Source organism: Bos taurus, chromosome 12, assembly GCF_002263795.3.
Source record: "Bos taurus isolate L1 Dominette 01449 registration number 42190680 breed Hereford chromosome 12, ARS-UCD2.0, whole genome shotgun sequence".
Taxonomy (NCBI): Eukaryota; Metazoa; Chordata; class Mammalia; order Artiodactyla; family Bovidae; genus Bos; species Bos taurus.
This window is the reverse complement of record NC_037339.1, coordinates 69,057,705-69,201,883: the sequence shown is the minus strand read 5'-3', so window position 1 is coordinate 69,201,883 and position 144,179 is coordinate 69,057,705. Positions and strand designations below refer to the sequence as shown.

Sequence of the window (144,179 nt, the reverse complement as noted above, 5' to 3'; positions counted from 1 at the left end):
TGAGTGGTAATTATATATTTATTATTTAGCAAAACAAAACAAAAACCAGAATTGTTTTGACAGATGTCTCTTCTTTCAGCTAGCATTTCTCCACCAACTCAAACCGCTTAAATGTGTTTTGGAGTTCCCTCCCTAATTAGCTTATTTTTTAGATCACCTGCAATTCATTTGCAAATGATGATAAAACACATTTTAGAGAAAAGAACCTCATTTGTAGCTTTTTTCTTTTTAAGTGTATATATTTTGACTACTGTTTGTGAATGAAGTTGGCTAACATGTATTTAGTTTCATTTTGGCTTTATGTAATATAAAGTTTTTAAAAGTTTAAGTATTGGTTTTAACCTTTATGTGTAAATGGTTTTTCTTGTGTGATCTTCTAATTTAATATTAGACATCTAAACTATATCTGTAAATTAGAACCCGACTATCACTCTGTTCATTTTTTTTGAACAAAGAGTTTAAATAAAGCCTGAACCAGGGAAAAGAGAAAATCCTCTATTTCTTGTTGAGTTCCTAACAAGATTTTTATCTGAATTGCCCTTACGTGCCTGGTCCAGGTGAAGTGTAAGGTATCCTCCAAAGGCAGTCTTTGTTTCACTTTTGAATAGATTTACTAGGAAATCTAAATCAAGCCATTGTTATTCAGAGCCAAAAACCTGATTTATCACATTTTTAATCGTGAATAGGAAAGAAGATAAAAAAAACCAAGTAGTTGTATTATCTTGGGGGGAAAAAAAGGCATTCATGAACCAGTAGAACAGAGCCCATTGAAAACATCCAGACCGTTTAAAGCATTTCACTAGTTTCCAGTAACATTTTAAGAGGAGAAAGTTGCCTGACCACTTTATCTTGTTAGCAGGAGAGCCCCACTGCTTAAATCAGTGTAATTTGTTCTTGTATCTTTGGTATATTCCTTATTTACACCTTAAGATTTTATTTGTAAGGATGATCGCTGAATTAAGACTTTGTACAACTTTTGACCTCTTTAAGGCTTTATTCTGTCATGCTAATGGCATTAAAATAGAAACAACAAATTCTAATGGAAAGGGTTGAATTTCCAAGGCTGCACAAGTTTACACTGGAGAAAGGTTTGAAATCATACCAGGTTTTAATTTCAGAAAAGAAATTAGAAGATGCCAGGAAGACTATCAGGAGGAAAAAAAAAAAAAAAATACCTAGAGGGAGATCTTTATTTTCGCCCCACCAAGATAGAAATTCTAAAGATACAAGACTCAACTAGTCCTAAACTAGTTTCCCCAACAGAGACAGTCTCTGGAGCTCCACGTTTTTATAAGCTACCCAACTCTTTAAAGTCATTGTTTTCCCCCTACGGAATAATATTTTAAGAACCATGAAAAGTTTGGAAATGTGAGAAATAGGCTCTGCTGGTTTGACCCTGATTCACTAATTAAAACGATCCTTCTCCTGTTATTCCCCGAGCTCTTTGCAATATTATAAGTTAATTCATATGGTTCTGAGCGATTATGCAAAACTAATTTGGACTGTCCAGGGGTAATTATCCCTGACACGGTTAATTAAATCCTTTCAAGGCTCCGTCTTTCCCTTTTGTAGCAGCCCATCACTTCTCAACACGGAACTTCCTGCGGCTCGCTGGAAATCACCCCAGCCCTAAATCTTAGTTACCTCCCTGAGCCTTCCAGCTCGGCCCCACCGGCCCGAAGAGTTCCCCGCCCGCTCCCGCCTCCTCCCCTTTCTCTAATGATCTGCGTTTTCTGGGAGCAGCGCTCCAGAGTGTTGATGAATGAGAATAGGACTAGAGAGATGCGTTGTGGGGTGGAGGGGAAGGATGCTGGGGGTGAGCCCACAGGGTCACACCGCCAACAGATTGTGCGGCTGTTTGAGTAGTCCATAGGTCCACGGGGGTGACTGGTTTATCACCCCTCTGACTCCAGTGTTCTTGCTAACTAGTTGCGCCTAGAGAAAGTCTCTCTCTGAATTAGACTGTGCAGAAGAAAGGGGGTGCGACTAAAGGGCAAGAGGGCGTGCAGAAAAGGCCGGGTGTGCGTGTGTGAGTTAGAAAGTGACCCATACATAGAGCCCTGGGACTAGGCAAAGAGCTGCTGCCTGCTCCAGATCTCTCGCGCTCTCTCTAACCATCTGTGTCTCTTTCCTCTCTTCTCTCCTCTCCTGCTTTCCTTCCTTCTTTTTGCTCTTTTAACACTTTCGTTTAAGGTTTAAAAAAGCGACGCCATTCCTTAGGTAGTCACGGCTGCCTAAGGGCTTTAAACAAGCCTCACACCCAAGGGGCCAGGGGTGTTGCCCTCAGGCTTTGAGCAAACAGGTGGAATTGTTCTGTGGAACCGTAAGGACTTAGCTGGGGGGTGAAGTGTGGGGGGATGCTGCAGTGCGGAGGGGAGGGACGCCTTCCAGGGAGCCATGGGGCTGGCCGCTGTTGTCACTTCATTTGACAATTTCCTCCTCCCTTTCTCCCCTACCCGTCCCCCCCTCCCCCGCCCCCGCAAGAAAGTAGAACAAAACAGCGTGGATCTTCTCTCACCGCCGGGCTCTGCGTAGCCTTAGGCGAGGGGCTCAGAAGATGGAGAGAAGATTTGACCGTCTTCCCCCAGCAGATAGGGACCCGCGCGCGCCAGCCAATCAGAGCGCCGCTCGGCCGCACCCTCCCGGCGAGTGAAGTTCCCGCATCTCGCCCGCCGCAAGAGTCCTTGTCTTTCTTGCGCCCGCAGCCCCGCGGAGGCAGAGAGAGCGCGCCAACCAAACTTTATTAATCTCTCCCCGTTCTTTCTCCCTCAGCCCAGTGCATCTCAAAGGTCAGCGCTCTTCTTTTAAAAGACTGATATTATTAATTCACTGACAATCCCTCCACCCCCCCCCAATTCTTTTTTTCTCTCTTGCAAGAAAAAAAAGGGGGGGGGGGATAGTGAAAAGAGGGCTTTTTTTTTTTTATCCTTTTTTTTGTCCTTCAGTGGGAGCGTTTAGACAGTCGAGGAGGTTTTGTCCGGGAACAAAACGCAGGGTTGGGAGGTTTTGTGAGAGTGTTGTTTGTTGAAGTGGAGCTAAGAAAAAGCGGCGGCTTTCTCCTCATTGTGAAGAAACCAATCAGTGGTATTTGGAAAACTGTTAGCATTGTGCACTTCTTCTGTGTCCATTGTGAGGCGTTTCTTTTCACAAGGTTTTTTTTTCAGCCGATCCAGCTGGCCGGAATGAATAGCGGCGCAATGTGTACACGCTTTGTCCCTCCGGCCTTCAAGTAGCCCCCATTGAATAGACTAAGTTGACACTGCGTGACAGTGAAACAACATAATAAAAAATACATGAGCCCCTGAATAGGAGCAGGCGCATAAATAAATAAAATGGGTGACCAAAACTGGATAAACTGAATGACAAAACGGTGAAAGGGGAACAAAAAGATATTTAACACGCTAGATTAGCATTAGAATGCGATCTACAAGGCAGAACAATTGATGAATAGGTTTACCGGCCAAGAAAGAAATGGACTAAATGCCCTTTGAATAGATATGCTTTTTGCAAGGGTTTTGAATAGATATGCTTTTTTTGCAAGGGCTGAATGGGAAAAGGTAAAGATGAAGCTATGCAAATGAGCGGGGGAACTTTTTATATATATTCTTTAAACACACACACACACACTGCGGGGAGGAGAGTGCTGCCTCGGGGTGTTTATAGAAGCAATAATTGCCATTATTAGCATTGTCTGCAACAGATAGAAATTGAACAGGTTGGGATAATGTCGGGTAGCAGTAATTATTCTTCTAATTAATGGTCCTTTGCTACATAAAAAAAAAAAAAAAAAAAGAATAAAGGAAAGGAGAAGTCAAAGTTATGCAGAAGTTATGTTTCCTCGTGTCCATTTGCCCAGCGTTGGAATCCGTGGAGCAGCGAGTGTGGCCATTCCAAGATGCATGCTGATTTTAGAACATTCCAGGGAGCCGATCCTTAGACTCTGGGTTTGGGGCCTGCATTCCTTTTATACTGCATTTTGAGAGTCTAATACAGCGTCTGGTACGTGGTAGGTGTCGAATGAATAGTTATGGAATGAATGAAGGCACGTAAATTAAATGGAGGAACCCTAGCCTTCTCGCGGATGTGGGGGAAGGGAATACCAAGGAGCGCTTTCAAGTTTCACCGCCCCCACCTTCACTTTTTTAGGGGAGCCGTCCAAGAGGAAAGGTCGCCACAAGCTTTTTGAGGCTTTTGTCTTCAGCCTATCTGGGCCGCTGGAAAAAATGGGGAGACCAAACAAGCGACGGGCAACTACTGCCTCCCCCATTCCTTCTCTGTCCCCAAATCCATCCCTAAGAGCGAAGAACATTTTACGTAGCCCCTTAAAGAATTGGGCTTCCCTGTGGCTCAGACGGTAAAGAATCTGCCTGCAATGCCGGAGACCTGGGTTCGATCCCTGGGTCTAGAAGATCCCCTTAGTGAAGGGAATGGCTACCCACTCCAGTATTTCTTGCCTGGAGAATTCCACGAACAGAGGAGCCTGGCAGGCTATACAGTCCAGGGGATGGCAGAGCCAGACACGACTAAGCGACTAACACTTCCTGAAAGGATTAGAATACACTTAAAGCTTAGCTCTTTCTCGCGGATCTCTCCCTTTGGCCTCCGTTCCCCTTTCCCCTCTAAGCCTTTAACTGAACCCCACGGGACAGAGGACCTCCTGCCTAAATTGCTGGCGGAGGCAGGGCGCGAACCCGCGGAGATCTCGGCTGTCCTCGGGCTCCCGGCGTTGCCCCCCGCCCCTCCCCCCACGGCCTCCCCAGGCGGCCGGCCCGGCTTCTGGGCCACCCAGCCGTCGAACCTTCCAGCGGCTTTCAACCCTGCCCTAACTTAAATGAACAAGACAAAGTGTAGACGGCCGGGCTGACAAGTCCCTGCCAACAAGCGGAGGCTCTGAGGGCACTCAGCACCAGCGCTCCGACCTCCCCGACGGCGGCCGGGAAGCTGGGTTTTGAGAAGAGATGACAACTGCCTCTGAATTGTTGGGATAAAAGCGGAGGTGTCCCGAGCTTTAAAAGCAGTGTTCTCCCCCACCCCCTTCTTTTTAAAAAGCTAGTTAGCCTTTCCAAGTGACGGGGGCCGCTGGGAAGTCTCGCATATTTTAAAGTGTAACCCAAGCTTTCGCGGTTTCAGCTTCATTTAAAACATGCAAGTTCCTAGAAACTGACAAACCTGGGGAAAAAAAAGAAAGAAAGAAAGAAAGAAAAAAGAAAAACTTTCGAAGCGTTCTATTCGGATAAACCGGTTGGGAGTCACTTTGAGGCGATAAAACTCACAGTGATGGGGTGATGGGTATTGGTGGAGGCAGTGACCTGTTGGATTGGGTTTCCAGGTTCAAGGTGGCCACCGGGCCTTTGCCAACCACCCAGGCGCAGAGCAGAGAAGTGGTACCCACAAGGCAATAGCTTTAATGCCTTCCTTTTTGTGACCCCTTCCTCCTCCGCCCAGCCCCTCACTGCACGCTTTGTCAGGTAGGAGCCATCACCCTTGCTGAGGCAGCCCCATCATTCACACTCGACTGAAGGAAATAAAATCGGCTTTGGCTTTTTAATTCCTTTTGAAGATTTCTCCACCTGATTTCTACCTCCTTTGGGCTCCTCGCTTGATTGGGGGAGGGGTTATTTAGGGACTTTTTGACAAACAGAAGAAGTTGAGGTGCTAATTGTAAACACCCGGTTGCTCTCCTTGAATGTATTTATTATCATACATGAGGACTTGGAGACTCATGGCCTATTACTCATTTCAAGCCTCTAGGCAAAGAATTCTCCTACTAAGATCGACCAGTAAAACCAGATTTCTTAGGGGAAATTACGAGGACGTTTTCAGACTCTCTTCGTGGAACGATATTACTGGGTTGTCAATTTCACTCGAGCACCCTCCTCCCTACACATCTCATCCCACCGTTTTACTTCGGGATCACCCCAAGGTAATTAGCCACTCGCAGAAAGCTTGAAATCCCGAAAGGAGAGGAGCAGCCTAGGATAACAGAGACCAAGTGAGGCTTTTCAGATCGGATGCTCCACGGGGGCCATCTTTTCATAAGGTCAGGAGTGGAGAGAAGTATGTTTGCAGAAGAGGAAATACGTTTAAAAGGGCTCCCAGGCGGTGGGAGGGCTTCCTACAATGTCATCACCGCGACTCCGCAGGGAGCCCAGCCTGTCCTCCGTGGAGTCCCGCACAGGTACTGCCACTGGATTCAGGAGTTCATTACGGGCACATGGGAACAAGAACACCAGCACACACGGTTGGGAGCGGACCTCGGTTTATGTGTCATCAAATGCTAACCCCCGAGGTTGAGAGTAGTGTCCGACAGACTTGAGATCTACGCGGACATCAGAAGTCGGGGAAAATTTGGTGGGGTTATAATCGCGCACAAACACAGGCGAATTCTGCCCAGCAAACGTTTGCGCACCCGGTCTCCCACGCTCTCTCCCACTTGGCTGAAGTTTGGGTTATGGTATGTTTTGAACTGGACCATCTAAATGGCCTCGACGGCCTCCCTCTGCCTGCATGGACCCGCTGGTTGACGAGGACTGACAGCGTACACAGAGCCCGGGAGAGGACACAGAAGACCACTCAGGGAAGCACAGGAAAAGTGCGTTTCGGGAGAGAAGGCAGGAAGGAAGAGAGGATGAAGGGCGGCGGAAAAAAAATCAGGACGAGAAAAAGAACCGCCTTCCTACTGACACTCCTTCTTGCCCTCAGGTTCAACACCTGGGGAGGGTACTGCCAGGGCTGATGTGCCACGAGACGAGCTGCACCGCGGAGGAGGTGAAGGACCGCAGACCTCAGCGTGCTCCAACCCTAACTCCTCCGCACATTCGCCCCCACCCCCCACCGCTGGTTCACCCCAACTAAGACCAGAGACTGCCCTGTCGGGAAGGGAACGCTACGGGAGGCGATGATCGCGCGGGCTCTGGAAGGATCCGCACCACCGAGGGTTCCGGAAACGGGGGGGAGGATCCTGAAAGTCCTCTGGACTCGGGGACTCCTCTTGCAGCTGGAGCCACGTGAGAAAGAGTCTTTAAAAGTGCGGCTGGCCTCTCCCCCCATCATATTAACTCCTGCAAGTGAAAGTCGCCCAGTCGTGTCCGACTCTTTGTGACCCTATGAACTGTAGTCAGGCTCCTCTGCCCATGGGATTCTCCAGGCAAGAATACCGGAGTGGGTAGCCCGTTCCTGTCTCCAGGGGATCTTCCAAACCCAGGGATCGAACCCGGGTCTCCCTCATCGCAGGCGGATTCTTTACCGTCTGAACCACGAGGGAAGCCCAAACCCAACGCGGAAAACAAGTTTTGTGCAGCCTGAAACTTACTTAAGAAAATTGCATCACAATTAGGGTAGGACTTTAGAAGAGGGGTCGGTGCCAGCGAGGGACTGTGAAACTGAAGCTCCTTTTTCTTCCCGGGAAATCTGCCCCGATAGACTCTCAGAACTGCCAGGGGAGCTAGCTCGTTCCCAGTTCCAGCAGTGAAACGAGAGCCAGGGGCAGAAATGAGGCCCTTAGCTAATCGCCCCATCCCCGCCTCAGCTCGCGCCCCACTCCCGCGTGTCGGCGGGACACAGGCGCCGACTGCCCTGCCCCAGACCAAGGCTTCCTTGCTCTTCTGGATCCCAACTTGCTATATTCCTTCTTTCCAGGGACTCTTTTTTTCTCCTGCAAACCTAGACTAGAGTAAGTAGTTAGAGCGGCCGATTAGTAAGTATTCAAACGGAATGTTTATGACCGAGTGAATAAACATGAGCCCGCGGCTGCGGCGGCAGCGCCCACCGGCTCACGCTCGCTTCTCCTGGGCGCGCGGAGCCGGAACAGGCGAAACTGGCGTTTCTGATCCAGAAATGTGACCGAGGTCGGCGGAGCCAACCATCATTCTGAGCCCCCACGCCCGGTTCGGAACCCTCCACCCCCGCCCGGGCGCCCGGTGCACTGCGGATGGCAAGGCTCTGCGCGCACCCACTCCTTGGGGGGTAGGGGTGTCTTTGGATAAGGTTCCCTTTCTTTCTAGAAAGCTGCTTCGACTTCTGTTAAAGAGGCGCACGCTTTGGGAACCTGGAGGTGGGAGGTGTGAAGAAGGCTCACCTCAGTCCTCACGCTTAGGGCGTTACCCAACGCGAGTCTCTGAGAAAAACTGGGGGACCCGGGACTCGCCCTCGAGGGCTCCGGAGGGAGGCCGTGACCCGCCTGCAGGAAGGAAAACGTCGAGCTGCGGATTCGAGGGAGGGGACCAGTCGCCGAAGACACTGGATTTCTGGCCTTAGGGGATAATGGCCTACTCAGTGCACTTCCAAAGACCCGCCACCTCCCTCTCGGAAAAGTCGCCCTTGGCCTCTTTGTTTCCCTGTATCCAGTGTGTCTTGCCTTGGGCAACTATAAGTGATGGAGCAGAGTCTAGGCCTCGAAGCCCCTGGCCCCAAATTCATGCCCTGCACGCACCGGGCCACAGGCCTGGGCCGGGTCCGAATCAGCGCCAGCAGCCCGCGCGTTTAGGGGGCGGTGGAGGTTGGGCGTGCCCCTGACCCAGCGCCCCGGAATTTAGCTGAATCCAGGCCTCGATGGGCCTGAGACCGTCCTCCAGTCTCAGGCTAGCGCAGCGGCGGACACTCCAGCGCCCCACGTCTCACCCAGGCTGCCAGCTTCGTCCCGACTCCGTGTGTAAGCAACGCAAAATTGACTTCCGCAGCCCCCATGGCCACGAGCTCTGACTGTGTCGCTGCAGGGCGCAGAGAAGTGCTGGAGGGCGAGAAGCGCACTTTGCAGGACAAGGATGCGCAGGTGGTTTCCGTGGGTGGGGTGAGTTCTCGCCAGGACGAGGGCGCTCCTAGTAGTCTTTTTCCCCTAGAGCTTGTCCGAGTTCAAGAGTATGAGGCCCGGATCATCCTGATAAAACTTTGGCGACATTAAGCCCCAGTTCCGACTCGATGGCAAGGCCGGAAACTTTTTTGAAAAGTGTTCCCTGAAAATATTGAGTTGTCCACTGCTAAGGCTTTTTTCAGTGGTCATGTATGGATGTGAGAGTTGGACTGTGAAGAAAGCTGAGTGCCGAAGAATTGATGCTTTTGAACTGTGGTGTTGGAGAAGACTCTTGAGAGTCCCTTGGACTGTGAGGAGATCCAACCAGTCCATTCTAAAGGAGATCAGTCCTGGGTGTTCTTTGGAAGGAATGATGCTAAAGCTGAAACTCCAGTACTTTGGCCACCTCATGTGAAGAGCTGACTCACTGGAAAAGACTGATGCTGGGAGGGATTTGGGGCAGGAGGAGAAGGGGACGACAGAGGATGAGATGGCTGGATGGCATCACTGACTCGATGGACATGAGTTTGAGTGAACTCCGGGAGTTGGTGATGGACAGGAAGGCCTGGCGTGCTGCGATTCATGGGGTCGCAAAGAATCGGACACAACTGAGTGACTGAACTGAACTGAAGGCCTTGGGACATCTAGTCACTGCTCACCTCAGACTAGGTCCTGGCCATGTTCATCAGTAAAGTGGATGTAAAAGGCTGCTCTAGTCCGCGACCGGAAGCTCCTTTTCTAAAGGAGGAACAGGGGCTGGTAGTTCTAGGAGGTACAGCAAGACTTGGAGGAGGTCTAGGGTATTCTGGATGGTTCTATTGGCTAAGGAATGCTCCCCACTTGGAAAATCTCAGGAGAGGGTGTGGAGTGGGCGATAAGGCCCTTGAGATCCTGGCCTAAAAGATGGGCAGAACACATCTGGGTAAGTTTCGACTATATTATAGCAAGGCAGAGAACCCTAAATCGTTCAGGGATGGCAATGGGCCCCTCAGTTCGGTTCAATTCAGTCACTCAGTCGTGTTCGACTCTTTGCGACCCCATGGACTGCAGCACACCAGGCCTCCCTGTCCATCACCAACTCCTAGAGTTTACTCAAATTTAGTAACCTAGTAACCAGGAGACGCAAAAGACATGGTTTTGATCCCTGGTCAGCAAGATTCCCTGGAGAAGGAAATGGCAACCCACTCCAATATTTTTGCCTAGGGATCCCATGGACAGAGAAGCCTGGTGGGCTACAGTCTATAGTCGCAAAGAGTCGGACACGACTGAGCAGACACAGTAACCACTAGTAACCACTGCTCTTCCTAATCTCCTGGTTTGTGTCCCTGAGCCTCTCAGCTGCCCTAGGCCAGGAAGCACCGTCTTCTGTGTGAATGGCGCCCCCTGGAAGCCATTTGCCCCGTTTCTCTCTGACTTTCCAGATAAAAACTTCCTATTTACAGAAGGGGGAGTAGGGCTTTCCCAAGGTTAAGTGGGGTTCTAGACTGTATTTGCTGGCCCCAAAGCCCAAACTCATTCATTCACCTTGCTGCCACCCACTAAGGAAGCAAACTTCCACAGTCTTAGCAGCAATCAGTTTTCCTTCCCTGACGGCCTGGAAAATCACAACTGAAGTCCCTTGATAATTTGCTCTTTCTGGTGTATTCCACTCTCCAAGAAGAAATCCACTCTATCATGACTGCAGGCAGCTGGGTCTGGGGATGCTGTTACTGAAAAGAATATGTTTGTCTCACTTTTCTGCTTTAACAAAACAAATCATCAAAAAGCCTTTTCCCTCGAACCACGAATGTTCAATGACAAAGACTTCTGGTTTAATATGACTTTTGAAAAGTGAGAGAAACCCATGCATGAAAACCCAACTGAGGAGCAGATTCCTCAGGCGATGCCTCACCTTTTCTTTTCTCCCCACTTTCTTGTTTCCTTCTCCTGCTCATAGTTCCTTGTGGGTTTTCTAAGTCCAGGTAAGTAAAATTGTTCGCAAGTCCTGGTGTGATGCTTTAAATGCTTCCTTGTTAACGGTGTCAGAGGGGTGAGAGCTGTGTTGTGCCGAATTTAGACTCCTTCTGGCTTTGCGGGAGGATCCAACAGAGGAACAAAGGAAATGAGCCCTGGTTTCTCAGGTTATCTCCTGCCGTTCTCCAAGGTCTCGGGGCTAATGGGCAAATACTCCACCCTCACACAGCGGCCTACTTACTAGCCTCTGTGTGCCCTCGGACGCTGCCTGTCCTCCTGTGACTGGGGGTGAACAGTCCCCATTCCCGACTAGGGCCGGCTTCTCTACTCACACACATTCCCTCCCCTCTCTGGTAGGCAGACTCTCAAATGCCCCCGGCAGTCCCCACTTCCTGGAATTCATGCCTCTGTGTAAACCTCTCTCTCTTGAAGCGGCCAGAGCTAGTGACTTGCTCCTAACAAATAAAATATGGCAAAGTGATAGGATGGCACTTCCTGGTTAAGTTACAGAACAATGACTTCCCCTTCTTTCTTCCTCTCAGCTCTTGTTCTGTGGGAAGCCAGCTGCCATTTTGTGAGCCGCTGCAAGGAGAGGCTGGTGGGTAGGGGCGGAACTGATGTCTCTGGCCAGAATCCAAAGGAGTCCTGAAATCTGCCACCTGTAGAGTTGAGTGACATGGAAATGGACCCTCACTCAATTGAGCCTTGAGATGACAGCAGCCCCATTGACAGGGTGACTATGGCCTTGGGAGAGACACTGGAGCCAGAAACTTTCAACAAGGCGCTCCTGGAACCTTAACCCACAGAAATCATGAGATAATCAGCGCGTATAATTTTAAGCCATTAGGTTTGGGGATGATTTGTTATGCAGCATAATGTGACTAATACACCACGTGAAAATACTAGATATGGCTCCAGAAAATCTCTCCCCTTTTCTCTTGTCAAAAATTTCTTTCTTTACTAAATCATTCTTGTCAGTACAAAAAAATCCTATTCTCCCATTAAAAAAAAAAAAAAAACAACTTCATTTTTCCTCCAGCTACCACTTCGCTGCTCCTCTTTACAGTGAATTCATTAAAAAACAAAAGATATCTCTCTTCCTTATCTCTAATTCCCTGTTTCCTCCTTTCTCTTAAACCCCCTCTAGTTGGGAGTTTGTCCCCCTCTGCCAACACCACTCCACCAAAATCTGCTCTTATCCAGGTCCCCAGTGCTTCCTGAATTGATCGATCAGTTCTCATCTACCTTGATATACAGCATTTGACAGAACTGGTCACTCTCTCCTCCTAAAAGCTACTTGGCCACAAAGGTACCACACTCATCTGGGTTTCCTACTTCCTCACTGGATGCTCTGCCATTTCCCCTCCTTAGTTCTACATCTCTCTAACCTCTTAATCAAGTTTTGTTAGGAAAGATAGGAACACAGTCATATTTTCTACTGTAGACTGAATGTTGTGTCCCTCCCAGTTTAATATCTGGGTTTCCCTGGTGGGTTAGCTGGTAGAAAAAATCTCCCTGCAATGCGAGAGACCTGGGTTCGATCCCTAGATTGGGAAGATGCCCTGGAGAAGGGAAAGGCTACCCACTCCAGTATTCTGGCCTGGAGAGTTCCATGGACTGTATAGTCTATGGGGTTTCAAAGAGTCAGATATGACTGAGCGCCTTTCACTTTCACTTTTCTTTCAGATTCATAGGTTAAATCCTGATGCCCACTGAGAAGTGATTAGGTCATGAGGGTGGAGTCCCATGAATATGATTAAGTGCCAAGAGATTTCAGAGAGCTCCCTTACTGCCATGTAAGGACACAGCCAGAAGTTGGCTCTCAGTGAATCAGGAAGTGGAGTCTCAGCAGATACAGAATCTGCTGGCACCTTGATCTTAGACTTTGCAGACTCCAGAACTTCTCTTGTTTTTGCTTGTTTGCTTTTGTTTTTGCCATGTGACATGTGGGATCTTAGTTCTCCAACCAGGGATCGAACCCTTGCCCCTGCATTGGAATTGCAGAGTCTTGACAATTGGAATGCCAGGGACGTCCCCAGCCACCAGATCTGTGAGAAATAAATTTGTTATTTATAAGCCACCCAGGGTATGATATTTTGTTATAGCAGCTGCACCTGATTAAGACATTCTTCAATCTTCCAACAAACTGCAATTGTCTTCTGATATTCTGTAATAGTTTCAGTAGGAGACCATTAGGATGTCAATTATATATCTTCTTAACTGACAATATAGATTTATCAGTCATTGTGAGCAAGAGTATATTTATCCCTGGTGGCTCAGACGATAAAGAATCTGCCTGCAATGCAGGAGACCCAGGTTTGATCCCTGGGTTGGGAAGATCCCCTAGAAAAGGAAATGGCTATTCACTCCAGGATTCTTGCCTGGAGAATTCCACAGACAGAGGAGCCTGGTGGGCTATAGTCCATGGGATCACAAAGAGTCAGATAAAACTGAGCGACTAGCGCACACACACACACACACACACACACACGTGAGCAACAGTAGGCTGAAACAACATATAAATCCTTCATCTCAATGTCTTAACACGACAGAAGTTTATTGTGAGCTGTTATATCCAACAACCCCCAAATCTCAATGGCTTAACACAAAAAAAGTTTATTTTTCATATGTGTCACAGTCCAAGGCAAGACGTGGGGCCCCACTCTAAGTAATGTCTCAGAACCATCACCTAAGAGTCTTCTAGATTCTCTGCATTTAGCTGATTGACAACCACAGACCATAGCTCTTGCAGGGGATATACAACCATTCCTGGGACCAATGGCCATTCTTAGCCCCTATTTCCATAGCCAGTGTGTCAACCTGATTATAAAGAATGCTTGGATATATAAATTATTGCTGTGCTAAAACAAAGAAAAGAAGGTTGGTAAACATCTAACTTGTTTCTTCCAAAGGATGGAGGAAGTCATTTCTTCACTTTACAATATCCAGACACTGCTCCAGCACTTTTCTGAACAGACAGATACAAATCCATACACAGAAGGTTTGGTGAGTTCCCCCACAACAATTAATCCTGGAGCTGCCCAGGTGGCTCAGTGGGAAAGAATCCACCTGCCAGAGCGGAAGATGCCAGAGATGCAGGTTTGATCCCTGGGTTGGGAAAATCCCCTGGAGGAAGAAATGACAACCCGCACCAGTACTCTTGCCTGGAAAACCATATGGACAGTGGAGCCTGGCAGGCTACAGTCAGAAGGTCACAAAGGGTCAGATACAACTGAGCACCTACATACCTACATCTTTCTATTTCCTACAAAACTCATAATTCACTCACTCTCTAGGGAAAAAATAAATAAATAACTAGGCAGAGATCCATCTGATAGTCTTCTCTCCTTGAGACTAACGCTGGGTTGGTTAGTTGTGTCTGACTCTTTTGTGACCTCATGGACTACAGCCCGAAAATCTCAAGTCTCCTCTGTCCATGGGATTTCCCAGGCAAGAATACTGGAGTGGGTTGCCATTTCCTTCTTCAGGGGAAAGGCAAGGATCGAAACTGCATCTCTTGTGTCTTGGCATTGGCAGATGGATTCTTTACCACTGCACCACCAAGAAATATTGTAGAAGAATGTCTCTCTGTCCTAGCAGAGCACCAGAATTGATGTGAGCTTTTGAACCATTAGGGGCACTCAAGGCTATCTGAAGATCTTGTTGTTCAGTCACTCAGTCATGTCCGACTCTTTGTGACCCCATGGACTGCAGCACACCAGGCTTCCCTGTCCTTCACCAACTCCTAGAGCTTCCTCAAACTCATGTCCATTGAGTTGGTGATGCCATCCAACCATCTCATCCTCTGTCATCCCCTTCTGCCTCCAATCATTCCCAGCATCAGGCTCTTTTCCAGTGAGTCAGCTCTTCACATCAGGTGGCCAAAGTATTGGAGCTTCAGCTTCAGCATCAGTCCTTTCAATAAATATTCAGGGTTGATTTCCTTTAGGATTGACTGGTTTGATCTCCTTGCAGTCCAAGGGACTCTCAAGAGTCTTCTCCAGCACCACAATTCAAAAGCATCAATTCTTTGGTGCTCAGCTTACTTTATGGTCCAATGTTCACATCCATACATGAAGATCTGCTGAGTTAGAACTTCCCAGAACTAGAGCTGAGGCATATATATCTCTAAAATTTTCCCTTGGTGATCTAGTGTACACCCAGGATTGAAAATGACTGTTCAGACTTGAGAAAGGAGTGTCAGTTAAGACCCAGAGTCAGATCATTGTAACGTTCTATACTGGAGTAAACGTCTATTAATTTGTCTTGGCAAATAAATAAACAGAACCCCAAATATCTTGCCTCTCAATTCAATTCAGTTCAGTTCAGTTGCTCAGTCATGTCCGACTCTTTGCGATCCCATGAATCGCAGCACGCCAGGCCTCCCTGTCCATCACCAACTCCCGGAGTTCACTCAGACTCATGTCATTGAGTTGGTGATGCCATCCAGCCATTTCATCCTCTGTTGTCCCCTTCTCCTGCCCCCAATCCCTCCCAGCATCAGAATCTTTTCTAATGAGTCAACTCTTTGCATGAGATGGCCAAAGTACTGGAGTTTCAGCTTTAGCATCATTCCTTCCAAAGAAATCCCAGGGCTGATCTCCTTCAGAATGGACTGGTTGGATCTCCTTGCAGTCCAAGGGACTCTCAAGAGTCTTCTCTAACACCACAGTTCAAAAGCATCAATTCTTTGGTGCTCAGCTTTCTTCACAGTCCAACTCTGACATGACCACTGGAAAAACCATAGCCTTGACTAGACAGACCTTTGTTGGCAAAGTAATGTCTCTGCTTTTCAATATGCAATTCAATTCAAAAGTTTTTTTTTTTTTTTTTTAGAAAAACAGTATTGATGGGGACTTATGTTGTGGTTCAGTAGCTAAAACTCTGAGTTCCAATGCAGGGGGCCTGGGTTCAATTCCTTCCTTTTTCTAGTGCCCTTCATTTCACCTATTGGGAAATCTTCTGGATTTAGCAAAGGTCTAAACCAAGGACTTCCCTGGTGGTCTAGTGGTTAAGAATCCACCTTCCCATGCAGGAGACACAGGTTCAATCCCTGGTCGGGGAACTGTGATCCCACATGCTGCAATGGCCTGCAACTAAGGTGTGACACAGTCAAATAAATATTTAAACCCTGCTCCCTGATAAAAGGTCCAAGCCATCAGCATCTCTGAGGTGAATTATGGCAACAACCCCTGCTTTAATGCTTCCCTATCATATCACCACAAATGTAGCAACTTAAGACAACATGCACTTATTATCTCACAGTTCTAGGTCAGAGTTCTAGTCAGTTCTAGGTCTAGTAGGTCAGAGTTTTCAGGGTTTGGCTGGGTTCTCTGTTCAGGGTCCCAAGAGGCTGGAATCAAGGTGTCACCTGGCTTGGGCTCTCATCTTCCAGCTTCCTTAAAACTCTTGTAGGATTCAGTTGCTTCTCATGGTGGTGGTTTAGTCGCTCAGTCATGTCCGACTCTTGCGACTCCATGGACCGTAGCCAGCCAGGCTCCTCTGTCCATGGGATTCTCTAGGCAAGAATACTGGAGTGGCATTTCCTTCTCCAGGGAATCTTCCTGACCCAGGAATCGAACCTGGGTCTCCTGCATTGCAGGCAGATTTTTTTACTGACTGAGCTACAAGGGAAGCCCAGGTTTCCCATCAGCAACAGATCAAGTCCCTCTCATGCGCTGTATCTCCCTGACCTCTCTGTTGCATTTCTCTGACTCCCACTTAAGAAAACTCTGCTTTTAAAGGTTCATGTGTTTAGACTGGACCCATCTGGACAATCCAGGACCCATCTCCCATTTATTTGGCTGTGTCGGGTCTTAGTTGCGGTGCTTGGAATCTTCATTTCATCGTGCAGTATCCTTCATTGAGGTGCATGGACTCTCTTGAGGCACAAGATCTCAGGAGGTGCAGTGCATAGGCTTAGTTGCTCCGAGGCCTGTAGGATCTGTTTCCGGACTAGGGACTGAATCTGAGTCCTCTGCATTGCAAGGTGGATTCTTAATCATAGGACCAACAGGGAAGTCTCATAATCTTCCTATTTTAGAGTCTGTAACCTTAATTGCATCTGCCGAGTTCCTTCAGCCATGTAATATAACAGATTCTCACGTTCCAGGGATTAGGGCGTGAATGTGGCGGGCTCCTCCTACCTGCCTTGGCTCCTCAGCTTCCTGCTTCACACCTTTGTGCCCATCCAGCCTGTCTACAGCCCAGTGGACAGAGCTGCCAGGACGTCCCGTCTCACTGAGAGCAAATCCGCATTTTCACCTGCCCCACCTGCCCTATACAGTTTGCATCCCCATTACCTTCCTGCCCTGTCTCTCTCACACCCAGCAGGCTCCCCGTTACAGACAATTGCCCTGGGCCTTCCTCCGCCCCAAGTTCTCTTTCCCGCAATAGCTGCGTAGCTCACCCTTCCTCTCTTGAATGTCAGTGCCGAGACTCAAACTTAGTGAGGTCCCTCCTGACCCCCTATTTAAAACTGCAGCCTCCAAATTCCCCAGGACTCCCTTAATCCCCTTCCAAGCTTTATTTTTCTTCACAGCACTTTTCACCTTTGAATGTAGTACATATTTTATTTATATTTGTTTATGGAACGCACCAAAGCAAGCCCCATAAAATAGAGTTGTTTTTTTGTTGTTGTTCAGTCCATTTTGCTCACTGCTTTATCTCCAATGGCTACAACAGTGCCTGACACACAGACATCACCCAGTAAAATTTTCCAGTTGACTGAATACTGGAGTATAAAATGAGGAGAGCAGCCTGCCCTGCATAGAGGGTTGGGGGCTAGGCAAAAAGGCTTGGATCTTACATCCCAGGGTGTGCCCTCTGTCAGACAAAACAGTCATCTCCATGAAGATCAGACCGATGTCACAGCAGAGGACCTGGCATAAAGCAAATTCACAGAAAATTCTGGGTGCATCATGTCGATGTGAGCTTCTCAGCTGGCTCAGTGGTAAAGAACCTGCCTGCCAGTGCAGGAGACACAAGACGCAAGGGTTTGATCTCCGGGTCAGGAAGATTCCCTGGAGAAGGAAATTGGCAACCGACTCTGGTATTCTTGCCTGGAGAATCCCATGGACAGAGGAGCCTGGTGGGCTACAGTCCATGGGGTCGCAAGAGTTGGACACGACTTAGCAACTAAACAACAACAATGCTGATGTCGCCGTGCTAGACTGCAAGTACATTATTTCAAATGACCTGCACACCTGTGGATTATCATTCATTTCATCTTACCACTTTAACCTTCCTCACGCGTGCTGCGGGCTAAGTCACTTCAGTCGTATCCGACTCTGTGACAGTATGGACTGTAGCCTGCCAGGTTCCTCTTTTCATGGAATTCTCCAGGCAAGAATACTGGAGTGGGTTGCCATTTCCGTCTCTAGGGTATCTTCCCAACCCAGGGATCAAACCCACATCTTTTATGTCTCCTGCATTGGCAGGCAGGTTCTTTACCACTAGCGCCACCTGGGAAGCCCAACCCTCTTCATAGAGTGAGCCAAATGAAATAGTATGAGAGTATGTCGTGAGGGGTCATTCGGTTCACCCCTGCATCCTAGGAGGCCTCCCCTCCACAAATGTGCATGTTTTTAAAAGCATTAACTGTTGGGAAGACAGCCTGGCAAGTGGCAAGAGTGTGGAGACAGCCAGGGAAAGGTCTGACCATAGCCTCAGCCATTGACCAGCTGTGTGACCTTGCGGTGCTTTACACAACCTTGCTAAGCCTCCATTTCCACTTCTTTAAGTGGTGCTAATCACTGCACCTTGTAGTAGGGATTAAATGAGATAACACGGGTGAAATACCCAGCGGAATGCCTGCTGCTCAGGAGGTGAACCTAAGGGAGCTTTCTCCCTTCCTCTCTGAGAGCCCAAATCCACCTCCCTGTAATATTTACCTCTGAGCCGAGTGCTGCTTCAGGGAGCAGTGGAGAATGAAACGGCTCTCTCCTCCAAACGGCTTTTGAAGCAGTTATCATGTTCTCCCTGAATCTTCTCTTTCTAAAGGTGAAAACGCTCAGTTCATTCAACCATTCCTTATGAAAACTGCTTTTGACTTCCAAACGTGCACAGGGTTTGACGACATAGCTTCTAAGATGTGCTGTCGAGGAAAGACTTACATTAGAAGCTAAGTTCCATGGAGGCAGGACTCTTTTTGCCTGTTAAATTCATGATGCAGCCCCAGCACCGGGGAAAGTGTCTGGTACATAGTAGGCCCTCAATAAATATTCATTTATTTAAATGAGGGATCTCCAGAGGTGGCCTCTATGACCCTGTTCTGGGCATCATTCTGCTTTTACCTGGTGGCTCAGATTGTAAAGAATCTGTCTGCAATGCGGGAGAACCAGGTTTGATCCTTGGGGCAGGAAGATACCCTGGAGAAGTGAATGGCAACCCACTTCAGTATTCTTGCCTGGAGAATTCCATGGCCATTGGAACCTGGGGGGCTACAGTCCATGGGGTCGCAGAAAATGGGACACAACTGAGTGACTAACACTTTTTTTGTCCTTTTCAAGTCTCAATGGGTTCTAAGTAAGTAGAAATCCACTTTCTTAGACAATACCCTCAAGATTTCTCAAATAAAAAACATGACATTTGTGCATGATTCTTAAGGACACTACTAATTCTAGGTTTTAGTTGTTGCGTCTTTTTAAAAAATTGAAATATAACCTCCACGACATAGAATTCATCAATTAAAGCATATAATTCAGCGGTATTTTGTATATTCATAGAGTTGTGCACCCATCACCACTATCTAATTCAAGAACATTCCCATCATCTCATGAAAACTCATACTTATTAGCAGTTGATCTCAATTCCCTTATCCTTCCATGCCCTGGGTACCATTAATCCACTTTCTATTTCTCTGGATTTGTTTCTTATGTCCATTTTATATAAATGAAATCATGCAATATGTAGCCTTTTGTGTCTGGCTTACTCCATCCAGCATAATGCTTTCGAGGTTTATCCCTGTCACATGTTTTCCTTTTTATGGCTCAATAATAACCGACCATATGTATATATTTTATCTACCCACTCATCTGTTGATGGACATCTGGCCTGTTTCCACTTTCAAGCTATTATGAATAATGCTTGTATGAGCATGTATGTACAAGTTTTTGCATGAACTTATGTTTTAATTATCTTGGGTATCCAGAATGGAATCGATGAGTGCTAGGGTAACTATGTGTTTAACCATTTGAGGAACTTCCAAACTGCTTTCTGCAGTGACTGCATCATTTTGCATTCTTGCCATCAGTGTATGAAGGTTCCAATTTCTCCACAGCCTTGTCAACACTTTGTTATTTTCAGTTTCTTTGATTCTTGCTATGTTGAAAAAAGTGAAAGTGTTAGTTGCTCAGTCGTGTCTGACTCTTTGCAGCCCCATGGACTGTAGCCCGCCAGGCTTCCCTGTCAATAGGATTCCCCAGGTAAGAATACTGGAGTGGGTTGCCATTTCCCTCTCTAAGGGATCTTTCTGACCCAGCGATAGAACCTGGGTCTCCTGCATTGCAGACAGATTCTTTACTGTCTGAGCCACCAGGGAAGCTCTCTTGCAATTCTAGTGAGTGTGAAATGGTACGTATGACATTTGATTTGGTTGTCTCTTCTAAGTCAGGAAGTTTTAAGATACTCCCTTCAAATGTCCATGCTAAGTCACTTCAGTCGTTTCCGATTCTGTGCGATCCCATAGACAGCAGCCCACCAGGCTCCCCCATCCCTGGGATTCTCCAGGCAAGAACACTGGAGTGGGCTGCCATTTCCTTCTCCAATGCATGAAAGTGAAAAGTGAAAGTGAAGTCGCTCAGTCGTGTCCGACTCTTCTCAACCCCATGGATTTCAGCCTACCAGGCTCCTCCATCCATGGGATTTTCCAGGCAAGAGTACTGGAGTGGGGTGCCATTGCCTTCCATATCAACCTCTTTATCTTAACACTAGTCATACATTTGTTAAACAGTTCTTAGAAGTAATTTGTTTTCAACTTGCACACACTTCTTAGAGTAACAAGTTTGTTAAATGCACTCTCTGCCTAAAATAATGTTTGCTTTTGTTATTTAAAAAAAAAGAATTAGTTCAGCTTTCACCAGTTATACCTTAGTCCTAATCATCCACTAGCTGAGGGTTTTTACACTCAACGCCTTACTCGTCAAGGTTCTGTGGCTATAATATATGTCACTCTAGGGTTTGTCTACCAAGAAATCTGAGTTTTTCTGTGTGCTATGTGCTCTGGCTTTGCATCTTCTGAGATGCCAAGAGGGCAGAGAGGTGCCATGGCATCGTCATCCCTACACAACTTCTCCTAGAGATAAAGGCCAAGCCTCAGCCAGATAATCCTGGGCCACACGTTCACAACAGGGAAAGATCAGCCCAGGACCACACACAATCAGTGTGACACAGTGGCTTTCTTTTGGCAATGTCTGGAGACATTTTTGGTCATCTACTGGCATCTAGTGGGTAGAAAACAGGACTCACTGAACATCCTGCAATGCACAAGACAGCTTCCGACAGCGAAGCGCTATCTGGCCCCCACTGTCAGGACTGTAAGGCTGAGAAACCCTGGTGTAATAGGGTATCAAAGAGGACTCTCCCGAGCTGTGATTTGCAGCGTATTTTGAAGGCTTTGGTTGACCTCTTTGACTCAACTTCTGTAGTTGAGGCCCCAGGTGATAGTGGAGAACAGATTTTTATACTCCTATTAACAAATAGTACTCAAAATCCCACCGGTAAAATTAAAAGAAAAATAATCCACCAGTGACTTTAGTGAACTCTAGCCACTATGAAATATGTATTGATAGAGGGTAAGTGAAGAGGTTGACTTGTATGTGTGTGTATGTGTATATTCTATATAAAAATCATTATCATATAAACAAGTGTATCTAGACCAAAAAAGAAGGCAAAATATAGAGGTGCATCTGGTGTTTATAAAAATGTTATTTGTCTGTATTTTGTTGTATATGGGATTTGTCAGACTTTTCAAGTTTATAACTTATGATTTCTCATTCTAAATAGATAGTTACAGTCACACCTCCTTTGTATTAACTCTGTGTGATTTTTCTTTTTTGAAAAGACTTATTGATTTCTGTTTATGGCGCTCTGGGTTTCACTGCTGCGTGGGCCTTCTCTCGTCTTGGTGGCAGGGCGCGGGCTTCTCATTGCAGTGGTTTCTGTTGTTGCAGAACACGGGCTCTCGGTGCATGGGCTTCAGTAGTTGCAGTTCTGGGGCTCAAGAGCACAGGCTCATAGTCGTGGCACGCATGGGCTTTGCTGCCCTTTGGCATGTGGGATCTTCCCGGATCAGGGATCAAACCCGTGTCTCCTGCATTGGCAGGCAGATTCTTTACCACTGAGCCACCAGAGAAGCCCTGTATGATTTTTCATGAAAAGAACCCCCTGTTGTAGAGCCTCAGTTCCCACAGTGATCTTTACCAACACCACGTTCTGCCTTTCCCCACTGGCTGCAGACTTGCTTATAATTAGACCCGATCCTCTGCTGCCCCAGCCCACTGCACTCTAGCAGGTGCCCTCCCCCCTCCACTGATGCTTCGCCAGGAATCACCCACAACCTCAATGTGGCACACCCAAGCAAAGGTCAGCTCCCAGTCCCCGTGCTGCTCAGCCCTCGGTGTCATTTTACACCGCCGCCCGCTCTCTCCTCTGGGCTTTCAGACTCCAGACCCTTCTTTTTTCTTCCCACCCTGCCTTTCCATCCGTCTCCAGGCTGCTTCTCCTCCTCCCTCCCACCTCTACCTTCTTATCTTCTCCCTCTGCAGTCCCTGTTCAGATGACCTCATCCGGTCCCAAGCTGCAGGAATCCACACAGACTCTTGCGGTCCTCAAGGCAGCAGCCCAGATAAGTCCCCAGAACTCAGACTTGTTTTATCCAGCGTTCTGCCCGGTATTTCTCTCTCTTTGCACATCTAATAGGCATCTCAAGCATCATGTTCCAACCAAATTTTTGATCCTCTCCCACCTTGACCTGCTTTTCCCTCCAGTCCTTCTCATCGCAATGAAAGACACTACCACCTACAGTCCCTGGTTGCTCAAGCCCCGAGTCCTAGAAGGCACCCTGTCTTTCAGTCTCTAGCTCCAAACCCCTAACTTCTCCAGCCTCTTTTCCCCAAACATACCCAGCATCTCCCCACTTCTCTCCAGCTCCTCTCCCCTCTTACCTAAGTCACTGCTGCAGTGTCCGGACTAGGCTCTCTGCTTCCACTCTTGTCCTGCAGACAGCACAGTCAGTGAAGATCAGATCATGGTTTCTACCATATTCAGATAGAAATATCATGTCATATTCATTCACATGCCCTGCTCTGCCAGCCACTAGCATCCTCTTCTCTGGCCTGACTTCCTTGTCTCTCCTGCTTGCCCACATGCTCCAGGAGCACTGGCCCTTCTCTAACTTGGACACACCAAGCTCATCCTGCATCAGAATTAGTGGTTGCTGTTTCCACTGCCTGGAGAGCTCTTCCCCATGATCTTCTCGTGGTTGACTTCTCACTCTGGTCGTCTCTTCAGAGAGGATTTTGCTAAGCAGCCATGTGACACTCTACCTCATAAACCTATTTTAATTCTCTTTGATGCACTTATTACTATCTGATACATCTTCATTTATTTGTTTATTGCCTTTCTCCCTACGATAATGCAAACTCCATGAGAGCAAAGACTTCATATGTTTTATTTACCCCTGTGCCTAGAATATTGAAGTTAGTGTTAATTGCTCAGTTGTGTCTGACACTTTGCAACTCCATGGACTGTAAGCTGCCAGGCTCATCTGTCCATGGGATTTCCTAGACAAGAAAACCGGAATGGGTAGCCATTCCCCTTTAAGGGATCTTCCTGATCCAGGGATCAAACCTGGTCTCCTGCATTGCAGGAAGACTCTTTATCATCTGAACCACCGGGGAAGAATATTGAACAAACACTTAGAAAAATGAATGAATGAATGAATGAATGTATCTCTTTTACAGATGGGAAAACCAAAGCACAGGGTTAAGTCCCGAGGCCAAGGTGCCATGACTCTTAAGTCATAGAGCCAGGGTTAGAGCCCAGACAGGCAGTCTTCAGGGTCCATGACCTTAACCACCGTAACATCCTGCTTTTCTCCACCCACTAGGTGCTGACCGGAGAAGGCAATGGCAACCTGCTCCAGTACTATTGCCTGGAAAATCCCATGGACGGAGGAGCCTGGCAGGCTGCAGTCCATGAGGTCACTAAGAGTCAGACACAACTAAGCGACTTCACTTTCACTTTTCACTTTCATGCATCGAAGAAAGGAAATGGCAACCCACTCCAGTGTTCTTGCCTGGAGAATCCCAGGGACGGGGGAGCCTGGTAGGCTGCCGTCTATGGGGTCGCACAGAGTTGGACGCGACTGAAGTGACTTAGCAGCAGCAGCAGCAGCAGCAGCAGGCGATGACCTGGTTATCATTAGAGACTGGGAGGGCAGGAGGATGCAGGGTGGCTCTTCTGTCTTGGGTCCAGGGGAGACCCTTCCTGGAATACAAGGCGATAAAACAACCTAGAGGAGTCTCTTAAATACTGGAGCGGGTAGCCATTCCCTTCTCCAGGAGATCTTCCTGACCCAGGGATTGAACACAGGTCTCATTGCAGGCATATTATCTACCTTTTTATGGTCTGAGCCAGAAGGGAATCCCCCTTAAATACTAGAAAGTGGAACAGTGGGGGAACTTCCAGAGCCATTTGCAATCCACTCCTATCCTGCTGGAACCTTAAAGCCTGCAGCTGACTCTGACGAACCTGCTCATCAAGGTTTCCCAGGGATTCCGAGCAGACACGAAAATCACCCTCATCTTCATCAGACTCAAAGCAAGCCAGGTCCACTTCCCAGCAGGAGTATCTGAGTCGCCTTCGGGAGCCAGCGGGGCACGCCCAGTGGCTGCCAGTTTGGGATTTATGAGGTCCCCTCCCAAGGTGAGTGTAAGGGAGCCGGGAAGCCAGCCACCGCTCCTTGAGAAAGCAGTTTCCTTCCCCTTCAAGCACACACACTCCCAGAGAGTGGTCTCAGGGTTCCTGAGTCTGAGGTAATTTGTTTTTGCTGCATTTGATGAAATATTGTGGCCTATTCTTCCCAGTCCTAAGTCACTTCCTGAAGTTAAATTTGCCTGTGGAGCAGCTTTCTGATAGAGTTAATGGATAGGGGCACCACTGGGGAATTCATTTTTGTTAATTTAAGGACTTAACAGTAGCTCCATCCCACCCCCACCCTCCACTCTTCTCCCCTCACCCCCCAGTAACTAGTTGGTTGGTTTTTTCCCCCCCTTTTCTTTTTCTTGATCCCTAGTAAAACAGAATGTGTTTCCTGCATTGTAGACATCCCCCCTGTGTTTTCTGTTCAGCGTGTGACAGTACTAAAGAAGAATGAAAGGGTTATATAGATCCTTGGAACTGAGTATTTATAAGCTCACCGCTTGGAGAAATTACTAATCGTTTTAGCAAAGGTTATTCATTTGGAATCTTTCGATTTAAAGACACATGCCTCCCTTTCAGATGTAATTTCTGTGAAATGATAATAATTCAGCAGTTGGTAGAAAGAGCAGTAAACCCATATATCAAGATCACATTCCAGCCCTCTCCCATTTCTATTTCTGACACACAAAAAAGGGCAACATATTAATAAAAGAGAAATTCAGAATTTATTTTCATTTGTAGTTGACACAACTAAGAACTACTGTAAAAAAGATTATTTTTTTGACCTTTGTCTTTTTTTTTTTTTTTTTTGCTGAAGGGGAACTAAGACCAAACTATCAACCTTAGCAAACTTGAATTAACCACGATTAGATTTCTTTACATAATGTCTTCTTAGGAATGATTAGGAATGCTTAGGAATGATTGTTAGCAAGCAAAGACATATACAGGTGTATGTACTTTAATACTGGAATATAAAAGTCATTGTTTAAATATGGAGAACAATAAATCTTAGGGATATCAGAAAATTTGGGATCAACTGAGCTAAAATTTAAATTAAATGTGTGTGTTCATGTATGTGCCTCCCCTATTTGGTTGAAAGTTGTAGTAACCAGCAGACATTTACTGATAAGGGCTTCCCCAAATCAAGGACTGAGGTCATTACTGGGAAGGTCAAAGGCGATGTTGAGTTGAGTAGAGATCCATGGAATCATGCACAATGTGCAACTACATTCATCTTAATCAAAAGACAACAGAAGATCTCAGCGTTGGAAAGGCCCTTAAAGTCATCTAATCTCACCACCTTGTATTTAAAACATGGCTCTACTGATAATGCATTATCTTATGAGGGTGGAGAAGGAAGGAGTGCCTCTTGAACTGACCCAGTCTGTCTGGGGTATGTGGTAAACTTCTTGATTACTTAATATTATCTATTATCTGCCAGTGAAAAGGTTTGACCACAAATAAAGCAGAATGCCTAGATGGAATCCCTTGTTAATTGCTGAACAATACCTAAGATTGAGAAATCTGTTGTCCAGTCACTCAGTCGTGTCTGACTCTTTGTGACCACATGGACTGTAGCATGCCAGGCTTCCGTGTCCTTCACTATCTGCCAGAGTTTGCTCAGACTCAGGTCCATTGAGTTGGTGATGCCATCCCACCATCCGATCCTCTGTCACTCCCTTCTCCTCCTGCCTTCAATCTTTCCTAGCATCAGGGTCTTTTCCAATGAGTTGGCTCTTCACATCAGGTGGCCAAAGTATTGGAGCTTTGGCTTCAGCATCAGTCCTTGCAATGAATATTCAGGACTGATTTAAGATTGACTGTTTTGATGTTCTTGCTATCCAAGGGACTCTCAAGAGTCTTTTCCAGGACCAGAGTTCGAAAGCATCAAGTCTTCAGCACTCAGCCTTCTTTATAGTCTGACTCTCTCAACTGCTGGAGAAGGAAATGGCACCCCACTCCAGTATTCTTGCCTGGAAAATCCCATGGATGGAGGAGCCTGGTAGGCTACAGTCCATGGGGTCCCAAAGAGTCAGACACGACTGAGGGACTTCACTCACTCACTCACTCACTCTCTCATCTGCACATGACTACAGGAAAAAACCATAGCTTTGAATATACAGACCTGTGTCAACAAAGTGATGTCTCTGCTTTTTAATATGCTGTCTAGGTTTGTCATAGCTTATCTTCCAAGGAGAAAGCATCTTTTAATTTCATGGCTGCAGTCACCATCTGCGGTGATTTTGGAGCCCAAGAAAATAAAATCTGTCAGTTTCCATTTTCTTCCCATCTATTTGCCATGAAGTGATGAGACGGGATGCCAGAGAAATCTGAGTGTCTGCTAAAGTCAGATGCTTCTTGAGTAAGGAGGAGTAGGGGTGAGGACATGGTGATACCCAAGAAATTTCAATATCCTCTGCCAGGTTTCCGGCAGGTCCTGGGCAGCTGCTTGGGCTTCAGTTAAAAATTCATGTCATCACTGCCGTGGTCTAACTAGAAATGATTCAAAATGCTGGCAAAGTCTCCCAGCACGTCAGTGGAGCATACCTCTGCACGAGGGCAGGAACGAGCTCCAATGGTGGAATCAAGGCAGTGGACAGGAGTTTAAGCTCTTTGTGGACAGATGACAACCAGACATGGTGATTATAACTCCATGGAGTTACAACTCAGGGATCCCACTCATGAGCGCCCCCATCTTAAAAACACCAGGGGCTCACAGATGGCAGCAGAGCCTTCAAATTACCCCTTGTAAGTCTCATGAAGTCTCGTGCAAGTGCTATTCAGATGCATTTGTGAACTAAGAGGAGCCATTCTTCTGGATTTGAAAGCCAATTGTTTACCACTTACCAGGTTTTAAAAACTTTTTCCCTTGATTTACAGAGAGTGACTGATTTGATTGACTTGTTCAGTGCCTTGAATTTCATAGCAAAACTCAAACAATGACCACTAAGGTCTGAGTTGTATGGGGAGGATTTTGGCAGCTGAGTCCACATACCCAAGGATGAAGTCCAAAGCTGTTTTATTTCCGCCCTGGTCACATTTTTTTTTTTAATTTAAAATTTTTATTTTTGACTGCCCTGGGTCTTTGTTATGGCCAGCGGGCTTTCTCTAGTAGCGGGGCACAGTCATAGTTGTCTGCAGGCATGTGGAATCTTCCCAGACTAGGGATCAAACCTGTGGCCCCTGCTCAGACAGGTGGTTCTTAACCCCTGGACCATGCCCTGGTCACATTTTTATCCAGAACGTCCTACTTGTTGAAGGAAAGGGCTGGCTGGCATTTGGTCTGCTGGAGCTCTGGGCGGCCAGCTGCGCAGGTTGCACAGCACGCCTTAAAGGACAGGTGTGCCTCTTCCCTCTGATTCCTTTTGCTAGAAGGACGCACTTTCCTGATAAATGAAACCTGGGAACCTCTCTTCTCTATAATTTGCATTAGAGAATTAGGCAGAGGGCCTACAAGGCTTACGGGCCCCTTGTGCCGTTCATCTGGCATCACAGAGCTGCTACACAGCTCCACGCAGATAGCGCAATCGCCACCACGTTCAACATGGAAATTACTCTGTAATTGAACTCTATTAGACGTTAAGGTTGAGCCTCCCTGAAGGAAGAACTGTGAACATTTGGGAATATTATCTGGGAAATTTAGCTTTAAAAAAAACATTCATTTGAAATATTTGGGTGATTTATTTAAAAAGTGCTTTCCCAGAAGTTTAAAATATTCAAAGAATGACCTAATTCTTCCTTCCTATTGATATGTAGGCACACATCCTATAAGACACACTGTCTATCCTAATTGCTTAGGCATTGAATTTCAGTGCTCTCTGGAGAAAGAAGTCAGACTGAATCAATAAAAGAGAAAACGCAGGTCCCCAGCCTGGCCGCTCTCCTGAGCCACACTGTGTTGCATCTCCACCCACCTGCTGGACACCTGAACTTGGATGTTTGTAGATACCCCCAGGCTCGGCTAACTCAGTGCTCCAACCTCCCCTCTTCTACTAAATGACTCCCCCTCCTGATTCCCTGATTTGGTGCTCACAGCCACCTTCCTTCCTTTTGTCCTGAAGACTCATGAGTCCTCAAGGCACGTTGGACATTCCCTTGCACTATCTCTCACACTCCACCCTTTCTTTCAATTCCCATTGCCTCCAGACCCCTGCTGCTTCAAGCTTGGGTGATTATAATAGCCTCCTAACTAATCGCCTACTTGTTTCTCCCCCTTCAATTCACCGCTGCCACAGTAATCTTCCTAAAACACCATTTAATCATGCCAAACCCTTAATTAAAAATCTTCATTATCTCTTCATTACCACCAGGATAAAGTCCAAGCGCCTTAGTTTCCTTCCACTATCTGGCCTCAATCCACGTTTCCAGTTTCTTGCCCACTATTTCCCCACAGTCTTTGTAGACGCCACTAAAACCAGTCTAGTCACACCATTCATCCACCTGGAATGATTTTTCCAGCCTGTCACTGAGATCTGTGTTCATTTTTTGAGGCTCAGGCCAAGTTCTCCTGCCTTTTGTGAGGTTTCTTACCTGGGTAACTAAGTCTTCCTCAAAATTTCTAGAATACACAGTGTCTCGAGTCACAGCCTACCACAAGGCATTATTTAGTTCTACTTTGACTGTGTGCATGCTCAGCTGTGTCCAACTCTTTGAGACTCCATGGACTGTAGCTTGCCAGGCTCTTTTGTCCATGGGGTTTTCCAGGCAAGAAAACTGGAGTGGGTTTCCATTTCCTTCTCCAGGGGATCTTCCCGACCCAGGGATCGAACCTGCGTCCCCTGCATCTTCTATATTGGCAGGCAGACTCTTTAGAACTGAGCCATCTGGGAAGCCCCCTACTTTGACAATATGTGTCTTAAGAGCAGGGATAGTTCCAGATGCATGTTTACATCTCCCTCTCATTAGAATTGGGTTTCACTTGTGGCTCAGCTGGTAAAGAATCTGCCTGCAATGTGAGAGACTTGGGTTCGATTCCTGGGTCGGGAAGATCTCCTGGAGAAGGGAACAGCTACCCACTTCAGTATTCTGGCCTGGAGAATTCCATGGTCTGTATAGTCCATGAGTTCACAAAGAGTCGGACACGACTGAGTGACTTTCACTTCATTCATTAGAATCACACCGCCACTTACTGCCTGTCATCCCCAGTAAACACCAATTATGATGGGATTTGGTTTTAAGATATTTGCAGTTTGATGGCCAAAGGAAATAACTGTTATAGTGTATCCATTGTGATCAATCCCTATGCATGCCTGGCATATCAGATTATAAAAGGAATTCACTTGGTGTGGACGAGTGCTTGGTTAAATTCAACCAAGCCCAGAGAGATATAATAAGGGAAAAGAAATGCTGGGGAAATCATTTGCAAGGAAAGACTGCACTCTTCTCCACCTATGAGGACTAAAGAATACAATGGAGGAGACCCTCGTGCATAGTTGAAGAATGGAAGAGGTTGAAGCAGAAGCAGGCACAATCGTGTTCAGAACTGTATATCTCTGCCCCTTCTTTGCTACACTCGCCCGAGGAAGGCACAGTCCACCAGGCATGGAGAAGCATCAGGTAGTTCTTTGGATTTTCTCTTACATTTTAGCTTGGATCACAATACTGATAGCTTGTCCTGAAGAGGCTTTGTTGTTGTTCAGTCGCTAAGTCATGTCCGAGTCTTTGCAACACCATGGATTGCGGCATGCCAGGCTTCCCTGCCCTTCACCATCTCCCAGGGTTTGCTCAAACTTATGTCCATTGAGTCAGTGATGCCATCCAACCATCTCATCCTCTGTCTCTCCCTTCTTTTTTTGCCTCCAATCTTTCCCAGCATCAGGATCTTTTCCAATGAGTCAGCTCTTCACATCAGGTGACCAAAGTATTGGAGCTTCAGCTTCAGCATCAGCATCAGTCCTTCCAATGAATGTTCTTGCCTTGAGAACCCCATGAACAGTATGAAGAGGCTTTGGTGCTTTTAAAGAAAACAACCCTATAGTATCTTCCCTGTTCTCTGCAGCCAGGAGTGCATTTCATCTCAAGGGCTTTTCCCTCCAACGCTTCACCTTGACTCATGGTATCCCCTAGGGATGAAGAGCTCTCCTTGACTCCGCGGAGTCCCGAGAACGGGCACTCAGAACTCACTTGCCAGCATCACGGGAGGGAAAATTTTCCTTAGAGTCATTTGAGAAGAGAATGCCTCTTACCTGTCTTCTCTCACTTTCCTCCCACTTTGGGGGAAGAACCATCAAACAAACAAACAAAAAAACCCCAACAACTTCATAAGGAAAGCAGTAGCAGATAGTTGAGGATGTTGGGTCTTCTTTTTCTTTTCCTTTTTCTATCTCCCCAACCCTCTTACTTCTCTTTAAACACATTTCACTGGGAAACAGGAATCTGGGCCACTTGAGCATTATCATTACTTCTAAAAGCCAGAGGCGCAAATGATCACCTCTACAGTTGGCATGACCTGGGCACTAGCCTGAAGCCTTCCTATGTCATCCGCGTCCCACTGGACGGCTGTCACTGGAAGGAGCCCCCAAGGATGAGATGATGCCCTCTGACTCACTAGTCTCATTCCCCAAAGGGTCTTACCATGCGGGCTTTTGTTTGTTTCTCCTAATAAATCATCAAAAATGGTATTTCAGTCAATGAGACCTGAGGTCATACTATGTGTGCAAGAGACCCAGAAGACATCGTTTTCAAGAGCTTGAAATCATTCTGAGCAGGTGAACTGACACTCACGTGACCTATCTCCAGGTTTAGGTGACATGTAAACACTTTTACAAATGACAAATGCAATAGAGTATGTGGCTTAAGGAAGTATTCTGTGTTAGAAGGTGTCTTGTGCTGTGCTTAGTTGCTCAGTCATGTCCAACTCTTTGCGACCCCAAGGACTCTAGCCGCCTCGCCTACCCCTCCAGGCTTCTCTGTCCATGGAGATTCTCCAGGCAAGAATACTGGAGTGGGTTGCCATGCCCTCCTCCAAGAGATCTTCCCAATGCAGGGATGGAATCCATGTCTCCTGCATTGCAGGTGGATTCCTAGACGGTGTCTTAAAAGAGGTAAATTTGAGTGAGATTTTGATGCAGATGAGAGAAAGTGGAAGAGAGAGGTGTATAAAATGATACATGGCTGAGTCAGAGTAATCCCTGTAAGGAAGACAGGAGTTTGATTAAGAAAGGATTCTGGATGAAAGTTCACTTTCTCATCAGGCTTGAAACACAGTTTTAATCTAATCTAGCTTTATGTGCATGGCAACCAGCACAGTGCCAGGCACAATAAATGGGCAACAAATGGCTGATAAATTAATGCACAAGAAACTACTTAATTGCAGGATCAAATACATCTAATAAAAAGTTAACTAGTGTAGGACGTCCCTGGTGGTCGAGTGGCTAAGACTCTCTGCTACCACTGTTGGGGGCCCAGGTTCGATCCCTGGTCAGGGAACTAGATCCCACATGCCACAACTAAGAGCTTGCACGTCCCAACTAAAGATCTCACACACGGGAACTAAGATCCAGGTTAGCCAAATAAATAAATATTTTTTAAAAGTTAGTGAGTGTATTTCTAGCTTTCTTCTATCTCAGCATAAGTTTCTTTTTTCCTTCTCCTATTGCCTGCTGCTCATCTTTTTGACTTTGTGACAGGGTTGAGTGGCAAATGGAAATGCCTAGATTACTATTATACACACATCTATAATGCTCTACTTGACTCATGGAGGGTGTGAAATCAGAATGCCTCATGCACTTTGATCCCTCCATAGCAGAGAGGCTATACCAATGCTTAAGAGAGATAATATCAGTAAAGCGTGTTTAAAAGCTTTTGGTTATTGGATGGACATTAAGATCCTGAGAGACCTACCAGTCACGTTCCAGATCATTTTTGTTCTATAGGGAATTTCTCTATAAAAAAATTCAACTCACCCAGGGTTTTTTCCCAGATCAAAGTAACAGTTGTCATGATCCTGTCTAATCTGTGTACAAACTTCATATAATATAACCTCCCAGTGTGAACAGAAGACCACAACAATTTCACTCCACTTGGAAGGTCATCCATAGCGCATAGAGCAGAAATATGAGCAGGACACTCATTCTTTAGAGGGAAAAAAATAAGGAGGGCTTTCCCTCTGTGTGACCTTGGAAGTCTCCATAGTAACTGTGCTAATTAGCAGACTGTGTCTGAAGATGGGGGGGGGGGGGGGGGGGAGGGTGACTGCTCCCTGACCTCCAGGCACATGAGTGCCACCTAGTGGAAATCCCACTTCAATACTTTCCAAATAAAACAAGCCCAACTGGATTCATTTCACTTCCCTTTGAAAAAGATTACTTTAAGTTCACACAGGTACATAATTTTAAATATTTTAACAAAGAATTATAACTTAGAAGTCAAAATACCAAGTCAGGAAATTTAAAAATCCAACCAATACTTTTTATCACAATTTAAGATTTCACGTATTTTCAAAGCCTGCAATGCAGGAGACCAGGGTTCGATCCCCTGGGCGGGGAAGATCCCCTGGAGGAGTGGATGGCAACCCACTTCAGTATTCTTGTCTGGAAAATCCCGTGGACAGAGGAGCCTGATGGGCTACAGTCTATGGGGTCGCAAACAGTCAGATACGACTGAGAGACTAACATATTTTCAAAAGTCCTGATATATTTTTCAAATATAAGGAACACTTTCAAAACTCAGGAAGAAAAACACAACAGGCATGGATGAGTGGGTGAGAATAGGGTGCACGGGGACAGAAAGGAGGCCTTTCATTATATACTATGTTATTTGTTTTCAAACCATATGAATGTATTGTTAATCACTAAAAAAGATTTTTAAAAGTCAGCATCTATTCATTTTGCAAGCAGCTGTGTCATTTCAGCAAAAACAGTAACACTTTTCACATTAAATCTATTTGCTAATTTGCAAAGAAAAATGTGTCCTCGTCATGAGGTTAAAGAGTTTTCTCTGTGTGAAAGTACTTGTCTGCTGAACATAGATGGCATACATAGAAACTTCATCTCAATCACAAAGACACACACACTCCCCTCCTCTGAGTTGCTTACATCTTATGTGGAGACACATCTCAACTATTGATTTTTCAGAAAACACTTATGTCAATGGTCCTCAACTTCCTTGAACAAGCACTACCAAGTACTTCACCTAATTTGGTCCTTGGACTTACTAACTAAAAAGTAAATGGATGTTAAAAGTTACAAAGCAAAGCTCAAAGAACATGTCCTTCAGGTTGCCACAATGCTGAAAGAAGACTTCCATTTATCTCCTGCAACTTGGAGAGAAAAGACGCGTGGAATCCTGAGCCCAAAGCCGCTTACTGTGGTGACAAAGACGGGAACCCAGAAATGCCAGGCTGACCTTATCAATGTTCCTGTGATACCAGGCCACCGTCAGTGTGTTCAGGGTGGCAGAGAGGGTAACGCCTTCCATCACAGCCCTAAAAGTATGATGATTTGCTTTGAGGTCATTTTCTAAACAGTTGAACTGTCTGGTTTTAAAAATGTGAAAAATATCGTGTAGTCCTGAAGGCTTTCTGCCTCTATGTGTGATTTAATTTTTTCTGTCTACAGACCACTTTGCTGTTGCTTGCTCATTGTGATGTCTGATTCTTTTGCGACCCCATGGACTGTAGCCCACCAGGCTCCTCTGTCCATGGGATTCTCCAGGCAAGAATACTGGAGTGGGTAGCCATTCCCTTCTCTAGGGGATCTTCCCCACCCAGGGATCAAACCTGTGTCTCATGCTTGGCAGGCGGATTCTTTATCACTGAGCCACCTTGTGATTTAGTAAAAGGCCCTGGAGATTCCACAATTGTTTCCACAATATTGAAACAAAGCATTACACATAAGCAAACTCGACAGCTTCGGCTAAGCTGCTGCTGCTGCTGCTGCTGCTGCTAAGTCGCTTCAGTCGTGTCCAACTCTGTGTGACCCCATAGACGGCAGCCCATCAGACTCCCCCATCCCTGGGATTCTCCAGGCAAGAACACTGGAGTGGGTTGCCGTTTCCTTCTCCAATGCATGAAAGTGAAAAGTGAAAGTAAAGTCGCTCAGTTGTGTCTGACTCTTCGTGACCCCATGGACTGCAGCCTACCAGGCTCCTCCGTCCATGGGATTTTCCAGGCAAGAGTACTGGAGTGGGGTGCCATCGCCTTCTCCCACAAGTGGGTGCAATTTTTTCAAGTTCATTTTGGAATTTTGGACCAGCTTGTTCAAGTCAATTAAGACACACAGAACCACCATATCAATGTCAATGCATTTTGGATGAATATTTGGAAAAAATGCAATTCTGCCCTATTTAAAGCATAATAATAGAAAACCCTAAAGAAAATCAGTCCTGAATATTCATTGGAAGGACTGATGCTGAAGCTGAAACTCCAATACTTTGGCCACCTGATGTGGAGAGCTGACTCATTGGAAAAGACCCTGATGCTGGGAAAGATTGAAGGCAGGAGGAGAAGGGGACGACAGAGGATGAGATGGTTGGATGGCATCACCAACTCCATGGCGATGAGTTTGAGTAAACTCCGGGAGTTGGCGATGGACAAGGGAGGCCTGGCATGCTGCAGTCCATGGGGTTGCAAAGAGTTGGACATGGCTGAGCAACTGAAATGAACTGAATAGAAAATAAAAATACATGTTTGGGATTCTGCGTATTTTAACTAGACGGATCACAGATTGTGGCTTAAACATAATCTAACTTTTTCCTTTTTTAAAATTAATTTTTATTGGTATATAGTTGATTTACAATGTTATGTTAGTTTATGCTGTACAGCAAAGTGAATCAGTTCATAATCCAATCTTATTAGTACTTTTTGGTATACCTTATGTGCCATATACCATATATGTTGTATGCCAAGTATAAGTGCTATCTTTTGTATATATGTGTGTTGTATGTATATATATATGTATATATATAACACTATATAAAAATATTCAGCAATTATTTGTGACATATGTTCATAATTTTTCCTTACTCCTATTTCCTTCAAGAATTACACTGAATAGAGGTTGACAGCTTTAAAAAAGGTAAAGCAAATATGTTTGGAAATTTTAGATACATGCATTTCTATCTTTTACTGTATAAGTTTGTGATATTATCAAAAAACTATAAAATAGGTAGAGTCAGTGATGAAGTCATTATCCTGTAAAAATGGATTAAAATAAGAGATTTTTATTTAACTGACAGCTGGTTGTGGTATTATTTAAAAAGGGGGGAATATGTAAATGGCAACTGTTGAATGATATCCAATTTACAGTCCTAGTCACATGACTACAAAGCTAAGAAGAAGTGAAATTGAACCATCCTCCAGTAAATTAAACTCATGCCAATATTCCATCAAAACTGTTGGTCCAACCATTCTCTTCATTTCCTCTGAGTTGATCCAACCCTAACCTGTCAGTTCTGAAACTGTTCTTCAAGCAACAACCGCAATCCAATATTTAGTAACGAGTCATTAAGAAGGAAAAAACCCCACAAAACAGTCAGAACTTGATCTTGGACTCTTAATTAGAAAATCTGCATCTTGCTAGAGCTATCGGCAGTAGGAGAAAAATCTTTGCTGTTTTTCTGTGTACGTGATTTTGAAGCTATTTCCTCTAAAAGCATGAGCCATTTTGGTTACTTAGTTCTTGTAGCTGAGGAGAAGCTGACATTTTCCATGAAACATTATGACTATTTTCTTTTTCAAAAAGTCTTGTATAAGACACATTTTGCCACTTACTAGATGGGTTTACAAGTCCAACTGAACGAGCTATTTGCAGCTCACTCTCCAATGAATGGATAGAAATGGTGATGGTTTCAATTTGACCATTTTAACAACTGAATTGGAGCTAATACCCTTTCTATTCAGAATTCTATCTTAGAACAAACAGCAGATCTATTAGCAAAATTATATGAATGAGATGAAGCCCTGGTTCATATATAATACTTTGAACATCTACTTTCTAACATGTAATTACACACGACATGATCTGCTTCAACACTACTTTCAACATACCCTGTGAAAATTACATTTACTTCTTGAAGAATCTCATTTTTTTCTGCAAACCTGTTTAAACCATTAGCTATGCTATTAAACAGATTAGAAGGAAGGCAAGACAAGGGCATTGTCTCAGTTTAACTTTCCCTTCCCCATTCATTTATCCACTCATCCATTCAATGATTCAATATTTATTGTCTAATAAGGGCCAGGCACTGGACATTATTTCAGCAGACAAGAGGCATAAATCCCTGCCTTCATGGCGAAGACAGACTTGAATCAAATAAACACAAAAATAAGAATCTAGTTACGAAGGAATGTAGATGAGGTGAGGGCTAATTCTGTTGTCTGGAGGAGAATAATAGAATAACCTACTTTATCTGGTGCCTGGAGTGGGTATCTTTGAGAGAGTGACATTTAAATCACCTGAAGGATGAACCTGAGGCAGCCAGGTGATGAGTGAAGTGGGTTAGGCTTTCAATAAACAAGTAATTTTTGTAGTAGAAGTTCGCAATACGTGGAACACATTTCCACAAAGAAAGTATTTGTTGTTTCTCTGAAATCTGAATTTGACTGGGTCTCTTATCTGGCAATCCCAGGTGGGGCCTGAGCCCAAAGCGTGTGGGAAGGCCTTGAGACGGGCCAGGCTGTCACCTCTCAGGAGGACGGGGTCAGGTGGCTGACAGGAGGCAATGGAAGGGCAGTGGATGAGTTGAGATAGGAGAGCCAAGAGCCCCAGGCCCCTGCATGACCTGTAGGTATCATATTTCATGCCTTCTATCTTGCCTAAAGCAAAGTTTTTGCAGTACACTAACCAGAGGCTAAATTTCAATGTAATATCATTTTTCAATTACTATTAAAAAAAAAAAAACCCAAGAAAGATTCTCAGGAAATATATGAGCTGTTAATTCCAGAAAGATTTGCTTATTTTTTCTGAAAGACAAGCTTAAATAAGGCTTTGGCGGATAAAGCCTGTGTATGTTCAATCTCTGCTTTCCTCTTGGTTATTTCAGCCTGAATCGGCCGGGCCTGTCATGGCACATGCAGGGGGTCCTGAAAGATCCTCTCCGGGGGAAACCTACTGCACTGGCCAGCGAGGTATCCTGTGGAGGCACGTGATTCAACTCTTGCCTGTTAAATGCTGTCAATTTCAGTCCCTTTAGGTAGTCTTCCATAAACCTCTCTGAGTAGCAGATGTAATTTGGTCTTCTTAGATCTCTGAGTCAAGTAAACACGCTAGCTTCTGTTTTACAATTTTCTACCTGGTGTTAGAAATTACATCACTATACAACCTCCACTGCTATCTTTCCCTCACTCCCCTAAAAGCATGTATGAATGTCAAAAAGTTGATCATATGTTCCCAATTTATTAATATTTAGCGGGTAGCTTTTCTCCATATATAATTAAATAATATCACAAAGTCTTTGCCTCAACCCTGAAATATTCTAGAAAATAACAGAAAACTCTGCAAAGAACAAAACCGTCTCTACTCGTCAAAGAATTAAAACACAGTGATGTCAGATCTAGCCGCCACAAAGTCTCCTGGCCTGTCCTACGTGTGCATGTATGCCTCTTCCATAATTCACTGACTTAGTATTAGATAAGCTTCCTGTGTGCTACACAAAGTGTTTTCTAGCACTTTAACACGGAAGGTCAAATAGAGCCTTATTAAGTGTATTAAGTAAATCAGGCATTGAGGGTCTATCAAGTTAAAAACCCAGCACAGTGACAAATCCTAGGAGTACTTAATGAATCCTATTTAGAAATAAAAAGGAAATAATACTGGAAAGTCAAAGAATCCCTGAAGAATAGAGTTTAAATAGTTACAAACTAAGGGTTACAAATCTCATTTCCTTTTAAGATCACCAAGGATTGTTGTTCAGCATCTAAGTGTCTGACTCTTTTCCATCCCATGGACTGCAGCATGCTAGGCTCCCCTGTCCTTCACTATCTCCCGGAGTTTGCTCACATTCATGCCCATTGAGTCAGTGAAGCTATCTGACCATCTCATCTTCTGCCACCCCCTTCTTCTTTTGTCTTCAATTTTCCCCAGCATCAGGGTGCTTTCCAATGAGTCAGGTCTTCGAATCAGGTGGCCAAAGTATTGGAGCTACAGCATCAGCAGCAGTCCTTCCAATGAATATTCATGGTTGATTTCCTTTAGCATTGATTGGTTTAATTTCCTTGCTATCTCTAGGACTCTCATGAGTCTTCTCTAAGAGTGCCACAACTCAAAAGCATCAATTTTTTGGCGCTCAGCCTTCTTCATGGTCCAACTCTCACATCCGTACTTTCACATCACACCAAGGGTGTCTAGGGTGCCTTTCTGCAAATACATTTAAGGCCAGTAACCTCAAGACTGCCTTCAGCAAAAGAAAAGACCAAACACATAGGAAGTAACCCACAAAAAGAAATCTGCATTTCATATTTCTTTTGGGAGATATATTAACTTCCTAAAGCTGCAGCAACAGAGTTACAGACTGGGTGACTCGAACAATAGAAATATATTGTCTCACAGTCTGGAGGCTGGAAGCCTGAGATCAAGTTGTCGGCAGGTTTGTTCCTCTGAGGCTGTGAGGGAGAATCTGCCCCAGGCTTGACCCCCTGACTTCTGGTGGTTTGCCAGACATCGCTGGCTTTCCTTGGCTTGTAGATGCATCATGCCCATCCTCTGTCTTAACTTGGCAGCCTCCTTCTGTCCTCACACCCTCTTCCTGCCCAAAGTTCCCCCTTTTATAAGGACACTCCAGTGTTCTTGCCTGGAAAATCCCATGGACAGAGAAGCCTGGCTGGCTACAGTCCATGCAGTCACAAAAGAGTTGGACACGACTTGGGGGCTAAACAACAATAGGGAATAGTTGCATATGAAGCAAAGAAAAAAAGGAATAGAGCCCACCCTAATGACCTCATCTTGATTATCTGCAAAGAACCTATTTCCAAATAAGGCTACATTCACAGATTTTGGGGACTAGACTTTAGCATCTTTTTGGGGAACACAATTCAACTCGGATTAAGAGGTACTGGACAACCATCCAAATACTTTTGGGTTTCAAAACAGGAAGCCATGATAAGCTGGTATGATTTCCTCAGCTTCAATTTTGATTCATGAACAGTGGATGTTTGAATGCAAAAGCCTCTTAATTTAGACAGTGACAGGAAGGCAAGTGCCACACCACAAGATGCTGTTAGATCAGAGAGCTGGGCAGGAGATGATTGCAACTCATTTTCCTGACCCAATGACCAAAAATAAATTATCAAAAGCTTCAAAAAGATTGATTTAGAAAGCTACTAGTAAGGTCTGATTTTGATAAGTCATGATTCCTTATAAATACAGATTGCCTAGTCAGCTGGTGAAAAGAGACCCAGGCAAAGTCAGAGTTCTGCTTTTTGGGCACAGTCTCCTCAGACAGCCGGTAGCTTTGCTATTTTTAATATTTATTCATTTGTATTTGGCAGCGCCGGGTCTCAGTTGCCGCAGCCAGGATCTTTGTCCTCATTGCAGCATGTGGGATCTTAGGTTGTGGCCTATGAACTCACAGTTGCAGCACACGGCATCTAGTTCTCTGCCCAGGGATGGACCTTGGGCCCCCTGCATTGGGAGTGTGGAGTCTTGTCCACTGGACCACCAAGGAAATCCCCGACTGGTAGCTTTAGGAAGATAACTACAGCAGCTCTTATATCTGTGAGTTCAACCGACCATGGATAGAAAATACTCAGGGGAAAAAATTTCAGAAAAGTTGCAAAAAGAAAAACTTGAATTTGCCACTTGCCAGTAACTATCTACACAGTATTTATATTGTATTCAGTTTTATAAATAATCTAGAGAGGATTTAAAGTGTATTGGAAGATGTGCATAGGTTATGAGCAAACTCTGTACATTTTCTATAAGGGACTTGGGCATCCACGGATATTGGTATCTGTGGGGGTGGAGGGGGCAGGGTGAGCTGGAACCAATCCCCCTTGGATAAGGAACGATGATTGTAGCATTTATTAGTCCCAGCATCCTCAAGAGGGTTGGGCAAATGATCCTTAAATTCCTTCCCAGACTAATGTATCCGTCACCACTGCACACTGAATGACCTGGTGAGATACACCCATCATTCCTGAGACAGGACAGGAAGTAGTTCTTTCCAGTGCTCCAAGGTGAGACCCTCAGTCCCTAATTCATGCTGTCTGCACTCTGTATGCTCCACTGATTCAACTCTTACCTGCCAATAAACGCTACATTCACTCCCACTCACAGTGAAAGGATGGGGTCCTGGAAATATCAAGGCACTGATAACAGGAAATGAGAAATTTAGAGGAACTCTTACTTGTCAGCATGGCAAGGTGCTCCTCTCGTCTCTTAGTAGCTTCCTCTCCACTTAACAGCACTGGAAGTTACTCTGTGGACAGTCCTACAGGGGAAATGGGAGCTGAGGGCTTTGCCTGTGACAGGTGGGTTGACCTATGTAGAAGGTCAACAGGCTTAACAGGCTTAGATATCCGAGAACTAAAAGGATCATGGGCACATTAAGAATTGTCCACGTAAGTGCAGAGGAAGGGCCGATCTATAGAGTGGTCATGTCTGGGGACACCAGTCACCTTCACCAGGATGATTCAGAAACGCCTGATGGCGAGGTTGAGAGACTTACTTTTGTCTTTTCGGAACCAGGATTCTATAGAGTAGTTGTTAACACATGCATGTTTTTGTGACCATGAACACACTGTTGGCAACCTTAGCTGAGACACCACTTCAACTGGTTTCCACAAGGATTCCAATCCATATTGACTAGAAAGTGTCTTGAGAGCCTCAGAAAAGTACTGCAAATCTGGCTCCCACTTGAATCTTTGAACACTTCTTCAAAACACACAGAAGAGAATGGAAACCAGGAATATCTATGGATGAAGGCTTGGCAAGAATGTCTTTCCAACATCGTGGCTAGGGTTTTTGTAAAATTGTCCAGGAAACTGTGTCTTTTCACCTTTATATCCCTTAACATCGTTTGCCGAGGAAGGACAAATCAGGCTTCTTGGTGGCAATTACTACAGAGAAGTAGGAGTGAAGTTAGGTTTGGTGTGGTGAATTTCTTGGAATTTTCAGAGAGGTAATGTGACAGCCCTGCTTTCCATTTGGCAATGTCTACTGGAAGACAGGTTCTTTGGAGCGCTCTCATATCGGAAGCAGTAGCTGCTGTTTTCCTATCTAGTACCACACTTTTAAGCCAACAGTGACAAAGCTTCCAGCATTCCATGAAGGGATATGAATCTTCTTTGGCTGGAAGTTTAGACTGGCTTCTTGGTTTACAAGCATGGAGCAGAGATTTTTTTTTTCTTTCTGAGAACGAGTTACTGGTTCCTGCTGAGTGAGAACACCGGAATGGAATGTCACTACTCAAACCAGTAAGACTAAGATTGTCAAGTGATTTGTCCCCTGTCACCGAGATAGAGCATCAATACCACTGTCAGGACTTCTCTGGCATATGACACAAATCAGAGTTGCAGAAATCAGAGTGGTGAGCATACGTGTATCTTCACAAAAGCACACACCATAATGTGGATGGATAGGTACATGGTGTATCTTCCTGGTCTTTTGGCTAAGATCAAGTGTAGTATCTGCTCTTATCTGTTTAATATCTGATATGTCTTCTAACTGAGGAAAATGTACTCTATGGATTTTTGGAGCAGGGAGTTGGAATAGGAGCTTGCTCTGTCCACTCCATGCATCGACCTAGTATTGCAGTACCTCCAGAAACTGAAAAAAAAAAAAAAAAAAAAGGAAAGAAAGGCACATGGTGTAAGGGGACTCAGTGCAGTTTCTTTTCCTTGAAAATCTTGATTAGACGTTGAGCAATCCTCTGTCAGGCAGGCTTTTGGATTTCCGATGCGGCTCTAGGCTTCACTGGAAAAAGAACAGCCACACTGAGATACACAGGAGTCCTTTATGAATCTCTGCAAACACCAACCCCAGTCCTTCCTTCAGACCAAGTTGGTGATGTGCCTCCTCCTTCGGTTGTCCTAAATTACTTTCAGTTACACATGTGTGCAAGTTACCATTTACACTTCCTTCCTGCCTCAGCTTTCCACAGCAGTGACAGTGATTATAAATGCAACTGAAGGGGGGGGTGTTCGTACACAGATAGCAGCATCCTAAATGTTGCTTTAGGGAGGAAGAATTCATGACCACTAATGGCAAGGCTAATAACAGTGGGTATAAAGAAAAGTTGGGGTGTGGGAGGAAATAGTCCTTTAGCATCCGCTGGTTTGCCCCATCAGGGGCCCCCAACCCCCGGGATCTAACACACACCTGATGATCTGAAGGAGGAACTGATGTAATGATAATAGAAATAAAGTGCACAATAAATGTGATGTGCTTGAATCATCCTGGAACCATACCCCTGCCCATCCCCGGTCCCTGAAAAAACTGTCTTCCACAAAACCAGTCCCTGGTGCCAGAAAGGTTGGGGGTCACTGATAAAGGAAGTCCTTTGGGCTGGACGGTTACATCAGTCATCGTCTGGGCGGCAGCTCACCCCTTTCCTGGTCCCATTTATCTTTCACCCAATATTGTCTATGACTCAAAGACTCCCATCCACGATAAAGACTTCAAATAGGTGGGGAGGAGAATTAGGAGCTTGTAGACATCTGGTGATAGGCGACTCAGATTTAGGCTTAGATGTTACAGGATCTTCATTTTAAAACATCAAAATGTTCATTTTGTGCAGTTTGAAATGTGAATTTCAAAGATGACCCTAATCTCAGGGGAGTAGATAGTCTGTCCCACAGATGTGAATTTCGCTAGACAGCCCATTTTTGCTCCCCCGTGAGGAATTAAAGTAGATATGCTAAAAGGTTGTACCTCTTTCAAAGCTGATTCTCCCTGTAAGAAAGTGTTAAACCACAGAAGGCGATGGAAATGGCTGATAAGGCGTCTGGTCGCTGTCACCACCTCCGTGGGTGGCTGCTCTTTTGACGCATCTGAATTTGAAGCAGGGTTGGGGGGCTGTTGGTAACAAAGTCTTATGTTCAAAATGTCCATGGTCAGAAAGGTTTGCAATATAACGAACACCCTTATCATCACTCGAATCTTTACAACAGCTTGGATGACTTTTTAATTGTGGCTTAATATAGTTAATTATGGCAAACCTTCCCTATTTTCCAGGATGATGAATTAATATTACAGATCATTAATGTTACTAAATTGGCATAATGACATAGTAGATTTAACGTCCCAGTTATGTTAAGACCTGCTTGATAATTTGGCTCTTTTGTTATTTGCCTTAAATAGGGAAAGCATGCAAGCGAGCCTTTTAACAGCGGGCTGCATGTAACTACCTGTGTCATTTTTCCTTAATAAATTATTGATATGGGAAATCCCAAACGGAGGACTTCTTCAGACTGTATGTGAAGCCAACATTTTCTTTCTAATATCCACTTCATCAGTATAAAAGTTAGAAAGCTGCAGCTCTTCAGCCAGGTTTTATAATTAGACAAGACTGCATTTTACATCTGCAAAAGACTCATGCTTAGTGGGGGAAAAATGAGAAACGTGATATGTTCCATTCTGTTGCAATGGTTATACCATTTTAATCTCTTAAGTTCAATATATATCCTCTAGCAGGCTATACTTCTAGGATTTCATTTTTAGATCCTTAAGGCTGCATATATCTGTCAAACCGACATAATGAATTTAAAGTGCTAATGCCTGGAAGACCAGAAAAACATTGAAATATATCCTTGGTTGATTAAATTACCACCTCCAGCTACTTTACATCCTTCTGTCCAAATAGATTTTCTTTTTTACTTACCAAGTGCTGGATCTGGAAGATGCTGAAGATGTAATTTTATGGTAAAAACATACACATGTCTTTAGACAAGAGCATTTTATTTAAGCATCTTTTTAAAGTCTGTAGAGTATTTCTGTGATAGAGCTTACAATTTGATTACGGAGTCTTTCAATTACGCTCAACCTGCAGGTTAATCGGTGACTTTCAAGTGTATTCTTGGAATGGAATCTATGTTAAACATTGGGGGTACTAATATTCAAATGCTGTGATAACAGTATCTAAAATAATGTGAACTTGTTTTGCAAAAATATAAAGCAACCCTGAATACTAATCTTCATGTTAAAAGTTGTTTCTTCAGGAATTGCTTAGATTGACAGACTGACAACTCAAAGGGGCAACAGTGACTCAGACACATTCCTTCTCTTAAATAGGGTGGCTTGGTCCTTTAGTTAGTCTGTTACAAAAATGAAACCAGGTGCCAAATTTTACTCCTCCTTGTAAAAGGGGCAGTCAAAATAACCCTAGAAATAAAAGTGCTGTGGACCTGAGTGGGGAGAAAATATTGTTTTCTGCACTCAACTTTTACTGCTGGAATTTACGGTAGAATCAGATGTGAAATATTAGTCATGTCTTTCTATATGTCTGTATTCAAAGACTTACAGTGTACTGCCTTAAACAATCTGTACATGCTTATCACAGTCAGGTTTCAAACACACATATGAACACACACGTACACACCTGATTACATAATCACAGAAATCAGATCTACACATATTTCAGTAATTGCCCTCACACAAAGGAAAAGTAGCAGCAAACGTAGCTGCAGGACCCGGTGGGACTCATTTTCTATTGGAAGATGGCTCATTACAAGCATAGACCGCAGGATGCCTTGTCATGGCCACCAGCCTCTGGGAGGACCCATTCTGACCACACGTTCACCGTCTGCACCTTTCTGAACCTGAGCGAGGGTGTGAGAGAAGGGCTCCGCCATTTCAAGGGGAAGGTTCTAGAACCTTGCGATACTAACATACAGTGCAAAGACAGTGAGCATCAGTGGTTAGACATTGGGGTGCTGTGACGTCTGGGGGTGAAACTAAAGACTGAAATGAATGTGAAATAAAATGACAAGTATCAGAGGAAACAGGGGCAGAGACTGAAGGCAAGAGAGCAGATTTGTAGTGCTTTGAAATGAAACGTTATAATCCCTCTGACAATCCTGTTGACTATGAGCTATAGCGCTAGGAGTACAACACAGGAAAAAAGATACATTGTAGGATAAACAGCTTCTTAGAAGGTAAAACTGAATGGTCAAAATAGATGAATAAGGACACACAATGGAGAGGAAAAAAAGAAATGAGTCCATGGCAATATGAGAAAAAGGCAGAAGTGAACAGAGGACAGAAAGGCAGAAAAGAAAAAAAATGTAAATGAGTGAGACAAAAAAGCCAAAAGACGAAAAAGAAAAAAGAGAACAAGAGGGGGAAAGAAGTAATATTTTCCTTGATAAAAATGCACAAAAGGGAAGATGAACTTTGTTCTTTTTCTCTTTCTACTCTCCTCTCTTTTTCTGCTTTTCGCCTCGCAGCACGCCAGCCTAAGCTGAGAGCTGTAATGTCATTAAATTGCAAATGCTTTTTCATTTCCGACACACACTGTTTACTTATCTGGCAAAAACATATGTTGGAAGGAATCCGTTAAATTCTGCCCATTGCCTTGGGTAAAAGTGCAATGGAAACGGACCCACCGAGCGTCCTCTTTCTTCTTCTTTAGCACTCCCCTTATCTACAAGACGGCTTCGCAGAAAACTGGCTAGTTCAATGAAAAATGAAGATACAGCGGGAGATTAGGGAAGAACACTGAGCACAAAATTCCTGGAGAGAGGTCACTCCATTGCAAATGATTTCACTCCTCTAGATCTGCATAAATTACTATTTTTAAGGCATCTCCAAAGTCTGTATATTTTTCTCACTCTGTCAAACATTTAATTTCACGCCCCGTGTTCTGAATATGCTAAAATGCATATCTCTGATGCACCTTTAAGCCAGAAAAACGAATGCAAAATTGAAGATAAAATGATGTGATTTACACTACAAGCCTATTACTTGAGGTATTTACATATAGTTTACCTCTGCAGTTCTGAGGATGATTTATTAAAAAAAATCTGGATTAAGCTCATATAAATATGTATAAATCTTTGTTTAGAAAATAGATTTTGCAGCTGTTGTGTCAAAAAAGTTCTTTAAGATTCTGTGAAGAATTTTCCTTTTAGCATGCTTTGAGAGGGGAAAAAAAGGGGGACAGAATTTGACATTCTGCTTGGTGGGGTGGCGGGGAGAAAAGCGTATTCCACCATCCGGCGCTTATAAAGACTCCTTTATTGCCCTTCTTGGCCCAAAGCAGGTTGGCCCCTCCTCAATCTTTTCTTATACTTATTTAATTTCCTTTTCTCCTACCCCCCCCCCCCTGTTTTTTTTGCTTGAGTCCAAATAATAGTGCCCTGGATTACTAAACTGAAATTAAATATCAGTGTTTAATGACTGAAACAATCGTGAGTCTTTTGCATGTACCCCTTCGTGTCCCTTGGCGCCTTCTGGCACCTTTACCTAATTCGCTCTCTTCCAAAATATCTTCCCAGAGACTCTGCACTGACACCAAACCCGGGACTTGCCACCCGCCGAGAGCCACTTCCAGCTACCGATTTGAAAATGATTATTAACACACTGCAAGCAAGATATCCTATCCTATGGGAAAGTAATTCTAAAAACATGATACTTCCTATAAACAATCCCCACATGTGTGTTTTTGCCTTTCTCTCTCTTTCTCTCTCCATTTCTCTCTCTCTCATCTAGAATTTTGCCTCTTTGTCTGAAAAATGCTTTCTTCAGTCCAGCCTCTTCCATACCTCTCTGATCCCCATCCCTCTGTAATCATTGTGGCGGAATTATTCTCTGCTATTTTCTTGTTAGGCTTTGGGTTTAGGAGAATTTAGATAACAAAGTTGACTAATTCAGAGCTGAACGCACATTGGACTCTGCAAATATACCTTCTGCCACATGATAAGGGCAGGGCCAGCTTCTGGGCTGCACCTGCCGAGATGCTGTGGGAACAGCTGCTTCTGGAAGCAGGTACTGGGGACAGCTATTTCTTCAAAGCCTGCATTAATCCTTTTGCAATTAAACAAGAAAGGGATGTTCACAGGCATTCGATCGCTTTCGGGGGTGGTGGTTGTGGGATGGGGGGAGATATGAGTTTGCTTCCTGAGATTGAATTCCAGTTTTGGTGTGCGGCGCCTGCTTAAAGTTGACTAAAGACAATTTAAAAGAAAGAAACTGCAGTCATTTTCAAAAGTTACGAGTCATTCTTTTTTGCACAAAATGGCCTAACAATCCCCCCTAGTGGTCCGTTTCCTGTTCCTGTGATTTATGAACACTCTCCTTTTCAAAACTGCCCACTTGGTGTGTTTATAGGCTCATAGCAAAGAAACTGGAAGAAAAAAACAAACAAACAAAGTCAGACTATTTAGAGTTGAGATGAGCTTTCCCTGAAGTCCTCCTTTCCTATGCTCAGACAGAGCCTCATTTCTCAAAAACTGATGGGACTAAATCCTACCATAAAGCCAGCTTTCTTTTTCAAGGATTTTCTCAAAACTGACAAATAACCTGAGAGCTGTGGTGTTTACAATTCCCCTCGCTGAAATCAAGGAATAGACCAGGGGTGTGATGCACTCAAAATACTGGATTTGGGTTTCTGAAGGGAAGAGGAGTAAATCATGGAAATGGCCTGCACCTTTCTTTCAAGAAGGTTTGGCCCAAACTGGATTATTTCAATCCTTTAGGACAGAATTACTTTTATATGATGAAAGAACCCTGTCTCTCAAGTGTAACCACTCAGAAAGTGTCTGGTCACCGTTGCCATCCAGTGTTCAATCCTTTTCTTGACTCTGCACAAAGAGTCCTCCTTCCTTCAGTGTTTGAAGGTGAGATGACACCCTCCGCGGCTTCCTTCTAGGTTCTGCCTACACAGGAAGCCTGCTTTCCCCGAGTTGAGGCCAGCCGAACATTTCAAGCCTTAAACACTGAGAAAAGGAGACACCCTACTCCCCTGAGTGCCGGTTCCCTTCCCTCAGCTGTGTTCCCAGTCCTGCTGCTTTTACAGACCAGATAGAAATGGAATCCAGCACATCCACTGATTGTGGAAGAGGCTCTATAGCATCGCCCTGGACGGCTTAGATGGGGAGAGTATCAAGATTTCTTACATGACTGGGTGTTCCAGTCTGTTCAGGCTGCTACAACAAAATACTTCAGGCTGGTGCCTTAGAAACAGCAGAAATTTACTCATCACCCCCCATGGTTGTGTTCTGGCAAAGGCCCTCTTCAGACTGCTGACTCAGACTCGCTGTGTCCTTACAGGGTGGAAGGGGAGGGAGGTCTCGAGTCTCTTTGAGGAAACTAGTCCCATTCATGAGGACAGAGCCGACCATCCCCCAAAGGCCCCACTTCCTAATACCATCACATGGTGGGGGGTGGGGGGGGCATTGGGATTTCAACATATGAATTTGTCAGGGTTGGCAGGAGGGGCACACAAATATTTAGAGCACAGCGGTGGAACGTGGAAGAAGAAGAATTTTAGATCTTTGCTAAAAACGCATCTACCAAAAGCAGCGCAAAATAATTCTAAAACCCTAAGGCTTGACTCACAGGAAGCTTATGACATTAGGAAATAGTGACATCACAAAATGAATCCTTTGGGACTTACCTGGTGGTCCTATGGCTAAGACTCCGTGCTCCTGACGCAGGGGGCACAGGTTCAGCCCCTGGTGGGAGAGGTAAGACCCTGCATGCCACATGGCGTGGCCAAAAACAAGATAACCCACTGCCAACCTCCTTGCACTTTAGCCTTGAAAGCTTGGACTTATTTTAAGTCTGGGTTTCTCCCAAATGTCTAGACTTATTTTTTCAATAACACTTGGACTTGGCTTCATTTCCTTCCTTTCAGTTTCTGCAGTCTTCATCCTGGTTTACAAAATCATAATTTCTTGCCAGAAACATCTCTGGGAGCCCCAGAGCCCCTTTTTATTTATTAATTAATTCATCCTAATTCCAGTGGCAAGAAAGATCTACCTAAACATGCAACTTCCCTTCTCAGAAGTGAGCTCTAGGCCCCAATGATATTACCCTGAAATTTCATGTCCTGAACTTTGAGGCCCCCCAAAGGTATGTGGCCTTTTCAGTCATTCAGTAATGCAACTGTGACATTCTTCTATCTGCTAGACCATACTTGGATAAACCAGTTTGCTCTTCCTCGAAGCAGGACTTCGATTTTCACATGTACACACACCCCTCCTGCACAGACAAATTCACCATCAATCTGATGAAGCCTAGACCTCAGGACCTATCTCATGGGTCATTTCTAAGAACTTACACCTAATTTTGCCTGTGTTTCTTAAAGAGGACTCCCTCTCTACCAAATTAGGTAAGTTTCAGGCTCCACAAAATTGGTACCTGCTCCCAGTCTCTTACCACTGAACCTGGATGTGAGCATTCACTTAGTCCAGAACCTTCTTAGGACCTAGGCCAGCCTCTCCTGTCTCTGAACTACATGTCTTGCTTGTACACACTGTTGGTTTTAGGAGCTCGAGGGCTTTCCCTGTGATAATGTTCTCTTTTCTATCAGATGACCCAGTGAACGACTCCACGGTAGAGATGGTCTCTTCTTTACATTCTGTACCAGAATATCAATGTGTTGGTTCGCTATTCGTAGTGTGTGTGCGTGCACGCTAAGTTGCTTCAGTCGTGTCTGACTCTTTGCAACCCTATGGACTATAGCCCACCAGGCTCCTCTGTCCATGGGGATTCTCCAGGCAAGAATATTGGAGTGGGTTGCCATGCCCTCCTCCAGGGGATCTTCCCAACCCAGAGATTGAACCCTGGTCTCCTGCATTTCAGGCGGATTCTTTACCATCTGAGCCACCAGGGAAGCCCATTTGTAACGTATTGAATGAATATTTGACTGTTTTTGGGGAAGCTGGCAACTGTTCATTTATAGGTATCTACATTAAAGATCATTAGAGGCTAAAATTGTAACTGTCCAATCCCAAGGTCATTCAAATAAAAATCAAAATAAGCAAACATTTATGGAGCATGTTCATTGCTGCATCTTTAAACCTAGCATGGGTGGGTAATCAACACTTCTTGATTAAGTCATCTGTAAGTCAGGACTGGGGGTGAAGGGTGAAGCCTGTTACTCACTGGTTTATCACTGAAGAAGCAGGGGAATTTAACTGGTTTCTGGCATGGGCAGGAGCTGGACATCAACCTCTTCCTCCATTGCTTCTACTATCTTCTGTCTTGGATTCACTCTCAGGCAAGTCTAATCCATGTAGTAGCCTTCAGAGCCTCTAAGCATATACACTATTAGCTCAGAAGCCCTAAAGTAAAAACAAAACAAGACAGAAAAACGAACAACAATGGTAAAACTCCTTTCCCCCCAAACTGCCAGCAAAACTTGTGAAATCAAGTGTCATCGGGCCAACCTGAAGCACAAGCTGAGTCACCTCTTCAGGTAATGAGTTTTTTATGTTAACTACATACTTTAACAGCTTGTCTTTGAAATATATGCCTAAGTTAGATCATAAATCCAAGAACCAAGTTTACCCTCCAGTCTTGAACCTTGTTTAATTCTCAGCTTGTGCTCAAGAAAGAATAAATTATGATCATAATGTTACAGGAAACAAAGTTAACAATTCAAAATCAAAGGTCATGTTCATGTCTAGAAAAAAAGTAAACTGGCCATTTATGGAAAAGCAGCAGTCATTGTGATCTTAACTTTCCTAACCAAAATAGACTATAAGAAAAAAGAACAATGCTCCAAGTAGATTACACTACAGGAAGTGTACTGATTTCTGAAACCCTTACCCATGCAGATGTTTAATGGTGCAAAATCTGGCCCCTGAGGTAGGGTGGGGCAATTTCATTTTAGCCTTTCAACCATAACTTTAAATTTCTCAGAATTCAAAAATCTACATTTTTTTAAATTAAAAAAAAAATCTACTTCTAGGCAAACCTACTGTGCTGTGTGTGCTGTGCTAAGTCAATTCAGAGTGTCTGCCTCTTTGAAACCCGGGAGACTATAGCCCATAGCCCATCAGGCTCCTCTGTCCATGTGATTCTCCAGACAAGAATACTGGAGTGGATTCTCATGCCCTCCTCCAGAGGATCTTCCCAACTGAGGGATGGAACCTGCGTCTCTTTATCTTCCGCATTGGCAGGTGAGGTTTTACCACTGGCGCCAACTGTGAAGCCCTGGCAAACCTATTAGTTTTTGCAATAAATTAGACCTCACACCTAGTAAATGTGAATACTCATTTGTTACAACCAGGGAAAAGCAAATGGTATTATATTTTGTGTCTCTTGGTGGATGTAAGGAAAGTGAACTAAACTGTATGCTTCTAACATGGCATTCCACAAATGTGGAATCCAGTGAGTGAATACAGAATAAAATGAAATGAGACATATCCAAAAAGTAGCAGCTGTACTTATGTGCTAATCACACCTCAAAGAGTAACACTGTTTGTTTGTTTCTTTTAAATAACAGAAGCAATAAAATCCTATTATGGATTAATCTTGTGCCAAATTTTGTTTTTTAATCAAATCTATTTTGAGCTAAAGAAAATACAAAAATGCAAATGAAGGGCCTCATCCTCCAGATCTCGTGAACATGTAAGGGCTGATACACTTCAAAGATTTTTTTTTTTTAACTCAAAAATTAAAGTCATCATGCAAGACAGCAAAACATGCTTATTGGTAAACATTTTAATTTTATATTCCATGTGAAGTTTCACCCTAATAAAAATCTTTAGGAGGGAGGGTTTTAAAACCCTGAAATTAGATATTTACTAAACAAATATTGCTCTCATTTAATGTCTCACATATGTACCACACTTGGAGACTGCAAGTGAGAACTCAGTTGTTTCACATAGCGAATCAAACCAAATGGCAGGAAAACCACGTTGGAAAAGAGTCAGCGCTCCTCTCCAGATACCCACACCACTTGAACACGAAGTGTGGGTGAGTTCATGGTAGGGTTGTTTGCATCGCATTCCCCGGTGTGTTCCCTCCACTGGGGATGAAATGTTCACTAGTAGACCAAAACAAACTCTTCAGAACATTTTTATCTCAAAGTGAGAAAGCGCTTTTCAAACAGGCTGCTAATGAAGCCATCCGCCATCTTGTTTGATGTTGTGCTTGTAGTTAAAAGGAGCTCTGAAAGGCCTCGGGCAGTGCCTACTCTCAGTTGGCAGCTGTTTCAACCTTTGTGGGGCCACTGTGCAGCTGTAATGCAGACTCTCCCATAAAATGCCAACCCACACGCTGTAAGTGCAAAATACAACAATATTCATGGACATCAACTGTGTAATATCAGGTATCACATAAACTACATTTTATTGCATGAGATCACACTCTGCAGAAGGACATAATAACATATCATTATAAGGATGCTTCTTCTTAGAATTCAAAGCTCAAGAGAGAATGTGTTTTAGTTTCTATCCTAAAGCCAGAGAACCTAGGAAATATTAGAAAATAAATGTATACTGTTGATGGAATACATGAAACAGGTGGTTTGTGTAGCCATCTTTCATAGGAATATATCTCACACTGCTTGGAAGCACATATATCATGGGAAAGAACTTATGTTATTTCAAGATATGTGTGTGCAAACACATGTGCACAAAACCATAAAGTATATAAAATTGAAAATTTACATCAAGGTGGTAATGACACAGTCAAAAGAAATTTTAAGGTGTTCTTATCATTCGTGCAAGTACTACTTCTGTCCCATTACTGTATACTGTGCTTAGTTGCTCAATCGTATCCAACTCTGTGACTCCAGGGACTGTAGCCCACCAGGCTCCTCTGTCCATGGGGATTCTCCAGGCAAGAATACTGGAGTGGGTTGCCATGCCCTCCTCCAGGGGATCTTCCCAACCTAGGGGTCGAACCTGCAGAGTCCTACATCTCCTGCATTGCAGGCGGATTCTTTACCATCTGAGCCACCAGGGAAGCCCTCTGTCCCATTGAATGGATACAGTTATTCAGAAGATGATTTGGTAGTATTTGTGCTGGAGTGGAATGGTTACCAAAGCACATAGGCACTGTGGGGAATGTCACCAAACACAATATTCTATACCCAGGTAACACAGGCATTTCAAACTCAACCCCTCCAATATTAAACTCAATATTTAACACCAATAAAAACTGCCCATCTTCATGTATTTTCTATTTCAACTCATGACACATTATCAGTGGTAGACAGAACCCTACTGCCGCTGCTAAGTCACTTCAGTCGTGTCTGACTCTGTGTGACCCCATAGACGGCAGCCCACCAGGCTGCCCCGTCCCTGGGATTCTCCAGGCAAGAACACTGGAGTGGGTTGCCATTTCCTTCTCCAGTGCAACAAAGTGACAAGTGAAAGTGAAGTTGCTCAGTCGTGTCCGACTCTTGGCGGCCCCATGGACTGCAGCCTACCAGGCTCCTCCGTCCATGTGATTTTCCAGGCAAGAATACTGGAGTGGGGTGCCATTGCCTTAAGGACACCCCAATAACCCCCCACACTGTGGGCGAGACCTATGAGAATGGTAGGACAGCCCTCCCGGGGCTATGTCACACTGAATGACAAAGGTGAAGGGATTTTGCAGATGTAATTAAAGCCCCTAATTCGTTTACCTTGGCTTCATCAAAAGAGAGATGGAAGAAAAAAAAAAAAAGAGAGAGATGAAACTGAATGGACTTGATTGAATCAGGTGAGCCCTTTAAAAGAGGTCTAGAAGTCAGAGAGGTTCTCCTGCTAGCTCTGAAGAAGGAAGTTCCTATTTTGGGAGAGGACCTGTGGGAGGACCACGTGCAGATGGCCTGTAGGAGACGAGAGTGACCCCTGGCCAGCAAGGGAGTGGGGATGCAAGTTAGTCTTACAGATGCAAGGGACTGCCTGCAGCCACCTGAGTTTGTAAGACTTTGGGCTGCAGGAAGGAAGACAAGCCAGCTGATTTCTAACTGTAGCTTTATAAGACTCTGGGCAAAGGACGTAGCTAGGTCACACCTGGTCTGCCAACCCACGGAAACTGACATGATAAATGTATGTTGTTTTTAGGCCAGTAAGTTCATGCTAATGGGAGAACTAGAAAATTCGATACAGTATACTATGGTGAGAACCCATAAGCATGAGCATAAAGGGGGAACATCTAATACAGCCTGGGAGAAGGGTGAACCAGAGAGGCTTCCCATAGGGAAGTTGACATCATAGGAGCTGATGTTTTGGCTGAATCCCAAAGATCAAAAGTTGGGGGATTCTTCTTAATGAAAAATGTTAACAAACATCTTCCTTTATTCCATAGTTCATGAGAACTGAAATGAATGAGGATGTGTACTGGCTTAGGGGTTTCCTTTGACTGAGCCCAGATGTCCTGAGTTCTCCAGTTTAGGAGCAAGAGGGGCTCTCCACTTGCTGGTAGTTCTCCATGAACTTGCAGGCAGCACCAACACTGAACTTTCAAGGCTCCAGTGTCTGACCTTTGGCTGGTGTGAGCTTGTTCAATCACGAATTTCTTTCTAAAAGTCTAAACTAAATTGCTCTTATGATAGTTTTGAATTATTACATATAATGTCAGCTGTGAAATAAAAAGAGGTATTTCTTCCACATGCTCCTTTATTCACATTTTTGTTTGCTTTTTAAAGAGCCCTTTCTGCCATTTTTTGAATCCTGTAACTCTCACTCATTTCACATTTTCTCAAAGAATCTATTTCACCTTGCTTTGTCTTCTATCCTCTTCAATACATACATGCTGCTGCTCAGTCACTTAGTTTGTGTCTGACTCTTAACCCCAAGGAACTGTCCCACCAGGCTCCTCTGGTCATGGAATTCTCCAGGCAAGAATACTGGAGTGGGTTGCCATTTCCTATTTCAGGGGATCTTCCCAATCCAGGGATTAAACCTGCATTTCCTATGTCTCCTACACTGGCAGGCACATTCTTAACCACTGAGCCACTTGGGAAGCCCCAATATATCCATAGTCCTCTCAAAATACTACAATTCAATCAAACCTGTTTCAGTAACAAATAACACATTTCCAGCTCTTCCGTGTGATGTTTCTATTTAGTACATATAGGTTTTGCAGAGTAAAATATACTCCATTGCTTAGTAATATTCAGTAGCAGTCCAATAAGAATTTTTCTTCTATACCCTGTGTATACTTAACTATGCCCCTATTTTATGAGAAACAATTTTGTTAGCTACCTTCATAGCTATGAATACAATGGCATCTTTTAAAAATACTTCTTGGTAAAATTTATACAGACTAGAATGCATGGATCTTAAGTGTACAATTTGGTGAATTTTGATAAACCTGCATATCCATGTAACAAACATCCAATCAAGATAAGGATATGTCTGGTGCTCAGTTGCTAAGCTGTGTCCAGCTCTTTGTGACCCCAAGGACTGTAGCCTGCCAGGCTCCTCTGTCCATGGGATTGTCCAGGCAAGAATACTGGAGTGGGTTTCCATTTTCTTCTCCAGGGGATCTTTCCCACCCAGGGATTGAAGCTGCGTCTTCTGCATTGGCAGGTGGATTCTTTACTATTGTACCACTTGGGAAGTCCAAGGCTATGTCTAGTACCCCACAGAGTTCTCTGTCTCCTTCTAATCAGTTCTCACTGTTTATGTTTCCATCACTGTACATTAGCTTTGCCTGCTCTAAAACTTCGTATGAATTTGGGCATACTCCTTCATGTATGGCTTCTTTTGTTTAACATAATGCTTTAGTGATTCATTCATGTTGTTGCATATGTCATAGTTCATTCTCTTTTATTGCTGCGTGATATTTGATTACACGAAGCTAGCACTGTTTATTAATTCATTCCCCTATTTACAGATATTTGGGTTGTTCCCAGGATTTGGCCATTCTGAACATTCTTACTTAAACCAAATGTCTTGTGGACATATATTTTTTCTTCAAGATAAAGACCTAGGAGTGGAATTGCTGGGTTCTAGGATCAATGTATGTTTGTTTAACCATATAAGAAACTGGCAATAAATGTTCCAAAGGGAGTGTATTAGTTTATACTCCTAATAGTAATTTAATGTATATGAATTTGAACTGCTCCACAGCCTCATTGTTTGGAAACAGCCTTATTAATTTCAGACATTCTAGTGGGTGTGAAGTGGTATTCAGCTTTGATTTGCATTACTATTTCTCTGATGATAATGATGTTGGACATATTTCCATGGGCTTATTAATCATTCATTTATCTTTTTTGTGTTCAAGATTTTTGCCCATTTTTACAAATTAGGTTGTGCTTTTCTTATTTGATTATAAGGCTTCTTTAGTCTGGATAAAGTCCTTTTTTGGCTGCATGCATTGTGAATATTTTCTACTGATCTATGTCTTGCCACTCATTTTTTCATGATATCTTTTGAAAAGCAAAAGTTTTGATTTTGATGAAGTCACTCTCTCTGATGCTTAGTGCTTTTTGTGTCTTAAGAAATTTTTTTCCTGCCCCAAAGTCACAATGTTTTCTTCTAGAAGTTTTGTAATTTTAGTTTTTATATCTTAGACCTATTATTCCTCTCAAATTAATTTTTGAGGTTTGGTATGAGGTAGGGGGTTCAAGTTTCATTAGTTCATTATTATTTACATATATCTATCCAGTCATTTTGGTATCATTTGTTGCAAAGACTTTCCTTTCCTCATTTAATTGCCTGACATGATTGTTGTAAAACATTGTAATAATCAATGTAATAATCAAATGTATTAATCAAATAATCAAATCAAAATAATCAATGTAAAACATTGATTATGTAAGTGTGGGTCAATTTTGGGTTCTATATTCTGTACCATTGATCTGTATCTTCACACCAAAACCATCTCATCTTGATTACTGTAACTATATAGGTCTTAAAATCAAGTCATGTGAGTCTAATTTTATTCTTATTTTTCAAGAATATTTTGACTACATCCTTTTTGTCTGTGATTTAAAAAAATTTTTTTATTTTATTTATTTATTTATTTGGCTGCTCTGGGTCTTAGTTGCAGCACACAGGATCTTTCTAGTCTCAGTATGTATGTATTCAGACGCTCAGTTGTGTCTGACTCTTTATGACCCCATGGAATATAGCCCACCAGGTTCCTCTGTTCATGGGATTTCCCAGGCAAGAATACTGGAGCGGGTTGCCATTTCCTTCTCCAGGGGATCTTCCTGGCTTAGGGATCGAAGCTGTGTATCTGGAGTCTCCTGCATTCTTTAGGCGAGTTCTTTACAACCAGCGCCACCTGGGAAGCCTTTCCTTTCAGTACAAGGGATCTTGAGTTGAGCAGTTGAGGCAGGTGAACTTTTTAGTTGTGGCATCTAGTTTCCTGACCAGGGATCTAACCCAGGTCCCCTGCACTGGGACTGTGGAGTCTTAGCCCCCTGAAGCACAAGGGAAGTCCCCTCTGCCTTTTTTTTTTTTTTTTTAAGATTTTTGATGTGTACCATTTTTAAAATCTTCATTGAAATTTGTTACAATATTGCTTCTGTTTTATGTTTTGGTTTTTTGGCCATGAGGCATGGGGGATGCTAACTCCCAGTACCTTTAAAATTATATATTGTTTAATATTAATAAATGTAACTTTTGGAAAAAGTCAATTTTTCTAAAACAAAACATTTCAAGACACAGCTTTTGGCCAACAAAACAATAGCCAACACAATCCCTCTTTGTCATGAGGGTCTTGAGAAGTCTGTTTAGATTGTGAGCTAAGTCACTTCAGTCATGTCTGACTCTTTGCAACTCCATGGATTATAGCCCACCAAGCTCCTCTGTCCATGGGATTCTCTAGGCAAGAACACCGGAGTGGATTTCCATGCCCTCCTCCAGGGGATCTGCCTGACCCAGGAATCGAATCTGCATCTCTTACATCTCCTGCATTGGCAGGTGGATTCTTTACCACTACCATCACCTGGGAAGCCCCTTAAATAGATTAGTAGTCTTATACCCTATGTTGACAAGTGTACATAAAATCATTCAAGGAGAGATTTCTATGCCTCCATGTTCACAGCAGCTTAATTTATAACAGCCAAGACATGGAGACAGCCTAAGTGTTCATCAATAGATGAATGGCGATTATATATATATATCTATATATATCTCTACATCTATCTATCTACCTATATATATATTATTCAGCTATAAAAAAGAAGGAAATCTTGCTATTTGCAGAAAACAAGGATTGACCTTGAGGGCATTATGCTAAGTGAAATAAATCAGAGAAAGACCAACACTGTATGATTTTATTTATATGTGAAATCTAAAACAATAACATGACAATAAAACCAAAGTCACAGAAAAAGAGATCCGATTTGTGGTTATCAGAGGTGGAGGATGGAGAGACAGGGAATTGGATGTCAAAAGATACAAACCTGCAGTTTTAAGATAGGTAAGTACTGAAGACATAACATACAACATGATGACCACTGTTAACACTGCTCTATGCTATATTTGAAAACTGTTAAGAGAGTACCTCCTAAGAGCTCTCTTCAACATTTTGCTGTTTTCATTAGCAAAAAATGATTTTTTTCATTTGCCATCTTGCTTTTTTCTTTTGTATCTATGGAGGTTAATTAAACTTATTATGGTAATGGTAATCATTTCACAGTATATGTAAGTCAAATTATTATGCTGTACGCCTTAAGCTTATACAGTACTACATGTCAATTATATCTCAATAAACCAAGAAAAAAAAATCATTCAGGAATGTGCGTGAAGAGAACAAACTTGGACTCAAATTTTAGAATTTCATTAAAAAAAATTTTTAAAGAAAAAGTTGTGATGAGAGAGCAATGTGTTAATGCTACTACTATTCCTGAAGAAAGCATTTTACAGCTCTTACCAAGGACACACCTATTTTTGAGGTCATGCTTAATACTTTTTTATGGCATATATTTGCAAAGGGATAAAAAATGCTTAAAAATTACACTTAATAATGGGATAAGCAAATTTACAACTTGTAATAAAAATATAAAGATTTTTATTTTCTTTAATACACTTCAGCAAATCCATATTATTTAATAAAAATGAGTGATAATCTGGTTGATGAGAAAGATGCTATGCTACCAACAAAAAATCAGCTTATCAGTTTGATTGATCTGGGAGATCTGAAGGCCTTTTCTTTCCCATCCCCGCAAATATAACACAACGCATCAGTGAAAGTTTTCTCCCAACAGAAGCTGCCTTTCCTACTCCTCTCCCAGCTGGGGCTATGAATGTTCTGGCAAGTCTGTCAAAGTATCCTCTGCAAATATGAGAGGCTCAGGGTGTCCACCTTCTGTGCAGTATAAAATACTTCACTTGAAGTTTGACTTTATCAAAAGAAGGGAGTTGAGTGTAGCAGTTAATACTCTTTAGAGCCTGATACACTCTCAGTTCTGTCACTTAACAGTGTAACTTTGGGTAAATTACTTTATCTGTTTGAACTCATTCCCTCTCAAGGTTGTTGAGAGGATTATATTAGAAAAAGTACTTGGCCCTGCCTTGAACTCTGTGAGTGATAAATAAGTCATCACTGCCAGTTTCCTTTTTGGATTTTCCCAAAGCAGATGAAGCAAACACTTACAAAACAAATATGCCAAAATCAGCACATAGTTTATAAATTCAGTGTGCTTAAAATTACTTAAAACACACCATCTTCATATCCTTGAATGTGGGGAATGTGTAACAGTGGAAAGGGCGTATAAGACTGGGAGCCTGGGGCCTGGATTCCAGGCTTGGGTCTGCCTCTATGTGACCATGTGATCTTGAGCAAATTATTTACACCCCCTCGCCTCTGTCCAGAGCCTCTAGATTCCTTTCTTCAAAATGAGGGGACTGTTTTAGGAGAATCTTTAAGATTTCTTTTCAAAACTATAACTGTAAAATTTGACTGAGTCATGTAATTGCTACTCTGCTCAGATCTAACTAGTTAAATACTTATGCATCCCCTCATTCCCCTCTAGCACTTAGGGAAGATGCCAAAGCTATAGCAAAGTAGGGCCTGAGTCATTTAGCTAATTAGAAAACTTGTGTAGAAGAACTCTCACTAGCCATAAGATATCACACTTCATATGGCAGAAATCCAGTGTCCCTTGGATTGGTAGGAAGACGTGGCTTCTGATCCTTCTTAGGTTGACCTCCCACAATAATACTGTTATCACTTGGACTAAATACATCTCCTCAAAAAATGATCATACACATCCTTTGTTCACTAATCTGTTATAACATCTACAGATTAATTGTATGTATGGTATAGAACATAGAAATGTTAAAGTTTAAATCCTGGATTTATTGGAAAAGAAAGTCTCCTCATCTTCCTGTATTCTCATTTAAAGAGAAAAATGCTTGTGTTTTGATTCTAAGATGCATATGTGTTTCAGATTTTAAGATCCTGAAATTGAATGTATTTAATAGTCAATGTGATTGGAAAACATTTTGTTATAATTTGCTTCTTGGTAAAATTAATGGTAAATCTTAAAAGCAATGAAACCCTAGATTCAATTACACGCCATCAAATCCCACCAACCAAATACAAGAACTTTTGTAAGGCTCCAGTGAAATAAATGGCCTTCAAACAGTCTTCTCAATTGTCAACATAAACAACAAGGACCTCTGTATAGCACAGGGAACTCTATTCCATACCTTGACATAACCTATAATGGAAAAGATTCTGAAAAGCTGAATCACTTTGCTGTATACTTGCAGCTAACATAATATTGCAAATCAACTACACTTCAATTTTAAAGATATTGTTTTTGTCATCAGGAGAATGGATGAATATTCTAAATGTTGAATATTCTAAATGATGAATATTCTAAATGATGAATATTCTAAATATTCTGAATATGGTCTAAAGTTCTTAGTTTCTAATATCTACAGAAGTCCTACATGAATGCAAGATCTTAGTTAAATTGAATCTCTTCTGTAGAATGAGGAAATGTGCTAACACAAGCTAAGATAAAACCATACTGGCCACTGTGATTTCCTTACTGGCCAAAGAAATCAGATGCTGAACTCTACAGATTATTTTTATCAGTCTTTCCAAAATTGTGTTTTATTCTCAGAGATAAATTAATGCTAAAAAGCAAACATTTCATAAACTTAAAATCGCTTATAATTTAAATCAGTATATGTCTATAAAATAAACATGTTTTTGTTTATAAAATAAAAGCAGCAAACAGTAAAACCTAGGTATGCAAGTGCAATGTCCTTATCTCACAAGCCACAGATCTAATCTAATGTAAACTGTCACAGCCGAAACATCTCCCATACTCTTCGATGTACTGTTTAAAAAGAACGACTAGAAATTAATCTTTTAAAAAAGTAAAGTCCTTCTGCAACTGATTTTTCTTATGATAATTCTCCTTGTAGAGAATTTGGAAAATGCAGAAAAGAATAATAAGAACATTTGAATTCCACCACTCTGAGACAATCATCAGAGATTTAAATCTCTGATTTAGATGTATTTAAAGATTTAAATGTATTTTCTCAGTTTTTTGTATAATGTTATATACATTAGTGTAAAGTTGGAATAAGGGGGTATTGGTATATTCGACACACATGTATAAAGTTTATGTCAATTTTTTTCACTTACGCACATTTTATCATCACTATTTTCATATTCGCAAATAGTCTTCAAAAACATCTTTGTAATGTGTATTGAAACAATATGGAAAACAAAACGTTGCATCCATACCTGATTCTTTAAACAGTGTTTCTTGACCCTGGTTATAAATTACAAATCACTTGCAGAAATTCTAAGAAAAATACAATGGCCAGACCCCACCCTCAGAAAGTCTAAATGAATTAGTCTGGACGGCATCTAGCTAGACACACAAATGTTTTTCTCACGTAATTCTAATGCACAGCCCCGGATGAGAAGTATTGTTTTACATCAAGATAAATTCCAAGTAGATAAGAAATTGATTGCAACGAAACAAAACAAACCATGGAATTAGTGAATAAAAAAATAACTGTATATATAATCTTTAGGGTACTAAAGAACACTAAAGGTAGAAACATCAAAGGGAAATATTCACATATTTAACTATGTGAAAACTGCATTTTCAAATGCCAAAAAAATCACAAACTAAATGGAAAAGCAAATCACAAACAAGGAAAAATTTTCAATATGCATTATAGGCAAAGCTCTTAGAAAGTATAAAGGGAATGATGAAAAACTAAATAGAAAAGGTCAGGTATAGGTAAATCACTCAGAAAAAAAAAAAGTCACTACACATATGGAGATAAAAAGCATTTCCTTTTTAAATGAAAAATAAACTGATCTTTACTTCAGACTATATTCTTCCTTTCCTGACTCCTCTCCTGCCACTCATAACACAGAGGCGTTCACATTTATACCCTGAAGCTTCAACTCATTAAAAAAAATCAAACTCTAAGCAAATATATTAAAACTAAAATACGAATACATAAAGAGGAGAGTAGCACCGACACTTAAAGGTCTCATAAAATCAGATATAAAGGAACGTAACACCGCGTTATTACTGCCTGAGCCGGGCTCTGCACAGGTTCTACTTGCAATAAAAGGAAGTCTTTTCAATCTGCTGCGGTGACTTTACCTTCATTAGAATGCATACTCATTATTTTCTGATTACTCCTTTACATAAAGCATACCATTTTTGTACCTTGGTTTCCACACCCCTTGTACAGTATTCATATTTTATCTCTAAAGACTGTAATCAATCACTTCAAACACAATAACCCATTTAAGAATGGATTTTATAGGCAAAGAGGCACACCTTTGGTGATGTGATTGCAATCATCAGATGCTCCGACTTTCCTCAAGCATGCATTATACGGTGTGGACATAAATGATGCAGCAAGGCTAGGAGAGGCGATTACAGGAGGAATGAGTCAACTCAGCCCAATGGGTACTTCCCGGTTTCAGGGTGTATCCATAGGAACCCTTTGAAATGTTTTGTTTTATTAATTTGGCTCCTTTCTATTTTTCACTGGTGCCAACACTTTCAAGATAATGCAGTTTAGACATGTCACAGCTGTTGAAACTCATAGCGTGCGCTTGGGCTGACAGTGGTGTATCATCAAGAACTAGAAACACCAAAACAACATTATGATAAAGAGTAGAAGCACAAGAAATGAGAAGACAAAGGGCAGGAAATATTGCCTTACCGACTTAAAGCCGAGCCCTGGGGGAAAACATCTGGTTCAGAGCAAAGGGATTCTTTCAGCACAAGGAAGGGGTCCTACTGGATAAAGTGAGAGAGACAGGATCTTGGAAGCTGAAGGGCAGGCAGTGAAATGTTGCTCTCTGGAAAGGAATTCATATTTTAAAAGGTGAGATACCTATGACCTTGAAATCTACATAGCAGCCGTAATTCGTGACTTTTGATACTGTTCGTAAAACCTAACTCTACTACATCTAGAAGGCCTTCCATCCTGAATTCTTAAATGAAGCGTATGAACCACTCTCTATGCATTTGGGAACAAAGATAGAATTTACAGGGGTTTAACAAGATTGTTAGTTTGGAAATAGTAAACTTTAACAAACTATGGAATGTCATTTACTTCTACAGAACCTGATGTCTTCACAAAGGAACAAAAGAATAATATAATTTACTAAATTGATAAGGAACTTTGGTCACAGAAATTGGTATATCTGAGAATAAACCACTTTGCACTTCAACACCTCTCTGCCTACCCCCCTCCACCACCAAATCTTTCACAAATGCTTTAACTTCTGGGTAAGTCTTAAAAGCTAATCTTCTGAAAGATCTTTAAGGCTCACAGGCTAGGCAAGAGATTTAAAAGTTTATTTTGTGTGGGTGTATGTTGGAATGTAGTCGTGTGTGAATTAGATAGAATCTTGAATATATTCCAATCACACCTACTTTCTGTTCTAACCACATATGTACCATTATTTAAAACACACACTTTCATCTCATGGACATTTAAATATTATCTTTGTGAGTGAATAGATTAGGAAGAACCTCTGGTTCACTGAAAGTTTTGCACACAACCTTCAAGCCTATAAATAAAGAACAATGCACCGTGCGGGCACAATACGTAATCTTTACACCAGTCCCATGAGTCAGTAACATCAGAACCCATCTCTCACATCTGAACACTCCTCACTTTGTTCAGTATGACCCCTTTGCCACACTAAAGGAATCACTGTTCATTCCAAAACAAGATTACATACAAGAAAATGATTGAAAACTGGCAGAGCCAAGATTTGAAATCAGACTGTCTTGTCAAAAAGTCTCTGCTCTTTCTAGTAGATAATAATACTTTCTAAATATGACAGATTTTGGCATCTTTTACAACTAACCAGCTGTATAAAGCATCTAGTGGCAAAACCCCTGAAATATAAGTGATGCATAAAGCAAAAAATCAAAATAAATCAACTGATTTTAAATGCACTTTTCAGAACAAACACATATGAGTCTTGTCTTTCTAAGACATCCTCAAAGAATAAGAGAATCTGAATATTTTCATTCTTCAAACTGCTCAAGTTTATACCCTGTTAATTATCCCAGTTTTAAAAATCTCATTGGTTTGGGATAGTAAAACTTTAAAAAATGTACTGAATGACGGTTCTTCTTCAGGAAATCTGTTAATACTACTCACTATTTAATAGAACAAAAGAGAAAATCATATCATATTCTTAAATGCTGAAAGGCATTAGACAACATCCAACATCCACTTTGTAAAATTTATTTTTGTCTCTAAATTATGACCCAGTAAAATTGACCTTTTCAGTGTGCAGCTCTTTGAATCTTAACACGTGTACAGACTGATGTAGCCACAACCACAACTGGGATACAGAAAGGTTCCATCACGTCCAAATTAACTCCGTCGTGTTACCCCTTCACAGTCATACCCTTCTCCCACCTGTAACTCCTGGCAACCACTGATCTTTTCTCCGTGACTACAAGCAGATTCTTGGCCAACTGAGCCACTAGGGAATCCCTATTTGAAAATGCCATCTAAATGGGATCATATAGTATATAACCTTTTAAGACTGGAATGCTTTTGTGACTCATCCAAGTTGTGTGAATCAACAGCTTGTTTCTTTTTATTACCAACAGTATTCCTTTGCATGGATATATCCTACTTTGTAAATCCAGGGCATGTGGGTTGTTTCCAGTTTTTTGTGACTGTGAATAGAGCTACTACCAACATTTGTGTACAGACTTTTTGTTTGTTTGTGGCTGTGCTATATAGCATGTGGGATCTTAGCTCCCTCACCAGGGATAGAACCTGTGCTCCCTGCAGTGGAAGGGTGGAGTTGTAACCACTGGACTCCCAGGGAAGTCTGTGTACAGATTTTTATGCAAGTATGTTTTCCCTTCTCTAGGGTTAATACTCACAGGTAGGATTGCTGTGTGATACAGTAATGTATTCAACATTATAAGCAACTGCAATAGAACGGCTGTGCCATTTTGCAATTCCATCAGCAATATAGGAGAGTAACAGACACTCCACATCCCTGGTAGGACTTGTTATTTTCATTATTTTTATTTTAGCATTCTAATAGGTATCTAGTGGTATTTCTCACCACAATTTCAATTTGCATATCTGGTGTGCATGCTCATGCACAGCTGTGTCCGACTCTTTGTTACCCCATGGGCTGCAGCCTTCCAGGCTCCTCTGTCCATGCCCATGGACAGGGGATCTTCCTGACCCAGGGATCAAACTCACGTCTCCTGCATTGGCAGGCAGATTCTTTTATCACTGTGCCCTTTATATTTCCCAAATGGCTAAATGGGATTCCCAGGTGGCGCTAGGGGTAAAGAACCCGCCTGCCAATGCAGGAGACCTAGGAGACCGTGAATTAGATCCCTGGGTCAGGAAGATCCCCTGGAGGAGGGCATGGCAGCTCACTCCAGTATTCTTGCCTGGAGAATCCCTTAGATAGAGGAGCCTGGCGGGCTACAGTCCATAGGGTCAAAAAGAGGGGTTATTTTTCACTTCTTTTTTATTTTCTTCAGTTGGAAGCGGAAGTTATTAATTTGGGACTTTTCTTCTTTTATGCACAAGCTTTTATAAACTTTCTTCTAAGAAACACACTTGCTTCTTCCCGCAAATTTTCATATGCTGTATTTTCATTTTCTGTCAATTCAAAATATATTTGGTAAGCCATGGTTCATTTAAAAAGTATTTAGTTTTCAAGTGTTTGTAGATTTTCCAGTTATCTGTCTGTTCCTGATTATGATCAGAGAGTATATTTTGTATAAATTCAATTCTTTTAGATTTGTTATGGTTTATGAACCAGGATATAGTCTCTTAATGAATGGTCCATGTGCACCTGAAAAGAATGTATATTTTTCTGCTGTTGGGTTGAGTGATCTATAAATATCAACTAGATCTGCTTGATTGGTGGTGGTGTTCATTTCTATATTCTAGCTGATTATTTTTTTTTTTTACTAGTTCTGTTGATCACTGAGAGAAGAGTGTTGAAGTCTCCAAATTGAGCTTTGACTATTTCTCCTTTCAGTTCTGCCAGTTTTTGAAATATGTATTTTGAAGATCTATTGTTTGATATATACACTTAAGACTGCAATGTTGTCTTAGTGAATTGACCCTTTTATTTTTTCATCCTTTCTTTATCCCTGGCAATTTTCATTACTCTGAAGTCTACTTTGATCTTAATATAGTAATTCAATGGACTTGAATGAATTTGAGCAAACTTGGGAAGATAGTGGAGGACAGGGGAGCCAGACAAGCTGCATTCAGTCTGAAATGAAGTCGCTTAGTCGTGCCTGACTCTTTGTGACCCCATGGACTGTAGCCTACCAGGTTCCTCCGTCCACGGGATTTTCCAGGCAAGAATACTGGAATGGGTTGCCCTTTCCTTCTCCAGGAGATCTTCCCGACGCAGGGATTGAAGCCAGGTCTCCCGCATTGTAGGCAGACGCTTTACCGTCTGGGACACCAGGGAAGTCCAATACAGTCTACAGGGTCGCAAAGAGACAACTTAGCGACTGAACAACAACAACAATAGTAATTCCAGTTTTCAATTGATTGCTGCTTGCACGTGTGTAACTTTTCTATTATTGTGCATGGCAACCCACTCCAGTATTCTTGCCTGGAAAACTCCACGCTCAGGGGAGCTTGACATGCTGTAGTCCATGGAATCACAAAGAATCAGACACAACTCAGTGACTAAACAACAACAGTAGTAACAATCTTCAGTTGATTGTTGTTTGCATGTATATATCTTTCCCATTATTGGGCATGGCAACCCACTCCAGTATTCTTGCCTGAAAAAGTTCATGGAGAGAGGAGACTGGTGGGTGACATCCATGGGGTTGCAAAGAGTCGGACATGACTGAAGTGACTGAGCATGCACACACACACACCTGTATCATACTTGAAGTATTTCTTATAGATAGCATATAGTTGGGACATTTTTAAAAAGCCTATTCTCTTTTAATTGGTGTATTCTAAACATTTACATTTAATGTAATTATTGATGTGTCTGTATTTAGGTCTATCATTTTGTTGTTTTCTGCTTTTCTCTTTTTCTCTGTCTTTAATTTCTTTGTTTCCTCTTTCCTCTCTTTTTTTTGGAACATTTTTTATTATTTTACTTCAATTTTCCTATGCATTTTGACAAAATATATAACTTGGTTTTTTTCTTAGTTGTTATTCTAGGCATTACAGTATACATATTTAATTTTTCAAAGTCTCTTGGAACCACCTAATGTGGCATGTAGGAACAGTAACACCACATTACCAAAACTAATTATTCTTGTTCTGGAGATACTAGTAATAAGGAGTGAAAATGAGGGGTACAAAGGGAAAAGAGAATTTAAATGATCATTCTTTGCATATATCATGATTGTTTATCTAGAAAGTACCAGAGAGCCAACTAAAAAGTTATTACAACTGTTAGGAGATTTCAGTTGGGTGATTGGAGCAAAATTAAAATATAGAAACCAACAGTCTTCACATATAAAACAACAGTCATATGCAACATAAAGTGAAAGAAAACATTAAAATATCTAGGGATTATCAAGGATCGTTCAAGTTCTATATAAAAAAGCCTTTAAAAAGTGATGACAAATAATGCTCACATTAGAAAGAAATAGAAAGGTATTTCATACCAGTTTCTTGGATCACTATGGAAGCAACCACAATTCAGAGTTGATGACATGCTTGGCTAAGGAGCCACAAGGACGAGCTACCATCTGTGAAATCAACATCCAACATGTTAAGTAAGTCAAATCTCCCTAAATTAATATGGAAATTTAATTCACTCCACTAAAAACTGAAAGCAGATTTGTTTTTCTTTTGAAAAAAATCAGAAAAAAAATTGATTCTAAAGCTCATATGGAAAAAATGGCAAGAATAATAAAAAATGATGAAAAACAAGTGTACTAGCAAGAAATTATCCCAACCAGTAAGGCATATTTTAAAGCTACAATAATTAAAACAGTGTGGTATTAGACCATGAATAGAGTTTACTGAAAGGCCTAAAAGTTTCAAAATAGACTAGCTACAAATCAATAAATAAAAGGTGGATTACACAATAAATGATGTTGTAATAAGTGGGCAACCATCTGAAAAAAACTAAGTTGTATCCCTAGTTCATATTTCACAGCAAAATTAATTTCAAGTGGATCAAAACTTTAAACATAAAAAAATAAGACTGCTAGAGGAAAATATGGGGGTTTAAACATAATCTCCAAAAGGTAAGGCTTTTCTACCTATGACACAGGTAGAACACAGTGACCATTAATCAAATGCTTTTAATTCTACCTGTATTTTAAAAAATCTATAAGCTCATCTGAACTTCAGTGTGCAAAGTTTTTGTTGGGATTTCACTACATGGGCATGATAGATTGGCTCACTGGCCACAAGGCTGAACTTAATCCTCATTGCCTCTTCCCTCCTTGGAGATCAGGCTGAAGTTTTCGTGACTCAAAGCCCCAGCCCTCTAATCACATGTTTGGCCTTTCTGGTGTGGTCAACCCTCATACTGAGTCATCTCATTAGCACAAAATATCAGTTTCCACCATGAATAACAAAAACACTTCTATCACTCTGGAAATTTCAATGATTTAGATCCTGGAAAGTGAGACAGGGAGGGCAGGGAGGGTCTGGGAATAGGGGAAGAGTGCCAGGCAAATTTTTTATTCCAAAAGTTTAGGGGGCTACCTGTAATAGCAAAAGGCTTGAAACCAACAGATTCCAGTAACGGAGGATTATTTTTAAAAATTCATTTAATTCAAAATCACTAATTGAATCACTAATTTAAAAAAGATTCATTCATATAATGAAATTCTAAGCAATCAGTGAAAAGATGGGGTGATGCAGTAAGTAGGGATATAAAACAAACTGCTGAATGTGCGTAACAATCTGTATGGGATGCTCCAATTTACGTTTCACATATGTTTACATATACATGGGGCCATCTCTAGAAAAATACACAAGAAACTGGTAGTAGAGGCTGAATCCAGGGGAGGGAAATAAGTGGCCATAGGGACTTAATTTCTTAATTTTTTACTCTTTTCAAACTTTTAATTTTTGTACAATAAGTGTACATGTATTACCAATTTAACAAGGATAAAACATTAACAGTGTACTTGAACATTTCTATGAGAATACTGAACATTATTTAATCTTTGAATATTAAGGATTATTACCATGATATATGTGTGTATGTATATATATATATTTATATATAGGCCAGGCTGCACAACTCGTGGCATCTTAGCTCCTTGACCAGGGATCAAGAGAAGGCCCTTGGCAGTGACAACACAGAGTCCTAACCACTGGACCACCAGGGAATTCCTGTCATGAGCTATATTGAACAACAAAGCTCTAAGTGTCTGTCAAGGCATGCAGGGCTGTTTTCACCCACACTAAATGACCCCAGGCTGCTGGAATTTGAGTGTTAGGGTCATTTATACTTTTTCTGTCTTCTCCCAGATGCTTCAGACTACTGTCAACATTCCTTCCCCTAGTTAACTTAAACATCTTTTAAATCGATGCTTTTAGTTGTGGTGGACTAAGATGCGGGTCACATGGTCTCTCTATTTAAAAGAGGGAGAAACTGGTTTTCTGATAACTTGAAAAATCCTTTTACAATTGATGAATTTTAGAGATTAGACTTTATTAATAACTACTTGACTACTCAAGATTTTTACACATTCTCAGTTCCATATTTTAGTAACTTATTAAACAATAGCATGTTGGCTTCCCTGGTAGCTCAGCTGGTAAAGAATCTGCCTGCAATGCAGAAGACCCTGGTTCGATTCCTGGGTCAGGAAGATCTGCTGGAGAAGGGATAGGCTACCCACTCCAGTATTCTGGCCTGAAGAAGCCCATAGACTGTATAGTCCATGGGGTCACAGAGTTGGACACAACTGAGGGGCTTTTACTTTCACTTTCAAAGAATAGCACAATTGCTAAATATATGTTTAAAACTTTTTCAGAATTTCTTTTATCCATTGATTCAAAAGTATTTTTGAGCATCTAGAGTACACCAATCAAAGAATGTTCTAGGTCCTAGGGATACAGCAATAAACAATACAATGGGCCAAACTCCCTCAGAATTTACAATCTAATTGAGGAGAGAGGCGATGGCAAAGAGAAAGCAGTACTATAAAAAGAAAATAATGTAATAGATATTAGGATGGGGAACAGCATTAAATAGGATGGTGTATCTGTAGGGTCTAGTCACAAAACGAATACCACTAGGACATCCCCCCCCAACACACACATTCCATTTTTAATATACAAAATAAGGTATTTATTATAGGGATTTTCTTATAGGAGGCCATCCCAATCCCAAAGAAAGGCAATGCCAAAGAATGCTCAAACTACCGCACAATTGCACTCATCTCACATGCTAGTAAAGTAATGCTCAAAATTCCCCAAGCCAGGCTTCAACAGTATATGAACTGTGAACTTTCAGATGTTCAAACTGGTTTTAGAAAAGGTAGAGGAACCAGAGATCAAATTGCCAACATCCACTGGATCATGGAAAAGGCAAGAAAGTTCCAGAAAAACATCTATTTCTGCTTTACTGACTATGCCAAAGCCTTTGACTGTGTGGATCACAATAAACTGTGAAAAATTCTGGAAGAGATGGGAATACTAGACCACCTGACTGGCTTCTTGAGAAATCTGTATGCAGGTCAGGAAGCAAGTTAGAACTGGACATAGAACAACAGACTGGTTCCAAATAGGAAAAGGAGTATGTCAAGGCTGTATATTGTCACCCTGCTTATTTAACTTATATGCAGAGTACATCATGAGAAACGCTGGGCTGGATGAAGCACAAGCTGGAATGCAGATTGCTGGGAGAAATATCAATAACCTCAAATATGCAGATGACACCACCTTTATGGCCCGAAAGCGACAAAGAACTAAGGAGCCTCTTAATGAAAGTGAAAGAAGAGAGTGAAAAAGTTGGCTTAAAACCCAACATTCAGAAAACGAAGATCATGGCACCTGGTCCCATCACTTCATGGCAAATAGATGGGGAAACAGTGGAAACAGTGAGAGACTTTATTTTGGGGGGCTTCAAAATCACTGCAGATGGTGACTGAAGCCATGAAATTAAAAGATACTTACTCCTTGGAAGAAAAGTTATGACCAACCTAGACAGCCTATTAAAAAGTAGAGACATTAGTCTGCCAACAAATGTCCGTCTAGTCGAGGCTGTGGTTTTTCCAGTAGTCATGTATGGATGTGAGAGTTGGACTATAAAGAAAGCTCAGCGGAGAAGAATTGATGCTTTTGAACTGTGGTGTTGGAGAAGACTCTTCAGAGTCCCTTGGACTGCAAGGAGATCCAATCAGTCCATTCTAAAGGAAATCAGTCCAGAATATTCACTGGAAGGACTGATGCTGAAACTGAAACTCCAATACTTTGGCAACCTGATGCGAAGAACTGACTCATTCGAAAAGACCCTGATGCTTGGAAAGATTGAAGGTGGGAGGGGAAGGGGACGACAGAGGATGAGATGTTTGGATGGCATCACTGACTCAATGGACATGAGTTTGAGCAAACTGGGAGATAGTAAAGGAAAGGGAAGCCTGGTATGCTGCAGTACATGGGGTCACAAAAAGTCGGACACAACTGAGCGACTGAACTGAATTGAGAAGGGAAGATGGATGTGAAGTGGGGAAAGCAATGATGCACTGGGACCTGCCAGGATGAGGAGACCCACAAGAAGTGAGTGGAACTCATGAGGGTGCACCGGAACCCAGGCCAGTCTCATTGCCTTCAAGTCTCCAACCTCGATGACGGGGTTGTCCTGCAGAACCCAGCACCCTTTGTCACAGAACAATACACACATCTGGCCCAGGAGTTAAAGAAGCTGAAGGAGGTGACCCACCTGGAGCTGGTGTTCTGTGGGCCTGCCTGTTGGTCCTCAAACCAAGAAGGTGAACCAGCACATAAGCAAAAAACCAGGTGGGCAACAACAGTGCATGCCTTGCTTGCACCTTTCAATTATCAAAAGAATCTGGATCTGGTTACTTTCCCTTAGTCCTCTAAGTCTCATGCCAAACATCTCTTTGACCCACACTATTCTGGAATTATGCAGATGTAATTCAGAGGAACCTATGAGCAGCTTAGCTATATTGGCCCCGTATAAATTCACCACAGATGGTCAGAGGTCTCTGAAAGATATTTTCTCTGAGAACTTGAATGATGAGAATTCAACCATGAACCACATCAAGATTTGGAAGAGAATATTGCAGGCAGAAGAAATAGCTAATGCAAAGGCTCTGAGGCAGTGACGTAAATGAGGTATTTTGGGAGGATAAGGCCGGGGCATGGTGAGAAGAGATTAGAAATGAGATTAGACATAAAGAAAAGGCCCTGATTACGTGGGGCCTTGTAAAACATAGTCATGAGCATGAGTCACTTTTTCCCAAGTGCAATGGGAAGCAAATAGAGTTTTAATAAGACAGTCACTTTGAGCTCATTTACATTTCTAAATTTTAAAATAATTTCAAATATACAAAAGGCATACAGTTAGCATGAAGAATTCCATCATCCAGCTGATTTCCCTTTGCTATGTGGAGACCGGGCTGTAGAGAGCAGGATCACTCCTTCTGCAACTCCAGGCTTCCTGCTATTCTTATGTAACTGTCATCCCTAGGGTACTTTCCAGGTGGCTATAGTGGAAAAGAACCCGCCTGCCAATGCAGGAGTCGTAAGAGATGCAGGTTTGATTCCTGGGTTGAAAAGATCCCCTGGAGGGCATAGCAACCCACTCCAGTATTCTTGCCTGGAGAATCCCATGGACAGAGGAGCCTGGCGGGCTATGGTCCATAAGGTCGCACAGAGCCAAACACAACTGAAGGGACTCATATCACTCCTATAGCACAATGCCCTTGGAGTTGTGCAGAGAAGGTGCCCAAGTGTGGAAGCAGCACTATTAGAAAACCACTGCATGAGTTCATGCACTAATTTTCAGATCTCATGGGAAAACCAATGTCATTATTTTAGTCTCAATTTATAAATACACGTTGAAACAAAAATCAGTTGCTACCCCTTCAGATCTAGTCTCAAACTGATTGGCTGTATCATTTCACTTCTCAAAAACAAAGAACCTCAAAGATTTGACACCACTGAAGCTATTTAAAATGAATGTTTCACAAATAATTCCAGATTTCCAAAGAATTTTCAGAGAACATGCACAGCCTCCTGAGGGAAACGTTGAAGGGGCCAATGTTCATGCTGATATATAGATTCTAGTTTCCTTATGTTAGAATCGGCCTTAGACTCGTATATCTCCCATTTTCATCAGACATGGCTTACTTTACTTGAGATCATGAAAATTTTTTTTCCTAAAGCAAGTTCTTCTGCCTGGATTATCTCTCCCTGCTAGCAACACTATCTGGCTGAAAGCCAAGGTTCAAATATTGAAGTGAGCTGAGGTACACAGAGATATTCAAGCTCATTTCTAACTTTCAGCACAATTTCAGGTTTACTGTTAAAAACCAACAGTGAAAGTTAACTATGGCTAGCCATTCTTTCTCACTAAAATTTAACACAATACATAATAGGTGCTCATTAAATCATGAGGGTAAAGTAGAAAAGTGAAAGAGAAGTCAGGTGACTATGGGGAATCATTTATTCTCTGTTTCATACTCAAGTTACAGGGGAGCATGATTATCACACTAGCACTTAGAGTGATATGTACTGATTATACATATCAATAAAAACACCTTCATATACCTTCCTATATAGCGCTTCCCAAGTGGTGCTAGAGGAAAAGAATCTGCCTGCCAATGCAGGAGACTGGAGACACAGTTTCGATCTGTAAGTTAGGAAGAGCCCCAGGAGAAGGAAATGGCAACCCACTCCACTATTCTTGCCTGGAGAATCCCCATGGACAGAGGAGCCTGGCGGGCTACAGTCCATGGGGTCACAAAGAGTCAGGTACAACTGAGCATCTGAGCACACATACCTTAGTACATGAAGAAAAAAAATGCTTCTGGAAAAAAAAAAAAAGCTGTGGAAAGACCATTCAACTTCTCCAAGAAAAAATGTAAAATAGATTAAAAAAAAAAACAAAACGCATTATCTGACAAATAAAGAAAGTAGCAAAGTTCTGATCTTTAATTAGAGTTTGCAGTATACAGTTATCTTTCTGTAATCTGTGGTAACAAATCTCCATGTAAACACTCAGGAAGAGAAAAAACAGAGGATACCATGTCATGACTTACAAACTATGAATTCTGAACTTGGATTACTAATTATTCACAGCTGTTTTATACATTTATTAACAAACTGTCTTCCTTCATTTAACAATGGCTCTTGAATAACAAAATAAATTATCAGTAAATTCAACCATAAATTAAAAAATAAAAGTAAAAAATAAATTGCTCAAGCCTCATAAATGCAAGCACAGTAATATATTTCATACATGTTGATTACAGTTTCCATGTTCTTTGTGTAGGTAACACAAAGATTATTCTCTTCCCATTGTTGCAAGTTAACAAAACTTTTGAAAAGGCTTCAGTCTTTTTTTTCAGCTCAATTAACTGCACTTCAGTTGAATACAACAGACAATAACTGGGGTTATTAGATGTGAGATGTAGTAAAATAAAAGGTCATGACCACTCAGAAGATCACATAAATCTAAAACATACTGTCGACTTTCTAGTCTCAACCTGTAGCTCTCATTTATTAAATAATTTACAAAGAGCTGTTGATGATTTAATGAGCAGGTTGAACTTTGTCATTCTGCCATTTTGCTAGTCACGAACACATGTGTTTTGCCTTTAAAATGAAGCAGAATACTATTCACTTTTAATGAGACTAGATGCAAAGGAAAAACAAAGACAAAATAGATATTTTTAAAGTTCTGCTATGTTACTTTAACTACATTTAATTAAAAAAGGTAAATTACCAGATCAGTGCACTATTTCTTGCTTAAAAACATAACACCTTTGAAAGTAGATTAAAAAAGAAAAATCTTTAAAATAAGCCAGAGGTAAAAATGAAAAGGCCTGAAGGACTTGCAAGACAGAATAATCTGTGATCAGTGACTCTTAATGGGAATAGTCATTTTAGACTGCAAGTACCAACAACAATGTAGCAATTTTTTTAACAGGCACTTGATAGAGTATTTGAATACTCAATACCAGGGCATCATTCGCAAAAAATATGGCTTTATTACAAAGGATTCAAGATGGCAACCACTTAGAATCCAGTGCCAACACGGATTATAACAAATCCAGTGAGTATTTTGTTTTCCAATTATTCATAGAAAATTTAATCCTGATTAAGTATCCTTGGGCAGGAATTCATGGGTAGTTGATGACTGAAACCAACATTTATGTGAAATGCTTCTGTTAATTTAATCTGTGTATACAGCTTAATTATGATTGGGGATTCAATGTAAGAGAAATGAATTATATCAGGATTAAAATTTTAGTAACCATATCATAGAGTACTTTTTCCTTCTTTCTTTTTAAACATGTTAACCTGCTTGTCCCTTCACCTAAGTGCTCAGATTTTAAAATCCTTTGTATAACCGCTGCAATGTATCTAAGTTTTCATAAATTATCTGCCAAAAACCCTTTGCTAATCAAGCTAAATCCTAACTAGAGAGCGAAAAGTAATAGAAGAAAATGGAGAATAACCCCATCCACAAATAAACAAAAGCTTATTCACTTAACTACAAATATATTTTATATTAATTTTCTTAAGTAACTTAATTTTCAATATCTTTAAACTCCAATATGAAATGCATTTTCCTTAAAGCATAAAAAGAAGCAGTTTTTAACCAGTGTATTATACTGATTTCATAACTGGACTTAGTTTAGATACATATAAGTAAGTAATCATTTAACTGATCACTTTTTTTGGACTATCAAACCTGAGTTAACTACTGATGTAGGATGAGGCATTGTAAGTGGTGAGTCTCTTATAAAAATATTATACAATTCTTTTCAGCTTTATTTCCATATGGAAATTGTATAAATCACCTTATAACAATGCTCTTTCTTGAAAGTTTATTAAGTATATTTCAAAACATTTGTTACCTTTTTTTCAGTTTTCAGTTTGGTACTGCTTAAATGCAGTTATATATATATAACATGCTCTGCCTTCTCTGTTCAATTTTTCATACCACAAGTATGAAAAAAAAGTCACTGTATTTGGATCCTTATTGCACTCTGGTGAATCAATTCACTTTTCCTTAGAGAAAAGCAAGTATCAGAAGTGAGGCCGAGTTTTGTGTCCAGATGATATGGTCAGTGGTAGTGTTACTGAGGAAAGTGAAGAAACTTCCCAGTACAGACTGTGGGATAGAAAGAGTCTGTAGAGAATGACCATGGCAACAGACTGGCAAAGGATAACACCTATTGTAATGACCTGAAAACAAAAGAAAGGGAATGCTTTACTGCATGCAAAAACAGAGAAATTGTATTCAATTTATCATGAACCTATATATGCTTTATACATACATAAACATCATACATAAACTTATATATACTTTAATATATATAAATAAAAAATTATATCTTCCCCATCTTTACTGAGGGTAAATTTTTAAAAAGAAATTTTCAATAGAAAAATACAACTAATGTTCAGGACTGTAATTGTTCAAAAGTAAAATTCTTTTAGCAGTTTATAGATGCCACAAGACACAAAAGAATAATTTACGAAACCATTCTCTCCTCAGGGTGCATGTACTGACAAAAGTTATAAGTGATAAGAAAGTAATAAGAAAAATCAGGCTCCTGGCTAATCTAGTAATAGGAATAAAGAGTGCCCCTACCTGAATCTTGACGAGTACTCTAAAAGCCCTTTCAGAAATTCTCAGGTCGCTTCTCTGTCTTTGTAGACTACCTTCCTATCTATTTACCCTCTGTAAATACCTCAGGTTCAAGACACACTTCTGTGTTCAAGCACATATGGCATTGCTTGTAAACAGCTCCTGGCAGAACTCCACTTTGAAATGATGGAGTCATTCACCTAAGATGGTAGGTATCAATGCAACCAAAATGTGACATACGTGAGCATGGCACTCCAGTCTGCAGGGTGTTAAAGCAACCAGACTGATTTTTTTTTAAAGCAATCTTGATATTTAACATTATGTAGTGAACATTTTTAATCATTTTTTCTTAACAAAGCTGTGTTTATACATTCTAAAAGTTAATTTATAAAATAGTACTATAAGATAGGTTAAAATAGGAATAACAAAAGCTATTTTTCCATCATTTTGCTTATAAACTAAATTGAAATACTCACTGGTTTAATATTTTGTTTCCAAGTTTTATTTCACAGAATCCAAAGAAACTACTGAGTGGATAAATAGGTTTTTCCTACTTAATTTCCCAATAAAGACTACAAATAAAACTATTTGATCACATATATTATTTACCTTATCTCTTTGGTAGTCATCAAAAATGACAGAAATGCACGCAAGACCTGGATGGCACAAAAACCACAAGATGCAGCCCTGAAACAAATGAAAAATATGTTGAATAAGCGCAGTTGTGAAAGCTCTGTTTTCATAATGTACCAGAGAGAAAACATTACTAGCCTATTTAGGAGGTCTTGATTGATCTCAATTGGCCTGTACAGTAGAAACTGCAATAAAAAATAGAAATAAGTTTGCTATTGTTGTGACAATGATACTTCGTTTCTAATCAAATGGGTTTTTTAGGAGTATTTAAAATCTTTCATCTTTCACATATACACATTTTGATACACTATGAACATGTTTAACGGAGAAGGCAATGGCACCCCACTCCAGTACTTTTGCCTAGAAAATCCCATGGATGGAGGAGCCTTGTAGGCTGCAGTCCATGGGGTCGCTAGAGTCGGACACGACTGAGCGACTTCACTTTCACTTTTCACTTTCATGCATTGGAGAAGGAAATGGCAACCCACTCCAGTGTTCTTGCCTGGAGAATCCCAGGGACGGGAAGCCTGGTGGGCTGCTGTCTATGGGTCGCACAGAGTCGGACACGACTGAAGCGACTTGGCAGCAGCAGCAGAACATGTTTAAACAAGTAACAAATTGATAATTGAGAAAATCGAGGTACAAATGTGCAATATTTCTGTAAAAGACATAAGAATATTCATTTATAGTTTCATACAGATACACAAAGAAATTCTATAAGAATAACACAAAAAACTGATTAACAGTGGCTACTTGTTTGAGATTTAGTACAAAAGACACTGGAATTAGTTAAGTAGGAATGGGAAACTTTTTAACACTTATATTTTCAAATATATATTTTCTATTTTTCCTAGAACATGGCAAAATATCCTTTTCCAAAATTAAATTTGAAATAAAATAATAAGTTAATACTACTAGCTCTTGACAGGGTTAGTACCTTGATGTTGTAAGAAAAATAAACAAGATGTATAAATATGTGTTTAGTATGTTACTATCTGTATAAATGCAAAAGGAAATATAAAATATTTAATAATATATATTTTTAATTCTCTGAAAAATAAATTAGGAATTAATAGTTGTGAATATGTAAGGAGGTGATAACTGCATAGATGGGAGAGAGGTGAGAATGTGTTTGCTACTCTTTAAATGCTTCTGGATGTCTGAACCTATTCAAATAGTTATAGGAAAACATATAAAAATTTCACTTTAAGAAAAATTTTGGTACTGTTTATAACATTGAAAAGAAAAAATTTAGTTTTCATACAACTGAAGTATACACTAACGTTTCAGACAACAGGCACTACTGTATCTGTGAAGAATTCCAAAGTGAAAGGCATATCCTTGCCTGTTTGATACACGAGAGGCCTGTGGCAGCAGCTTGACAAAGCTCCACCTCAGGAATAAAGAAGGAATCATGGCCCTCTGTCCATGGCAGCCTCACTCTTCTGAGACTGTGGACTAGGGTGAGTGACCACACAGCTTGTCAGAATGCGGTTTAGAGTTGCCAAGAGGATAGGTTATGGATTCTCTCCACCTGTATACCAAAAGTATTACCTTCCAGGGAGGGAGGCTTCTGTAATGTGACTGCCCCAACCTCTCTCCTGATCTTTTCCTTTATTAAATGGGTACAGAAAAAAAAAAAATCCATCTGCCTTTGGCTCTCACTGGCATAGGAAGGACATGGAAAGGGGGAATGAAGTCAACGCGATCTCGTATGGATGCCATGAAATGGCTGAAGTGTGGCGTGTACTCAGTCTCCTGGCTCCCTCTGCTTACGCTGAAGGATGGCTCTTCATGATTCGTTATAAAACATTGCATAATTCTGGGAGTAAACAGTTCATAGTCAATTACAAACTGCTTTTTTGAGAAATGCAAACAGTAATCTATTTTTTTATTAAAAAGTTCTGATACTATAGAAAAGAATGTAAAATCCCTATTGATCGAGAAATTACAATTCTGTCCTGCCAAAGATTACATGGAAACTACTGTTCCATGGGCTTTGTAACATGGGGATAGTATCATCTGCAGCTCATAAATTGTGAAGATTAAATGAGCTGAAGCACATAATGGGCTTAAGAGTGGTGCCTGGCACATAATAAAAGTTTATGAAGTATAAGCGTAGGGTTGCATACTAACTTCCCAGTAATGCAGAATGAAGTTGACAATGCAAAGAAGTCATTTTCTAAGCAAACCCATACTTTGGCAAAGGTGATGTAGAACTCCCTTTTGAGTGTACTTCTCTCCACTGTGATGATTTGGTAGAGTCCACAGCCTAAGGACAACGCTAGGCAAATTCTTAAAACGATAAGAAGGATCCCTGCTAAGCTGTGGTGCGAATGGTGGCTGTGAGAACTGGTTTCTTCAAACTGTTCCCAAAGTAGCAAAATACTCTGCAAAAAAAAAATTAATAATAATAATAAATACATATTTTTAGAGAAAAAAGTCTTATCTACTTACAATAAAGTACTTTATTCAACTCTTTTATATATCCCCCTAAACAGTACATTCATTCCTAAGAGGTTCTAAGATTTATCAAACTATATAAGGTGTTGATAAAATATGGGCAGTTTTTCCCCTCACTGACACCCAGAAGCTGGAGGAAGGGGCTTGCTATCAAATGAGACTATGTATCAGAGATAAAAAATACTACTGCTACCACAATTCAAGTAACACATCTCTTATGATGAAAATAAGTTGAAAAGAGGCACAGAATAAGCACAAAGTTTCTTCTAAATCAATCTCTTTCTTACTTCAACACCTTACTATGAATCAAACTGTTCTGTATTCAAGCCTGTTATCTCAGGATAAAGTTTCAAATATCTCAGTATCTTTTATAATCCACAAACTAGCAAGTCTGAATTGTTGATTTCACTCTTTTTTCCCACGTTAACCTCTCTGGTTAAAGGAGAGTAGATTTTTTTAAGATTTTCTTTTTTTTTTTTTTTTGATGTTGACCATTTTTAAAGTCTTTACTCAATTTGTTACAATATTGCTTCTGGTGGGATCTTAGCTCTCTGACCAGGGATTGAAGGCCTACTCCTTGCATTGGAAGGTAAGTGCTAACCACTGGACCACCAAGGAAGTTCCAAGGAGAGTGGATTTTTAATCTTCATTATGGCACCCAGGGCAGAGTTACTTTCCTTATGTGTTTGTTCACCTTTTCTCCCCCATGATTACTACACCAGTGAAAAGCTCAGCAAGTTCCTGATTAAGCTGTTGTTTATTGCTATTCAGTAGAAATCAGTGCCCACATACTCTCCATCTTTACTAAACATCAATCACTTAAATTATGATAATTTTTACCATCACACAAGTCATTGGTCCTCTGTTCTCCCTTCATTTACCAACTCAGCCCTCAGAATTGAGTCTTCAGTGGCTTCCAAAAGATTTAGATGAAAACTCCATTACTAAATCTAATTTTAGGCTTTATGGGGTTTACCAGCAACCACCTCCTTTCCTCATTCTTGAATCTTCCACCCTAATTTTACTCCTGCTACATTCTTGCTAGGTGAACTCTGTTCTCCTCTTGCACAGATGAATTTCCTTCTTGGACCAAATATTCGATCTTTTTTTCACTTAAAGTTATTCTTCTACCCCACCAAATTATACCCATCTGATTCCTCAACATGCATTTCTAAACTTGACTTTTTACCACAAAAAAGTGCTATCATAGAACTATTATCTCCTGCTACATGAGGTGATAGATATTAACTGGCTAGGTTTTGGTGATCATTTCAAAATGTATATATACCAAAACATCAACTTATGTAGCTTGAATCTATACAATTTCTGGTTTTCAATTATAATCCAACAAAGCAGAAAAAAATAACCATTTCCCATGATTCACATTTTTACATATTCATACGCCCATATTTTCACATATGTATGCTAAGGCGTGATCTGTGGAATACAGTGTACATATTTACATGATCTCTCTTTGCCTGTCTCATCCACCTCGTCTGGTTGTTGTTGAGGATCAGTGCCATGTCTAACACATTGTTCACAAATGCTTTCCTGGTGGCTTAGGTAGTAAAGAATCCGCCTGCAATGTGGGAGACCTGAGTTCAATCTCTGGGTTGCGAAGATGCCCTGGAGGAGGGCATGGCAACCCACTCCAGAATTCTTGCCTGGAATCCCCATGGACAGAGAAGCCTGCTGGGCTACAGTCCATGGGGTAGCAAAGAGTCAGACACAACTGAAGCAACTAAGCACAGCACTCCCATATTTTCACATACATATGCTAATGTGTGACCTGTGGAATACAGTGTACATATTTACATGATCTCTGTTTGCCTGTCTCGTCCTCCTAGTCTGGTTGTTGCTGAGGATCAGTGCCATGTCTAACACAGTCGTCACAAATGTTCACAGAAAGTCTAATGTAGTTATAATCTCAATTTGTATGTTTATGATAATGAATTTAAATTATAGTGAAATAATGAAAATTCAGTTTTTAAAAAAGGCTACTGAGAAATGAGACTTGAACTTGATGTAACATTATTCTCCCTAAACCCTGGATCAGAAATGTTAAGTTGGTAGGATCTTGTCCTTATTTTAATCACCTCCAATTCAGTTCTTTCTCATTAGCTCTCCCTTCCTGGCATTATTTTCTTTTTAAATATAAATACCTATGATATGGCCCCTTTCTAAATCAATCATGTAAATTCAATAGACCGTCACTCGGCACTTACAGTCCTAAATAAGTACTAGAGGTACAGAGATGAATAAAGCACAGGCTTTACCCTCCACTACTGAGTTTTTCCATTTATTTAATGCATTAAAACAAATTATGATGTCCTACATAGAACCCAAGTGTATATTTCATTTTCATCTGTAACTTATACTGGTCACAAATTCAGTACAGATTTTTATGTTTATATCTTTCATCTAAATTTTTATAAATCCATTGCATATAAGTACACAGAGAGTCTAGAATGTCTACATATTACAACAGAGGAAAACAAAACAAGAGCAGAGAGGACCCTTCTAAAAGACCAAATTTGTTTTGGGTGTGCTGCTGCTGCTGCTGCTAAGTCGCTTCAGTCGTGTCCGACTGTGTGACCCCACAGACGGCAGCCCACCAGGCTCCCCTGTCCCTGGGATTCTCCAGGCAAGAACACTGGAGTGGGTTGCCATGGGTGTATTTGATTTCAAAAACAAGATCCCCTTCTTTTTTATTTTACATTTTGTTTTTTTCTTTAATCTGATATTCACTTGAATTCTTTCATGTATAAAGTAGATTCCTGCCAATGAATGAATCTTCATTCATTGACTGATTTAATACTGAGTACTTACAAAGTGTTAGAAAATATGAAAGAAAGCTCTTAATTAGAAAATGAGAATCTAACTGAATATTAAACATACTGTGCTTAAATAAGCTGATAGGAAGCTCAGATTCAGGTAAATTACAATGAAATTTTACAATTTACATATACTAGCACTCAGAAAATTAACAGGTTATTTGATCCATCACTCTTTTTTTCTGTGTTTTTAAAAAATTGAACTATAAGTGATTTACAATGTTGTCTTAGTTTCTGATGTACAACAAAGTGATTCAGTTACACATATATACATACTCTTTCTCATATTCTTTTCCATTGTGGTTTATTACAGGATTGTGAATATAGTTCCCAGTGCTATACAGTAGGACCTTGCTGTTTATTTAATACATAGCAGTGTGTATCTGCTAATCCCAAGCTCCTAATTTATCCCTCCTCCACCCTCTTTTCCCTTTGGTAACCATAAATTTGTTTTCTATGTCTGAGAATAAACTCTGCTTCATAGATAATTTCACTTGTGTCATATTTTAGGTTCCACATGTAAGTGATACCGTATAGTATCTGTCTTTCTCTTTCTGATTTACTTCACTTATGATCTATCACACTTTAAACTCATAGTTTAAAACGACACAAATTTCTCATGGGTCCTGGGGTTCAATTTTGACAGGAGATGTTGTCAAGTCTGCATTTTTGAATAGTATAGAACAGAAATATTTGGTTTCACTACACACCTGTGTTATGACCATGAATACAGCAATACCAGTAGATGCAGGAGTAGAGTCCCACTGGAGAGGTCTGCTCTGAGACTTCTTCATTCTGACTATTGTCCAACCCATGCACAGACTCAGAAGTAGATATAGCATTTGAATTTGGGAAGCGATGTCAAAAACTAATGGGAAATGAAAACCAAAGTCAGCTGAGCTTTTGCAATACAACAAATCTCCTTTTTTTTTGTGGCCATGCCACACAGTTTGTGGGATCTTAGTTCCCCAACTGAAGAATGAACCCGCGCTCTGGGCAGTGAAAGCTCAGAGTCCTAACCACAGGACCACCAGGGAATTCCCAAATTTTATCCTTTTTGCATTGAGAACATAATTATCTTATTAAGCACAAAAGACAGGCACTTTCAAAAAGAAACTACAGAAATTCAATAATAAATCTAAAGAATTCTGCCATTAAATTTGTAAACATTTCTGAAAATAGCTAACATAATGGCAAAACTCCTATTTTTAAAAATATATATATACCTGTACATATTTTTAAGGCCAGCTTTAAATCTGTGTTCCTTATTTTTCTTAGTTTTTCTAACTACAATATATAACTCACCACTTACGAAAACCATTTTAAATATAACTTCTGCAGTGTGGAGAACACTACATATTTCTGGGTTGTTAATGTTTTTTTGATGGCTGAATCACAATGTGAAGAAAAGTTGCTGAAACTATTAGTAAGAAATAGCATGACAATAAAGAAACACAGAGCTACTGTAGCATCCAATTATGCTGGCCTTAGTGTGAGTCCTGAAGTCAGATGAAGTGCTCCATGCATTGGTGTGAAGCGCCACCAGGCGGCCATCACTCACACTTCAGGGAGGTCCGCTGCTGTGGAAAGGACACAACAAAACCGCCCGGCGTCTAGTTCAGCGCTACTGGTAAACAACCATCAGTCGTTTACCTCCACTTACACGTGTATTTTTTTCGGAAGTCCTATTTTTTGATTTTAAAAAATATAACCTTTCATCAAAGTATATTTCTATGTGGATTTTGGAATAAACGTTTGATCACAATTTAACAAAATAAAACTTCCTTTCAATTGCCATGTATGACTTTTATGTCTTCTTTTACTGTTTTTATACAAAGTATAAACTTTTTTACTTTCACCAGAGATTTAGACTGTGATGCTAATTATTTTTATTAAACATTTTACAAATACATATTCAGTTACTTAAAGAAGTCAGCCAAAGGAATATACCTACATAAGTTGCTACTTAGCTTTTGCTATTTGTTTTTACAAATACAGGGTGTGGGGGGGTACATAGATTTTCTGGTTCATTTATATGTGTACTAACTAATGCACATATTGATATAATATACTGTAACTGTGACGACAGGCAGAACACAGCTTATCTGTTCTTGGAAAAGTAACTAATTATAGACAAAGTACACAGATCACACAAAAACCCCATCCTGTGGAATTTAATTAAAAATCTTGAAATTTTAGGGGCTTCTCTGGTGGTCCTGTGGTTAAGACTCCGCACTTCCACTGCAAAGGGCAGAGGTTTGATCCCTGGTCTGGGAACTGTTAATTAGATCCCACATGCCATGTAAGGCAGCCAAAATTTTTTTTAAAAAGAAATTTTATCATTTAATAAACCTGTTGTCAGAACTACCAAAAATGATCAATGTTGATTTACTGTAGTTTTTTTAAAAAAGACTTTTGCTTTTAACCTACCATGAAGATGCCAGACAACCTGAAACTGTTTTGTATACAGTAGATACTCACAAAACTTCAAAAGTCCTTGATTTTAGTAATAGCTTTGCTACTGATGGGCCTCTGTATGCTTTGCCTCTCTGGACCACAATTTCCTCATCTAAAATGCATGAGCTAAATTATTTCTATGTTCTGTCCAGCTTTAAAACTCTAGGACTCTATTATAAACATCCTGAGTCATCTAAGAGAAAACAGGGGGACAAAGAAGGGTTCTGGTAGTGTCAAAAGAAAGAAAGTCAACTTTTGCTCATGCCCAAGAGGTGAACAGTATACACATCCTCTTCACAAGGAAAAGGAGAGGCTACAGAAGTTTTAGAATCTTAAAATAGGCAGCATCAGGATAAGCGGGTCCTGAGATGATTACAGAGATTACTGTAAGACACCCTATTAAAGAGTGAGGAGACTAGAAGAGAAACATGGAAAATATAAGGAAAGTAAATCCTAGAATGGCTGTGTATTCAGGACCTGCTTTTTTAGAGCAAATCTTAACTTGTTTTTCAGAACTGAGAATGGCATATGACCTGATGTACCTCTTAAGTTCTCTTTTAAAAGTTATGATTATAGGAAATTTTATTTTTTCACCATCATGTTTAATTGAATAATTACCTCATAAGAGTTCCTCTTATAAATCAAAGAACAAAGCTGAGAAGTCAGCTCAATTATAGGTTTATTCTATGGCTCCAGGTTAGAAACATAGAGAAAAAGTCAAAAAGGGGATGATAAAAGGGAAAAAAAAAAATCTTTAGCTTTGTGGTCAGAAAATTAGGTCTAAGTCTTGGCTCTACCATCTACCAGACGACTGACATTTGGAAATGTATTTCCTGTCACTGAGCCCAGATTCTTTATCTGCAAAATAGGGATAAGCATATCTACTTCACTGAGTCTTTATTGAGGATAAAAATGACAGAAAGGGCATAAATATGCTCTAAAGACAATGAATAGCTAAACACATTATCTATCCCTACAGAAACTAAACAGGATATGTGGAAACTAAATCTGTAATCTTATTTTTAGTTGAGCCAAATCTAATCAACCTCAGATTAAAAAAACTGTATTATGACAGAAAATAAGTGATGAAAAAGGAAAACATACAAGAAGCAGATAGTAAGTTTATGTTTTAAAGAAATGCTTAGTAAGATACTCACATTCTGCCAAACTTCCCATAAAAGGTACCCCTATTCCATCTTTGGAGTAACTGAGGAATTGAAGAGGAGAATATTAGCATAAATTACAAATGTGAACAAAATTATTCATAATCAAAGCAAACATAACTTTGGTGGATTAATTAGGATTAATTAGACATAATGATGAACACAGTTTTAATGGTTTTGAGTTACCTGGAGAAATGAATGTAATTAGCGAAAGCTGAACCAGCTTGTAACAGCAATGCAGTTGTCAGAACCTTTAAAACCATGTGCATGGGTCCTCCTTTCTTAATAGCCTGCCACAATGATTGAGCATAAATGCAAGCAATCACAAAGTACACTAGGACTAGGAGGAAAAAGAACTCATGTAACCCTGTGAAGAGAAGAAAGGAACAAGCCAGTTACAGTGTTGGGTTGCTTTCAAATCTTCCCATCAATATATTTGCAGAACTTGTCTTTTAATTGGAGTCATAGCCTTTATTTACTTTTGCAAGAGAAAAAAAGAAAAACCCATTGAAACTCAAATAATCTTCTACTCTGGAATAAAGCCTTAACTGTAAGAGCACAGCTTAAACTAAGGTCAATCTATTAAAAAAAAAAATATTGGTCAGGAAATAAGCCCACAGGCTAACCACAAAATAATAGTTTTGTTCGAAAAAACAATGATTTCAACATTCAGTTACATATGTTTCTTACCCCCAAAATGGGTTTCTTCTATAAGACGTTTAAAAATAGACTTAGTCAGTCAATAATAGTTTACATTCCCTGACAATGCCTCTCGAAGTGTGAGCCCTGGGCCAGGAGCAGCACCAGCGCTAGGGACCTAGTTAGAAATGCACATTTGGGACTCATCCTGTATCTAGGTCTCAGAGACCCTGAGAGTGGGGACCAGCACTCTGGGTTTGAAAAAGTCCTTCAGTGACTCTGATGCAGCTAAAGCCTGAGAGCCACAGCTCTGGTATGGATGGAAGCCTTAAATTCCTACTAGGACAAAGTGTCACAATATGTGTCATGACCAGAGCCTCCTTCTGAAGCAAAGAGCTTTCGTTCTGTCAAAGAGAAAAACCTGTGGAGACCACGTGATTCCACTCCACAGGCGACTGAGACTAAAGCACCTGACCAAAGGGCTACCGGTCCAAAGACTGGTCACTGGCCAACAGCACCACTTGGTTCTCAAAGAGGCTAAGCACGTTCTCCTGGGACATCAAACCACAAAACACAGAAAGGATGAAGCAAGAAAAACTGAAGTTGGAAAGAACTGATGCTAGGGCAGGTCACAGGAGTCAAGCCAGGCCACACTGAAATAAAAATTCTCAGTGAGCAGAAATTTTGAATGAGCAAAGGGAGTTGGCTGGTAAAGACAAGAACAAAGTAAATGTGCAGAATTTTTTACAGGTGCTAGGCATTTAGCGACCTCTAGTTTCTACCAGCAACTTTTCAGGACGGTCTTCACACATTCTCAAGATAAACACCCCCTTTTCTGCGTTACGTGGAATCTTTTGACTGTGTCTTCGTTTTTCAGAACTTTCAGAAAATTTCTATACCAAACCAGGGCAAGCTCTGAGTTTAACAGTTTACATTTACTCGGTTACACTGAAAGTTAGTCCCTAACATTAGGGCTTTTATATTCTATCTAAATAACACTGGACACCGTGACAGTGGCTATGAAGACAGCTGTCTCTATTGAATCTGTGAATGAACAGTCTAAACTGCACTCACTTTTACCCAGCTATGACCCCTGAACATGCTCCAATTTCCCATGTGGGATAAACTTGAAACAACAGAAGGAAATGTTTCCATTATATGGAAAATCATTTTGGAAAAGTAATTCAGGAGATACAAATAGTAGGAAAAATACTCAATAAACAGTTCAATCTCAATCATGTTTTAGGCATGGTTAGGAGAAAACAGAAAGTCTTTCAGCCACTGGGTGTCTCTCCTGCTCTTCGTACATAAATGCTGATCGTCCACGTCGCTAGTCCAGGTGAGAAAGCACATTCAGACTTCAGCAAGAGAATATCAAATAACAGAATGGGTGTATGTTCTTTTAAGATTCCTGACATAGAGAAGTAGAGTATTCTAGTTTTAGAAATAATAGGACCATAAGCCTGCGATTGTTAGACTAATAGATAGAACAAGGCAGAAAATAAGCTAAACATATAACTGTGGGCTTCCCTGGTAGCTCAGTTGGTAAAGAATCCACTTGCAATGAGGGAGACCTGGATTCGATCCCTGGGTTGGGACGATCCCCTGGAGGGCATGGCAACCCATCCAGTGTTCTTGCCTGGAGAATCCCCATGGACAGAGGAGCCTGGTGGGCTACAGTCAATGGGGTTGCAAATAGTCAGACACGACTGAGCAACTAAGCACAGCATTATAACTGTGGGTCAGTAAAAGTCTTGATGCTATCCTGTGTTCTGAATCTGCTTTTGTCTTTCCTTCTTAGTATAAAGAATTAAATATGGTATTCTACTTAAATTTTTATTTATTTATAATACTTTACAGAATGTTCATTACAAGTTAAGGTTCCAGGCTCTGTTAGGTTAGAAATGCACTAGAAAAAGAACATTCTCAGACTATTTATTGAGTAACCAGAACAGTGAGCCTCCCAGGTGGCTCTGTGGCAAAGACTCTGCCTGCCAAGCAGGAGACACAAGTTCAATCCCTGGGTCGGGAAGATCCCTGGAGAAGGAAATGGCAACCCACTCCAGCAGTCTTGCCTGGAGAATCCGATGGGGTTTCCCAGGCAAGAATGGGAAATCTTGCCTGAGAAACATGGACTGGTGGGCTACAGTCCATGGGGTCACAAAAGAGTTGGACACGACTCAGAGACTAAACAACAACTGCGACCAGAATAATAGAGGAAAGGACTTTTAAAAATAAGACATGTCACTAGCAAAAAATGTTTTCAGATTATTCAAGACTAAATGTATTTTCCATAAAAAGCTAACACTGTAACCAACAAATTACTTCATTGAGATAATATATTAAGTAACTTGAACAAGGACATTTGTCCTATACTTTGCTCATTGCATTTTGCATAAATTATTTACCTTGACTTTAATTCTTTAAAGACAAAACTCTGCTTTTGCACTCAGGCTTCTTTTAAACAAACCACCTCGAGGAAAAAAGTCTGTTTCTTTCCTCTTCAACTTTACTTTGTTCTGCCAACATCCCTCAGAGGAGAGCAATTTATGTTCACCTTGAAACTAAAATCTAATTTTAAAACAGGTGGATACTAGGTATTAAGTCTTGCCTATACACAAAAGAAGAAAAATACTCTTAAATCACCATGCAATGGGTGACAAAGACTTATAAGAGAATGAGTAGCTTTTAAGGCAAACTTAATGGGAAGAAGCATTAGTAAAATTCAGTGGGAAGAAAACTTTTAGGACAGCTTTAAAAAAATTCACCTCCGGCTAAATGATGGGAGATGGGAAAAAAGAGGGTAAGAGAAGGAGAGAGTCAGTGGGTCACGGGGCAGCCCCTGGAACAGTCTGGCCTACCAGTGATGTCTGCGGTCTCAGAACCCAAGGTCCATCCCACCCGCAGGGTCTCAAGATACCTCCTGATGAGTGTAAACCAATTAGAGAAATTTCAATACTCTCTTTGCCCAAATATGTACGCCTAACCCTAACCCTTTACTTTGACTTGTTGGTTTACCTTTATCTCCTTTCTGATACCTTCACTTAACATTTCTCTTACCATGTTATAACAAGGTCATGTGTAGAGTTCTGGCCAATGAAATGTGATGAGGGACCTTCTGGGAAAAGTTTCCTTGCTCTTAACAAAGAGACACTAAATTTGGCCATTGTCTAGATACAAGGACCAGATAACTGCAGTTAACCGTGAATATGAGGGAGCTAACAAAGCTGACAGTCAGGGGATATGAGGGTAGAGAAATGCTATATAAACTGCTTTGAAGAAATCTCAGATGTTATTGTTATGTAAGAGAATTAATTTCCTTACTGTCTATACTTGGAGAAGGCAATGACACCCCACTCCAGTACTCTTGCCTGGAAAATCCCATGGACGGAGGAGTCTGGTGGGCTGCAGTCCATGGGGTCACGAACAGTCAAACACGACTGAGCGACTTCACTTTCACTTTTCACTTTCATGCATTGGAAAAGGAAATGGCAACCCACTCCAGTGTTCTTGCCTAGAGAATCCCAGGGACGGGGGAGCCTGGTGGGCTGCCGTCTATGGGGTCACACAGAGTCTGAAGCGACTTAGCAGCACTGTCTATACTACTTGCAGTAGAGTTTTCCATTAAAGTTACAGAGCTAAAAGTAAGATCGATAACAGAGAGAAAAAAAGGAACAAGAGAAAATAAACATATCTGAAGTCTTAAAGACAGTGAGATGGCAGATGTGGAAGAGCCTATAATATTATTCCAAGAAAAATCAAGTCTACTTTAGACAATGATGATTTAACTCTCAGGACTCTGTGCACTTCTTTTGGTCTCTATCAACTACAAGTAATTAACAAGGATTCTAATTTTTTAAGAGGCGATTTTATTCTATTCTACCTTGAGGCATGATATTCCTACGTAGTGTTTTGTCAAATAGCATCAAACTTGCCTCAGTCAATATTAAAAAAAAACCCCTAAGTTCCTATGTCTGTAAAATATAGGAGTAACTGAAGTCTGGTAGATATATAAAATACCTAATTGATTTGAAAGGAAACTATAAAATTTAATCAGAGTAACATGTAACATTAATTGTCGCTTTTTGCACCAGGGTATTCTAATTTGAACCTCTAAGATACATGGTTTAACAGTCTATTCTGAGTAAAAAGCATAGCAAATCAATTTTCTCTACTCAGGGCAGAAAATTAGTCAAATGAGGAAAAGTTTCTAAACCGAACTAATTGGGAATTATTCCCTGGAAACAAATTCCATACCTGAGGCTACAGACTAGGAAGAATCCTTCTGCAGGCTTTATGTTAAAACCAACACATTTCTAAAACAACACGGACTATGGACTTCTAGATAAGTGGGTCTACACAGTAGAATTAGCTAAATGCCTCACTTCCACTCCAAAATCAAGTCTATCTCAGTCTCTGGGGGCGGACATCTATATTTTTCCTTAAGCTCTCCAGATACAACCCAAGCGGTGGGTTGAGAATTAATGAATTAATCCCTCAATGTAGAATTATTCAGATTTTAAGGTATCTAGGTATTTAAAGAAAGAAATGATGAGATCCTTGGAAGTTACACCAGCTACCTAGCAATGAATACTTTTGAGTACTTACGGCACTTTTTAAAAATCAATCCCCACATAATAGCCTTGCAAAGAATCCCATGCTTAATGGAAATCCGTATTACAGTGAGATTTTTTTCCCCTTCATTTAAATAGTCTTGGTGACATGACCAAAGTAACATTCCCCACTTGAGCAAAAGAAAGACAGATTTTAAACACACTGTAAGTATCAAATCAAAATCAGTCACAGGAGAAGATAGATCAGAAGGAGTCAGGACTAAGTAAGGACTGAGTCAGAACTTCAAATTCTGTCAACCTAAAATTCTGACGAAATATTTTATGGGAGTAGATTTTACTTCAGAAAACTCCATCAATTTTGATCATTCCTAAAATGAATGCAAGCTCCAATGAAGGCAACTCCTAAAAATATTCAAATACCTTAGTGAAGGACAGCTATATGAAGTGATGGAGTTTCTATCCTACTTAATCACTGGGTTGCCAATTTAGACTGCTCAGTTTATCAACATTCTTCTGTTTATAAAAATTAAGCTAGCTTATCATAAAAACAGATTTTAGAATGCAGAACCTATAAACTATCCATAATCCTACCAGCCAAAGTATGGAAACAATCTGTTCATATTTTTGTACTTCTTTCTGTTGTTCTCTGCATTTTGTAACATAATTGAAATCATACAACATAAAATTTCCAGTTCTGCTTTTAAACTTAATAGTACAGCTGTTACAATTCCATAAGAAGGTTTATTTAACCATTTCTCTACTGTTGGACACAAGTTGTTTTTAATTTTTTGGTATTCAAATAACACAACATGAAGATTCTTGGGCATAAATCTTTTTCTACACTTAGGATATCTAAATACATATTCTTACCAGATTCTCCAGCACTGAAATGATCAAATGGGTTCCCTTCAGCATCCGGGTTTAGTAACATCATTTCAAATGGGACATCTTCCATCTGAGACTCCTCACCGCCCTCTCTGCACGTGTACTTGTCTGCATAGAACACGTGCCACTTTTGCGGATACGGAATCTGGGACACTGTCAGGTTATGTTCCGTCTGATTCACGGCCACTTCAAAGAAAAAAAAAATAGCACTTTCAAAGCAAAACTCTCAAATGTATTCATTGTTTTAGTCACACAATCAATTTGAAATTAGAATTCTTTTGTTTAGTTCTGATCGCCTCAGCAATCCAAACCCTGATGTAGTACTGGAATAAATTCTGTAAGTCAAAAAGCAGGTTAAAATATTGTATTTAACCAACCAAAAGAATCACTATAAAAGTTATATGAAAATATGTACACTGAGTCACTCTGCTGTGCACCTGAAACTATCACAACACTGTTAATCGGCTATACTCCAAAGCAAAACGTTCTATGAAATACCACAACTGACTAGGAAGCTTTCATTGAAATCCTGAATTTCTATTAAATATTTCCAAAGTTTTCAAGTCAGTGAGCAATACTAAAAATTTTTTTGTTGCAGTGGTAAAATGTGTACAACACAAAAGTTATCATTTTAATCATTTTTAGGTGTACGGCTCTGTGTTAAGTACATTCACAATGCTGTGTGAACCATCATGGTGACATTTCTGAAAATTACTTGAGTTATATTTAAATATGGAGCATTAAACTTTGCAAACTATTATATCGAAAAACTATGGCCAACAAACACCTGCAAAAGATTGTCCAAAATCTCTTCCTGTTTGGTTATTTCTTTAAAAGGTACTCAAAGCAGAAAAATAGAAATTACAGGAATATAAGAGTTGTTACACTGGGTCAGATCTACATAATGTTGGCCTCACACAGACCTGTGCTTGAATCTTGCCTCCAATATTTACCTTCTATATGACTTTGGGCAAGTTACATAAGCAATGACACTCACTTTCTCCATCCATAAAATGAAGATAATACTTAGAGCAAAGAGCCAATGCAAGCACTAAGTTATACACTTAGCATGGTTGCTGAATACAAGTTGTCCTTTTCCTTTCTTTAAAATAAAGTGATTACACTAATCAATGGTTCTCAATCCAGGGTAATTCTATTCCCCTGTAGAGCATTTGTGGAGAAGGGAATGACAACCCACTCCAGTGTTCTTGCCTGGAGAATCCCATGGACAGAGGAGCCTGGAGGGCTACAGTCCATGGGGTCGGAAAGAGTCGGACACGACTGAGTGCCTAACTCTTGTACTCTCTTGTAGAGCATTTGAAAATGTATAGGGACAGTTTCGCTGTCATAGCAGTTGAGAACGTACTTGAAGCAGGGCAGTGCTAAATCTCATGCAACCCAACATAGTCTCCCATGATAAAGACTTGTTCCTACCCAAAATGCCAATAGCACTCCCTTTGAGAAACACTAAATGATGTCTGAGATCCCTTCTCGATCTAAAACTATGATTCTGACCTAAGAGAAACTCAGTACCACCGTAAGTGTGGTAGGAGAGTGAAGTCTCAAACACCATGTGTAATAAAGACAGTAGGAGAGTTAGAGGAGCAGTCTTATAACCTTGGGACTCATCATATAAATACAACACTTAACCTCTCTACATGTGTTTCTTCAGTAGAAAACTTAAAGACACTTGCCCTGTCTGACTCAGAATCCTTGGGAGGAGCAAAGGAGATGGTATATGAAAATCCTAAGTGAAGAGTCTGATTCTACACAAAGTGTTCTTAAAATATAGAACATATGTATGTTCATAAAATATAGAAAATATATGATGGGCCCAATTCCCAAGTCCAGACTGCCCTCACTGCATGCCAGCTAGTCTTGATCTTTTCCTCAAGTGAAAACACAAAACTTCTTAATAAATAAAAGACATTTCTTGAGATAACTGTGGAAATTTGCATATGGAAAAGATTTTAGAGGATACTATGAAATCGTTCATTTTCTTAGATGCAGTGATGGTATTGTTATGGTAATATTTATGGAGAAGAATGTCCTTACTCTTATGAGATGTCTGCTGAAATATGGTGAATTGCTCAACACACCCACAGCTTATTTTCATTTCGGTTCAAAACAAAAATCACACACACACACAAACATAAAGCAAATGTAACAAAATATTAACATTATTAAACCTAAGCCAAGAATATTCAGATGCTGGTTGTACTGTTTTCAATTTGTATGTATAACTGAAAATTTTCCTAATAAAAAGTTGGAAAAACATTATTTGTAAGTTGTCTTTATCACTGAGACAGGGACTTATCTAGACAGGATTCAAATTTGGAGGACTTAAAACTTTACATTTGGGAATTTCACTAATAGTAGTTAAAAGGGACAAGATGATTTTGTTAAGAATACCATAGCATTGGTTTTGTTTTTTTTTTGCTGTCTTAATTTAGCTGACATATATACTGTTTTTCTTAAGGCACAGCTTCTGGGGAAAAGTAGCAAGGACTCAAATTTCTGTTAAATATTTGAAGACCTTTAATAAGAATTCAATACACGATCAATAAGCAGTTCAGAAATAAGGCTTTTGAAATGTGCAGCTTGCCATTATATAATCTGGGCTTATTATATAAAAGCTCTGCTGTGTTGAGGTTTTATCACTTCCATTTTTTCTCTTAGATAAAATAATATAAGAATTTAACCATTATATTTTCATCAATATACTTTTTGATGCTTCATTTTAAATTATGTGTTCATTTAAAATTATCACATCATAAACAGATACTGGCTTGAGTTTTTGTCTTGCTGCCTTTTTCAGTAAGCCTAGGAAATAAGCCTCTTGACAAAACTGCATGTTCATTGTTTTTGAAACAAAAGACTACAGCACAGCACGCTTATTGTATGCTGATGCAATTAGTACCTCAAATATTAACAAAACTTGAATTGCAGAGAATGGTGTTGAATGGCTAATTGCCCAATAGAATTATAAAATGAAATGAATACTGTTCACAAAATTACTCAAAATAATAAGATACTAACACTTTTAAGCAATTAATAAAATATATCAAATGTACAAAAGGAAATATATGCATATGATATAAAAAGACAATACTGAAAATGTTTTATATACAAAATTACATTTAATTCTTATCTGACAGCAAATTTCTTTCGCATAAAACTCATTTTCTGTGCTTTAAATATCTTATTTGGTTGCTCTAAAAAAAAAAACCCTACAAAATACTTTTCACCATTTAAAAAAATCTGATGGTTTATGTCATTACTGAAAGAGAAAAAAGGAAGACTGAAAAATAATTCTTCAAACATTAATTTGGGGAAAACGTATAATCAAAGCAACATTCAACACTGAGATTTTTCAAATCTACTAATCTTTTCATAGTTCATGGCAGCAATAAGGTTTTACATAGGAATCAGGCACAGTTAATGAGCTCATCACCAAGCAGGTGAAAGGCTATTAATACTTAAAAGTCTCATTAATGGTCAGGAAATAAGAATTTTTTTTACAAGGAATTATCTTCAAATATGTGATACTACTACACTGTCATGAATTTAAGGATATGCTTTTTGTTTCAATACATCAAAGCTTCTAGATAACAACATACTATAAATATGAAAATAATACGCGAAAGAGAATACAGATTTTGTTAAGACTTGGCTTTCGTTACTGGAAAAAGAACTGATTAAATATGTAGAAAGGAATATATATGCCATCAGTACTTAATTTATTTCAGACCTTCAAATTTAACAAAACAATCTTCATTCTTCAAAAATTCCTGTTTCCTGAGATCTTTCGTTCCAGCAATTTCAAAGAATACCGTTCACATAACAGAGAAGGAAGAGGAAGGGAGAATAGAAAAAGAAACAACAGCAAGAGGTTTTATAAATTATAGCTCTCTACACATGCAACTCCACCTAAAGGGTCATAATTAGAATCACAGCATTTTAGACTTTTAGGAACCTTGGAGAAAACTAGTCCAACTTCCTTGTTGACCAGACAGGTAAAGTGCAGGTGAAAGATAACCAGATCTTATCACAAGTTACTAACAGTGATTCTCAGTTTAGCGGTCTTTCCAGTGCACCAAGTCTCTCCATATACGTAAGTTCTGTGACTGAAGGTATTTGACTGATATAAAAATTATGTTTTTGCAAGTGTATATACAATATGGTATAACATTGACCACGTAATATAAGAAAATAAATCGATTCCTACAGCTCAAAGCTTTAAACTGTCCGATCAATTTTTAACAGACAAGCAAAAAGACTTTAAGGTGCCAAATACAAAGGAAATGACCTACTAACCAAAAACCCCTCAAGCACTAAGCTGCGTGACAATTCACCCTACAAATACTTAGCCAATGCTTAACTGAGCCTATGGTGATTATAAATTCTTACCCTCTCTCAATCATAAAAGTAACTAACACTCATACTTCTTATCACAACCTCAGTTTCGCATTTACTCACAGTGACCTGATCCATACCCTTAAGCAGCCTTAAGCGCTGTGGAGAGTGTCAGGATTTTGGTCCTTTGATTTATCACTAGTGCCTAGCATAGTATGGGAAGTATTGTGAATGAATGAATGAATAGGCAAAAGAGTCCTTCTGCTCTCACTGATTGATTTTATATCAAATAAATATAAACTTGTAACTATAACAAGTGCTGTGGAAAAAAATAGGCTATAAAACCTCAAGTGTTAACTTAGTGGATGGAAGAGTCAAAGAAGAAGAGCAAACAGAGGAAAAGCCGGTGCAAAGGCCCAGGGGAGCTCTGAAACAAAACCAGCACTACAAAGAAAATGAGGCCAAAGTGGGCAATACTGTGAGATGAAGCTGGGGGGTAGTGGGGTTATCATCAGCCAGACTCAGATGGCTTTCCTGATCAGGTTAGGAGGGTCATCTCTCCTTGAGCAGTAGGAACCTTCTACAGTATTTAAGGGTGTGGTGAGGGTGTAAAGGTGAGACGATCAAACCTGCTATTCTGTAACTCTGGTTACAGAGGGGGAGCAACATAGCTGCAGTGGCCAGGCAAGAGACTACGGCCTCCTGGAATAATATGATGGGGTTAAGATGAAGAAAAGTAGATGAATTCAAGAGATATTTAGAGGAAACTTACTAGACAGGAAGGGGATATTTAGAGGAAACTTACTAGACAGGAAGGGGATAGAGAGGTTAAAGAGAGGAGTGTTGGAAGACTCCTTGGTTTCTAGCTTACTCACTAGATAGAGGGTGATGCCAGTGTCTCAAACAGGGAACACTGGAAGAGGACCAGGTTTGGATGGCATGGTGGCAGACATTACGAGAACTGGGAACTGAGGGTCAGAACTTCTTATACTTGTGAGGAACACTTAGCTGAGCAAATTGGTGTAGAAAGGCAAAGAAAACTGACAATGACCTTTTGTATGAACTTCCCAGATAAGTTCTATAATTCAGGGTTGGGGTAAATAAGTAACTGTGTCTTTGATATCTGAATCTAGTCGTTCAGGCTTCTTCAGCAGACTATCAATGTCGTCTCAGAAACCTAGACAAGAGATCCCCACAATAGGCAGCGATGATATGGGACTTGTACTCTCATCCCTACTCAGGCTACGAGGGAACCACATATCTGCTGACTGGCCGCTAAACTGAGAATCACTGTTAGTAACGTGTAATAAGACCTTGTTATCTAATAAAGAACGGATGTTTAGAAATAGAAGTTCTTGACTGACTAGACTAAAAGAAGCTCATCAATATGTAGAACATGGTAGAGGAAATACAGGGCAAAAGGGGAGAAAGATAATTCCCAGTTTTTCTCATGGATATTTCACATTCCTAATTAATAACCAGTTAACGTCCAAGGGGTAGGATGGGTAGCATGGCATAGACTCTTCATTTCTGCATTAAAAATACCTGTACTCACTCTGGATGGCAAACACCCTAACCCACAGGACAATGTTGATGACAACAGAAGAGATCAAGGATTCAGGTAACCAGAACAATAAAAGCAGAGCCTCTCCAGAGGTGAACCTGCTGCTGCTGCTGCTGCTAAGTCGCTTCAGTCGTGTCCGACTCTGTGCAGCCCCATAGACGGCAGCCCACCAGGCTCCCCCATCCCTGGGATTCTCCAGGCAAGAACACTGGAGTGGGTTGCCATTGCCTTCTCCGACACATGAAAGTGAAAAGTGAAAGTAAAGTCGTTCAGTTGTGTCTGACTCCCAGCGACCCCATGGACTGCAGCCCACCAGGCTCCTCCATCCATGGGATTTGCCAGGCAAGAGTACTAGAGTGGGGTGCCATTGCCTTCTCCAGCGGTTTACAAATGATGTGGTCCTGGGATAGTCCAAAATGACACACTGTGGCACCGTGTGACTAGGTCCCAAGTGTGCCAACAGCATACTGCAAAACAGCATCACTTGGGGTAAATTATACAATTAACTGAGATAACGCATGCTTAGTTTTTAGCTCAGAGCTACCAGATAATAAGCATTCAACAAATATAATCATTCACTCCATGCTGCCACTGGGTCAAAATACATCTGCCATATTGGTAGGAATTATGTGGCCTGTAAGAAGTCTGAATGAATGAAAGTATACCTTTATAAATTATCTGCATATTTTTTTCAAAGATTTTGAGTAAGAGGGAAAAAAAGCATTCTATCTTTTGACCAAAGAGATTAGTTTCCTTAAAATTTAGCTTAAAATGTATTAGGCAGAGTGTGGTGTATACTGTGCCATGAAACATCTTGATATGTAAATACTCCTAACATTGAGGAAAAAAAAAAAATGATCAAAGAAAAGGGGAAATACTCACTTGTCAACTGAGCTTTGGATAATTTTTCACTACAGCTATACTCAGGACCTCCTTCCTGCAGCTTCAGCCATTCCTGGGCTTGGAACAGGTAGAGTTTAGCTTCCTTTCCAACAGCTACTGCTATGTTGTTGATTCTGACACACAAAAGAGCGTGGTCACCTGGGACATTAAAACAAAAATTATCAACTTGTTTGATCTTATATGGAACTGAAATGGTAGGACAACTCAATAACTCTATTTATCAAAATGGCAATTGAAAGAGCACAATTTTTCTTAAATCTCATTTTAACTAGGTACTTCATATTAGAATGACCATCCCATTCAGACACAAGTCAAGTGATTATTCACATTAATTATGCAAAACAATGTGTTGTGTTTCCTTACACTTCAGCTGATAACTGATTGCATTTCACTGAATAAACAGCAACATCTGCTGTACATAGACATGCACTGTAATAGAATTTCGCTTCATTTTACAACCACTCCAAATCTGTAACACTTGTTTATAAATTATCTATAGAAATGTCCTGCCAGTTTCTTTTGGTTTTTAATATAACATGGATGCTAATATTTAATTATTATTTTACTATAAAAAGCAAACATATATAATATAGCAAGAAAGTTTAAATAAATGAATTTCAGATACATTTGACATCTGCCACTTTTACATAGGAATTTTCAGAACAATATATGTTGTAAGACAACTATACAATGAGCCTTGCGTTGCACACCGCAACTACATTTAAGGCCTAGAAGAGGCAAAAAGTAGGTAAAAAGGCAAAAAGTAGGTCCCTCTAAGGAAAGACTCTGAGTTAGGGAAAGGGACTCTGAGTAAGGAAAAGCGAAGCAAGGGACAATTTTTTCATCTTAAGATCTTTTAATTCTCTTGTTATTGTTTTATACTATTATCACTTTGACAAAACATTTTAAACAAATTTATATGTATAGTGTGTATCAAAAAATCATTTAAGTCTCTGACATAAACTCATCACATTATAAATTATCAACAGCCTTAAAAGTGATTCTATCCCCTATTAACATTTTGAATCATGTTCTGAATTACAATTCCTAAGTATGGTCTTGGTACTATTATTTTACTGAATTCGAATTCACTGAAAACTGATAATAGTAAAAACACAAACAAAAAGAGAAAGTGTGTATGTTAATATACTTGGAACACTCTATTCCTCAATCTTTTCTCAGAAATCTGGATTTATTATTTGTTTCTCCTCTGTATCTATCAGGTAACCGTCAGTGAAATATCTGGGCTGTCTAAGCCTATTTGCAAATCATGAATAAGCCATGTCATACCTTCCATTCATGCCAGATTTTCCGACACTGTCCAGATTGTGCCATTTATTGTAGTGACATTACTATCACTTGAGCATGCTGCACACGGCACAGCCAAGGGTCCTAACCTCACCAAAGCAAATAATTTTTTAAAATAAAGTAGTAGTCAAATTAAGAGTACTAAGAGTAAGTATCAAGAAAAACACTCAAACTTTGAGGGTGCAAATGAAGCAAAAATTAGAATGAAAGCAGATTCATTCATTTAATAACTATGGATTTTTGAGGGAGACCCTTAGTGAAGAATCAAATGCAATCTCATTTTAGAAGGGTCACATAGGATACAAATTAAGAAGCTTCCAGGACGCACTTGTGCGTATTTCTGTCAAGTTCATTCTAGGCCTCGTGGTCCACAGTAAAGCTAGGGGAGTAACCAAACTATTCCCACAATTGTGACAATTGTAAGACGTGTTGAGGAGGGGAATCCTAAATTTCTGTGCTGCAAGCAGGTTTTAGCAAATTTATACTAAAACAAAAAGGACAAAACCCAGAAAATCTCAGTTCTGAAACTTATGTTCACATGTAATTACGGTGTCTTAGTGTACACAATCAAACTGACAGGAGTGAATAAACGATGCTTCTTTGAACGATGGATCTCGAAACTTGCAGCAGGATAGAGAACAGCACATTCGTCAGCAAGAGAGGATTGGGGAAACGGTCTTTTAGGTGCAGGATACAATCCCTCATGGGGGAGGGAGCTGACGAGGATCTGGGGAGCTGCAACAGAGGGGTTGGCTATAAACGCATCCCACGATTCCGGGAAGCCGCGGTAGGGGAGACAACCGGCGACAGGGGAAGCGCAGGTAAGCTGGCTAAAGTCCCCAGCCTTGCCGCTGCCAGCTCCAGGCTCCCCAAGGGAGGCGGGGAGAGAAGGGCCCGCGGGATGGCCCACGCGCCTTCATCCCTCTCCCCGGCCCCGAACCTACCGTGGAACTCGAAGTGGCCGATGCTCTGGCCCTGAGCGTCTCGGGCTGCGGCGCTACTGAAGCTGCCCCGCAGCGTCTTACCCTGGCTGCCTGGTGGCCACCAGCAGCAGGTGAGGGCCACTGCCAGCAGCCGCAGCCCCCGCATCCCCGCCTCCTGCTAGGTACCCACACCCCAACCCCTAACCGCCCGCGGCCGCGGCCCCACGTCGACAGCTTGAGATGGGGGGAAGGGGGATGATGGGAGAAGGACCGGCATCGCGGGCCCGCCCCCAGGAAACTAGCAGCAAATGAGGTGGGCCCTTCCGCCACGAGCCTAGGATATTCACCAATCAGAGGCTAACATGGGCGGGACTGCAGATACGGGAGTCCCATCACTCCCTGGCCTGTTGGCTAGTTCCCGCCTTTTTTATGGAATCTCAGGGGGATGTTGCTTCTGGTTACGGAAAAATTATTGCCCTCCTCTCCGCCGCGCGCGTGGTGCCACTGCGCATGCGCCTGCGCGTGGCTGCTGCTGCTGCTGCTGCTGCTGCTGCTGCATCGCTTCAGTTGTGTCCGACTCTGTGAGACCCCATAGACGGCAGCCCACCAGGCTCCCCCGTCCCTGGGATTTGCCAGGCAAGAGTACTGGAGTCGGGTGCCATTGTCTTCGCCGCGCGCGTGGTGCCACTGCGCATGCGCCTGCCCGTGGCATCGGCCGGCAAGGTTTTCCCGTGATGTGTGGGTTTCGGAAAGAAGAAACACACAACAACACCATTTCTGGTGAGGTGAGGAATGCTTCACCCAAGAAAGTCCTATGTGCCCAATTTGATGTCTCAAAGGCAGGAAACTGTCCCTGTCCACAGCTTCATGCCTGGCCACTCGGCACCTCCAACCGACTTTTCCCTCCTAGGTTTCCTGTCTTCTTGTGTTATGCCATTATCCAGCAGGCCAGACAGCTGAGAATTGTAACAACCCCTCACCCCAACCCTAACCTCCATCCCTAAGCTCCCTGCATCCAATCAGTTCAAAGAAACAGTTTATTAGCGCCTCTTCCAGACGATTAGGTTAAGAAGTACTAGACACTGTACTACCCAGGCCACCACCTTACCATCATTTACTTGGTCTATGACAACTGATCTGAGAACAGTTTTCTTCAAGTGCTTACACACAGTCCATCTCTACCCTAGAAGCAGAGAAAGCTTTGGGAAACACTGTATGACTGCATCACTTGCTTCAGAGGCGCTCTCCTTAGCACACAACTCAAACTCTTCAGAATATGACTTTCAAGCCTCTCATATTTCCACCTCTCAATGTTTGAGGTCCATCCTTATACGGAGCCACTGTCAGATTGCCAGGCACACTCCAAATACTCCCCTCTGGGCCTATAGCATTTGCAGATCCCTCTGGCTGCAATACTTCACATATTCTACCATTTAACCCCCACTTGATCTCATTTTCCTACTCTACTTTCCCAAGGCACGTTAAGAAGTAAGAAGCCATTCTCAAGCCTTCAGATCTGTGTTAGATACCCCAAGAACCAGAATCTCTTACTACCCTACCTGGATGCTTAACCACACTATATTGTAAATATCTACTGATTTATCTGAATACCTTAATATATTGTAAGCTCCAGCTGGTCAGAGACTATATCTTTAGAGTAGAAGCTCAAAATCATTTCATGAATAAAGATATATAAATTATTTTCATTTGACAGCAAGCTTTTATTACATATAAGCAAGTTCTCACAACAGATCTCATAATTTAGAAAAGGAAACCTTGAGGGAAAATTTCATGTCATGTATCCGGCATTTTCTAGAACTCTGGCCGACTAGGAATAAACTGGAGATATTAATATTATGAGGTTTTAAAAAATAACATTATTTTTAATTGTAAAAGTAATTCATGCAGCTTAGAAAAAATTCAGTCAAAAAGTATAAGATAAAAATGGAAGTTCTCACTTCCTCATTTCCCTGCTCATACTGATACCAAATGTAACTCCTTGTTAATAGTTCAGGGTGGATCCTTTAAGACTTACATTTACAAATTGGTGGTGTTGGTAAACCAAGGAGAGGAATAAAATTGGTCCTGAAAAAAATCTGAACATGGGCCTTGAATACTGCGAGATTTCTTCTTTTTCTAATCTTCATGATCAACTTCATTTCTCTCATTGAAGACAGGCTTCTTGCTTCCTCATTTCATTTGAATGAGTATAGCTAACAAGTCGCAAATTTTTATAGGTCATCAGAGTTCAATAAGAGCAACCAGACTATGCTAAAACCTTAGCCCAATTCCAAATCCCAGGAAGAGGATTCAGTTAGCGTATGATGAGTCAGATGCACATTCTATGGGCTGCCTGGGTGAGTAACTTGGGAAGATGATAAAAGGTAGGGAAGTCTGGTCAGATAAAACCATAAGTGTTCACTGCAATGTATTTTGGCATTCATTCCATGTTGGAACATCCTTTTTAAAGGCCATTATCATTCAATTTGGAGAAGGCAATGGCACCCCACTCCAGTACTCTTGCCTGGCAAATCCCATGGACGGAGGAGCCTGGTGGGCTGCAGTTCATGGGGTCGCACAGAGTCGGACACGACTGAAGTGACTTAGCAGCAGCAGCAGTGTCATTCAATTGCATTACATTAAATTTTATGAGCCCATTGCATTAAATTGTATCAGCCCATTACATTTAAAAAGTGAGACAATACTTGTAGGTATATACATTGTATCCATATTTTTGTTACTGTAAGCAATATAGAAGTGAACATATTTTTTTTGCAATATCTATATTATACATCATGAAATTTGGGGATCATAGAGTGGTCTGTCAAAGCTATGGTTTTTCCAGTAGTCATGTTTGGATGTGAGAGTTGGACTGTAAAGAAGGCTGAGTGTAGAAGAATTGATGCTTTTGAACTGTGGTGTTGGAAAAGACTCTTGAGAGTCCCTTGGACTGTAAGGAGATCCAACCAGTCCTTCCTAAAGGAAATCAATCCAGAATATTCATTGGAAGGACTGATGCTGAAGCTGAAACTCCAATACTTTGGCGACCTGATATGAAGAACTGACTCATTGGAAAAGACCCTGATGCCGGGCAAGATTGAAGGCGGGCGGAGGAGGGGACGACGAAGGATGAGATGGTTGGATGGCATCACCGACTGGATGGACATGAGTTTGAGTAAGCTCCGGGAGTTGGTGATGGACAGGGAAGCCTGGCAGTCCAGCAGCAAAGAGTCGGACACGACTGATCTACTGAACTGAACTGAGAGTCGTCTCTGCGTTTGAAATTTTCATATATATTACTACTTGTTTCCCTCCAAAAGGCTGTAACAAAAAGACCCTTCCACGTATACTGAGTATTCCCATTCTTCTTGCGTGCGTGCTAAGTCGCTTCAGTCCTGTCTGACTCTGTGCGACCCTATGGACTGCAGACTGCCAGGCTCCTCGGTCCTAGGATTCTCCGCTGTGCCTGGGCGCGCACACAGGAGGGCCCCGCCCAGCCCTCGGTGGGCGGGGACAAGTCGGTCTAAGCTCCGGAAGCGGCAGCTGTCTGCTCCTTTAACGTGTCGCGGGGAGTGGGACGCGTCGCAAAAAGTCGCGGTGGAACTTCCCTACGATCTACAGACCTGGCACTTTACGGTGCCAATCCCTGCTGAGCTGGGAGATGTCGGTTGCGGGCCGCGCCGAGTCCTTGGGTCCTCCCGACAGCTTTGCGAAGCGGGTCCTGGTGACCGGGGGTGCTGGTTTCATGTAGGTAACGGCGCCGCTGGCCGAATAGTGGCTCCCCAGAAACCCCAGCCTTTCCTGCGCCTCTGCTTGCACTTGGCAACTTGGGACCAGCTTTGGGGATCTGATTGACAGGGGGAGGGTCTTAACGCACGACCTGGATCATTCCACCTTCTCCTCCTTTCCTGGCCTGCGAAGACGTGGCTCCTTTGAAACTACGACTTCTTTTAAATGTCTCCCAATCAAAGCAGAAGTGCCGTGGTACTGTCCCCCTTTCTACCTGGCCGGAGATGTACCTGTCTCTCTTTTGAGCACTCCCGCTTTGCAGAAAGCTTCTCATCAACTGCTCCAAGCCCGGTCCGGTTCCCACCCTACCTTCATCCCCTCGAAACACAGGCCTTGTACGTGTAGGCTTCATGAAACGGTTTTTGGATTGTGAGGGAGGTTTCATTTATGCAGCCGACTTAAAAATCCTCTGCCGGTGTTTTGACCTATACTAGTCAATGGCAACCCACTCCAGTGTTCTTGCCTGGAGAATCCCAGGGACGAGGGAGGCTGCTGGGCTGCCGTCTATGGGGTCGCACAGAGTCAGACACGACTGAAGTGACTTGGCAGCAGCAGCAGTCGTCTGAAAGCCTCTTTCCGTCTCACACCCGTATTTAATCAGCAAGTCCTCTCTCTACTTCCTAAGCGACCACATCTCACCTTCCTCCCCATTTGACCCTAAACCCTGTTACTGTCCGCTTTTGCCTGGACTACTACTGTAACCTCCTGATTAGTCATATCACTTTCACCCTTTTCCCTTAGAATTTGTTCTCACGCACAGAGTCTGTGTTTGTTAAGTAAACAGGTGTCTCATTTCACTCCAAAGGTTCATTTCAGGCTTAAAATAATATCCAGACTCTTAGTTACATCTAGAAGACTCTCAGGGGCCCAAGCTGGAACCTGATCTCCTGTCTTTCTTCCTCTTGCTTTTCTGTGCCTGCCACCCTTACCCCCTGAAACATGGAAGGCTAGCTCTTTTGAGGCGTTGGTCCTTGCTTCCTCTTTGCTGATGCTCTTTGTTTTTGCATAACTCAGTTTAGATATTTGCTCAGACATCACCTCCACCTGGCCCACCCTATCTAAGTAGCCCTTCTCCCAACTAACACACTTACCACTACCTGAAATAATATTGCATATTTGTGTTTACTTAGTGTCTGCATTCGCATCCTAGGATGTAAACTGGTGAAGGCAGAGACTATGGTTCCCTCAACACCTGGCAGAATGCTCCCACTGCATTAGTACATTAGATCACCTCTTCTAATGGGTCAGTGACTTGGAGGAGGGTACTAGGCAAGTTTTCTTTAGTGAAAGGGAAGCGTGGGCATAAAAGGGTGGTAAAGTGCTGGCCCAGGAAAGGTACATCCTAGAAAATTATGTGAAAGAGCTGTCATGTACAAACTCTGAATTCATAATTTGTTCCTAGGAGCCCAACGTTTTGGTGCATATGATAAAATCTGGTGGATTATCTCACAGATGCCTCTGTCTCCACTTCAGGGTCCTCTGATACCCATAATGCCACTATGGATATTCACCTCAGGATGGTTTCAGCAGTTCTTAGCCTTGGAAACCAAGGTTTACCCTAGAACTTCTCTAGGACCTTCCTCTCTCCCCACCCCCAGGATTCTACTTTACACCATCAAATTCTTATATCAAGAAATAGGATTTCTGTAGACATGCAGAAATTGCAATAAGATTACATTAAACATGGACAAACTGACCATCACCTGTTGTATTTATGATAGTGCTTTACTCCCATACTCAAAGCATGCATGGTAGCATCTTTTGGCTAATTATTTTTTTATATCCAGGACCAATGAATTCTCTCTTCACCATAGTGTAAAAGGGAAGGTAAGACCTTGTATGTCAATACTGTTGAGAAGATTAATGAAAAGTGTGGATCATATATTCAGCATCGTTATTCTTTCTGTTATCTTGCAATAATTTGATGGCATCTTTGAATAGTTTCCTCATACTCAATAGCTTAGGGTAACATTTGAAAATTTAAGGAAAAGGTTAAATTTCTACTAACAAGATATGCTTTTTTCTATAGAGCGTCACATATGATTGTCTCTTTAGTAGAAGATTATCCAAATTATATGATCATAAATCTAGATAAGGTAAGTTTGACAAAAATGAGCTCCATGTAAAAAGAAAATGAACTCTGTGTACTGAAACTTATTTATATTTTTAAAAAGTATTAGAATCCTGTCATGCTGATACTTTAGTTTTGTATTTAGTCATTTTTAGCAACTTAGCCTACCTAGTCATGTGAGCATACAAGTTTTTAATCTTACATAAAGTCTTGATACTTTTAAATTTGTTATCATAGCCCATAATGTAAAGGTTTTAACTATGGTGTTTTTACTGTAAGAAAGTCTTCACTCTAAATTCAACATTTGGTGTAATATTTAGTGTAATCTTGTGGTTGTTAACCTTTTTTGGCATTAAGGTATTCTGATTATTTTATTTTATTATATGGTTTTATAACTGCCACCTCCTGAAAATTGTATATTTATTTTAAAAACTAAAGTGTAGTTAATTTAGTTTTGAGAATATTTCTGTAATAATTGTAATCTCCCTGGAGATTCTGAAAGCCACGATTCATAATCATTGCATTGTTGACTTTAAGCACAAGATACAATTAGTTACTATAATTTCGTAAAGCATAATAGTAAAAAAATATAAAGACAAAAAATAATCTTTAAGTCTTAATTATTTTTGCCTGCCTACCACAGACAGTAAGTTTTCCCCCATTGGTATACACTGATTTGCTAATAATGTTATGGTTAGAAGATCTATAGTATTTAAAATAAATTGATATTTTATAAGAAAAGCTATTTATTATCACTTTTTGTGTTGTTTTTGCCCCCCTTACTTATTTTAAGTTGGATTACTGTGCAAGCTTGAAGAATCTTGAAACCATTTCTAATAAACAAAATTATAAATTTATACAGGTATGAAAGTGTTCTTATAATTATATAATTATTTTGTACTGTGCCTCTTAGTCATTCAGACATTACTATAGCTTTATACTTTATAAACCTGTGTGATATAGGCTTGGAAAGCATGTTATTAATGACCTTTTTAATTTCAGAAGCACATGTGCTATAGAGAATATTACTGATACTTGTAGACTGATACTGCATTATAGTTACATTTGATTTTTGGTGCCTTGGCAGATCTATGAGTAGCTGATTGAACTTCCATGGTATGTAATTTTTAGGTCCTCACTAGCCTTCTAAATAAGGCCTTGCTAGGACTTAAAGAGATTGATACAAAGTAGGGTGTTACTTAGGTCAGTGAGTCATCAAAAGCCCAGCTTACAGCCCATGGTAGTTTTTTCCCATGAAGTTGATGAATTGGCCCTGGAAGGCTGATTCTTATTAGCCGCTCTTCGAAGAGTCCAAAGAATAAACCCCGTCACTAATTCAGAAAGGGAAATTTTAATGTCAAATGGAACTGCCTTGTGATTTATGTTTTTTAAGTAATTGTACAAACTCTCTTTTTAACAGCAGATCATAAAGATTATACTAGGCAAACATTTCATAATTTTTTTCTCCTGTGTGAAACTGTTTCCTTCAGTTACTGAAGAATTGTTAAGAATACATATTTTTAGAAGAACTAGTATGTACATATAACATTAAAAATATTTACTTAGTTATGGTGAAATCTTACTTACTTACTTATGGTGAAATCCATAATTCCAGTTGTTACACTTACTTTAAATATACTTCAATAATGGTTATCTCAAACTTTTAAAAATATGTTTACATTTTTTCCTGCTAACATAGTTACCTCAGGTTGGCAAGAATATTAAGGAAAAAAAACTACCACAGTCCATAGTAGTAGTTGGTGCTCAAAAAAATACTGTTTTAGATGCTTACTTACAAAAACATATTTTGCATTGAATATCTTGTATACTAAAATGCAGGAGAAATACCCCATTACTGTACTTCACCCTTCAATTGAATTTTCAAGATATTCTTTTCTACGCCTGGGGTGGGGATTACCTTTTTTTTTTTTATCATTTTTTTTGTTCATGAAATAAAATGGTTATTATGATGGAGAGTGCTCGATGAAACTTAGTTTTTTCATGTTTGCTTTTTAATATAGGGTGACATATGTGATTCTCACTTCGTGAAACTACTTTTTGAAACAGAGAAAATAGACATAGTACTACATTTTGCCGCACAAACACATGTAGGTAAGCACTGTTTTATGTTGCAGCTATGTTAGGCGAAGTTTTTTCCAGTGTCTAGCCAAAATCAAGGTCCAGTAATGGGGTCCAACAAATAGGTACTCAGCGTACGTGAAGGAACATATACCGTGTTTATCAGAAAAGCCCATGGTCACTCTGTCATCAGGATACTTGGTGCTTTCCAGATTACCTGTGTTAGTGTAGGGTAAAATGTAACCTTGAGCACTATCTGAAAACTGAGTTTAACCAAATCCAGAACAGTGATTCCTTCTGGGGAAATGGGCCTTCAGCTGTATTTTTATATTGTTTTTCTTAAGGTGGATGGTTGATACCTTATATTTTTATCCATACTGTTTTGTCCTGAGATATCTTCTAATAATTTGTCTAGTATTTTATATTGTGAAATATAACGTATATTCAGAAGAATTTAGAAGTAAGGTTAAATAAATGATGATCATAAAATACCCAGGTAGCCATCACCTAAACAAAAGGTGGAATGTTGCCGAGCCCTCTTTGGGAGTAGTATTCCTACTGCCTTAGTACTTGATTTTTAAGTTACAATCTCCCTTGGTGTTCTCTGCAGCTTTACTATCTCTATTTATCTCTAAATATCTCTGTATTTATCTCTACAGAGTTTAGGTTAGTTTTGCCTGTTTTTAGATTTTATAAAAAGGCATACATAAAATAACATGGAGGTGTGTTTGGTCTTGATATTCCATTCTGGTAGATTCATCCCTGCAGTTAGGTGGAGGTATAATTTCTTCACTGTCAGTGACATACAGTATTCATCTCTTTAAGTATATAACACTTCCTGTGTCTGTTTTACTCTTGTTGGTCATTTGGATTATTTGCACTTGGGGGAATTTTGAACAGTACTACCATTAAAACATTCTTACACATGCATCTGGGTACACATTAATACACATTTCTCTCAGTATAGCACTGGCATCATAAGATCTGCACACTTCAACGTAGAGATAATTTCCAGTTAGTTCCCAAAGAAACTGTACGAATTTCTTCTTCTCCAGGAGTATAGGAAACCTCCTGTTATTCCAGATGTCACCAAATCTTAGTTTTGTTAGTTTTTTCCATTTTTGTTGATCTGAGTAGTGTGCAGAGTGATATCTCATTATGGTTTTAATTTGTATTTCCCGGATTACTAATGAAGCTGTGTACCTTTTATAGGTTTCTTAATAATTTAAATTTCTTGTTTTGTGAAATCCTATTGAAATCTTTTGCCTATTTTTAAATTGGGTTAGTTGCCTTTTTCTCACTGATTTGTAGGAGTATATACATATATATTCCCTGGTGGCACAGATGGTAAAGCGTCTGTCTACGATGCGGAAGACCCGGGTTCAATCCCTGGGTTGGGAAGATCCCTTGGAGAAGGAAATGGCAATCCACTCCAGTACTATTGCCTGGAAAATCCCATGGACAGAGGAGCCTGGACTGTAGGAGGCTACAGTCCATGGGGTCGCAAAGAGTCAGACACAACTGAGCGACTTCACGTTCGCGTTCACGTTTGTTCATACATATATGTATGTATACACACACACACACACACACACACACACACACACATGTATAGATGGGATGCTAGTCCTTTGTTGGATGTACTACAGATATCTTCTCCCACTCTGTGGCTTATCTTTCCATGTTTTTTTTTCTTTCCATGTTTTTGCTAGTGTGTTTTGATGAACAGATATTCTTACATAAATTCTTAATTAATTTATGTATCTTTTATGTTATTGTTAATGTTTTGGGGGTCTTAAGAAATTCTCTTTCACCCCAAGGTCTTGAATATATTCTCCTGTATTATTTTTGAAAAGGTTTGCAGTTTCGCCTTTCACATTTCGATTTGTAATCCATCTGAAATAGATTTTTATATGCAGTGTAAGATGAGAATCCGGTTTTATTTTTGAATACTAATTGGACCTCTTCTGTTTATGGGAAAGTTCATCAGTTTTCACTGCCCTGTCATATATCAAGTATCTTTATATAAGGAACTGTTTCTCAACTCCCCATTTGTCTATTTGTCTGTGCCTGTGCTGATTACACAATATATTGACTAATCTTTCATATCTGTTAGAACAAATTCTTTTACTTGATTAATGACAAAGCAGTTTTCCTTCCAGCAGTTTATGAGATGCTTACCATTACTTCCTCTTGTCAGCGTTTGGTGACTTTATTATATGTTTCCTTGATTATGAATGAGGTTAAAACCTTTGCATTTGTTTATTGGAATATTCTCCTCCCTTTCCTATTCGTATATGTCTTTAGAAAGTTTCTGTGTAAGTCTCTATACCATTTTCTAAAGAATTATCAGTTTTTTCCACTAAAGATTTTTATTAGTCATATATTTATTTATTTACTTCTGACCTCACCACATGGCTTATGGAATCTTAGTTCCCTGACCAGAGATCGAATCCTGGGGCCACAGCAGTGAAAACACCTACTGCTAACCACTGTACCACAAGGGAATTCCTCTATAAGTCCTTTATGTACTCTGAATTCAAGCCTTTTGCCACTACTGTTTTTCAGTCTGTGATTGGCCTTTTCATTTTCTTAAAGGTATCTTTTGACCAGTTGAAATTCTTCACTTCAGTGTAGTCCATTTGTCTACCTTTTCCTATAGGGTTAGTTCACTTTGTTATCTGTGTAAGAATTCTTTTCGTACCTCCAAGGTCATGGAGATATTCTCTTATATTCTATTCATAAAAGTCATTGTTTTGCCTTCTACATTCAGATTTTTTCCCGCATGTCAATATTGGTTTGACCCAACACAGTTTATTGAAAAGACTCAGCCTTTTCCCACTGCCCCTTTATTGGAGATCAGTTCAGTTCAGTCACTCAATCATGTCTGACTCTTTGCGACCCCATGAACTGCAGCACTCCAGGCCTCCCTGTCCATCACCAACTCCCGGAGTCCACCCAAACCCATGTCCATTGAGCCATCCAACCATCTCATCCTCTGTCGTCCCCTTCTCCTCCTGCCCTCAATGTTTCCCAGCATCAGGTCTTTTCAAATGAGTCATCTCTTTGTATCAGGTGGCCAAAGTATTGGAGTTTCAGCTTCAACATCAGTCCTTCCAGTGAACACCCAGGACTGATCTCCTTTAGGATGGACTGGTTGGATCTCCTTGCAATCCAAGGGACTCTCAAGAGTCTCCTCCAACATCACAGTTCAAAAGCATCAATTCTTCTGCGCTCGGCTTTCTTTATAGTCCAACTCTCAAATCCATACATGACCACTGGAAAAACCATAGCCTTAACTAGATGGACCTTTGTTGGCAAAGTAATGTCTCTGCTTTTTAATATGTCTAGGTTGGTCATAAATTTCCTTCCAAGGAGTAAGCATCTTTTAATTTCATGGCTGCAATCACCATCTGCAGTGATTTTGGAGCCCCCAAAAAATAAAGTCTGACACTGTTTCCACTGTTTCCCCATCTATTTCCCATGAAGTGATGGGACCAAATGCCACGATCTTAGTTTTCTGAATGTTGAGCTTTAAGCCAGATTTTTCACTCTCCTTTTTCACTTTCATAAAGAGGCTCTTTAGTTCTTCACTTTCTGCCATAAGGGTGGTGTCATCTGCTTATCCAAGGTTATTGATATTTCACCCCTCAATCTTGATTCCAGCTTGTGCTTCTTCCAGCCCAGCGTTTCTCATGCTATACTCTGCATATAAGTTAAATAAGCAGGGTGACAATAGACAGCCTTAACATACTCCTTTTCCTATTTGGAACCAGTCTGTTGTTCCATGTTCAGTTCTAACTGTTGTTTCCTGACCTGTATACAGGTTTATCAAGAGACAGATCAGGTGGTCTGGTATGAACATCTCTTTCAGAATTTTCCACAGTTTATTGTGGTCCACACAGTCAAAGGCTTTGGCATAGTCAAGAAAGCAGAAATAGATGTTTTTCTGGAACTCTCTTCCTTTTTTGATGATCCAGCAGATGTTGGCAATTTGATCTCTGGTTCCTCTGCCTTTTCTAAAACCAGCTTCAAGTACCCATATACACATGGTTCTGTTTCTGGGCTCCTGTTCTGTTTCACTGGTCTTTGTCTATCCTTATGCCATTACCACACTCTAAGTACTGTAACTTTATAATAATTCTTGATACCAGCAAAGCAAACCCTGCTACCTTTTAGTTGGTCCAAAACCTTTAAAATTTAGGAGCACTTAAGATTTTAGCTGTATCATGTCTTCTTTTTCTTTTTAAAATTAAAAACAAAAAGGTTTTCCTATAAAAATAGCACTGATAGTTTTCTAGGTTCTAAGAATGTACATGTAGTATGTAATTTAAGCTTGAAGAAGTCATAAATAGCATTTCACCTTTATGTTAGTTTTACCACTGTTGCAGTTATGGTAAATGAAAAAACGTAAATAGAGCTCTTCTTTGAGACCCCATGGACTATAGCCCCCCAGGCTCCTCTGTCTATGGGATTCTCCAGGCAAGAATACTGGAGTGTGTTGCCATGCCCTCCTCCAGGGGATCTTCCCAACCCAAGGATTGAACCCAAGTCTCCCGCATTGCAGGTGGATTCTTTACCATCTGAGCCACCAGGGAAGCCCACGCCTGAGTCTACTGGTTGCTATTTCCTTTGTCCTTTGAAAGGAACTGTTCCGGATTTTTCTTCTTTTTTTTAGACCTTTCATTTGTCCGTGCCTTTGAGTTTACCTATGTTAATGTTTACGGTACTCATGTGTTGGTAAGTGCTGCTCATGAAGCCAGAGTGGAGAAGTTTATTTACGTCAGCACGGATGAGGTCTATGGAGGCAGTCTTGATAAGGTGAGCTTAGAAGATGTCTGTTTCAACTACGTACCCTGTACCACCATACAAACTTGTCTGATGAAAATACTCTAGACTTTTTTTTAATCCTCTGATTTTACACACTTGTGGGACTCTTCAGACTGTTATTCCATTGTTTAAATCAAGTAATACCAGCCCACATAGGAAACAACAGCCTAGTCTGGTACAGATTTTATATAATTTGATAGTCTTTTGAAAGTGAGCTCTTACTGCCCACCCAGTCTTACATCGTGAATGTCATTCCCATGGGCCAGCACATGTATAAGTTAGGCTGCAACGTAAGGCCTGTCTTCCTTATCTTCTGCTCAGAAAAGCACATTGCACTGTCAAGGAGTGAGTGTGAAATTGTTATAGAAGCTGGAATCTGTTCTCTGTTAATCATTTGTAAACATTATACTTTACACAACAAGTGGCTCCATTGTTCAGTCTTTATTTTTCATAGTGTTTACAGTGACCTCATTTTATTTTTAAAATATATTTATTTACCAAAACACATATAGAATGGAAAAAAAAAAAAAGTAGCTTGAAAAGACTTATAGTGAAAAAAAGCAGACCTGACCGTTTCTCTTTAATGCCCCATCCCACTTCTGAGAATCAACCATTTGCAAAATCTCTCTGCAATTTTTATCAGCAAGCTTCTTCCTTCTTATACTCTCATCGACCTACATCAGATATGACACAGTAGCCAGGATGTTTTTTAAAACCTAAGTCAGATCTTGATGTTATTCTGATCAAAAACCCGTCAGTGTTTTGACAGAGGCCTTCAGGGTTCCACATGCTCTGGCCTCTAGCTTTCCAACCTTATCTCACATTTCTCTTCCCCAACACCAGCCTCCTTGTAGTTCCACTGGACTCAGTTCTGTCTCAGGGACTTTGCACTTGCTGTCCTGTCCTCCTTGTAGGGTTGTTGTGAACTATAAAGAAGTTATTACATGTAAAGAAAGTGCTTAGAAAAGTGCCAGGCACATAGCTGGGTTTCAATAAATGTCTTTTAAATGTAAGTGGTTAACATTTCAAGTTTGTAATATGTTCTCTGATTTTTCAACTTAGCAAGTGTACATAATACTTAGTTTTTAATATATCTTTAAAATTAGGAATTTGATGAATCTTCACCCAAACAACCTACAAATCCTTATGCATCATCTAAAGCAGCTGCTGAGTGTTTTGTACAGTCTTATTGGGAACAGTATAAGGTAAGAATTGGCTTCAGAAACTGGAATCATTTTTGTTTTTTTGGACTTCGGTATTAAAACTCCAGGTTATCATTAGCCAGCATTTTATTTTTAGAGTAGAAGACATAGTAGGAGAGGGAGAGGGTGGGATGATTTGGGAGAATGGCATTGAAATATGTATAATATCATATATGAAACGAGTTGCCACTCCAGGTTCGATGCACGATACTGGATGGTTGGGGCTGGTGCACTGGGACGACCCAGAGGGATGGTATGGGGAGGGAGGAGAGAGGAGGGCTCAGGATGGGGAACACATGTATACCTGTGGCAGATTCATTTTGATATATGGCAAAACCAGTACAATAAAATAAAATTAAGATGAGAAGACATAGACTGAGAAAAGTTATATATTAAGGAATCTAAAAAACTAATTTTCAACATTTTGTGGACAAAGCATTGACCTTTCTTCTTAGCCAGTCTATCATTTAAAGGAACAATTTCTAGGGATTTCCCTGGCAGTCCAGTGGTTAGGACTTGGCGCTTTCACTGCCATGGGCCTTGGTTCAGTCCCTGGTCTGGGAACCAAGATCCTGCAAGCCACACAGTATGGCCAAAACAGCAAATAAAAAAATAAAGGAGCAATTCATATATATGTTGTTTCTACTTCGCTAATAGGTAGAGTGTGACAGCTAGAGTGAAAAGCCCTGTTGGAAAATCCTGATTCCAAGGAGTCCTCAGAGTGAAGGGAGACAGAGGCAGAGGAGATTCCCTTACCTGCCACTGCTCCTCTTGGCCCCTCATGAATGGAGCTGGATTTGTCCCCTTGGCTGCGTTAGTGTCCCTGCTGGAGCCTTGCCTACTATGAATCAACAGCTCGAATCCCTGCACTTCACTTCCCACTGATCTTCCAGTTATTCGGGACTGGGTCAGACAGGAGAAGCGAGGAATTACTTCAGGTTCTCTAGCCTCCTATGGTCCAGTAGTGTTGGTCTTGTAGCTCTTTTCATTTGTAAGGGCTGGTCCCACAGAGAAAGCCAGCTTGGAAGTTTAACATCTCAGGTGGTCTTTGAAATAATCAGGTGGAAATGTCTTTAGTTTCCTGCAATCAGACCTACAAACCCGCCTCCATCTATTTTCATCCTTCCCTTGTCCCAGTAAAGAGACTTCTACTTTCTTTTGGAGCCTCTGTCTTTTTCTGAATCTCATCCTCTCCTGTCTTTTTAGGAACCTTACATTAGAAAAAAATCCCTTCGCTTCTGTCCTAAAGGTGTGTGGAATTATTTAGCCAAAAGTGCCCATATTTTTAGTTTTATCTAAAGAGAAAACTACTTGTCTTTAGATAATCAATTATTGGACCTTTCCGTGACCTTAATGTCAAATACTCTTTAAGTTTCCAGTTGTCATCACACGAAGCAGTAACGTTTATGGACCACATCAATATCCAGAAAAGGTACATTTTACTTTGAATTCACGTTGTGTTTTAGTGATTTTAACTTCTCCTGATTTAAAATAATCTCACTTCAGTGATTTGTACAAAATAATTTATGTTGTAATTAACCATAATTATAAATGCTATATAGGCCACATGCAAATCTCAGTAGGTTTGGAGTTTGACAACTTGATTTAAGTCTCAGCTTGATACTTACAAGCTGGAATGGCCTCAGTTAGGCCCTTTGAGCATCATCTTTAACTTGATGGGTAATGATAATATTTAGGAAGAATTTTGAAAGATCCAGTGAGATGATGTGTGTGAACATGCCTTGTACGTTGCAGGATTCTAAAGCACTATAGAATACTCCCATCATTAACATCTTGCCGGTGAAGACTCCTTCCTAGTCTGCAGTCAGGCCATATGTCAGGCTGTAAAGAAAGGTAGACACTAGTTAGAGAGTGATGCAGGAAGCTTGTACATAAATTTGTCTTATAGTCCACTGATAAACTGTTCCCCAACTCCTCTGTACTATGCAGGCCTGAGTCTTCCAGAAAATAGTTTAGCAAATACAACGTGTTGTTAAAAGGCTGAAAATGTATATATGGTTGATTCTGTAACATAAAGCTCAATGTTAAGTAACTACTAGTCTTACTGCTAAACATTTGAACTGGATTTTCTTACTTCTTAGCTATTGCATTGATCTGTGTGCCCAAAGAAAAGGGCCATATCATAATCTGCTGATATTAATATATAATTGGCTTAATTTTTAGAATATTCTTAACATGCATATTATTAATTTAATAATTTCTTGTCTCACCATGTTTAACATGAATTTTCTTTGTATACAGTGGCACTGGAATTGCTTTATATTAATTTCACAATAACTTATTGTGTAGATACTGTATATAAAGTAAAAAGTAAGCTATGATTCATGCCGATAGAAAACCAACACAAAAGTGAGCTTACAGTGAGAATAAACTGTTCGTGAAGACTTTACCTGAACTCTTTTTCACTATTTATATCATTTTATCTTCATTTTAATCTAGCGATAACTGGTTTTATGAAATAGGAAATGATCTTAGAGTTCTTTTACTTATCAAAATTACAATAGGTATTTTGTGAACTGATAATTAAAATTTATCCTTACGTGTGTTTCTTAACAATAATATTCTTTTAATGTTATGATGAGTTCAAGTTTATAATTATGAATGAATTTCCAAAGTCTGAAATGATATTTAAATATTCTTTTAGGTTATTCCAAAATTTATATCTTTACTACAACACAACAGGAAATGGTATGTTATTTACCTTTATATGTATGTTTTTCTGGTATGTTAGAGTATTTAGTGTCAGTCTTTCTTGAAAATCATAGAGCGGTAGAGTTGGAGGCCTTAGAGTTTAGTGTCACAACAAATTTAACAATGCCTTCTACAACTAGTAGTAATAGTTTTAGTTTTTAAAATAATTATAATGGTTAATTCATCTTTATAATTTGGTTACTAAAATAATTTTAATCCTTAAATAATCTACCTTAAAAGTTTGAGTTATGGCATTAAACAATTTGTCATCTATCTTTATGTAATTTTATTTTTTTCAAAAGATGTATTTAATTCCTAGAACTATAGATAGACTTCAAAATGAACTTAAGGTATAGAATTGATGAATAACTATTTCTGCAGGGGTCACTTAGGTGTTTGCCACTTTCCTAATGAGTACCCACAGACAATTTGGAGATGTGTTAAGAATCATGGATAAAATTTAGAAGTCATGAGAATTTGTATTTTCAGTAAGAGATATCTAGGATCTTTATGGGAATTGGCTTCTCTGAAATTGTACTGTCATTGCATTACCCGGATTTGGGAGAGCTTACTTTTTTACACTTTATGATTCTCTTTTTCATTTCATCTTTTTAGCTGCATTCATGGGACAGGGCTTCAAACAAGAAATTTCCTTTATGCTACTGATGTAGTAGAAGCATTTCTCACTGTCCTCAAGAAGGGAAAACCAGGTGAAATTTATAACATTGGAACCAATTTTGAAATGTCAGTTCTCCAGCTTGCCAAAGAACTAATACAGCTGGTATGTATATATTATAAAAGGGTAATATTTTCAAAAGTCACCGAATTAGTGACAATAATCACAAATTTTGTCAAAATCAGCAGTTTACCATTTACTCACTGGAAAAGTGAAAGGTAAGAGAAAGAACTTCATAATTATGTGCTGAGATGTGTCATTTTTGGAAAGTGTATCACTTATTCAATCACAGCTTTCCAGGAAAAAAAATTCCACTATATTAAATGTACATATGCATTATAAGACATAATCAAGTTCAAGAAATCAAATGTTAAATCGTGTGCCCTAGAATCAAGAAACAACGATATATAAATAATAGTTCTGTATGTATTAGTGAGCATCAATTATAAATCTCAAGATGCAGTAGAAAGAGTGACTGAGCAAATGGAAAAGCGTGTTTTCCTTTGCACTACTCACAGAACATTTCTATACTCCAAATGTGTGGGTTTTCCACACCCAGCAATTCTCAGACACCAGCTTAGTAGGGTCCTACAGTTTAACTCAATTCTGACATTATCTACCTGTAGATGGTGTCAGATCCCATAGGTTAAGGGTTCAGTCCCACAAGACTGCCCTCACTTTACACGTCAGTTCCGAGACCTGACTCACCTGTGCTTCTGATCAGCCAGGTATAAGTCTGAGATAATCTGTTAGAGGAAGTCACAGAACTCAGGAAAAGAGTTTGCCCACTGGATTACCGGTTTATTACAAAGAATAGAGGAGATCCTTAGGGCGCATGAAGAAACACAAGCTGGAATCGAGATTGTGGGGAGAAATATCAATAACCTCAGATATGCAGATGATACCACCCTTATGGCAGAAAGTGAAGAGGAACTAAAAAGCCTCTTGATGAAAGTGAAAGTGGAGAGTGAAAAAGTTGGCTTAAAGCCCAACATTCAGAAAACGAAGATCATGGCATCCGGTCCCATCTCTTCATGGGAAGTGGATGGGGAAACAGTGGAAGCAGTGTCAGACTTTATTTTTCTGGGCTCCAAGATCACTGCAGATGGTGACTGCAGCCATGAAATTAAAAGACGCTTACTCCTTGGAAGGAAAGTTATGACCAACCTAGATAGCATATTGAAAAGCAGAGACATTACTTTGCCAACAAAGGTTCATCTAGTCAAGGCTATGGTTTTTCCAGTGGTCATGTATGGATGTGAGAGTTGGACTGTGAAGAAGGCTGAGCGCCGAAGAATTGATGCTTTTGAACTGTGGTGTTGGAGAAGACTCTTGAGAGTCCCTTGGACTGCAAGGAGATCCAACCAGTCCATTCTGAAGGAGATCAGCCCTGGGATTTCTTTGGAAGGCATGATGCTAAAGCTGAAACTCCAGTACTTTGGCCACCTCATGTGAAGAGTTGACTCATTGGAAAAGACTCTGATGCTGGGAGAGATTGGGGGCAGGAGGAGAAGGGAACGACAGAGGATGAGATGGCTGGATGGCATCACTGACTCGATGGACGTGAGTCTGAGTGAACTCCGGGAGTTGGTGATGGACAGGGAGGTCTGGCGTGCTGCGATTCATGGGGTCGCAAAGAGTCAGACATGACTGAGCGACTGATCTGATCTGATAGGGCACACGATACGAGGGAAAGGAGATGGAGCTTCCTACCCTCTCCGTGTGTGCCGCCCTCCCAGCACCTGGAAGCTTTCCTCTTGGGGTCTTTATGGAGGCTTCATTAAGTAGGCATGATGGATTTAATCATGGCCACTGATGATTAGTTCAACTTCTAGTCTCCTCTCCTTCCCGGAGGTGGGAGCAGGGAAGCTGAGTTCCATCCTCTAATTGCTGGGTTGGTTCCCTTGGCAACCAGTCTTCATTCTTAGGGGCTTTCCAAAAATCACTCATTAACATAAACTGGATGTAGTTGAAAGGGACTTGTTATAAATAGCAAACAACACCTTTATCTTTCATCACTTAGGTATTTTTAGGAGCTCTGTGCCAGGAACAGGGATGAACATCAAATAGACGTTTCTGATTTTAAATCATAATATCACACTCAGTAATAATCAAAAGCCAAAAAATTCATTTTTTCCTATAGTTTTTATAAAGTGTAATCTTTCTGAGCTTCAGCTAGAATTTAGATTATAAAGTATAGAAAGTGTTAATAAAAATGTTATTCACCTTAGCTGCCTTCCCCACTTGGAGGAGGCTGTTTTTCTTGTAGTTTGAATCAGTTGAATACCATTTTTATTCACTGATCTCATTTTATAATTTGACTTAAACGTCTTCTCCTTTTTGACAGATCAAAGAGACCAATTCAGAGTCTGAAATGGAAAACTGGGTTGATTATGTTGATGATAGGTGAGTAACAAGTTAAAAAATTGGGGGAAAGTTTTCAAGTCTTAGGTACTTATAAGATTATAAATGTATGTCCTTACCCAGAAAAGTTTTCCTCTTCAGTTTTCTGCTAAAATATTTTTTCCTAACTATAAATGTAATAAGAATAAAGTATAACGTTATTACTGGTATGACTTAAAGTTTATTGACCCTTTCCAACTCTGAGATTTCTTTGAATGTGACATAGGGATAATAACATCTTGCTATGTCAGTATTTTAAAATATAATTTCTAATGTCTATAAACTACCAGACCCAGGACATGTAACATAAAGAGTCCTAACAAGTTTATATGTGGTTGAAATAAGTAAAGGATAAGCCACAGAGGGTTAGGCATCTGAATTATAGATGGTTTTTAACATATACTTTATTTTATAAATTTTCTATAATGGGGTCATCAGGGGAAAATTTTTGAGAAAAAAATTTAAATTATGGACTCATTTCTCTTAAGTATTTAGATTTGTAAATATATATCCACAGTGTCATTTTAAATCTGTTTTGTTTTCTAAGACCTACCAATGACATGAGATATCCAATGAAGTCAGAAAAAATACATGGCTTGGGATGGAGACCTAAAGTACCTTGGAAAGAAGGAATAAAAAAAACAAGTATGTTATAAATTGATCCTTTGAGGGTAGGGGGAGATTCAGAAAAATTTTAAGGCACAATAATTTGTTTTTTAGGACACTACAAATTTGGCAGAATGTTATGGTAAATCACTTTCGCTTTTCAAATTTTTGCATTTAATGTATTTCTAACATTAGTAATTAAGTGTCTTGAACTTCACAGACTAACTTCTGATCAGGCTTCTTATTAGCATTTGTCAGATACCTATTTCATTGATTCTCAGATGCACATTTTTCACTTTTTTCACCTCCTTCAGAGGTATGTGTTTTACAGTCACTAGTGTCTGATAACGGAGAAGGCAATGGCACCCCACTCCAGTACTCTTGCCTGGAAAATCCCATGGATGGAGGAGCCTGGTGGGCTGCAGTCCATGGGGTCGCTAAGAGTCAGACACGACTGAGCGACTTCACTTTCACTTTTCAGTTTCATGCATTGGAGAAGGAAATGGCAACCCACTCCAGTGTTCTTGCCTGGAGAACCCCAGGGACGGGGGAGCCTGGTGGGCTGCCGTCTATGGGGTCGCACAGAGTTGGACACAACTGACGTGACTTAGCAGCAGCAGCAGCAGCAGTGTCTGATAATTCTTGTTTCAACTTTTTTTCTTTCTTACTAATCTGTAAAGTAATGGTTCATCTTAAGATCAGGCATCTGAGATTTGGTAAAATAGAGACAGTTGCAGTCTTTGAGTCTCTTGAGTCTTTTTATACTGAAACAAACAAATAGGAAACAAATTTAATGTGTGCAGCAGAAATATATTAAAATAAGTCTATATAAAATCTGTGTATATGTATGTATATCTGTTAAATTCTGTTTAGAAATGAACTCATGAAAAAAGATACCCAAGTGTAGGAAAAAAGTCTTGGTTCAGAACTGGACATAGAAAATACTTATATTGAGTTCTAAAAAGCAAATTCAAAGATAATTTATCATTTTTTTCAACTGAAAAACTTTATTAATAAAGTTATAGATAGCAGCATAAAGTAATTTTGCATATTAACAGAAGGAAGTTCATGTCATCTCACTATGCCTATCATGCAATATTGTGACATTTATTTACATGAACAAAACACTACACTTTTTTCCTGTGACTTTAAAACCAGCACAAGTGACTTAGCTACCTTTTCCCCTGAATTGTCTAAATTCAGAATGTTTTAACCAGCAAATTCAGCATTGAAGGACTTTTGAAGTTAAAGAGAAAAAGAAATGTTGATTCTTTTTTTTTTCTTTTATTTAAACTTTTTATTTTGTATGGTACAGCCAATTGACCATGTTGTGAAAGTTTCAGGTGAACAGCGAAGGGACTCAGCCATACATATTCATGTATCCATTCTCCCCCCAAAATTGTTGATTCTTAAATCTAAGTTTCCAGGTGATGAAACATCTCCTGATTAACATCATTGGTTCAAAATTGAATTGTTTTCATCATTAGGCAATCTTTGCCTACACATTAGCTGATGGGCAAGACTTTTCTTATTTAGTAGGAACTCAGTAAATATGGTTAACTGATGTTTAGTTTTTTTTATTTGTTTTGTCTTTTGTCTTATCAGTTGAGTGGTACAGAGAGAATTTTCACAACTGGAAGAATGCAGAAAAAGCATTAGAACCCTTTCCGGTACAACCACCATTTGTATAGCCGGGACAGTTTTCAGAGAAAGAAGGAAATTATCCTACCTACCTCGACAAGTAGTATGAAATCAAGTGACCAAATGAAGCATCTTCTTTTTCATTTGGAATTAGATTATGACTTTGTGTATAAAATTCAAATGTAAAATGCCTCAATCTTTAGAAGAGGTTCAGTATCAGCATAGGATTTAAATAATCATAATTCTCTCAGAAACATTTTATCCTGAAAATTAGGAACCAGTATGCATAGAAAGACTCCTTGGTAGATGTGGGTCGGGAAGGATGAATTTCCTGTTTCTGAGAACAAGGACAGGTAGCTCTGGGCAGATGACAGCCTTTGCTGACATTGAACTCTCCAGCTTTTCTCACTGCCTAGAAAGTCTCTAAAGTCTTTTAGGCAATATAGGATGAACCTTATGCCCTAATTTATCTTTTTAAGGTCAGATGTTGTGCTACAATTGCTTTAAAAATGGAACAAATGGAAGCATATCTAGCACTTTTTAACTTTTGATAATTTTTATAAAATTAAGTTATAAAAGAGGTAGTTTTTATAGTTTCAAAATCGATCATGGAATTATATAAGTCATCTTGTATCAGAGAAATTTTACCATGTATTAACTGTTTAAAATGATTTTATTTATAAAATTATCAATATTTTCATGTATTTAATGTATCATGTGGCTTTTTTAAAAGTATGTCTTCGTTTTGCTGTACAGAATTTTTAAAAGTACTTGATTATCATGTATTTTTAATTCCTCTCTCCCCTAAAGTCTTTAAGATGATTGGAAAAGGTAACTGATTGGATATCACACCGAGAAAAGGAAGAGTCAAAGGCTATGCCCAACTTTCTGGCTTCAGTGTATGAGTGGTGGCTTATTTCCTCTGTGGAGTGAAAGTGAGGTTATTAACTCAGAAGTGGTCGAGGATGGGTAATAGGAGTGTAGAACATGAAGCTGGGGAAAAGAGTAGTAAGCAGATCCAAAATTAGTTAGGGGACTTGCCAAACAGCTCCCCTTGTGGCTCAGCAAGTAAAGAATCCACCTGCAATGAGGGAAACCTGGGTTCAATCCCTGGGTTGGGAAGATCCCCTGGAGAAGGAAAAGGCTACCCACTCCAGTATTCTGACCTGGAGAATTACATGGACTAAACCCATGGGGTCGCAAAGAGTCAGACACAACTGAGTGACTTTCACTTTCACTTTTCACTTTCACTTGCCAAACAAGAACGAAACATGACCTGAAGTTAAAACACTGTCATTTCAGAATTCTTAGAGCTGTAAGAATAGACTGAGCCAGAGTTGGGCATAGTCTGAGGCATAAGGACCAGAGAGTTGAGTGAGAACAACCGACATGGTGGTCCTCTGGTCTTAGTTGTGTAGGGAAGGAGTGCTTCTTGGAGCTCTGGAGAAAATGGAGTTGGGGTAAGAGCTCAGGGAAGTGGCTGTAGGAAGTTCCAGGCAGAAAATGGAACAAATTGAGAGCAAATTGTCTTCGATGGAGTTTGGTCATTAAGGGTGGATGACAAAATAAAAACACTTATTCCGTGTCCTTTGTTCTTGCATGTATGTTTCTGATCTTTTCGTTCAGTGAAAATACCCTGTATGATGGTATGATGTCCATATGTCAATTTATATCTATCCAAGGGCTTCCCTTGTAGCTCAGTTGGTAAAGAATCTGCCTGCCATGCAGGAGACCTGGGTTCGATCCCTGGGTTGGGAAGATCCCCTGGAGAAGGGAAAGGCTACCCGCTCCAGTATTCTGGCCAGGAGAATTCCATGGACTGTATAGTCCCTGGCGTCACAGAGAGCTGGACTCGACAGATCGACTTTCACTTTCAAAGCCAGAGAATGTGTAAGAGCCAGAGTGAACCTTAAGATAAACTATTTGGATTCATCCTTGGTTAAAAAAAAATAGAAGCACCATTCTGATGAATCATGTTGATAATAAGGGAGCTATACATATGTAGGCTCAGGGAGTATATGAGAAATCTTTATTCCTCCCTTTCAGTTTTGTGGTAAACCAAAAACTGCTCTAAAAAATCATCTTAAAAAAAAACAACTTTGGGACTTCTCTGGTGGTCCGATGGTTACGAATCTGCCTGCCAATGCAGGAGGCCTGGGTTCAATCCCTGATCAGGGAAGATCCCACATGCCACGGGGCAACCAAGCACGTGTACCACGACTACTGAAGCCCCTGTGCCCTACAGCCTGTGCTCTGCAACAAGAGAAGCCACCACAATAGAAGCCTGTGCACTGCAACGAAGAGCCAGCAGCAACCTAAATAGGTAAAATATTTAAAAACAAACAAAAAAGAACAACTTTAGAAAAGAATCAACATGAAAACTTTTTGTCTCCAAGAGCCCTTTAAAATCTGCCTCCCTTTTCCCCTTGCTGTGTATTCAACTTACTGCTGACTTTCATTTTGCCTCCATGGCAGGAATTCTCCTTTGGGTCATCAGCCTCGAAAATCTTGCTGAAAGGGGCTTCCCTGGTGGTCAACTGGTCAAGACTGCACTTCCAATAATGAAGGGGGCACAGGTTTAATCCCTGGGTGAGGAACTAAGGTCCCAGATGCCATGAATGTAGCCAGTAAACTGAGAAATACTTTTAAAAATCTGGGAAATAGCATCTACTCTCACTGCTTTAATTACTATCTTTTTTTTTTTTTTTCCAGTTCCTTATCCCTACCCAAGATCTCTTCTGAGCTTCTGATCTCCAGTCACCTACAGCCAGACATCCTGGAATGTGAAATCAAGTGGGCCTTAGGAAGCACCACTATGAGCAAAGCTAGTGGAGGTGATGGGATTCCAGTTGAGCTATTTCAAATCCTAAAAGATGATGCTGTGAAAGTGCTGCACTCAATATGCCAGCAAATTTGGAACACTCAGCAGTGGCCACAGAACTGGAAAAGGTCAGTTTTCATTCCAAGCCCAAAGAAAGGCAATGCCAAAGAATGCTCAGACTACCGCACAATTGCACTTATCTCACATGCTAGTAAAGTAATGCTCAAAATTCTCCAAGCCAGGCTTCACTGTGAACCATGAACTTCCAAATGTTCAAGTTGGTTTTAGAAAAGGCAGAGGAACCAGAGATCAAATGGCCAACATCTGCTGGATCATGGAAAAAGCAAGAGAGTTCCAGAAAAACATCTATTTCTGCTTTATTGACTATGCCAAAGCCTTTGACTGTGTGGATCACAGTACACTGTGGAAAATTCTGAAAGAAATGGAAATACCAGACCACCTGACCTGCCTCTTAAGAAATTTGTATGCAGGTCAGGAAGCAACAGTTAGAACTGGACATGGAACAACAGACTGGTTCTAAATAGGAAAAGGAGTACGTCAAGGCTGTATATTGTCACCCTGCTTATTTAACTTATATGAGGAATACATCATGAGAAATGCTGGGCTGGATAAGGCACAAGCTGGAATCAAGATTGCTGGGAGAAATATCAATAACCTCAGATAGGCAGATGACACCACCCTTATGGCAGAAAGTGAAGAAGAACTAAAGAGCCTCTTGATGAAAGTGAAAGAGGAGAGTGAAAAAGTTGGCTTAAAGCTCAACATTCAGAAAACTAAGATCATGGCATCCAGTCCCATCACTTCATGGCAAATAGATGGGGAAACAGTGTCAGACTTTATTTTTTGGGGGTCCAAAATCACTGCAGATGGTGACTGCAACCATGAAATTAAAAGACACTTACTCCTTGGAAGGAAAGTTATGACCAACCTACACAGCATGTTAAAAAGCAGAGACAAAAAAAAAAAAAAAAAGGCAGAGACGTTACTTTGCCAACAAATGTCCGTCTAGTCAAGGCTATGGTTTTTCCAGTAGTCATGTATGGATGTGAGAGTTGGACTATAAAGAAAGCAGAGCACTGAAGAATTGATACTTTTGAACTGTGGTGTTGGAGAAGACTCTTGAGAGTCCCTTGGACTGCAAGGAGATCCAACCAGTCCATCCTCAAGGAAATCAGTCCTGAATATTCATTGGAAGGACTGATGTTGAAGCTGAAGCTCCAATACTTTGGGCAGCTGATGCGAAAAGCCAACACATTTGAAAAGACTCTGATGCTGGAAAAGATTGAAGGCAGAGGATGAGAGGGTTGGATGGCATCACCGACTCAATGGATATGAGTTTGGGTAAACTCTGGGAGTTGGTGATGGCCAGGGAGGCCTGGCATGCTGCAGTCCATGAGGTTACAAAGAGTTGGACGTGACTGAGTCACTGAACTGAACTGATCTCCAGTTTGAAATAAATTTGATTAAGGGCTCAAAAACTTAAACATAGAATTATCATATGATCCAACAATTTAGGTATATTTCCCAAAGAATTGAAAACAGGATCTCAAACAGGTGCTTGTATACCAATGTTCTAAAGAACATTCCAGAAGCTGGAACCTACCCAAATATACATCTATAAATGAATGAAAAGATGTGGTCAATACAAACAATGGAATGGTATGATTCCACTTAATTGAAGTACCTAAAGTAGGCAAATTCATAGACATAGAAAGTAGAGCAGAGATTGAGCAGAGGCTGAGAGAAGAGGGGAATAATTGCTTAATGGGTGCGGAGTTACTATTTGGTATGATGAAAAAGTTCTGAATGTGGATGATGGTTGCATCCTGAATGTACTTAATGCCACTGAATTGTACACTTAACAATAATTAACATAGTAAATCTTTTGCTATGTAAATTTTAGCACAATAATAAAAATCTTTTTAATATGTACCCAGACCAACAGCATTTTTATCTGTTGTTAGACCTGCAAATTCCTGGGCTCCATCCCAAACTTACAGAATCTGAAACTTTGGGGATGGGGCCCAGTGATTCTGATCACTAATGTTTCAGAACCTCTGCTCTATGATTTGAGACAACTGGGAGAGGAGGCCAGACAGCAACATGATTGGGCCGTGGAGGGGCTTGTCTGCCATGAAAAAAGTGCTTTTACTTCATTTTTCCGGGTTTCCCTGGTGGCTCAGCAGTGAAGGATCTGCCTGCAATGCAGGAGGCCTCTCAGGAGATGGAGGTTCAATCCCTGGAAAGGCAGATTCCCTGGAGAAGGAAATGGCAACTCATTCCAGTATTCTTGCCTGGACAATTCTATGGACAGAGGAGCCTCGTGGGCTACATTCTATGGGATCGCAAAGAATCAGATATGACTGAGTACTCACTCATACCTCATTATTCCAGCACCAGCAGAGAGTTAATTCAGGATTTTAAGGAAGAAATCAACATCATTGGATTTGTGAGATTTATCTAATTCTTAATTTCAAACTAACGTGCTCGTTGCAGAACACTCGGAAAACTAAATCAATAAAAAACACAAACCACTCAGGGTCTACCACTGGACAAAGACTCTGGCTAATATTCAGATGTATGTTCTCCATTTCATTTCTTGGAACGTATATACACATTTTAAAAGACCAAAATGGGATTCGAATGAACTTACTGTTTAGGAGCCTGCTTTTTTTTTTCATTAAGCAATGTATCATGAACATTTTTACATATTATGAGATCTTTTGCCATTTTTATTGACTGAAAAATTACTTTTTTGATAGCTCATTCTGGCAACAGGATGAAAGATGAATTTAAAGGAAAGCAAGATTGAGCTCCTGCAGGGATCCAAGTTATGAAGCCGTGGCAGTAAATCAGGCCGGTGATGATAAGGCCTGAAGTACCACACCCCAAACACATTGCACTGGTGACAGCAGTGAGAACTCTTTAGATTAAAAAACTCATTGATTGATTATACGTGGGAGGTGCACTTTCTTAGGTGGTATTTTAAGGTTTTGAATGTTGAATTGGAAAGAGTGGAGAATGGTAAATTCTATTTCACAGATGGTGAGCTTTAGGGAAGCCAAGGTGACTCAGAGGTAAAGAATCCCCCTGCAATGAAGGAGATGAAAGAGACATGGGTTTGATCCCTGGGTCGGGTAGATCCCCTGGAGGAGGAAATGGCTGCCCACTCTAGTATTCTTGACTGAAGAATCTCATGGACAGAGGAGCCTGTCAGGCTACAGTCCATGGGGTTGCAAGAGAGTCGGACATGACTGAGCACATGTGTATGAGTTTTAGGGATCTGTGGGATATCCAAGGACACGGACTCCAGCCCTCCAGGCTCCTCTGTCCGTGGAATTCTCCAGGCAAGAATATAGGAGTGGATAGCCATTCCCTTCTCCAGGGGATCTTCCTCACCCAGGGATCAAACCCAGGTCTCCTGCATGGCAGGCAGATTCTTTATGGCCTGAGCCACCCTGAGTTGGGGATATCTAGCAAACAGTCAAACATGAACCTGATGTTTGAACTGGTGGGCAGGGTTTGAGATCTACAGAAACGTATTTAGGAGTTAAATGGTAAATCTCCACAAGGAGAATATACAAAATAACAAAGTTGATGGGTGATTCACAGACAAGCCATAAGAAATACCAAGGTTTTAACTGCAGGCAGGAAAGCCAGGGAGATTAAGAAGGAGTGGTTAAAAAAAAAATAAAAATGAAAAGTGGAAGAGAACAAGAGGAAATTATACCACAGACACCAAGGGGACAGATATATAATAACAAGCAGGTGGCAAGTTGAAGTTCAGTAAAGCAAAGACTTAAAAAGGGCCCACTGGCTTCAGCCTTGTACAGGCAAATTTTCTAGTCATTTTAGTGGAGTGTGGGGTTGAGGGAGAATGAGAGCATGAGGATAATAAAGAATTGAGTAGTTATTAAGTTTGGAGAAATAGAGAAATGGAATTCCAGACCAGTTTTCCAAGGAGCTGAGTAAAGGTAGGTTAGGGCCAACCCTAAGGACCATCTGGGCCCCTGGTATCTCAGATAATAAAGAGTCTGCCTGCAATGCAGGAGACCTGGGTTCAATCCCTGGATCAGGAAGACTCCCCTGGAGAAGGAAATAGCTACCTACTCCAGTATTCTTGCCTAGAAAAATCCAATGGACAGAGGAGCCTGGCAGGCTACAGTCCATGGGGTCCCAAAGAGTTGGATATGACTGAGTGACTTTCACATACTTGCGTAAGGATGACCCAGGTCCAGGAAGCCTTAAATGGTAAAATAAGGAATATATTTGAAAAAATAAATAAATATATCTGGTCTTTGTCCCAGGCTCCTGGCAGGCTCCAAAAACCCTTGGTATTTCTTGAATGACAGGAGTGTCTTTGTTTTTCTTAAGGAGCTTTTGATCAACTTTTGATCATAGTTGTTTATGCTACTTGAGTGACTTAGGGTGGCGCTTTTAGTCCAGGGATGGGGCGGGTCCCTAGAAAGGCCGCATGGTTAGAGACTGGGATCTTTCAGCCCTGCCCACTGACCTACTGGAAAAGAGGATATCAATCAAACCAGTCCCTGATGCAGAAAATATGTTTGGGTTCCCTGTTGCCCAATGCATGAATCTCCAAAGAGTGGCCCATCCCCAGGCTGCCTCCTGCCTTTCAGGTCCATCCACAGCTGCCCTCACACTTGGCCATGCTGGTCTCCTTTGGATGCAAGGCCCTTTCAGGCCCTGTGCCTTAGCATAGTTGTCCATGCTGCCAGAATGCAACCGCCTCTCCATCTGAAGAACTTCTGGTCAACCCTGAAAACCTTATTTAAATGTCAGCCACTCACCAAAGTTGGCCTCACCTGCAGAGGGTGAGGTTCTGTCCTCTGTATTACCATCACATATTACTTGGTTGATACATCTGTTTATAGGTTTGTGTTCGTGTGCCCCGCTAGATCTGTGGTTCCTGGTGGTGCAATTGTTTCTGTATTCCATGACCTGGACATGCAGCATCTCTATTCAATTGCGGGCGTTTTAAAGGAGCAGGCTCTTCATCGCTGTCTCTGTCTTTCTTGGACTCTATCTGCCTCTCTCTCCACACACATATCCCCACTCCACTCAGAACCCCTTGCTTTTTCACATGCCACTTACCACCTAAAGCTCACATTTTCCTTGAAACCTCACACTTTAAGTGGTAAGCCAGTTTTGCGTCTTGCAGCTGCTACAGATTTCACTTATACTTTGTTGTTGTCTAGAAGGACTGCTCTTTAATCCTCACTTTGGTCCTTCACTGTAGAAACTTACAGTGACTAATTCTTTGACTAATTCTTCTTTGATCTCTTAGCTTTACTAGCCAGTCTTGCTAATATTGTTGTGTTTATAACCAAACTCATTATGTTTAAATTGACACACTCCTAAAAAGACGAGTTTTACCCAAGGGCAGAAAATATTCTACTTTACCAGTGGAATCCTTCTATCCCACATGCAGAAAGTAGGAAAGTTCCTTTTCATCATCTTGACTTAATTAGGTCAAGTTTGAGGTGCAAAGGAAGCAATTCTTGACTCCAAACTGATGGAAAACCCTCCAATCAAAAGTCTGATAACAACAGTTCTGGGACTGTGCTTCCACTGCAAGGGTCATGGGTTCCACCCCTGGTCAGGGAGCTAAAATACCATATGCCAAGCGGCAGCCAAAAAAAAAAAAAAGTCTAATGACAGTTCTATATTTTGCTTGGCCCCTCATCTACTGACTTGGAATGAAAACACTACTCCCTTTCTAGCAACAGTTGTGAGAATTAGCTGCTATAGGGGAAGAACAGAAGGGAAAGCACATTTTCAGGGTAAAATGCTGACTAGAATATACAGATAAAAGAAATTTTTTAAAATAAGAGAGGCCAAATAAGCCTCTTGAGAAGCATCTTCCTATTTCTAGCAAATTTTTAAACTTTGATTAATGGCTCTGGAGCTCAGCCCTTCACATATTTTTCAACAGAATAAACCTAAGTGAAGCAATTTTTCTTTGTCCAGAAAAAAGCTTCCAAAGTAAAATTATGTTAGCTATTTGAGTGTTACATATCAAGCGAAAATTCTATGTACTACTGTTTAGAAACTACACATTTCCCTTTACCTAATCAGCTATTCTGCAGGTTTTCCTTTTGCCCTCCTAACTTTATAAGTAAGTGTGCTACCTTAGACTTACTCTACAAATATTTCAGCTATCAAAAAAAAAAAAAAAAAAAAAGAAGAATATACTACATAGCTAAAATTAAATCAGTTTAAAATTCTTAGGAGCTGAAATTGTGGTTGCGGAAGTTAATGGACTAATCAAACCATAGTTTTAGATGATGTTTCTGCAATATTCTAATTACTGCAATCTGATTTTCCTTAGTAATTATGAAGGTCAAAACTGAAAGCCTGATTCAAAAAGGAAATTAAAAGTTAAGAATAAAAGACAAGGAAGACATTTTAATCCCCAACATATGTCATGATAAATTATTAAGTTGACCTTGTAAAGTTAAAGATTTTGCTGTAAATCACATTGGAGTTGACTACAAGGTATGCAACTGTTTTCCAAGTCTTGAAACAGCATAATTTCACTTAACTGTGCTATTTTTCTTTTTCCAGAAAGGAGATTCACTATACATTCAATAAACAAAATCACTTCTACACATGTTTTGATTTTTACAGCTTTGTAAGGCTTTCATTGGAGAAGGCAATGGCAACCCACTCCAGTACTCTTGCCTGGAAAATCCCATGGATGGCGGAGCCTGGCGGGCTGCTGTCTACGGGGTCACAGAGATTTGGACACAACTGAAGTGACTTAGCAGCAGCAGCAGCGAGGCTTTTATGTGTGTAAAAGCAGAAGTGGGGGGAGGGAAATATTCTTTGTAAGACCATATGTCCCAATTTGGTGACTCTAAAAATATGTTCCAGAAATATATAGGACAAGCACCAGCACTAGATGGACTAAGGGGCTACTTAGACTAATCATGGATTTTGGAAAGGGCTTCTCTGTTCTCACAAAATAGATTTTTAGCTATATTCTGATGCCTAAGATTCCATTAACAGGTTCTTACATCTTTAGTAAAAAATAGCATTAGAATTTGGAAATTTCTAGGATCTATAAGACTAATATTTATCTTTTTCAAAATTTCACTATGAAAAATGTAAAACATACAGAAAAATTGAGAGATAAATTTCTCCACTTAGAATTCAACAATCATTAACATTTTGCCATTTGATTTTATCTATATATGTGTATTTTTGAGACATAAAAGTAAGGTATAGACATTGGTGATATTTAAACCCTAAATACCTCAGCATAAATCTCCTAAAACCATAGCACTCTCCTGCATAATGACAATACCATTTTTTTAACCACTCTTTTCTTTTTAAAATATTTATTTATTTATTTGGCTTTAGTTGTGGCACATTGTATCTTTACTTGTGGCGTGTGGGATCTAGTTCCCTGACCAGGGATCAAACCCCAGGCCTCCTGTGCTGGGCACGCAGAGTCTTAGCCGTTGGACCACCAGGGAAGTCCCTCTGATCACTTTTTTTAGTTACTCATCACTGGGGGCTTCCATGAGTATGTGCAATGCACAGGTTAAGAAACAAAATGTTTTTCTCTTGTTAATCTACCTTTTGTCAGAAACATTTACAGGACTCCATCTAGGAAACCTAAAATGAGTAGAAAGAAAACATTTTTTCCCTCTCTATCCCCCAAATTCTCTTTATTTATGTATATATTCTGTTCCAGGCTCCAAAAAAAGTCCACACATTACTGTGGGTTATGTCCTTTTATTAATAATCTCATATAGAACTCTATCCCCATCTTTTTGATGTTTTGTTTTTTCATAACGCTGGTATCTTGAAGACAGCAAACCAGAAGTCTTAGAGAATGTCTTATTCTCCGGATTTGTCTAGTTTTTTTTTTTCATGTGTCATCTTACTTATTTCTCCATTTTCTGAATTTCTTACAAACTGAAAGTTAGGTCTACCTAGAGACCTGAGTAGTTTCGGGTCAAACATTTCTCGGCAAGAAGCCTTCATAGGTCATCCATGGGATCGCAAAGCGTCGGACACGACTGAGTGACTGAACTGAAATGAACTTCATAGGTGATGCCTAGGCACGATTATATTGCAGGATTAGGAAGCCCATAACAATGGGCTGAAGGACTTCCATTTACACTGAGGTATAAACGATTCCTAGCAGGTCCTTTTCTGAGTCCAGAGTTTCATCAGAGCACTGTGAATCGAAAGCAATTAGGCCTCAAGATTCTCAGAGCAACATCAGCATAAACTTTGCTCCTGTGCTTGGGGAAATGAGCCAGGTTCATGTAAACAGCAAGATTCCTCGCTAAGGTCAAGAAGACCGCTTGCCTCAAAACCTAATGCCCCCAATGTGCATGTGGACTATAGATTTAAATCCACTGCTATATTTCAGTAAAGCTGGTCTAATACAGGGACAGACATTGTGCAGTGTGATCACCCTGGCCTGGGGCTCAGAACTGAGTTCTGGTCCCAGCTCTGTCACCAAAGGACTGTATGACTCACGGAATCATTAACCTCTGGGGCTTTTATTGACTCACTCACAAAGCAGAGGCCACTGTCCCAGCTGATCAATGTGAGATCACCTGTAAATATTACACAAGCACCGGTGTGATTGCATGTCTCTCACATGTGATTGTATTTACGTCTCACGGAGACAGGAAAAAATACTTTGATTTTACGCCTCCCATTCCTTATGGGGCAGCAGGGAAGCCCCAGTCATTCCCAAGTTGAAGCATTCTCCTTTTTCCAACCACCCAATCATCAAGAGGGCAATAAATTAACCGTCTGAACACTTCCATCTGTGATGTGATGATGGCTTCCTTCCTGTCCCTCGAGGAAGCTCTGGACACCCAACCATCTATGGGAAAATGCGTGGAGCTGCAGCCCTTTCTGAACCCTATGCAGCCTTTGGTGGCTGGAGAAAACTGAGTGTAATGTTTCCCAACTGCTAATGAAGGGAAGGTGCTGGATAGCTGAGTGGGAGAGTCTGGGATCAGGGCTCTGCTTACTGTCCCTGTAACCCGAAAAAAGTGAAAATGTTAGTCGCTCAGTTGTGTCTTACTCTTCGAGATTCCGTGGACTGCGGCCCTCCAGGCTCCTCTGTACATGGGACTCTCCAGGCAAGAATACTGGAGTGAGTAGCCATTCCCTTCTCCAGGGGATCTTCCTGCCCCAGGGATCCCTGGTCTCTTGCATTGCAGGCAGATCTTTACCTTCTGAATAACCTAGGAGCGCCCTGGACACCTGCCCTGACAACTCCCCCTGCAGGACAGAGGAGACCACGTTCCAGGAGGCTTCTGCCTCCCACTGCAGATCCTGAGCACAGCAAGCAGCAAAGCTAGCTCTGCAGTCCGTCTCACCCCATCCCTCCAAGCAAAAATGTCCTCCAGAGGAACTCTGGCCTGTGTGTGCAAGGGGGACAGGGAGGAAGGGTAGAGAAGCACTGACTTGTCACCAAGAGTCCCAAGGAAAAGTGAGGTGGGTCAGGAAGTGGCCAGTGGAGGGACACAGAGTTGAGGGTGTAAGGATGCAACAGACAGAGCTAGAGTGGTGGATGAAAGCAGAGGGGAGAGTCAAGAGTGCTGGGCACCTGGGAGGCTGGAGAAGCATCAGGACCAAATAGCACAGGTGTTTCTGTGTCCTCCTTTTCTGAGCCTCTGGTCATTTAACACTGCCTTGTGCATCCTTAGCTTCCCTCGTGGCTCAGATGGTAAAGAATCTGCCTGCCATTCAGGAGATCTGGGTTTGATCCCCGGGCTGGGAAGATCCCTTGAAGAAAGGAATGACAACCTACTCCAGTATTCTGCCTAGAGAATACCATAGACGGAGGAGCCTGGTCTGCTACCATCCACGACTGAGCAACAAACGCTTTCACTTCGTGCATCTTCAGTGGGGCAAAGGAAGAGACAGATTTATTTATTGTTTCTGGCTTTCTTTCTTTCTTTTTTTTTAAACAAGGGATTTAGGGAAGTCCTGACTTGTTTATTCTGCCTTATTTCTTTGGGTGAATAACCAGGTCTTATTCCTTAATCGCTGAATAGGGTGGAGTAGGGAGATGGAGCAGGGACGCAGGTGGGAGGCTGGCCCAGTTCATCAAGAAAGGAGACAAGACAAGCCGACAATTATTTAAAGCATGGCCAAGCCTCTGAAACTCAAGCTCTGGAGTCCAAGTTCTCTGGCCTTTAAGGCATCGTGCAAAATCCACATGGCTAGTTAAGTGTTTGCTTGATGGATGTGGGAGGATTAGATTAGAATATAGAAAAAGCTCAGTTGGTTGTTCTTAAGTATAATTTACTTAATTGTTTCTGGCCTTGTAAGTATACCCCAAGGCTTAATATTGATGTCTGTGATTCAACAAAAACAAAAAAGCCAATAAGGTCTTTATAGACTTGTGTTTAATGGCTTTAAATAAATTAACTTCTTTTGGATCAATTCAGCACACTGATGATATCTGCAATCTACTAACTTTTTTATACTGCTCCCCTAAGTTACAACTTTAATATATAAGTTTTGGAGAAAATCTCTTTCTATACATCAAGAAAAAAATTCTTTCTACATATAGAGAATTTCAAGAGGTATAGAGATACCCATTAAAAAAAAGCATCTACAAGAGAAGCTGAGCCCTAACCCCAAACTCCAGATACAGATTTAGACTCATGACGATTTTTCATTGAAATGGGGTCTTTTTTTAAAAAAAAATTAAGAGCATTTGGTAGAGGCTGTAGAATATGCTTTGTGGATCAGTAATCAGTTCTGCACCAAATTAACTGTGTAACTGGCATGAACTGAACTGTTCTTCTCTTCCAGTTCATATTGAAGCCTAGCTGCCATTGAGACTGTATTTGGAGAGGGAACTTTTAGGAGGTACTTAAGGTTAAGGAGGTCCTAAAAGTAGGGACCTAACCAAATAGGATTAGTGGCTTTAGAAGAAGAGGAAGACAATGAGACAGAGACAGAAGACAAAGAGAGACAGAGAGAGAGAGAGAGATCTCCATGAACACGCACCAAGGAAAGTCCATGTGAGCATACAGTGAGAAGACAGCCATCTGCAAGCCAGGAAGAGCGCTCTCAAGAGGAACCTACTCTGTTATCACCTTGATCTTAGACTTCCCAGCCTCCAAACCTTGAGAAAATAAATGTCTGCTGTTAAAGTGCCTCACTCCACCCTCCCAACATCTATGGTACTTTGTTCTGGCAGCCCAGGCCAACTAAGACGGTATCCTTAAGCAAACTGTCTGTAGCATCTCTGGGTCTCTGTTTCCTGATATGTAAATTTGTGGATCGGGCTAAATAAACCTCATGATCTCTGCCATATCTAGCATTACCATGATTCTAATGGAAATTTTTTTGGCTTCAGAAGAGCAGCAATCTTAAAAATTCTTTTTAATTCTGAGTTTCCAATTTTCATAAAAGTTACAAAATGGCACAGAAAAGTCCCAAGTATCTTTTACCCCTGTTCACCAACTTTCAATATTTTCCCCTATTTACATTTTCATATTCTCTCTCTGTGTCTCTCTCTCTTTGTATTTGCCCACACATCATCATTTTATTTTTTTGAACCATTTGAGGGTAAGCTGCAGCTATGATATTTCTTTATACCTGAATACACTGGTATTTCCTAAAACAAGGATATTTCCTCACCTAGCTATGGTTTTTTAACATTGACATGACATTTTTATGTAATCTATAGCCCGTGTTCTAATTTTTTTAATTGCTCTACTACGATCCTTAAAGCATTTTCCCTCCTGAATAGAAACCAGTTCGGCATCACATATTACTTTTAGTTGTGAGAGAGTCAGTTCCTAGGCAGGTTGATAAGGAGTCTAGGGGTTCCCAAGGAGAGAGGGGTCTGGAATTCTCAAGGAGGAAGAAAGGACAAACTTTTTTTCCTTCTCTACATTCCTTAGGATTATATAACAATAATGTATCCTGCCTGAGGACAGTCTTTGGATTAAACCTTCTGGCTAATTCTGTTATCTTAAAATGTAAATTATGGGAGTAGGTCTGATGAGGTCTTTACAACCTCCAGACATTCTTTGGAATATATAACTTCATTGTTAACACTAGCAAGCGGGTACTCTTTCTGCCCTCTTCTGATGCCTATGTCAGAAGCTTTTTCTATCTCCTTTATACTTTAATAGAACTTAATTACACAAAAGCTCTGAGTGATCAAGCCTTGTCTCTGGACCCGGGTTGAATTCTTCTCCTCCGGGGGCCAAGAATCCCGGTGTCTTAGCATGATTCAACAACAACCTTTCAGTTGTCATGTCTCTGTTGCCTCCTTCCATCTGGAACAGTGGCCCAGCTCTTCTTTGCTTTCATCACCTTAACAGTTCTGAAGAATATACGCCAGTCATTTACTTGATTGCCTTTATATTACGATTTGTTAAATGTTACTTCATGATTCCATTCAGGTTATGCATCCCTGACTGGACCATGATTGAAGTGGCAAGCTGTGTCCTTTTGAAGGACTCACATTAGCAGGCACATGATGTTTCAGTGTCCTTCACTGGTGAGGTTCATCTTGATGACCAGATTAAGGCATTGTCCAGTTTCCCCACCGTATATTTTCTATTTCCCCTTTGCAACTATTAAGGAATCTACAAAGAGATACGTTGAGACCATGCCATGATCTTGCCCATTGTATAATTTTGCCTGAAGACATAGCATCCACTGATGATTCTTGACCCAACCAGTCTTTACTATCATGCTTGGAAAATGGTGATTTTCAATGCGACCACTCCATCCATATTTTTCAGTCAAAAGTGAAAGTGAAGCCGCTGAGTTGTGTCCTACTCTTTGTGAGCCCATGGACTGTAGCCTGCAGGCTTCTCCGTCCATGGGATTTTCCAGGCAAGAGTACTGGAGTGGGTTGCCATTTCTTTCTCCAGGGGATCTTCCTGACCCAGGGATTGAAACCAGGTCTCAGCGACCAAACCCAGGTCTTCCATCTTTCAGGCAGATGGCTTTACCCTCTGAGCCATTTTTCGGTCAATGCAAATTATTTACCTGTTGGCTAGAACCCTCAATCTCATTTTCTCTGCATTATTATACTCATGGATTCTTATTTTATTCAAGGGGTAGTTATCACCTTCCTTATTTATTTTGAAGCCTAGATTTCCCCAGATTTGGCCAGTAAGAGCCCCTTCAAACTGGCTCTTATGTCCTTTTGATATACTCCCTTCTTTCTAACATTTTTGAGAAATACTGACTAAAATCAGAGGCAAATAAAAATAAGTGTTACTTTTTTGGACTGTGAGGTCCCAGGAGCAAAGTTCAGGACAGATTATCAATCGATAGTTGTTCAAAAATTTATTAGACACTATAACTATATACAATATATTCTCTTCAGTTTTGTTATTTTTAGATCTTCTAGTTAGTTCCCATAATTAGTCTTCATGGTTATCATAGGTAATTAGACTGGAGTTGGCCAGAATCCTTGGACTACTTTGGGAGACAAGACTGCAGCCAAAGTTTCTTTTCAACATGGAGTCCTTTCACTGATTTAGATGCCAACTTATCATCAGTCCCTTCCGACTGTGAGCATGTCCATAAACTTTTCCCTTCACTTTAGCCCTTGGCATTTGGTCTCTGCAGAAGCCTGATGGTTCTTCTAGCTTCTATAATCTTGAGAACAAAGCAGATTTTTCTCCCAAACTCAGTAGTAATTTTCATTCAACACTGCTATCAGCATCAAGGCACTAAGCTAGAGGCTTCCAAACTTTCTCTGTATATAATGCTCCTCCTGTCTCAGTAAATTTTTCCAATGCCCTCAGGCCAGAAGAAATACCAAACAGTTCCTTTCATGAAGTACTCAGGCCCACACAATTTATTAAGTATTTGTGTCCAACATCTTTGTAACTGTTTGGAAAAAATGGTAACACATAAATTGAAAAAAGGGTATATATAAATATTTTTTCATAACAGAGTTTTTTTTTATGTAAGCCATCTCCTGCCATGAACAAAGAAACTGAAGATCAGCATTAACGTCATCACTAGATACAAGAAGGGGAGTTTAAGGTCCCTGATACACATTTTCTGGTTCATGTGTGCAGAATAATGGTCGAAATCGGTGCTGTGGTCTCCACTGGGTAGTGGTCCAGATTCTCTTCGTTCATCTTTAGAGCCAGTTGGAAGTGGATTCACATGAGGGTATGGAATAGGGTATGTTTACCATCTCCCCAGGGAAAGGGCCTGGACCTGATGCAAAGATAGGGGTAGGTGATGAACTCCAACTTTTTCCTCATCCCTACACCCATTCCAAATCCCATTAAAACTTACCTGTCACTTTCCTAGTCACCCAGGTTCAAGCCTTCCCTACAGTCTTTGGAGGAGAATGTGAAAGGTAGCCACATTCATGACATTCAAGAAAAACCCTCTTTCCCCACCTCTTTACGTTTGACCTGCACAAGGAAGCGGCTCCAAATTTTTCCTTCTTCCACTCCAACCTCTCCTAAGCCTACACAGAACTCTATCCATCCCCAAGCTCGCTTTGGTCTCTTCTCTTCCTTAACCAATGACTTCTGATAAATGCCAAGTTCTTCTGTTTGGATTTACAACAAAGGAACTCAGAAAGCGACCTTGGAGATGGCTATCACTCCCCATATTCAAACATTTTTTTCTTTCATATTCGTATGCATACATACATCTATCCCTCAAAATTGGCTGTGAAGCTTCCATGTAAGTGGGTAAAACGGCGGTGATAATCAACCCCGCCTTTGGAGAATTACAATTTGATTGGAGAGGGGGGAAAAGGCAAAACAAAACAAAAAGGGCATTTGGGCGGTGCAGTGTCTGTGCTTGACACGTAGCTGGTGCTTCAGAAACATTTAGTATTGATATTGGGTGACCGTGGTCAATGAGCTCGCCAAGCTTTTAAGATGTACCTGGCTGATTCCGTGCAGCGTGGTGGCAGGTAAACGCAGCAGGGCGAGAACCCGGGATCGCGGAGACTGCAGCTCTGCCTCCATGCCCTGGTCCATTTCTTGTCTATACCAATAATGAAAAGTGTGCGGTCACAGCTGGAAGGGGCTACTCCTAGGGCAGGGGGCTTGCCAATGGGACACCCTCCATCGGGACCGCTGGAAACAGCTGTGGGCGGACTGAGCCCGGGTGCCAATAAGCCGCGGAGCCCTGGGGGCGGGGGGCGCGCAGCCATCGCTGATTTTGACCCCGCTCGGCCGGGCTGCGGGCCAGCCCGACCCCTGAATCCTGCAGCCGAGACACCGGCTCGTTCATGCTGCCGGCTGTCGACGATTAAACCAGAGGTTCAGATTATACTGGAAAAAGTTAAGTAACGTATACTTAGCTATTTAGTCATGGCTCATAAAAAGGCAGACATCTAGGTATAGACATTAAAAAAAGAAAACCACTTAATTTGACAAGGAAGAAACATTTTTAAGTGATTGCTGGGAAGAGACGGAAGAAGCCAACGTCAGAAGTTCAGTGATAGTTTACTGTGAGGGCGACAAAAAGGGCGCCGAAATAGCTCAGTTGGGAGAGCGTTAGACTGAAGATCTAAAGGTCCCTGGTTCGATCCCGGGTTTCGGCAGAGCCTTTCTTTTTCAATCCAGACATTTGAATTTCGTAGATTCCCTTCTGTAGAGTAGCCTGGCTCATTAATTCCGGCCCAGGTAAAGCCTGAGACTTGAAGGGCGAGCAAGAAGTGGAAATAGCCGTTCTGGGGCAGCCCTAGGTGGCTTCTCCTCCCGGCCACTTCCGGAGCGTCTCCTGGTCTGGCGTCGGAGGCGCTGCTGCGCGTGCGCAATACGGCGCGTGGGGGCTGCAGCCGCCCTGCTCCAGCGGAGAGCCGGAAGTGCAGCGATCCTGTGACCGTAGCGCCCCCGGGTGGTGAGAGGCGGATGCGCGCTGGTAGCCGTGAGAAAAGAGTAGATCTTTCTGCCGGGGCTGGAGAAGGCAATGGCACCCCACTCCAGTACTCTTACCTGGAAAATCCCATGGATGGAGGAGCCTAGTAGGCTGCAGTCCATGGGGTCGCTAAGAGTCAGACACGACTGAGCGACTTCACTTTCACTTTTCACTTTCATGCATTGGAGAAGGAAATGGCAACTCACTCCAGTGTTCTTGCCTGGAGAATCCCAGGGACGGGGGAGCCTGGTGGGCTGCCGTCTATGGGGTCGCACAGAGTCGGACACGACTGAAGTGACTTAGCAGCAGCAGTAACTTCTCCCCTGGAGAAGGAAATGGCAACCCACTCCAGTATCCTTACCTGGAGAATCCCATGGACGGAGGAGCCTGATAGGCTATAGTCCACGGGGTCGCAAAGAGTCGGACACGACTGAGTGACTTTTACTTTACTTTACTTCTGCCGGGGCGGGGGCGAAGCCAAAAAGGAAAGCTCGTTCTAAATTTCATCCGCGTGCATGCGTGCGTGCTAAGCTGCTTCCGTCGTGTCCGAGTCTGTGCGACCCTGGGGACTGCAGCCCATCAGGCTCTTCTGTCCGTGGGATTCTCCAGGCAAGAATACTGGAGGGGATTGCTTCTCCAAATTTCATCCGCAAAGCTTCCCAATTTGAAAAGCAAAATCCCTACTGTTGAATCAAATGGCATTCCTCTGATCTTGCCCAGGGAGGGAACCGGACGGCTGGGTATTTCTGGTGAAAATGCACCAAACTCAGCTCTGGGATGCCACGGTCAGGGTTACTTGTCCAATAGGTTAAAGCGTGGCAGCTTTACATCTCCGTGAAATTAATCAGTTCTCCGTCGCAACAATTTTATTTACAGTCTAGATCAGAAGTTCGCAAAGTGATCCCAGGGCTAGCAGCCACAACTTCACCTGGAACTACTTAGAGATTTAAGTTCTCATCCGCGCTTGATACCTACTGAATGGGAAACTGGGGTGGGCCCATCGCTAGTTATTTTAACAAGTATTCAGGGGATATAAAAATCGCGGGTTCTATC

The 144,179-nt window shown here is 41.0% G+C and overlaps 3 protein-coding genes and 2 non-coding genes across 9 annotated transcripts in view; 4 read left to right on the top strand and 1 right to left on the bottom strand.

Annotated features, from left to right (window-relative positions):
- Nucleotides 1-491, top strand: part of SOX21 (SRY-box transcription factor 21) — a 2,795-nt gene extending 2,304 nt beyond the window's left edge. Inside the window, exon 1 of the mRNA XM_025000151.2 lies at nucleotides 1-491. This exon is cut by the window's left edge and continues 2,304 nt beyond it. The gene's annotated coding sequence lies outside the window, so the exon portion shown is untranslated.
- A 32,381-nt stretch (nucleotides 492-32,872) lies between these two features.
- GPR180 (G protein-coupled receptor 180) lies at nucleotides 32,873-102,646 on the bottom strand. Of its 4 annotated transcripts, XR_003037442.2 has the most exons (12): nucleotides 102,415-102,635; nucleotides 100,142-100,300; nucleotides 93,325-93,525; nucleotides 87,428-87,608; nucleotides 87,236-87,285; nucleotides 84,332-84,489; nucleotides 80,523-80,714; nucleotides 78,301-78,378; nucleotides 76,958-77,288; nucleotides 68,546-68,629; nucleotides 63,606-63,744; nucleotides 32,873-50,825 (listed from the first exon to the last, which is right to left on the bottom strand). XR_003037442.2 is itself a non-coding variant. In NM_001164031.1 (9 exons), the coding sequence occupies exons 1-9, from the start codon at nucleotides 102,557-102,559 to the stop codon at nucleotides 77,130-77,132; spliced, it is 1,323 nt and encodes a 440-aa protein (NP_001157503.1). In that variant the 5' UTR covers nucleotides 102,560-102,646; the 3' UTR covers nucleotides 77,100-77,129. The 4 variants fall into 4 exon arrangements, 2 of the variants coding, with proteins under 2 accessions (NP_001157503.1, XP_024855690.1); XR_003037444.2 differs by lacking the exon at nucleotides 32,873-50,825 and having other exon boundaries at nucleotides 58,703-63,744; NM_001164031.1 differs by lacking the exons at nucleotides 32,873-50,825; nucleotides 63,606-63,744; nucleotides 68,546-68,629 and having other exon boundaries at nucleotides 77,100-77,288; nucleotides 102,415-102,646.
- LOC112449181 (U2 spliceosomal RNA) lies at nucleotides 42,189-42,379 on the top strand. Its single transcript, XR_003037666.1, has one exon. It is a non-coding gene; the product is annotated as a U2 spliceosomal RNA (small nuclear RNA).
- Nucleotides 102,647-105,944: 3,298 nt separating the features above from the next.
- TGDS (TDP-glucose 4,6-dehydratase) lies at nucleotides 105,945-125,987 on the top strand. 2 transcript variants are annotated; one of them, NM_001101159.1, is given in 12 exon segments: nucleotides 106,027-106,140; nucleotides 108,212-108,278; nucleotides 109,047-109,115; nucleotides 110,275-110,365; nucleotides 115,011-115,153; nucleotides 116,269-116,367; nucleotides 117,737-117,796; nucleotides 119,030-119,073; nucleotides 119,692-119,857; nucleotides 122,100-122,158; nucleotides 122,703-122,800; nucleotides 124,367-125,987. In NM_001101159.1, coding segments are annotated over 12 exon segments (1,068 nt in total). In that variant the 5' UTR covers nucleotides 106,027-106,054; the 3' UTR covers nucleotides 124,453-125,987.
- Nucleotides 125,988-142,736: 16,749 nt separating this feature from the next.
- Nucleotides 142,737-142,809, top strand: TRNAF-GAA (transfer RNA phenylalanine (anticodon GAA)). The gene has a single exon. It is a non-coding gene; the product is annotated as a tRNA-Phe (tRNA).
- Nucleotides 142,810-144,179: the final 1,370 nt, after the last annotated feature.

Coding starts and splice junctions, on each gene's coding strand:
- TGDS (XM_059892077.1), top strand. CDS start 106,055: ATGTCGGTTGCGGGCCGCGCCGAGTCCTTGGGTCCTCCCGACAGCTTT. Junction 106,141..108,211: donor ACCGGGGGTGCTGGTTTCAT/GTAGGTAACGGC, acceptor TTTTTTCTATAG/AGCGTCACATATGATTGTCT. Junction 117,797..119,029: donor CACATCAATATCCAGAAAAG/GTACATTTTACT, acceptor ATATTCTTTTAG/GTTATTCCAAAATTTATATC.
- GPR180 (NM_001164031.1), bottom strand. CDS start 102,559: ATGCGGGGGCTGCGGCTGCTGGCAGTGGCCCTCACCTGCTGCTGGTGG. Junction 87,286..87,427: donor AATTACATTCATTTCTCCAG/GTAACTCAAAAC, acceptor TCAATTCCTCAG/TTACTCCAAAGATGGAATAG. Junction 77,289..78,300: donor ATGACTACCAAAGAGATAAG/GTAAATAATATA, acceptor TTTTGTTTTCAG/GTCATTACAATAGGTGTTAT.